Raw genomic sequence first — 136,848 nt, forward strand, 5'->3', positions numbered from 1 at the left:
AGTTTTGGGACCCAGAATGTCCAGGTGGGAAAGTCACCGATGTCCCCAGATGTCCCCACCCTCCACCCCCCATGTCCCCCCCGTGTCACCCCCCGGCGATCCGCAACAACCCCACGAAATTCCCCTCCCTCTCGTCCTGCTCCAGCTGCCACCCGTCCCCATTGTCCCCATCGTCCCCGAGCACGTCCCCAACCAGCGCCAGGCTCAGGACGTCCCCGGGCTCCAATTGTCCCACGGCCTGTGACAACCCGGAGCGCGCGGGGCCCGACCCCGTCGCCGGTGTCATTGTCACCGTCACCGCCAGCAGCGGGCGGGGGGACCCGGCGCGGCGCAGCTGGAGGGTGACGGTCCCTTGGGGACACTCGGTGGCCACGCAGCTGAGGGCGAACTGGCCGTAGAGCAGGTAGAGCCCTCCCGATGTCACCCGCAGCTCCCGCGGCGATGTCACCCGGATGTCACCGCTCAGGAAGGCGCCGTTGATTCCGTCCTCGTAGCGCAGGAGGGGACCCGGCGGCGTCAGGGAGCCTGCGGGGGGGGACAGGAGGGGACAGGAGGGGTCAGAGGTGTCCCCAAGGGGAGAGGGGGTGACCCCGGTGGGACGTGGGTGACCGCGGGGACAAGGGATGCTCCGGGACACCCCAGGGACCGTGGGGACAAAGGACACTCCATGACACCCTGGGGACAGAGGATGTGCCGTGACACGCTGTGACACCTTGGGGACACTCCGTGACACCCTGGGGACACCCTGTGACAACTTGGGGACACTCCGTGACATCCTGGGGACACTCTGTGACACCTTGGGGACAGATGATGCTCTGTGAGACCTTGGGGACACTCCGTGACACCCTGGGGACACCCTGTGACAACTTGGGGACACTCCGTGACATCCTGGGGACACTCTATGACACCTTGGGGACAGATGATGCTCTGTGACACCTTGGGGACAGAGGATGCTCTGTGACATCCTGGGGACAGAGGATGCTCTATGGCATCTTGGGGACACTCTGTGACATCCTGGGGACAGAGGATGCTCTATGACATCTTGGGGACACTCTGTGACATCCTGGGGACAGGGGATGCTCTGTGACATCCTCTGTGACATCCTGGGGACAGGGGATGCTCTATGGCATCTTGGGGACACTCTGTGACATCCTGGGGACAGGGGATGCTCTGTGACATCCTCTGTGACATCCTGGGGACAGGGGATGCTCTATGGCATCTTGGGGACACTCTGTGACATCCTGGGGACAGAGGATGCTCTGTGACACCTTGGGGACATTCTGTGACATCCTGGGGACAGGGGATGCTCTATGGCATCTTGGGGACACTCTGTGACATCCTGGGGACAGAGGATGCTCTGTGACACCTTGGGGACATTCTGTGACACCCTGGGGACAAGGGATGCTCCGTGACACCCTTGGGGACCCTCCATGACACTTGGGGACACTTTGTGACAACCTGGGGACAGAGGATGCTCCATGACACTTGGGGACACTCCGTGACACTTGGGGACACTCCGTGACGCCCGGTGCCACCCCCGGATGCTCCCGGGTGACATTTCCTCACCGCGGGCGGAAGGAGGAACCGCGAGGTGACGGAGCAGAAGCCACAGTCCCCATGTCCCCTGTCCCCACATCCCCTGTCCCCACGTCCCCAAAGTCTCCACGTCCCATGTCCCCATGTCCCCCCTGTCCCCCTATATGTCCCCATGTCCCAAATGTCCCCCCATGTCCCCACATCCCATGTCCCCATGTCTCTCTATGTCCCCATGTCCCCTCTGTCCCCATGTCCCCCCATATGTCCCCATGTCCCCAATGTCCCCCATGTCCCCCCGTCCCTCCAGTGTCCCCATGTCCCCAACGTCCCCATGTCCCCCCTGTCTCCAATGTCCCCATGTCCCCCCATGTCCCCACGTCCCCCATGTCTCCCCTTGTCCCCCCATATTTCCAATGTCCCCTTGTCCCCCCATGTCCCCATATCCCCATGTCCCCCCATATGTCCCATGTCCCCATGTCCTCATGTCCCCCCACGTCCCCATGTCCCCATGTCCCCCCATATGTCCCTTGTCCCCATGTCCCCATGTTCCCCGATATGTCCCATGTCCCCATGTCCTCATGTCCCCCCACGTCCCCATGTCCCCATGTCCCCCCATATGTCCCTTGTCCCCATGTCCTCATGTCCCCCCATGTCCCCATGTCCCCCATGTCCCCCCCATACGTCCCTTGTCCCCATGTCCCCCCCTGTCCCCAATGTCCCCAATGTCCCGTGTCACTCACCAGCGCTCAGCAGGACGTGGGCGGCAGTCGCAGCCTGTGGGGGAGGGGAAAGGAAACGTCAAGGGGACCCGAGTGTCCTTGTCCCCAAGTGTCACCTCCCCCCATTCTCCCCCCCCCAAGGGGAAGTTGGTGTCACGACGGGATTTGGGGACTTTCCATTGGGGGGGACATGGGGGAGGGGACACCCCTGGGGGGGGGTGGGGACATCGGGGAAACTGAGGCACGGGGGGATTTGGGGACATTGGGGGGATTTGGGGACAATGGGGAAATTGAGGCACAGGGGGGACATTCGGACACTGGCACACTGGACAGCAGGACAGACGGACACCCAGACCCGAACGGACGCCCGGACAAGCAGACGGACAGACGGACACCGGGACAGACACCTGGCTAGGCGGACACCCGGACAGGCGGACACCCAGGCAGCTGGACAGACGGACGACGGGGCACCAGGACAGATGGACACCCGGGCAGCCAGACAGACAACCGGATACCTGGAGAACCGGACAGACGGACAACTGAACGGACAGCGGGACGCCGGGGCAAACACCTGGACAACCGGACAGACGGACACCTGGAACTAATGGACACCCAGACAGATGGACACTCAGACCTCCCGGACAGATGGACGAACGCCCGGACAAACGGACAGACACCAGGATGAACACCCGGACGGACAGATGGACGGACAGGCAGACGGATGGACACCCGGACCCCCAGACAGACAGACGGCAGGACAACCGGACGGACAGATGGACCCCCCAGACACCCAGCTTCCCCCGGACAGACAGACGGACGAATGGACACCCAGACAAACACCTGGAAAAACGGCCAAATGGAGCCTCGGACAGACAGCCGGACAGCCGGACGGACAGACAGGCGGACAGACGGACAAACGGACACCTGGACAAACAGAAGGCAAACTGGCCAAACGGACCCCCGGACAGACAGACAGGCACTCGGACAGACAGACAGACAGACACCTGGACAGACGGATCCCCGGACAGACAGACACATGGATGGACAGACACCCGGACAGACATCCGGACAGACAGACACACACACGGACAGACACCTGGACGGACAGACGGATACATGGACAGACAGAGCCCCGGACGGACAGACAGACCCCAGGACAGACAGACGCATGGACGGACAAACCCCCAGACGGACAGACAGACATATGGACAGACAGAGCCCCGGATGGACATCCGGACAGACACGCACACACATGGACAGACAAACCCCTAGACGGACGGACAGACCCCAGGACGGACAGACGCATGGACGGACAGACCCCTGGACAGACAGACAGATCCCCAGACAGACAGACACATGGACGGACAGACCCCTGGATGGACGGACAGATACATGGACAGACAGAGGCCCGGACGGACGGACGGACACTCAGAAGGACACATGGACAGACCCCCAGACACCCGGACGGACGGACAGACCCCAGGACGGACAGACCCCCCCCGGATGGACAGACAGATCCCCGGACAGACAGATGCATGGACAGACAGACCCCTGGATGGACAGACAGATACATGGACGGACAGACAGATCCCCAGACAGACAGACACATGGACGGACAGACCCCTGGACGGACGGACAGATACATGGACAGACAGAGCCCCGGACGGACGGACACTCAGAAGGACACATGGACAGACCCCCGGATGGACGGACAGACCCCCGGACGGACGGACAGACCCCAGGATGGACAGACCCCCCCCCGGACAGACGGACAGATCCCCGGACAGACAGACACATGGACGGACAGACCCCCAGACAGACGGACAGATACATGGATGGACAGAGCCCCGGACGGACGGACACTCAGAAGGACACATGGACAGACCCCCCCCGCCCGGACGGACGGACAGACCCCCGGACAGACAGACAGACCCCAGGATGGACAGACAGATACATGGACAGACAGAGCCCTGGACAGACGGACACTCAGAAGGACACATGGACAGACCCCTGGACAGATGGACAGCCCCCTGGACGGACAGACGGACGGACAGACAGACGCCCCCCCGGACGGATGGACAGACCCCCGGATGGACGGACAGACCCCCCCCCCAGCCCCCCCGGATGGACGGACAAATCCCCGGACAGACAGACGCATGGACGGACAGACCCCTGGGTGGACAGACAGATACATGGACAGACAGAACCCCGGATGGACGGACACTCAGAAAGACACATGGACAGACTCCCAGACACCCGGACGGACGGACAGACCCCCCCCAGACGGATGGACAGATCCCTGGACAGACAGAGCCCCGGACAGACGGACACTCAGAAGGACACATGGACAGATCCCCAGACGGACAGACGGACCGACCCCCGGACAGACGGACACTCAGAAGGACACATGGACAGACTCCCAGACACCCGGACAGACGGACAGACCCCCAGACAGACGGACACTCAGAAGGACACATGGACAGACCCCCGGACACCCGGACAGCCCCCCGGCCGGACAGACAGACGGATGCACAGACAGGCCCCCAGACGGACAGATGGACAGACCCCCGGCCGGACAGACGGACCGATGCACAGACGGACGGATGGACAGCCAGCCCCCCGGCTGGACAGACGGACGGACGCACAGACCCCCAGCCGGACAGACGGACGGATGGACAGACAGCCCCCTGGCCGGACAGACGGACGGATGGACAGACAGCCCCCCGGCCGGACAGACGGACAGATGCAGAGACAGACCCCCAGACGGACAGACGGACGGATGGACAGCCAGCCCCCCCGGCCGCACAGACGGACAGACGCACAGACAGACCCCCAGCTGCACAGACGGACGGACGCACAGACAGACCCCCAGACGGACAGACGGACGGACGCACAGACAGACCCCCAGCCACACAGACGGACGGACGCGCAGCCCCCCGGCCGCACAGACGGACGGACGCACAGACAGACGGACGGACGCGCAGCCCCCCGGCCGGACAGACGGACGGACTCACAGACAGACCCCCAGCCGCACAGACGGACGGACGCACAGACAGCCCCCTGGCCGGACAGACGGACGGACTCACAGACAGACCCCCGGCCGCACAGACGGACGGACGCACAGACAGACCCCCAGACGGACAGACGGACGGACGCACAGACAGACCCCCAGATGGACAGACGGACGGATGGACAGCCAGCCCCCCCGGCCGGACAGACGGATGGACGCACAGACAGACCCCCAGATGGACAGACGGACGGACGCGCAGCCCCCCGGCCGGACAGACGGACGGACGCACAGCCAGACGGACGGACGCACAGCCAGCCCCCCGGCCGCACAGACGGACGGACGCACAGACAGACGGACGGACGCACAGACGGACGGCCGCGCAGCCCCCCGGCCGGACAGACGGACGGCCGCACAGACAGATGGACGGACGCACAGACAGATGGACGGATGCACAGCCAGCCCCCCGGCCGGACAGACAGACGGCCGCACAGACAGACGGACGGCCGCACAGACGGACGGACGCACAGCCCCCAGGCCGGACAGACGGACGGCCGCACAGCCAGACGGACGGCCGCGCAGCCAGACGGACGGCCGCACAGACAGATGGACGGACGCACAGCCAGCCCCCCGGCCGCACAGCCAGACGGCCGGCCGCGCAGCCCCCCGCTCCCGCCCCGTCCTCACCGGCGGCCGCCCCCCGGCGCGCAGCAGCCCCAGCAGCGCGGCGGCGGCTCCGAGCGCGGCGGCTCCGACGGCGGCGGCGACAACCGGGACGAGGCGGCGGGAGCGGCCCCGGGAGCGGCCCCGGGAGCGGCGGCAGCAGCAGCGGCATCGGGGGAACGCGGCGGGGGGGACCCCGGCGGGGGGGACCCCGGCGGGACACGCGGGGCCGGCGGGAGGCGGCATCGCGCTGCGAGGGCGGCGGAGGAGCCGCGTTATAGAGGGAGCGGGGAGGGGCTGGGAGGGGTTGGGGACACCGGGGAGGGACCGGGGAGGGGTTGGGGACACCGGGGAGGGGTTGGGGACACCGGGGAGGGACCGGGGAGGGGTTGGGGATACAGGGGTTGGGGACACTGGGGAGGGGTTGGGGACACTGGGGTTGGGGACACTGGGGAGGGGATGGGGACACTAGAGAGGGGATGGGGACACTGGGGTTGGGGACACCGGGGAGGGACAGGGGAGGGGATGGGGATACAGGGGTTGGGGACACTGGGGAGGGGATGGGGACACTGGGGTTGGGGACACCGGGGAGGGGTTGGGGACACTGGGGATGGGGACACCGGGGAGGGGATGGGGACACTGGGGTTGGGGACACTGGGGAGAGGATGGGGACACTGGGGTTGGGGACACTAGGGAGGGGATGGGGACACTAGGCGGGGACCGAGAGGGGTTGAGGATACAGAGTATGGGGACACCGGGGAGGGACCGGGGAGGGGTTGGGGATACAGAGGTTGGGGACACTGGGGAGAGGATGGGGACACTGGGGAGAGGATGGGGACACTGGGGTTGGGGACACCGGGGAGGGACAGGGGAGGGGATGGGGATACAGAGGTTGGGGACACTGGGGAGAGGATGGGGACACTGGGGTTGGGGACACTAGGGAGGGGATGGGGACACTAGAGAGGGGATGGGGACACTAGGCGGGGACCGAGAGGGGTTGGGGATACAGAGTATGGGGACACTGGGGATGGGGACACCGGGGAGGGACCGGGGAGGGGTTGGGGACACTGGGGAGGGGTTGGGGACACTGGGGTTGGGGACACCGGGGAGGGACAGGGGAGGGGATGGGGATACAGGGGTTGGGGACACTGGGGAGAGGATGGGGACACTGGGGTTGGGGACACTGAGGAGGGGATGGGGACACTAGAGAGGGGATGGGGACACTGGGGTTGGGGACACTGGGGAGGGACTGGGAGGGGTTGGGGACACCGGGGAGGGGTTGGGGACACTGGGGATGGGGACACCGGGGAGGGGATGGGGACACTAGAGAGGGGATGGGGACACTGGAGTTGGGGACACTGAGGAGGGGATGGGGACACTAGAGAGGGGTGGGGACACTGGGGTTGGGGACACTGGGGAGGGACCGGGGAGAGGTTGGGGACACTGGGGTTGGGGACACCGGGGAGGGGATGGGGACACCGGGGATGGGTTGGTGATACAGGGTATGGGGACACTGGGGAGGGGTTGGGGACAGCGGGGAGGGGTTGGGGACACTGGGGAGGGACCGAAGGGACCCCGGTGGGAGCGGGGGGGGGACGACGGTGACACCGGGGAGGAGGGACAAGGGAGGGCGGTCAGGGCTGGGGACAAACCGGCCCCGGGGGTGGGGACAAACCGCGGAGGAACCGGCGCCACCGGGGGCGGGGGGAACCCCGGGGGGACACCGGGGAGGGCGGAGAGTGCTGGGACGGGGACCCAGGCGTCCGGGCACCCACCCCCCCCCTCAAAACGGCTTCCAGGGGACCCAGGCGTCCGGGGGCTGCCCCCATCTCCCCATCATTGGGTGCCCGGACGCCTGGGTCCCCTGGAAGAGATTGCGGGGGGGGCCGGACGCCTGGGTCCCCTGGAAGACACTGGGGGGGGCCCGGACGCCTGGGTCCCCTGGAAGACACTGGGGGGGGCCCGGACGCCTGGGTCCCCTGGAAGACATTGCGGGGGGGGGCCGGACGCCTGGGTCCCCTGGAAGACATTGGGGGGGGGGCCGGACGCCTGGGTCCCCTGGAAGACATTGCGGGGGGGGGCCGGACGCCTGGGTCCCCTGGAAGAGATTGCGGGGGGGGCCGGACGCCTGGGTCCCCTGGAAGACACTGGGGGGGGCCCGGACGCCTGGGTCCCATGGAAGACACTAGGGGGGGGGCCGGACGCCTGGGTCCCATGGAAGACATTGCGGGGGGGTACCCGGACGCCTGGGTCCCTCCCGTTGGTGACGTCACCGTGGACGGGAAGTGTCTCCCCGCACCACCCCCCCCCGGGGATTTCACCTCCTCCGATCGTGACGGAGTTTCCGTCCCCCCTGGGAAAGGGGACGGGACCGGGAAGGGGTTTGGGGGAGCGGGGGGGAACACTGGAAGGGGGGGGGAGGGGGGCGCACCTTCCCGGACGCCTGGGTCCCCCAGAGCAGTTTCTGCTCCCCCCTCCCCCTCCCCGAAAATCCACGGGAGACCTCCCCCAATTGACCCCCCCCCATGTGAAACCCCCTGAAACGAGACGACCCCCCCCCACCATGGGAGTCTCATATATGAGACCCCCCCTCTCCTATGGGAGACCGCCCCCCCCCATGTGAACCACCCCCCGAAACGGCCCCCCCCATGGGAAACCCCCCAAAACGGACCCACCCCCCCCATTGGAGACCCCCCGAAACGGACACACCCCACCATGGGACATCCCCCCAAGCGAGCCCCCCCATGTAAACCCCCATATAACCCCCCCCAAGCGACATCTCCACGTAAAATCCCCCCCCGGGGGAACCCCCATGGGGGACTCCCCCGCCAGGCCCCGCCCACCGCTCCGCCCCTTTCCTGGCCACGCCCCTTCCCTGACCACGCCCCTCGCTCCGATCCTCGCCCTTGGACTCTGCTCAGCCCTGGCCACGCCCCTTCCCCGGACACGCCCCCTGGCCTCTGCCCCGCCCCGCCCCTCAGCCAATCAGCGCGCTCCGCTGAGGGGAAAAAAAAAAAAAAAAAAAAAAGCAAGCTCGGGGGCGAATGACGCGGAGGGGGCGGAGCCGGAAGGTGGCGTCACATGACTCAGGGCGGCGCCACGTGACTCGGGCGGCAGCGCGGGGTCGGTCCGCGGAGGGGGCGTGGTCACGGGGGTGGGCGGGGCTTGGTGGGAAGGGTGGGCGGGGCCGGCAGGGGTGGGCGGGGCCTCGGGGCTTCCGGGACGGGCAGGTGGCGATGGGGGGGACACGGGGGGGTGACCTTGGACCTGGGAGGGGTGGGGGGGTCATGGGACCGGGGGACACCCGGCGGGGGTTTGGGGGTTGCCGTGGGAACGGGGGGGGCGCTGGGGAACGTGGGACCGTGGCGGGGAGGACCCTGGGGGGGGGGGTCACAGGACCAGGGGACAACCGGGGCGGGGGTGGGGGGGCGGGTTTGGGATCCCTGCACCTATCCCCGCCCACCCCCCCGCCTTTTTTAAGCCTAAAAAGGGGTGAATTTGGGGGTTTAAGGAGAAAAATCCGGCGTCCGGATCAGCTCCGGGGGTGGGAATGGGCTAAAACTGGGATTAGTTTGGGGGGGGGTTTAGGCCGGGTTTGGGATTTTCTGCCTCTTCGCCCCCCCCACCCTGCAACCAGGTCTTGCGCCGAGAGTTGGAGAAGACAGACGAGTTCATTAGGGTAATTATGCAAATGAGCTGGGGTTGGGCTTGGCTTAGCGCTGGGGTTGAGCTGGAGAAGTGGTGCTGGTTTTAGTTGAACTGGATTCAGTTAAACTGGGTTTAATTCCTTAGGTTAGGTTAAATTGGGGTCACTTCACCTGTCTCGGTTAAACTGGGTTTGATTAAACCATATTCAGTCAATCGGGTTTGTTTAAACCGGGTTCGATTAAGCTGGGTTCATTTAAACCAGGTTAATTCACTAGGCTTAGTTAAACCGGTTCGCTGGGTTCAGTTAAACCAGGTTAAATGAAACTGGGTTCAGTGAAACCAGGTTAGTTCATCTGCTTTGATTAAACTGGGTTCAAATCCCCGGTTCAGTTAAACCATTTTCAACTAAACTGTGTTCAGTTCACTGGGTTCAATTAGTCCAGGTTTAGTTAGTCCCGGTGCAGTTAACCCAGGTTCAATTAATGCAGGTTCGATTAATCCGGGTTCAGTTCACTGGGCTTGCTTAATCCTGGTTCAGTTAATTTAAGTTTGATTACTGGGTTCAATTAACTTGGGTTCAGTTTACCAGGTTCAATTAATCCAAGTTCTATTAATCCAGGTTCAATTAATAAGGTTCAGTTAATATGGGTTCGATTAATCCAGGTTCAGTTAATCAGGTTCAGTTAATGCAGGTCCAATTAATCCAGGTTCAGTTCACCAGGTTGGATTAATCCAAGTTTAATTAATCATTAATCTGAGTTCAATTTATCCGAGTTCAATTTATCCAATTTCAATTAATCCGGGTTAAATTCACCGGCTTTGATTAATCTAGGTTTAATTAATCCAGGTTTGATTTACCCAATTTAATTAATCCAGGTTCAGTTCACCAAATTTGTTTAATTCAGGTTCAATTAATCCAGGTTTGATTAATGTAAATTCAATTAATCCAAATTCAGTTAATCCAGGTTCAGTTCACCAGGTTCGAGTAATATAGGTTCAATTCATCCGGGTTCCATTCACCCAATTAAATTAATCCAGGTTCAATTAATCTGGGTTCAATTCATCTGGGTTCATTTCACCAAATTTAATTCATCGGGGTTCAATTCACTAAATTTAATTAATCTGGGTTCAATTAATCTGGGTTCAGTTCACCCAATTTAATTAATCTGGGTTCAATTCATCTGAGTTCATTTCACCCAATATAATTAATCCGGGTTCAATTAATCCAGGTTCAATTCACCAAATTCAATTAATCTGGGTTCAATTAATCGAGGTTCAATTAATCTGGGTTCAATTAATCTGGGTTCAATTCACTAAATATAATTAATCCGGGTTCAATTAATCCGGGTTCAGTTCACCAAATTCAATTAATCCGGGTTTAATTAATCTGGGTTCAATTCATCCGGGTTTATTTCACCCAATTTAATTCATCCGCGTTCAATTCACCCATTTTAGTTAATGTGGGTTCAATTAATGTGGGTTCAATTCACCAAAATCAACTAAGCCGGGCTCAACTAAGCCGGGCTCAACTAAGCCAGGCTCACCTCCCCGCCCAGGCCTGTCCTGCCGTCCCCATGGACGCCCTGAGCGGTGTCACCGTGGCCTGCGCCGCCCTCCTGGTGACGGTGGCCACGGCGCTCGTGGCGCTGGCCCATCGCCTGGGCCTCCTCCACCAGCTCTGCCACCAGGTAGGCCGCAACCCCAATTTTTTGCCCAAACCCACCCTTTTTCCCCCCAAACCCCGCACCACCGGGGCCGGGGTGACGCCGTTGACGCCCGCCCGGTGTTACAGGTGGACCCGCAGAGTCCCCGTCACGGCGGGGAGCTGGTGGCCGCCGTGTTGAAGGCCCACGGCGTGCGCTTCGTCTTTGCCTTGGCCGGCGGGCACATCTCGCCCATCCTGGTGGCCTGCGAGAAGATCGGGGTGCGCGTGGTGGACACCCGGCACGAGGCCACCGCCGTCTTCGCCGCCGATGCCGTCTCCCGCCTCTCTGGTGAGCTCCGGGGTCACCTCGTGGTGGCTTTTGTCCCCGTTTGGCACCTACAGGCACCAAGGCCACCACCTTGTTCTGCTCCAAGGTTTTGGGGTGTCCCAACTTGGTTGGGTCCCCGTTGACCTGCAAAGAGTTCGAAGACTTTGGGGGTGTCTAGGGACCTTCTGTGGTGGCTTTTGTCCCCATTTGTCACCTGCAGGCCCAGGAGAAGGTGTCCCCAAGGCCACCACGTTCTCTTGGCTCAATGGGTGGAGAATTTTGGGGTGTCCCAACTTGGTTGGGTGCCCGTTGACCTGCAAAGAGTTCGAAGACTTTGGGGGTGTCCAGGGACCTTCTGTGGTGGCTTTTGTCCCCATTTGTGACCTACAGGCCCAGGAGAAGGTGTCCCCAAGGCCACCACGTTCTCTTGGCTCAATGGATGGAGAATTTTGGGGTGTCCCAACTTGGTTGGGTCCCCGTTGACCTGAGGATGGTTCTAAGACTTTGGGGGTGTCCAGGGACCTTCTGTGGTGGCTTTTGTCCCCATTTGTCACCTACAGGCCCAGGAGAAGGTGTCCCCAAGGCCACCACGTTCTCTTGGCTCAATGGATGGAGAATTTTGGGGTGTCCCAACTTGGTTGGGTCCCCGTTGACCTGCAAAGAGTTCGAAGACTTTGGGGGTGTCCAGGGACCTTCTGTGGTGGCTTTTGTCCCCATTTGTGACCTACAGGCCCAGGAGAAGGTGTCCCCAAGGCCACCACGTTCTCTTGGCTCAATGGATGGAGAATTTTGGAGTGTCCCAACTTGGTTGGGTCCCCGTTGACCTGAGGATGGTTCTAAGACTTTGGGGGTGTCCAGGGACCTTCTGTGGTGGCTTTTGTCCCCATTTGTGACCTACAGGCCCAGGAGAAGGTGTCCCCAAGGCCACCACGTTCTCTTGGCTCAATGGATGGAGAATTTTGGGGTGTCCCAACTTGGTGGGGTCCCCGTTGACCTGAGGATGGTTCTAAGACTTTGGGGGTGTCCAGGGACCTTCTGTGGTGGCTTTTGTCCCCATTTGTCCCCCCGTCCCATCCCCCGTGTCCCCCCAGGTGGTGTTGGTGTCGCCGTTGTCACCGCGGGTCCCGGTGTCACCAACACGGTCACCGCGGTCAAGAACGCCCAGATGGCCGAGTCCCCGCTGCTGCTCATCGGGGGAGCGGCCGCCACCTTACAGAAGGTGAGGAGACAAAAATTCCCTTTTTGGGCACATTTTGTGGGGGGTTTCCTCCATTTTGGGGGGTTTTCGTCCGTTTTGGGGGATTTCCCCCCTTTTTGTTTGTTTTATTTTCCTCAGTTTTGGGGGTTTCTCCTCCATTTTTGGGGTGTTTTCCCCCATTTGGTTTGGTTTTGTTTCCCCCGTTTTGGAGGCGTTTCCCCCCTTTTTGTTCGTTTGGTTTTTTGTCCTCAGTTTTGGGGGTTTCTCCTCCATTTTTGGGGTGTTTTCCCTCATTTGGTTTTGTTTTGTTTCCCCCATTTTGGAGGCGTTTCCCCCACTTTGTTTTTTTCCCTCCATGTGGTGTTTCTTTCCCTCCATTTTTGGGGAGGTTTTCCCTCCATTTTTGGAGGTTTTTCCTCAATTTTGGGGGGCTTTTTGCCCCAATTTGGGGGGATATTCCCTCATAATTTTTTTCCTTTCATTTTGGGGGGTTTTCCCTCCATTTTCAGGCTGGTTTTCCCTCCATTTTTGGGCTGGTTTTCCCTCCATTTTTGGGCTGGTTTTCCCCCCATTTTGGGGGTGGTTTTTCCCCCCATTTTTGGAGGTTTCTCCTCAGTTTTGGGGTGTTTTACCCCTATTTGGGGGGATTTTCCCTCATTTTGGGTTTTTTGGGGTCTGATTTTTGGGGCGATTTTCCTCCATTTTGGGGATTTTTTCCCCCCATTTTTGGGTTTTTTCCCTCCTCTTTTTTTTTTTTTTTTGTTTTTCTCCATTTTTTCCCCCTTCGTTTTTGGGGGGTTTTCCTCCACTTTGGGTTTTTTCCCTCCATTTTTGGGGGGTTTTCCTCCACTTTTGAGGTGTTTCCCCCCATTCAGTGGAGGTTTTCCCTCCACTTTTGCCAGATTTCCCCCCATTTTGGGGGTGGTTTCCCTCCATTTTTTGTTGGTTTTCCTCCATTTTGAGGTGTTTTGCCCCATTTTTGAGGTATTTCCCCCCATTTGGCAGGGAAATTTCCTCCATTTTGGGGGGTTTTCCTCCGCTTTTGGGGAGTTTCCCCCATTCGGTGGAGGTTTTCCCCCATTTTGGGGATGGTTTCCCTCCATTTTATGTTGTTTTTTCTCCATTTTGAGATGTTTCCACCCATTTAGCAAGGGGTTTTCCTCCATTTTGGGGTGTTTTTCCTCCGTTTTTCTGGGGTTTTCCTCTATTTTGGGGGATTTTCCTCCATTTTTGTGGTGTTTCCCCCCCACTCAGTGAGGATTTTTCCTCCATTTTGGCGGGTTATCCGCCATTTTGGGGGTGGTTTCCCTCCATTTTTGAGGCGGTTTTCCTCCATTTTTGGGGCAGTTTTCCTCATATTTTTTCTGTTTTTCCTCCATTTTCGGTGTTTTTCCTCCCGTTTGTGTCCCCGCAGGGCCGGGGCGCGTTGCAGGACATCGAGCAGCTCTCGCTCTTCAAGACCGTCTGCAAATCCTGCGTGTCCGTCCGCGCCGTCCGGGACATCGTCCCCACGCTGCGCCGGGCCATGGCCACCGCTCAGTCTGGGACCCCGGGTACGAGTCGGGGACACCCCAAAAATGGGGGGGACCCCCAAAAAATGAGGGGGGAACACGCCAAAAACCCCCAGATTTTAGCCCCCGAAGGCGTCCTTTTTGGGGATAACATTGGGGATATTGTCCCCACGCTGCACGAGGCCTTCGCCACCGCTCAGTCGGGGACCCTGGGTACGAGGGGGGGGACACCCCCAAAAATGGGGGGGACCCCCAAAAAATGAGGGGGGAACACACCAAAAACCCCCAGATTTTAGCCCCCGAAGGCGTCCTTTTTGGGGATAACATTGGGGATATTGTCCCCACGCTGCACGAGGCCTTCGCCACCGCTCAGTCGGGGACCCTGGGTACGAGGGGGGGGACACCCCCAAAAATGGGGGGGACCCCCAAAAAATGAGGGGGGAACACACCAAAAACCTCCAGATTTTAGCCCCCGAAAGCGTCTTTTTTGGGGGGTAACATTGGGGACATCGTCCGCACGCTGCATGAGGCTTTCGCCGCCGCTCAGTCGGGGACCCTGGGTACAAGGTGGGGGGACACCCCCAAAATGGGGGGAGACACCCCCAAAATGGGAGGTGACACCCCAAAAAATGGGGAGGGGACACATCAAAACCCCCTGTTTTCTAACCCACGAAAAGTGTCTCTTTTGGGGTGACATTGGGATTTGGGGAAGAGTTTTACCCCTGGAAAGTGGGTTTTACCCCCCCAAAAGTGTCTTTTTTGGGGTGACATTGGGAATTTAGGGGAGCTTTTACCCCCCCCAAAAAAGTGTTTAACCCCCAAAAGTGTCTTTTTTGGGATGACATTGGGAATTGGGCAGAGATTTTACTCCCAAAAAGTGGTTTTTAAACCGCAAAAGTGTCTTTTTTGGGGTGACGTTGGGAATTGGAGGGGGTTTTACCCCCGAAAACCCACCCCAAAATTGGCTTTTACCCCCATAAAGTGCTTTTTGCCCCCAAAAGTCTCTTTTTGGGGTGCTGCTATTGGAATTAAGGTGGCTTTTACCCCCCCAAAAAGTGAGTTTTAACCCAAATAAAGAGCTTTTTACCCCCAAAAAAGTGCTTTGTACCCCAAAATCTTGCTTTTCCCCCCCAAAACCCTCTTCCTATCTGACCTCGGGGTGTCCCCCCCTCCCCGCACCCCCAAATTTTTTGCAGGCCCTGTTTTTGTGGAGCTGCCCATCGACGTCCTCTACCCCTTCCACGTGGTGGAGAAGGAAATTGGGGCCACCCGAACTCCCCGGGGGCTCCGGGGGACGTTGGTGACATGGTGAGAACCCCCCCCAGCACCCCAAAAATCCCCAGCACCCCAAAATTAACCCCCCACACCCCATAGGTACCTCCAAAATTACATCCGGAACCTTTTCGCGGGGGCCTGGGAGCCCCAGGATTTGTCGCCGCTGCCCATCCACGTGCCACAGGCCACGCAGGAGGAGGTGGGTTTAGGGGGGACAAGCCCGGCCTAAGTCAGGGTTTGGGGGTGTCGTTACCTGGGGGGCAGCAGGGGGGTGGTTTGGTGTTAAATCAGCTGGGTTTGGGGTTAAATCAGCTGGTTTGGGGGCTAAACTGGGGTGATTTTAGGGATCGGCTGAGCCGGTTTTAGGTTTAAGCTGGGCTGGGTTTAGGGCCCAGCTAAGCTGGTTTTGGGGGATGAGTGAGCTGGTTTTGGGGCTAAACTGGGCTGATTTTAGGGCTCGGCTGAGTCAGTTTTTGGGGCCAAACTAAGCTGGTTGGGAGGATCAGCTAAGCCAGTTTTGGGGCTGAACTGGGGTGATCTTAGAGATCAGCTGAGCTGATTTTAAGGTTAAGCTGGGCTGGTTTAGGGCCCAACTAAGCTGATTTGGGGGCTTAGCTTGAGCCAGTTTTGGGGATAAGCTGGACTGGTTTTGAGGTTAAACCGGACTGATTTTAGGGCTCAGTTGAGCCAGTTGTTGGGGCCCAACTAAGCTGGTTTTTTGGCACCCAAATAATGCCGGCTTTTTGGCCTGACCAGGGTGGGTTTTAGGCCTGACTCAGGTGGGTTTTGAGCCTGACTGGGGTGGGTTTTGGGACAAATTAGGAGGTTTTGGGCCTGACTGGGGTGGTTTTGGGGGCAAATTAGGTGTTTTTTGGGATCAAACAAGGTGGTTTTGGGCCTGCCTGGAGTGGTTTTGGGGGCAAATGAGGCGGTTTTGGGCCTGAGGTGGCTTTGGGCCTGACTGGGATGGGTTTCGGGGTCAAACAAGCCAGTTTTGATCCTGACTGACGTGGTTTTGGGGGCAAATGAGGCAGTTTTGGGCCTGACTGGGGTGGGTTTTGGGGTCAAACGAGGCGGTTTTGGGCCTGACTGGGGTGGGTTTTGGGGTCAAACGAGGCGGTTTGGGGCCTGACTGGGGAGGATTTTGGGGCAAATTAGGTGGTTTTGGGGCAAATTAGGTGGTTTGCGTGACTGGGGTGGGTTTTGTGGTCAAACGAGGTGGTTTTGGGCCTGACTGGGGTGGGTTTTGGGGTCAAACGAGGCGGTTTGGGGCCTGACTGGGGAGGATTTTGGGGCAAATTAGGTGGTTTTGGGGCAAATTAGGTGGTTTGCGTGACTGGGGTGGGTTTTGGGGTCAAATGAGGCGGTTTTGGACCTGACTGAGGTGGGTTTTGTGGTCAAATGAGGTGGTTTTGGTCTTGACTGGGGTGGTTTTGGGGCAAATTAGGTGGTTTTGGGGCAAATTAGGTGGTTTGCCTGACTGGGGTGGGTTTTGTGGTCAAATGAGGTGGTTTTAGTCTTGACTGGGGTGGTTTTTGGGGCAAATTAGGTGGTTTTGGTGCTGACTGAGGTGGTTTTTGGGATCAAACGAGCTGGTTTTGGGCCTGCCTGGGGTGGTTTTGGGGTCAAACGAGGTGGTTTTGGGCCTGGCTGGGGTGGGTTTTGGGGTCAAATGAGGCAGGTTTGGTCCTGACAGAGGCGGTTTTGGGGTCAAACGAGGCGGTTTTGGGTCGCAGGTGCAGCGCTGCGCAGAGCTGCTGAGCCGGGCCAGGAAGCCGCTGGTGCTGGTGGGCAGCCAGGCCATGCTGCCCCCCACGCCGGCCGAGGAGCTGCGGTGAGACACGGCAAAGTGCTCTGGGCACAGATTAACTGGTTTGGGGCTGGATTAACTGGTTTGGGGACAGTTGAGCTGGGTTTTTGGGTGGCTGAACTGGTTTGGGGACAGTTGGGCTGGGTTTTTGGGTGGCTGAACTGGTTTGGGGACAGTTGAGCTGGGTTTGGGGGCCAATCAGCCAATTTGGGGTCTAGTGAGATGGTTTGGGGACAGATGAGCTGGGTTTGGGGACGGCTGGACTGGTCTGGGGCTGGGTGAACTGGTTTGGGGCTGGACGAACTGGTTTTGGGACAGATGAACTGGTTTGGGGACAGTTGAGCTGGGTTTGGGGGCAGATCAGTCAATTTGGGGTCTACGAGATGGTTTGGGGACAGCTGAACCAGTTTGGGGCCAAACTGAGCCAGTTTGGGGCCTCAACTGAGCCATTTTTTGAGGCCAAACCGAGCCAGTTTGTGTCTCCAACCCAGCCAGTTTGGGTCCAAACTGAACCAGTTTGGGGCCCCGACCCAGCCAGTTTTGGGAGTCAAACCAAACCAGTTTGGGACTCTAATTGAGCTGGTTTTGGGGCCAAACCGAGCTGGTTTTGGGTCTCCAACCGAGCCAGTTTGAGGCTCAGACTGAGCTGGTTTTAAGGCCAAACTGAGCCAGTTTGGGGCCTCAACTGAACCATTGTTTTGGGGCCAAACTGAGCCAGTTTAGGGCCCTCATTGAGCCAATTTTGGGGCCAAACCGAGCCAGTTTGGGGGCCGAACGGTTCTGTTTTGTCCCTGCCCCCCCCAGCTCGGCGCTGGAGTCCCTCGGCGTCCCCTGTTACCTGGGGGGCACATCGCGGGGGCTCCTGACCCCCGGCAGCCCCATCCTCCTGCGCCAAAACCGCCGCGATGCCCTTCGCGACGCCGACCTGGTGCTGCTGGCAGGTACTGTGTCCCCAACCGAGGGGTGGTGACACCCCCACAGCGTCACCAACACCCCCCCCGGTGACACCGTTGACGTCCCCAAGGCGCCGTCTGCGATTTCCGCCTCTCCTACGGGCGACTCTTCAACCGCGGCGCCGCCATCGTCGCCGTCAACCGCGACCGGGAGCAGCTTCTGCGGAATTCGGACGTTTTTTGGAAGCCGCGGCTGGCGGTGCAGGGTGAGGGGTCCCCCGGGGGGGTGGTGGCACCCCCAGGGTCGCCCGGGAACGGGGGGTGACGTGGTTTTCGGCAGGGGACGTGGCGTCGTTCGTGGTGCGGTTGGCGAGGAGCCTGAGCGGGTTCGGCTGCCCCAAGGAATGGGGCGAGCAGCTGCGGGAGGCGGAGAGGAGGAAGGAGCAGGAGAACCGGTGAGGGGACGGGGACGAGGGACAGGATGGGGACAGGGATGGGGATGGGACAGGGACAGGAACAGGGATGGAGACAGGGATGGGGATGGGGACAAGGATGGGGACGGGGACAGAGATGGGACAGGAATGGATGTGGCGATGGGGATGGGGACAGGGATGGGGATGGGGACAAGGGTGGGACAAGGATGGGGATGGGGACAGAGAGGGGACAGGAATGGATGTGGGGATGGGGACAGGGATGGGGATGGGGATAAGGGTGGGACAAGGATGGGGATGGGGACAGAGAGGGGACAGGAATGGATGTGGGGATGGGGACAGGGATGGGGATGGGGATAAGGGTGGGACAAGGATGGGGATGGGGACAGAGAGGGGACAGGAATGGATGTGGGGATGGGGACAAGGGTGGGACAAGGATGGGGATGGGGACAGAGATGGGACAGGAATGGATGTGGGGATGGGGATGGGGACAAGGGTGGGGATGGGGACAAGAACGGGACAGGGATGGGACAGGAATGGGGATGGGTACAAGGATGGGACGGGGATGGGGATGGAGACAGAGATGGGGACAAGGGTTGGGATGGGGATGGGGACAAGGATAGGACAGGGATGGGGATGGGGACAATGATGGGATGGGGACAGAGATGGGGACAAGGTTTGGGATGGGGTTGGGGACAAGGATGGGACAGGGATGGGAATGGGGACAATGGTGGGACAGGAATGGGTGTGGGGACAGGGATGGGGACAAGGATGGAACAGGAATGGGACTGGGAATGGGGACAATGATGGGACAGGAATGGGTGTGGGGACAGGAATAGGGACAAGGACAAGGATGGGACAGGGACAGAGATGGGGATGGGGACAAAGAACATCCATTTTGGGGGATCCCACCCCCCGTTTTTGGGGTGTCCTCACCCCCATTTTGGAGCATCTTACCCCCTTTCCAACTGAGTGGGGTCCCCATTTTGGGCGTCCCCACCCCATTTTCGGGTGTTCCCCCCATCCCCAAGGGACAAAGCGGCCGTCCCCGCTCCCCCACACCTGAACCCCCTGGACCTGCTGCTCTGCGTGGACGCGCTGCTGCCCCCCAACTGCATCCTGGTGGCCGACGGGGGCGATTTTGTGGCCACCGCCGCCTACATCCTACGGCCACGGCAGCCCCTGGCCTGGCTGGACCCCGGTGAGTGTCCCCAGGGCCTGGACGGGGTGTCCGTGGTGGGTAAAGAACCCGGGGGTACCAAGATGGCCTCAAGCTGTGCCGGGAGAGGTTTAGCTTGGAAATTAGGAAAAAAATTATTCAGGGAAAGGGCTGAGGTTCTCAGGGGTGTGGGTTAATGGTTGGACTCAATGATCTTGAGGGGCTTTTCCAACCAAATTGATTCTAAGATCAGCTCAGGGCTCAAAATGGCGCCAGAATCACCTCAGGGATCAAAGTGGCATCAGAATCACCTCAAGGCTCCAAATGGTGGCACAAAGATCATCTTAGGGCTCAAAATGGTGGCCATGGGGCATAAAATGATCTCAAAACACAAAATGGTGGCCCCAGGGGCACAAAATCACCTCAGGGCTCAAAATGGGACTAAAATCAACTCGAACCACAAAATGGAGGCCCCAGGGGCCCCTGAATCACCTCAGGGCTCAATGTGGCAGCCCCAGGGGCACAAAATCATCTCAAAACACAAAATGGCACTAAAACCACCTCAAAACACAAAGTGGCGGCCCCAGGGGCGCCAGAATCACCTCAGGGCTCCAAATGGTGGCACGAAGATCATCTTAGGGCTCAAAACGGTGGCCATGCGGCATAAAACCACCTCAAAACACAAAATGGAGGCCCCAGGGTCACAAGAATCACCTCAGGGCTCCAAATGGCGCCAGAATCACCTCAGGGCTCAAAATGGCACCAAAATCACCTCAGGGATCAAAATGGCAGCACCAGGGGCACCAAGATCATCTCAAAACATGAAATGGCACTAAAACCACCTCAAAACACAAAGTGGCGGCCCCAGGGGCGCCAGAATCACCTCAGGGCTCCAAATGGCGCCAAAATCACCTCAGGACTCAAAATGGCCCCAAATCACCTCAAAACACAAAACGGTGGCCCCAGGGGCACCAGAATCACGTCAGGGCTCCAAATGGTGGCACGAAGATCATCTTAGGGCTCAAAACGGTGGCCATGCGGCATAAAACCACCTCAAAACACAAAATGGAGGCCCCAGGGGCACCAGAATCACCTCAGGAATCAAAATGGCGCCAAAATCACCTCAGGAATCAAAATGGCGCCAGAATCACCTCAGGGGTCAAAATGGCCCCAGAATCACCTCAGGGATCAAAACGGCGGCACCAGGGGCACCAAGATCATCTCAAAACACGAAATGGTGCTAAAACAACCTCAAAACACAAAATGTTGGCCCCAGGGGCCCCAGAATCACCTCAGGGCTCCAAATGGCGCCAGAATCACCTCAGGGCTCCGATGGCGGCCCCAGGGCTGTTGGGATCACCTCACGCCAAGAAAAACCTTGAGGAGCTGCAGCGAGTTCAGAGGAGGGAACGGAGCTGGGGAAGGGGCTGGAGAAGGAGGCTGAGGGTGGAAATTTGGGGTGATTTCTTCCCCAAAGGGCTGTGGGGCGTTGGAACAGGCTGCCCAGGGCAGTGCTGGAGCCGCCATCCCCGGAGGGGTGAACGGAGGAGGCTCCTGGGGCCGTTTTGAGGTTCTTGGGGACATTTCAGTGCCGTGTTGGGTTACGGTTGGACTCAACCTTGAGGGGCTTTTCCACCCAAAATGATTCTGGATTCTGTGACGCTCGGTGACATCGCTTGTCCCCCCCGCCAGGACCTTTCGGCACGTTGGGAGTCGGCGGAGGGTTCGCACTCGGCGCCAAGCTCTGCCGGCCCGATGCCGAGGTATGAGGACGTGGTGGCACTTGGGGACACTTGGGGACAATGGGGACACGTGGGGGACAGTGGCCACCACGCCATTTCTCCCCAGGTTTGGGTCATTTACGGCGACGGCTCCTTGGGCTACAGCTTGATGGAGTTCGACACCTTCGTGCGGCACAAGGTGGGTGACGCTCACAATAAGGGACACGGTGCCGGGGGGGGGGACACGGCGGTGTCACCGGGGGGTGGTGACATTACGTTTGTCCCCCCCGCAGACGCCGGTCATCGCGCTGGTGGGGAACGACGCGTGTTGGAGCCAGATTGCGCGCGAGCAGGTGGCTTTGCTGGGCAGCAACGTGGGATGTGGCCTCGCGTACCTGGGTAATGTCCCCTCTGTCACCTCTGTCGCCGGGGTTGGGGACACGCGGGTGAGCCTGCGGTATCTGAGGGGGAATTTGAGGCAGGGTTGGTGGCACCGGGTGACAATGAGAGGGGAGCGGTGGCATCTTGGCAAAGTGGACGGAGCTGTGGCTGGTCCCCCCGTGTCACCCTGAGCAGACCCGACCCCGTCACCCGGTGTCACCCTACGTGGAGCCACCCCCGTTGTCCCCGTGTCACCCATGGCTGGTGCCACCAGGTCGCCCTGGGCGGGGGTCAGGGGACACCTGGTGGCACTTTGTCACCTTTGGGAGGATCAGGCCAAGGTGGTGGCACCAGGTCACAGCTGGTCCCCCCGTGTCACCCTGAGCAGACCCAACCCCGTCACCCAGTGTCCCCATGTCACCTCCCATCTCCAGGAGGTGACAGAGCCACCCCTAGTGTCCCCATGTCACCCATGTTTGGTGTCCTCATGTCACCCCAGATCAGGCCACGTTGGTGCCACCGTGTCACCCCTGTCCCCCAGTGTCCTCCATATCGAGCCACCCCCAGTGTCCCCATGTCACCCATGGCTGCTGTCCCCATGTCACCCAGGATCATCCCATGTTGGTGCCACCATGTCACCCCGAGCAAACCCAACCCCTGTCCCCAGTGTCCCCATGTCACCCAGGATCAGGCCATGTTGGTGCCACCGTGTCACCCCTGTCCCCCAGTGTCCCCCATATCAAGCCACCTCCAGTGTCCCCATGTCACCCATGGCTGGTGTCCCCATGTCACCCTGGATCACGTCCCACCTGCTGTCCCCATGTCACCCCGGATCATCCCATGTTGGTGCCACCATGTCACCCTTATCCCCCAGTGTCCCCCATATCGAGCCACCCCTAGTGTCCCCATGTCACCCAGGATCATCCCATGTTGGTGCCACCATGTCACCCTTATCCCCCAGTGTCCCCCATATCGAGCCACCCCCAGTGTCCCCATGTCACCCATGGCTGGTGTCCCCGTGTCACCCCAGATCAGGCCATGTTTGTGGCACCGTGTCACCCCAAGCAGCCCCACCCCGTCCCTCGCAGTGTCCCCACGCCCCCGCCCCGGGTGACAGTGCCACCGTTGTCCCCAGATTACGAGGCGGTGGCCGCAGCGCTGGGTGGCCGGGGGTGGGCGCTGGGCCGGCCCGAGCGCCAGCGCCTGGAGCAGCTGCTGCGGGTGGCACAGGACACGTGTCACCAGGGCCACCCCGTGCTGCTCAACGCCCTCATCGGCCGCTGCGGCTTCCGCGACGGCGCCATCTCCGTCTGACGGCCCCAAGGTGGCCACAAAGTGTCCCCAACGCGGGGTGGGGGACACCGGTGCTGTCCCCGACCTCAACGCAGGGGACGGATGTGTCCCCAGGGCAGTAAAGTGTCACTGTGTGTGTCCCCCCCCCGCCATGTCCTGTGCCATCAATGTGGGTGTCGCCACCTGGGGGACACCCCCAGTGACATTTGGGGAGGGTCAAGTGACAGTTTGGGGATGGTCAAGTGACAGTTTGGGGATGGTCAAGTGACAATTTGGGGATGGTCAAGTGACATTTTGGGGACAGTCAAGTGACATTTTGGGGACGGTCAAGTGACAATTTGGGGACGGTCAAGTGACAGTTTGGGGATGGTCAAGTGACAATTTGGGGATGGTCAGGTGAAAATCTGGGGATGATCAAGTGACATTTTGGGGACGGTCAAGTGACAATTTGGGGATGGTCAAGTGACATTTTGGGGACGGTCAAGTGACAATTTGGGGGTGGTCAAGTGACAATTTGGGGACGGTCAAGTGACAGTTTGGGGATGGTCAAGTGACAATTTGGGGACGGTCTAGTGACATTTTGGAGACGGTCGAGTGACATTTGGGGATGGTCAAGTGACAATTTGGGGACGGTCAAGTGACAGTTTGGGGATGGTCAAGTGACAATTTTGTGGACGGTCAAGTGACATTTGGGGACGGTCACCCCCCCGTCACACCAACACACACACAGACCCTGGCAGTGAGTGTCATTTATTGCTGGTGACAATGACAAAGCAGTGGCACCACCGGGGGGACAGGTCACCCTGGGGGGGGGGTCAGGGACCCTTGGGGACAAGTGACACCTTTGTCACCTACACTGTTTGTCCATTGGTCCCCAATCCAGGGGACAGATGTGTCCCCATGGCCATAAAGTGTCCTCGTGTCCCCCCCCGCGTCCTGTGACATTCATGTGGGTGTCACCACCTTGGGGACACCCCCAGTGACATTTGGGGACGGTCAAGTGACATTTTGGGGACCATCAAGTGACATTTGGGGATGGTCAAGTGACAATTTTGGGGACTGCCAAGTGACATTTTGGGGTCAAGTGACGATTTTGGGGACCATCAAGTGACATTTGGGGACCATCAAGTGACAATTTGGGGACAGTCAAGTGACATTTGGGGACCATCAAGTGACAATTTGGGGACCGCCACCCCCCAGCACCAACACAAAGCCCAGGGGTGAGTGTCATTTCTTGCTGGTGACAATGACAAAGCGGTGGCACCGCCAGGGGGGACAGGTCACCGGCATCCCTGTCATGTCACTGGTGTCCCACTGGTGTCACTTGGGTCCCTGTGGTGTCATCGATGTCCCTTTGTTGTCACCGGGGTCTCTGTGGTGTCACTGACGTCCCACCAGTGTCACCAGGTCCCTGTGTTGTCATTGAGGCCCCTGCAGTGTCACTTGGGTCCTCGTGTTGTCACCAGGTCCCTGTGTTGTCACCAGGTCCTTGTGTTGTCACCAGGTCCCTGTGGTGTCACTGAGGTCCCTGCGGTGTCACTGGGGTCCCTGTGTTGTCATTGAGGCCCCTGCAGTGTCACTTGGGTCCTCATGTTGTCACCAGGTCCCTGTGGTGTCACCAGGTCCCTGTGGTGTCATTGTGGTCCCTGTGTTGTCACCAGGTCCCTGTCATGTCACTGATGTCCCACAAGTGTCACCAGGTCCCTGTGTTGTCACTGATGTCCTACAAGTGTCACCAGGGTCCCTGTGGTGTCACCGGGGTCCTTTTGTTGTCACCAGGTCCCTGTGTTGTCACTGACGTCCCACAAGTGTCACCAGGGTCCCTGTGGTGTCACTGAGGTCCCTGTGTTGTCACCAGGTCTCTGTGGTGACACTGGTGGGACATCAGTGACATTGTGGTGTCACCAGGTCCATGTTGTGTCACTTGGGTCCCTGCAGTGTCACTGGAGTCCTTGTGGTGTCACCAGGTCCCTGTGTTGTCATTGATGTGTCCAGGTGTCACCAGGTCCCTGTCATGTCACTGGCGTCCCTGTGGTGTCACCAGGTCCCTGTCATGTCACCGAGGTCCCTGTTGTGTCACTGGGGTCCCTGTGATGTCACCAGGGTCTCTGCAATGTCATTCGGGTCCCACCGGTGTCACTTGGGTCTCTATTGTCACCAGGGTCCCTGTCATGTCACTGACATCCCTGTGGTGTCACCAGGTCCCTGTGGTGTCATCAAGGTTCCTGCATTGTCACTGGTATCACCGTCGTGTCACTGAGGTCCCACCGGTGTCACTTGGGTCTCTATTGTCACCAGGTTCCTATGTTGTCACCAGAGTCCCTGTGTTGTCACTGATGTCCCTTGGGTGTCACCAGGGTCCCTGTTGTGTCACTGGGGTCCTTGTGTTGTCACCAGGTCCTTGTGTTGTCACCAGGTCCCTGTTGTGTCACTGGGGTCTCTTGGGTGTCACCGGGGTCCCTGTGTTGTCACCAGGTCCCTGTGGTGACACCAGAGTCCCTTGGGTGTCACTGGGGTCCCTGTGTTGTCACCAGGTCCCTGTGGTGACACCAGAGTCCCTTGGGTGTCACTGGGGTCCCTGTGTTGTCACCAGGTCCCTGTGTTGTCACCAGGTCCCTGTGGTGACACCAGAGTCCCTTGGGTGTCACTGGGGTCCCTGTGCTGTCCCCACCATTCAAACCCAAGGCCACTGCAGCCAAGCGCCACTGCTTCCCGTCACCGTCCCCGGTGTCCCCAATGTCCCCGGTGTCCCCAATGTCCGGCTGTCACAGACACACGTCGATGGGCTGCGCCAGCTCCCGCTCCAGCTCCCGGATCAAAGCATCAAAGTCCCTCAGGCTGAACCGGGGACCGTCCCCAACCCCCCCAAAACGCGTCCCCACGGCGGGGGGGGGACAGCGCGGGGACAACGCCGCGTCACCCGTGTCACCCGCGGGCCCCTGGGGGCCGGGGGGGTCGCAGACGCTCCAGTCGCCGGCGTAGCGGTTGCTGGGGGGGCTCTCGGGGCCGCGGGGCCGGGGCCGCGGTGTCACCGGCGCTGTCACCCGTGTCCCCCGTGTCACCGGCGCCAGGTCCAGGCGCAGCGGGGGGGGGACGGCGGCGGGGGGAGGGGCTGCGGAGAGAGGGGGGGTCAGGGGGGGTGTGGGGACACTTGCGGGGGTCACCGGGGTTTTGGGGGGGGTCACGGTGACACTTGGGGGGGGGTCACCAGGGGTTGGGGGGGGATCATGGTGACATCTGGAGGGGTTTGGGGGGTGTCACGGTGACACTTGGGGGGGCCACCAGGGGTTGGGGGGGGTCACGGTGACATGTGGGGGGGTTTGGGGGGGTCATGGTGACATCTGGGGTGTCACTGGGGGGGTTTGGGGGGTCACCGGGGTTTTGGGGGGATCACAGTGACACTGGAGGGGGGTCGCGGTGACATGGGGGGGGGGTTGGGGGGGTCATGGTGACATGTGGGGTGTCACTGGGGGGGTTTGGGGGGGTCACGGTGACACTTGGGAGGGTTTGGGGGGGGTCATAGTGACAGTTGGGGGGGGTCACGGTGACATGTGGGGAGGTTTGGGGGGGGTCATGGTGACATCTGGGGGGGTTTGGGGGGTCACTGGGGTTTTGGGGGGGTCATGGTGACATGTTGGGGGGGTCACCAGGGTTTTGGGGGGATCACAGTGACATGTGGGGGGGGGTCATGGTGACACTTGGGGGCAGTTATGGTGACGTGGGGGGGGGGTCACTGGGGGAGGTTTGGGGGGGTCACAGTGACACTTGGGGGGGGTCATGGTGGCACATGGGGGGGTCACGGTGACATGTCGGGGGGGTGTCACTGGTGTTTTGGGGGGGGGTCACGGTGACACTTGGCAGGGGGGTCATGGTGACACATGGTAGGGTTCATGGGGGGTTTGAAGGGTCACGGTGACGTTGCGGGGGGGTCACCAGGGGTTTGGGGTGTCACTGGGGGGCTTTGGGGGGTCACAGTGACATGTGGGGGGGGTCACAAACCCCTCCCAGGACTGGGGGGGGGCCCCCAGGAGCAGCTCCTGGTGACACTGACACGTGACAAAGCCACCGGGTGTGGGTCACAGAGTGGGGACAGTGACACGTTGCGGGGGGGGGTCACAGAGCCCTGGTGACAATGACACACGAAAAAGCCACCAAGGAGGGTCCCACCCCCCCCCCACCACAGAGTGTCACCCCCCCCCCGGTGTCCCCCCCAAAACGTCCCCATGTCCCCAACTCACCCGGCCAGGCCCGCAGCAGGTAGTGCAGGACCTCCAGGTGGCACTTGAAGTCGACGGGGACGTCACCGCGGGGACCTCGGGGACCTCGGGGACGGGCGGCGGTGACATCGGTGACATCGGGGACGTCGGTGACGTCGGGGCCGGGGGGCCGGGCGAGCAGGACGGGCCCGAAACACACGGCGAGGTTCTGCGGGGTCATGCGGTTGCAGTCGCGGAACGAGGCCACCAGGCTCAGGTGGTCCAGGAGACACGTCAGGGTGGCCTTGGGGACAAGGGGACATGGTTGGGGACACCCTCGGGTGTCACACACGTTGTCACAAAGCCCCAGCCCGAAGGGAATTGGGATTCGATGTCACATGAAGTGGCAACAGGGGAACGAGGCCACCGGGCTCCCCATTTTTGTCCCCTGCTCCCCCATTTTTGGGTCCAGACACCCCATTTTTGGGTCTGGACACCCCATTTTTGTCCCCTGCTCCCCCATTTTTGCCTCCAGACACCCCATTTTTGGGTCTGGACACCCCATTTTTGGGTCCGGACACCCCATTTTTGTCCCCTGCTCCCCCATTTTTGGGTCCAGACACCCCATTTTTGGGGCTGTGAACCCCATTTTTGGGTCCGGACACCCCATTTTTGGGTCCGGACGCCCCATTTCCGTCCCCACCTTCTCGGGCTCGGGCAGCCCGTCCAGCAGCGTCGTGGCCTCGCGGTGGCTCCCGGTGGCCCCCGGTGTCCCCATTGTCCCCATTGTCCCCAGCACCGCCCGGTACAACCCGGGGGGGATGAGCGGGGACGGCAGCTCCCGCAGGAAATCCTTCAGCACCCCTAAACGGACGGACAGACGGACATGGCGACATTGAGGGGACGTGGGGACACCCCTGGGAAACCCTTCAGCACCCTTAAACGGATGGACAGACGGACACGGTGACAGCAGGGGACATGGGGACACCCCCGGGAAATCCTTCGGCACCCCTAAACGGACAGACAGACGGACACAGGGGACAATGGACACCCCCAGGAAACCCTTCAGCGCCCCTAAACGGACAGACAGACGGACACAGTGACACTGAGGGGACATGGGGACATCAGACAGGACACAGGGGACATCAGAGGGGACACAGGAGACACCAGAGGTGACTTGGGGACATCAGAGGGGACACAGGGGACACCAGAGGGGACACCAGAGGGGACACAGGGCCAGCAGAGGGGACACAGGGGACACCAGAGGGGACTTGGGGACATCAGAGAGGACACGGGGCCACCAGAGGGGACACATGGGGACAGCAGAGCGGACACAGGGGACACCAGAGGGCACTTGGGGACATCAGAGAGAACACAGGGGACACCAGAGGGGACACAGGGGCCACCCACCGGTGACGACGTTGATGTCGGGGTAGCGCTGCTCCGAGAGCGTCACGGCCGCGCTGTCCCTCTCGAACGCGTCCCGAAGCTCCTTCTTGACGGCGGCCGAGCCGCAGAGCCGGTACAGCCCCACCACCTCGGGGGCGGGGAACGTGGTGCCACCGTCACCGGCGTCCCCAAAAAAATCCCTCCCACCCCCCCCCCCCGCCAAACCCACCCTCACCTTCAAGCCGCGGCGCTCGATCTCGGCGACACATTTTTGGACGAGAAGCGGCACTTTGGCGGGCGAGCCCTCGCGCTCCACGAGGCGCCGCAGCTCCACGCCGAAAACGCGGGGTGCCGAGGCCGAAACTCGAGGTTCCGAGCCCGAAACGGGCGGTTCCGAGGCCAAAAGTCGAGGTTCCGAGCCCAAAACGGGGGGTTCCGGCCCAAAAGCGGCGTCCGGCGCGGCGGGTCGCTCGCGTCGGCGCGTCAAGGTGAGTTTGGCGTAGAGGATCCCGCGGGGTTGGAGCCGCACGGCGAGTTGGTGCGTTGGGTGATCTGGGGGGGACAAACGGCACCGCAGTGTCACCAAATGTCACCAAAAGCGAGGGGGGGCGGGCACCTTAGGGGCCGCGGGGCTGTCACCGGGATTTTGTGGCCCCGAATGTCCCCAAAATTGACCCAAGCGTCACCTCTGAGGGCGTGGGGCGGGATCACGGTGACACCCACGTGGTTTTGTGTCCCCAAATGTCCCCAAAACCAACCCGGGTGTCACCTCAGAGAACATGGGGCAGGATCACGGTGACACCCATGTAGTTTTGTGTCCCCGAATGTCCCCAAAACCAACCTCAGAAGATTTCAGGCGGCACCACGGTGCCACCAACAAGGTTTTGTGTCCCCAAAGTCCTCAAAACCGACCTCGGAAGGTGCCACCAGGATGGTTTTGTGTCCCCAAATGTCACCAAAACCAACCTGGGTGTCACCCAAGTGTCACCTCAGAGGACATGGGGCAGCACCACGGTGCCACCACCGAGGTTTTGTGTCCCCAAGCATCCCCAAAACCAACCCGGGTGTCACCTCAGAGGACATGGGGCAGCACCACGGTGCCACCAACGAGGTTTTGTGTCCCCAAATGTCCCCAAAGCCAACCTCAGAAGATGTGTGGCAGCACCACGGTGCCACCAGCAAGGTTTTGTGTCCCCAAATGTCCCCAAAACCAACCCGGGTGTCACCTCAGGGGACATGGGGCAGCACCACAGTGCCACCACTGAGGTTTTGTGTCCCCAAATGTCCCCAAAACCGACCTCAGAAGGTGCCACCAGGATGGTTTTGTGTCCCCAAATGTCACCAAAACCAACCCGGGTGTCACCTCAGAGGACATGGGGCAGCACCACGGTGCCACCAACGTGGTTTTGTGTCCCCAAATGTCCCCAAAACCCCCCCAAGATGTCACCTCGGAAGACGTGCGGCAGCAGCACGGTGCCGTGGCCACAGAGCCGGTTGCGCCGCGCCGCCGCGTCCCAGGCGAACACCATGACCTTGAGGTGCCGCGCGGCCTCCAGCTCCAGGTTGAAGTTGTGGTTGAGCCCCAGCGCCGCCCCCCGCGCCGGCACCAGCGCCGTCCGCGCCCGCATCGCCGAATCCACCTGCAAAACGCAGAAATAATCCCGCGTCTCGGCGCCCGGTTTCAGATCCCGGACGCCACGGAGGTGAACGGCGACCAAACCCGACACGGGGACGAGCGCCGAAGCGTCGCCGCAGCTGTAGGGACGGAACGCGGCGACGTCCAGGGCGGCGTCACCGTCGCCGGCGTCCGGGTGGCTGCCGGTTTTCACCGGGAGCTCCGGGGAGTCGCCGTCGCTCAGGTAACCGGTCGGTTTGGGTCGCGGCGGCGCCGGCGAAGCCACCGAGGTGTCCAGGTGGTAGCGGGTGATGACGCCGCGCGGGGAGGCGGCACCAGAGTGTCCCCCGTGGTCGTGTCCGCCGTCATGTCCCCCGTCGTCGTGTCCTCCGTCGTCGTGTCCCCGTGGGCGGGGGCTCCGCAGGCTCAGTTTGCGCCGCAGCTCCGGGAGCTTCTTCATCTTGAGCGAGAGGCGGCGGACGGTGCCGGGGGATTTGGTTTTGGTGAGAGAACGGCTCTTTTTGGGGCTGGCGGGGGGGGATGGGGGGGTCGCCGAGGTCACGCAGGGGAGAGGGGTCTTGCCTGGGGGGGGACAAAGCGGGTGAGTGGGGACTGGGAGGGACTGGGGGGCACTGGGGGGGACTGGGGGGGAAGGATGGGGGGAGTGGCTGGGGACAATTCTGGGGACACTGTCCGGGGGGGGACAGGGATTGGGGGGTCTGGGGACACTGTAATGGGGGGGGACAGGGACTGGGGGGTCTGGGGACACTGTAATGGGGGGGGACAGGGAATGTGGGGTCTGGGGACACTGTAATGGGGGGGACAGGGACTGGGGGGTCTGGGGGGGGGACAGGGACTGTGGGGTCTTGGGGACACTGTAATGGGGGGGACAGGGACTGGGGGGTCTTGGGGACACTGTAATGGGGGGGACAGGGACTGGGGGGTCTGGGGGGGGGACAGGGACTGTGGGGTCTTGGGGACACTGTAATGGGGGGGACAGGGACTGTGGGGTCTTGGGGACACTGTAATGGGGGGGACAGGGACTGGGGGGTCTTGGGGACATTGTAACGAGCGGGACAGGAACTGTGGGGTCTGGGGGGGGGACAGGGACTGGGGGGTCTTGGGGACACTGTAATGGGGGGGGACAGGGACTGTGGGGTCCTGGGAGGGGGGACAGGGACTGTGGAGTCTTGGGGACATTGTAATGGGGGGGACAGGGAGTGTGGGGTCCTGGGAGGGGGGACAGGGACTGTGGGGTCTTGGGGACATTGTAATGGGGGGGACAGGGAGTGTGGGGTCCTGGGAGGGGGGACAGGGACTGTGGGCTCTGGGGACACAGTAATGGGGGGCAACAGGGACTGTGGGGTCTTGGGGACATTGTAATGTGGGGGGACAGCGACTGTGGGGTCTGGGGACACGGTAATGGGGGGGGACAGGGACTGGGGGGTCTGTGGATACTGTCCGGAGTGGGGGGACAGAGGGACAAAGGCTGTGGGGGTCACCACTGTCCCCAGCCCGCAGCCGCCACTCACCGCACGCCTGGGTCCTCCCTGCTCCCGGCTCCTCTCGAGTGCCACCGACGTCCCCTGTCCCCAGAGTCCCCGCCGTGCTCCGGGGCGGCTCTTCCCAGCTTATTTTTGGGGGGGACTCCCCGCCACGTCCCCGGGGGTCGTCGTCTTCGGGGATGGGGTTGTACCAGATGTCCCCGGTGGCGGCGGCACCGCCATCGGTGTCACCTCCCGGTTCCTCGTGTCCCAACACCCAGCGCCGGCTGCTCCGCTCCAGGCTCTGCAGGTAGGACCCGTGCGGGGGGCTCCTGCCGCCCCCCCCCAAATCGCCGGGGCCGTTCGCCGCGGCGTCCCCCGGATCCTCGTCGTCGGTGTCACCGACGTCGCTCGCGTCCCGGGGGGGTTTCGGGGGGTGGTTTTGCTTGCGGGGTGACGGCGGCTCCGGCGGCGGCACCTCCAGGGACGTCGGGGAGTCGGGGCTCGGGGGGGGGGTCTCTGTGGGGTGCAGGGGGGTGAGGTGAGGGGGGGACCCCGAAATGCGAATGGGGACCCTGCTGGGGTTTGGGGACATGGGTGGAGGGACCCCAGGGTGATGGGGGGGGTCCCTTCTTTTTGGGGGGGACAGGAGGGACCCCAGGTGATGGGGGGGGGTTCTTATTTGGGGTACAGGACCGCAGGGTGATGGGGGGGTCCCTTCTTTTGGGGGGGACAGGAGGGATCCCAGGTGATGGGGGGGGGTTCTTATTTGGGGTACAGGACCGCAGGGTGATGGGGGGGTCCCTTCTTTTGGGGGGGACAGGAGGGATCCCAGGTGACGGGGGGGGTTCTTATTTGGGGTACAGGACCGCAGGGTGATCTGGGGTCCCTTCTTTGGGGGTTCCCTTCTTTTGGGGGTCCTTTCTTTGGAGGGGAGGCAGGAGGGACCCAGGCGTTCGGGGGGGGCTCCCTCCTCAGTTTGGGGGGACAGGAGGGACCCTGTGGTTCTGGGGGGGGGGTCCCCCTCATAGAAGGGGACAGGAGGGACCCTGGGGTGATGGGGGGGGTCCCTTTTTGGGGGTTCCCTTCTTTTGGGGGGTCCTTTTTTTGGAGGGGAGGCAGGAGGGACCCAGGCGTTCGGGGGGGGGCTCCCTCCTCAGTTTGGGGGGACAGGAGGGACCCTGTGGTTCTGGGGGGGGTCCCCCTCATGGAAGGGGACAGGAGAGATGCTGGCGTGATGGGGGGGGTCCCTTTTTGGGGGTTCCCTTCTTTTGGGTGGTCTTTTCTTGGAGGGGAGGCAGGAGGGACCCAGGCGTTCGGGGGGGGCTCCCTCCTCAGTTTGGGGGGACAGGAGGGACCCTGTGGTTCTGGGGGGGGGGTCCCCCTCATAGAAGGGGACAGGAGGGACCCTGGGGTGATGGGGGGGTCCCTTTTTGGGGGTTCCCTTCTTTTGGGGGGTCCTTTCTTTGGAGGGGAGGCAGGAGGGACCCAGGCGTTCGGGGGGGGCTCCCTCCTCAGTTTGGGGGGACAGGAGGGACCCTGTGGTTCTGGGGGGGCCCTCCCCTCCTCAGTGGGGTTCCCCTCAGTCCCCTGTGTTTCGGGGGGGGTCCCTATTTTTGGGGGGGTGTCCGTACCTCTCTCCTTGGCCTCTACTTTCTTCAGGCGCGGGCGGTCGCGGCCCCTCAGGCGGGAAAACGTTCGGCGCAGCAGCGGCTCCGCCATCGCCCCCCCTCAGGGTCCCCCCCCCAGGGTCCCCTCAGCCCCTCAGGTCCCCTCAGGTCCCCTCAGGTCCCTCCAGGTCCCCTCAGGTCCCCTCAACCCGTCCTTGTCCCCTCACGTCCCCTCAGCGCGGCCGGGCCCGCGGATCCGCCATCCCGCCGCCGCCAATTCCTGGGATGCCGGGAGCTGTAGTCCGGAATTTAACCCCCCCCAGACCAAAAACCGAGACACCCCCCAAACCGAGACACCCCTCCCGGGACAGAAACAACCTCCCTTGGCACTGGGGAACCCCCTCGGATCGCGGACACCCCCCCAGGGACTGAGAAACCCCCTTGGAATGGATCCCCCCCCCACCCCATCCCGGCCCGGGTCGGGGACACCTCAGTTCCCTCTGTGGATTTGGGGGGGGGTCTGTGAGGTATTTAGGGGGGTCTGTGAGGTATTTAGGGGGGTCTGGGGGAGACCTGGGGGTATTTGGGGGTTCAGGAGGTATTTAGGGGGGTCTGGGTGGGATTTGGGGGGTCCTGGGGCGTATTTGGGGGGTCTAGAGGGGGATTTAGGGGTCCTGGGGGGGGTATTTGGGGGAGCCCTGAGGGTATTTGGGGGTCAGTGAGGCATTTAGGGGGGTCTGTGAGGTATTTAGGGGGGTCTGGGGGAGACCTGGGGGTATTTGGGGGTTCAGGAGGCATTTAGGGGGGTCTGGTGGGGATTTGGGGGTCCTGAAGGGTATTTGGGGGGGTAGAGGGGGATTTGGGGGGTATTTGGGGGTCTAGAGGAGGATTTGGGGGTCCTGGGGGGTATTTGGGGGTCAGTGAAGCATTTAGGGGGGGTCTGTGAGGTATTTAGGGGGGTCTGGGTGGGATTTGGGGGTCCTGAGGGGTATTTGGGGTCTAGAGGGGGATTTAGGGGTCCTGGGGGGGATTTGGGGGGTCCTGGGGGGTATTTGGGGGGGTAGAGGGGGATTTGGGGGTCTAGAAGGGGATTTGGGGGGTCCTGGGGGGTATTTGGGGTCTAGAGGGGGATTTAGGGGTCCTGGGGGGAATTTGGGGGGTCCTGAGGGGTATTTGGGGTCTAGAGGGGGATTTAGGGGTCCTGGGGGGGTATTTGGGGGAGCCCTGAGGGTATTTGGGGGTCAGTGAAGCATTGAGGGGGGTCTGTGAGGTATTTAGGGGGGTCTGGGGGGGATTTGGGGGTCCTGAGGGGTGTTTGGGGTCTAGAGGGGGATTTAGGGGTCCTGGGGGGTATTTGGGGGGGTAGAGGGGGATTTGGGGGTCTAGAAGGGGATTTGGGGGGTCCTGGGGGGTATTTGGGGGGTCAGCGAAGCATTTAGGGGGGCCGGGGGTATTTGGGGTGTCCTGGGGGGTATTTGGGGGTCTAGAGGGGGATTTAGAGGTCCTGGGGGGTATTTGGGGGAGACCTGGGGGTATTTGGGGGTTCAGGAGGCATTTAGGGGGGTCTGGGGGGGGATTTGGGGGTCCTGAGGGGTATTTGGGGGTCTAGAGGGGGATTTAGGGGTCCTGGGGGGTATTTGGGGGGTCCTGAGGGGTATTTGGGGTCTAGAGGGGGATTTAGGGCTCCTAGGCTGGTATTTGGGGGAGTACTGAGGGTATTTGGGGGTCAGTGAAGCATTTAGGGAGGTCTGTGAGGTATTTAGGGGAGTCTGGGGGAGACCTGGGGGGTATTGGGGGGTTCAGGAGGCATTTAGGGGGGTCTGGTGGGGATTTGGGGGGTCCTGAGGGGGATTTTGGGGGTCTAGAGGGGGATTTAGAGGTCCTGGGCGGTATTTGGGGGAGACCTGGGGGTATTTGGGGGTTCAGGAGGCATTTAGGGGGGGTCTGGTGGGGATTTGGGGGGTCCTGGGGGGTATTTGGGGGTCTAGAGGGGGATTTAGGGGTCCTGGGGGGTATTTGGGGGAGACCTGGAGGTATTTGGGGGTTCAGGAGGCATTTAGGGGGGTCTGGTGGGGATTTGGGGGTCCTGGGGGTTATCTGGGGGGTCTAGAGGGGGATTTAGGGGTCCTGGGGGGTATTTGGGGGAGCCCTGAGGGGGTATTTTGGGGGGCCCTGAGTTGTAATTATGGGTCGGGGGGGTAATTTGGGGAGCCCCAAGGATAATTAAAGGGATTTGGGGGTTCGCTGGGGGTCCAAAGCCCCCAAACCCACATCACCGGGTGTCCCCAGCGCCACGCAGCCCCCCCCCCAAATGTCACCGGTGGGGGGTGTCACTCCACACACATCTTTATTTCTCCGCAGGGACCCCCAAAAACCCCCCCAGACCCCAAATTTTCACCGTCGATCCCCCCGAACGGACACACAGGTGAGCAGAGGGGGGTCGTGGGGACCCCCCCCCGAGTGGATGCTGGGTTCTGGGGTCACTTTTGGGGTGTCTCTTTGCGTTCAGGGGTGTCCCTCGCACACCCAGGGCAGGTGGCCCCCGCAGGGGTAGTCGAACCACTCGCCGTCCCCCCCCACGGCCCCACAATTTTCCTGTCGCCCCCCGTTGGGCTCGTCCCGGTGCCACCAGCTGTGACAAAGAAGGGGGGACAGGACATCTGGGGAGTGTCCCCAAGTGTCCCTGTTGTCCTCTTAAAGAGGGGACCCCCCCCTCCCCGAAACCACAGGGTTCCTCATGCACCCCCACTGAGGAGGGGACCCCCCCCCCCCCCAAAGAACGGCCCCCCTGTCACCATGGGGTCCCTCCTGTCCCCCCAACTAAGGAAGAGACCCCCCCCCCATCGAGGAGACCCCCTCCAGAACCACAGGGTGCCCCGGGGGCCCCCCCAAAAAAGGGACACCCCCCCCAAATCACCCTAGGGTCCCTCCTGTGTCCCCCCTCCCAAGAAGGGCCCCCCCCCATAACCCCGGGGTCCCTCTTGCATCCCTTTCAGAGAAGGGACCCCCCCCAAAGAAGGGACCCCCCCATCACCCTGGGGTCCCTCCTGTCCCCCCCAAAAAGAAGGGACCCCCCCCCAATCACCCTGGAGTCCTGTGCACCGAAGAAGAGACCCCCCAAGGAAGGGAACCCCCAAAGAAGGGAACTCCCCAAGGAAGGGACCCCCCCAAAGAAGGGACCCCCCAAAGAAGGGAACCCCCCCAAGGAAGGGACCCCCCAATCACCCTGGTGTCCTGTACACCAAAGAAGGGACCCCCCCCAAAGAAGGGACCACCCAAAGAAGGGAACTCCCCAAGGAAGGGACCCCCCCAATCACCCTGGTGTCCTGTACACCAAAGAAGGGACCCCCCAAAGAAGGGACTCCCCAAAGAAGGGAACCCCCAAAGAAGGGAACCCCCAAAGAAGGGACCGCCCAAAGAAGGGAACCCCCCCAAGGAAGGGACCCCCCAATCACCCTGGTGTCCTGTACACCAAAGAAGGGACCCCCCCCAAGAAGGGACCCCCCAAAGAAGGGACTCCCCAAAGAAGGGACTCCCCAAAGAAGGGAACCCCCAAAGAAGGGAACTCCCCCAGGAAGTGACCCCCCAATCACCCTGGTGTCCTGTACGCCAAAGAAGGTACCCCCCCCCAAAGAAGGGACCCCCCAAAGAAGGGACCCCCCAAGGAAGGGGCGCCCCCATCCCCCTGGTGTCCCGTACCGCTGTCCCCCCCTCTCCCCGTACCTGCTCTCCCGTGTCACCACGGTTCCGTTCGTTCGCTTCCAGGTGCCCTCGACGTCCGAGTCACAGATTCCAAGCCAGGACGAACCCTCCAGCATCTTCCGGACGTGGTCCTGGGGACAAAACCGGCGTCACCCGCCCTTGGGGACAGCGGGGGGACAGCAGCGGGTGGTGGCAGGTAGGACCTGACACCCTTGACACCCCCCAGCTCTCTAGGGGGGGTTTTGGTGCCGGGGGGACAGTTCGGAGGAGGTTTTGGGGTCAGCGGTGGCAGCATGAGGGGCACTCGGGCTCTAAACTGAGCTTAAGGGCAGATTATCTTGGGGTTTAGGGTCAACATTGTGAAAAATGAGGGGTAGGATTAAAGTCAGAGCCTCGTTGGGCTCTGGACTAGCTTAGGACTAGTTTAAATCTCATGTGTTTAGGGTTAGGGCTGGGTTAGAGCCTTGTTGGGGTCTGAACTAGTTTTGGGTTATCTTAAGTTCTACATATTTAGGATTAAGGCGGGGATAGAGCCTTATTAGGGTCTGGAGGCCTCGGGCTCTGGAGTAGTTTAGGACTAGTTTAGGTCTCATATGTTGGGGGTTAGGGCCGGGTTAGAGTCTCATTGGGGTCGAGACTAGCTTAGGCTTATCTTAAGTCCTATAGATTTAGGGTTGGGGCTGGGTTAGAGCCTCACTGGACTCTGGACTAGTTTAGGACTAGTTTAAGTCTCATATGTTGAGGGTTAGGGCTGGGTTAGAACCTTATTGGGGTCAGGACTAGCTTAGGCTTATCATGTCCTATATATTTAGAGTTAAGGCTGGGTTAGAGCCTCACTGGGGTCTGGACTAGCCTAGGGCTGGTTTAAGTCCCATGTATTTAGGGTTAGGGCTGGGTTAGAGCCTTGTTGGGGTCTGAACTAGTTTTGGGTTATCTTAAGTTCTACATATTTAGGATTAAGGCGGGGATAGAGCCTTATTAGGGTCTGGAGAATCTTAAGATTAGCTTAAGTCTTATATGTTTAGGGCTAGGGCTGAGTTAGGGCCATGTTGGGGTTTGGGCTATTTTAGGATTAGCTTAAGTCCTGTAAATACATGTAGAGTTAGGTTCAGGATAGGCCTGGGTTTAGAGTTATGCATGATTGGATTAGGGTTAGAGTTAAGGCCAGGTTTACCATTGGGGACAGGCTTAGGGTCAGGGTTAGAGCCAAGCCTAGGATGAGGCTTAGTGACAGGGTTAAGGTCAGTTTTAGTGTTAGGCATAGAGTTAGGGGCAGGTTTTGGCTCAGTATTAATGTTACAGCTCTGTTAGGAATGACGTCAGGTTTAATTGTAGAAACATTAGGCACTAGCCCGTAAATTTAGGCTTAAAAGGGCAAAATTTAGGCCAAGCTTAGGGTGAGGGCTCAGGAACCTGGGGGAAAAGCGGGATGTGGTGTTTAGGACAAGGTTTTATGGGGTTCCAGGCGCTCTCCATCCCCCAGAAAATAGTCCCCTCCCTACAAAGCCCAGCTTAGGCACCACAGTGTCCCCTGTCCCCGTCCCCTGTCCCCTGTCACCCGCCGTGTTACCTTCTCCTCGGGACCGTCCACTTCCAGGAGCTGCGACCCCAGGAGCGAGCAGAAATTTTGGGCGTTCTCCCAGGAATTTGCCATTTTTGAGTAAAAATAGCAAGAATTCTGGAAATAAGTCCAGCCTTTGGAGCAGGGGGGACAACCTGGGGACGAGGGGACACAAAAAAAAAGCAGTCGGAGCTTTGCTTAAGCCACACGTTAGGGTTGAATTTTAGGCCTTAGTCAGGCCTAAGTCTGCCTCAGGGTTAGGACACCACTGGGCTTTCACCTCCCTTAGGATTAGCTTAAGTTTCATCTATTTAGGGTTAAGTCTATGTCAGGGTTAGGACCTTATTAAAGTTTGGATTCATTTAGAGTTAAGTTTTGTCTCTTTAGTGTTAGGTCCCCATTAAGGTTCGCACTCAGTTAGGCTTAGATTAAGTTTCATATATTTAGGATTAGGACCTCATTAGGGTTTAGGCTCAGTTAGGCTTATCTTAAGCCCCTTAAATCACATTAAATACAGGATTAGCTCAGCTTTAGCGCCCTGTTGCAGTTTGAGCTTAGTTTAAGCCACATCCCTTCAAGTTAGTGCTGAATTTCAGCCAGCGCAAGTTAAGCCAAGCTTGAATACTTGAAATATCAGTTCTAGGGTTAGCTTAAGCCCTCTAAATCACCCTAAATACATGGTTAGATCAGCTTAAGCACCCTATTGCAGTTTGAGCTTTGCTTAAGCCGCATCCCCACCATGTTAGGGCTGAATTTTAGGCAGTGTAGGTTTAGGACTTCATTAGGGTTTCGGCTCAGTGAGGCTTAGCTTAAGCCCCTTAAATCACGTTAAATACAGGATGAGCTCAGCTTTAGTGGCCTATCGCAGTTTGAGCTTCGCTTAAGCCACATCCCTGCAGGTAAGTGCTCGATTTCAGCCAGCGCAAGTTAAGCCAAGCTTAAATCCTTGCGCTATCGGTTCTAGGATTAGCTTAATCCCCCTAAATCACCCTAAATACATGGTTAGATCAGGCTTGGTGCCCTATCACAGTTTTGAGCTTCGTTTAAGCCACATCCCTGCTGATAAGTGCTCAATTTCAGCCAAGCGCAAGTTAAGCCAGGCTTAGCTATTTGAAACATGGGTTCTAGGACTGACAGGCGCGGGAGCAAACGTCGTCCTTGGTGCCGTGCACGACCCAGCGGCTCCACTCGCGGTCCCCGGTGTAGAGCATCACCACCGACTGCCGGTTGTTGCCGTAATTAAAGAAGAGCTCGTTACCGGCCAGCGCCAGCAGCCCCCCGGCGCGGCACTCCCAGCGCTGCAGCGGCGCCGCCGGCTCCCGGCACGGCTCCAGCCGCACCAGCGCCAGGTTCTGGCCCCGCGTCGCGGTGACGCAGCGCTGGGTCCCCCAGGATTGTAACCGACCGCCCGGGAGCCACTGGAACCGCTGGGACGGGGCTTGGGGACGACACGGTGACGCCGTCAGGAGCTGCCCCGAGGCTTCGATGCACACGGACTGGGCTGCGTTGTAGAGCTGGAAGGAGCTGGAGGCTGCGGGGACGTTGCTGGTGAGTTGGGGACGTTCCCGGTGAGTTGGGGACACTTGGGGACAGGGGACACACGTGGGGATGGGGGACACGTGGGGGACACGTGGCCGAGGGGGACACGGCCATAAGTGACACTGTGGGACAGGGACAGGGTCACACACACGGCTTGGGCTTCGTGGTAGAAATGGAAGGAGCCAGAGGCTGTGGGGACATTCACAGAGAGTTGGGGACATTCCCCATGAGTTGGGGACACTTGGGGACAGGTCTGTGGGTGACACTGTGGGGCAGGGAGGGGACAGGGGACAAGAACACGCACCCGCGCTCGGTGGCTCCTTCGCCTTCTCCGCTTCCAGCGCCGCTGTCAGGGCTGCCACTGGGTGGGGACATTGGGGACACACGTGTCACCATTCAGGGTGTCCCAGGGTTGGGGTTGGGGGGGACACTGGGGACACACGTGTCACCACTCAGGGTGTCCCAGGGCTGGGGTTTGGTTTGGGGGGGACATTGGGGTGACACAAGTGTCACCGTGTCACTGCAATGTCCCCAGGAGGGATGAGGAGCTGGTGTTGGGGTTGGGGGGGACACTGGGGACACACGTGTCACCACAATGTCCCTTGGAGGGGCCGAGGGGCTGGTGTTGGGGACATTGGGGACACACGTGTCACCACTCAGGGTGTCCCAGGGCTGGAGTTTGGTTTGGGGGGGACATTGGGGTGACACAAGTGTCACCGTGTCACCGCAATGTCCCCAGGAGGGATGAGGAGCTGGTGTTGGGGACATTGGGGACACGTGTGTCACTGTGTCACCGCAATGTCCCCAGGAGTGGCCGAGGGGCTGGTGTTGGGGTTGGGGGGGACATTGGGGACACACGTGTCACCATTCACAGTGTCCCAGGCCTAGGGTTTGGTTTGGGGGGACATTGGGGTGACACAAGTGTCACCGTGTCACCGCAATGTCACCAAGAGGGGGCGAAGGGTTGGTGTTGGGGTTGTGGGGGACATTGGGGACACACATGTCACTGCCATGTCCCTTGTGGGGGCCGAGGGGCTGGTGTTGGGGACATTGGGGACACACCTGTCACCATTCGGGGTGTCCCAGGGCTGGGGTTTGGTTTGGGGGGGACATTGGGGACACAGGTGTCACCACAAGGTCCTGCTGTTGCTGAGCCCCCACGTCCCCCCTGGGCCACCCGAGAACTGTCCCTCTGTCCCCCCGCAGCCCCCACATTGTCACCCCCCCCAGTGACAACGACTTCCCCCGTGCTCACCGCGCCGGAGGCCACCGACGAGGACGGTGACATTGAGCAGCACCGACACCCCCAGTGCCACCAGTGTCACCAGCAGCAGCCTCGGCCTGGAGCAGGGGACTGGAGATGAGGGGGGTGAGTGACAAAAGTGACACAAAAGTGACAGAAAACGGCCCCCCCCCAGGTGCGGACGGCGGCGGGTGGCACTGACCGTGGCGCGGTGACACTCGTGTCCTCAGTGCCGGGGGGTCGGGGACGCACTTCGGGTTGGGGACGGTGACAGGGGGGTCCAGGGGCTCGTAGGGGTTCTCGTCCGGGGGGGACGTGTCACCACAGGCTGGGGAGGGGACAGAGGTGACAGCGCTGGGGGGTGTCCTGGGGACACCACCCGCCCTGGGGACACCCCTTTGGTGTCGCCACCTGCCCTGGGGACACCCCTTTGGTGCCACCACCCACCTTGGGGACACCCTTGGGGTCAAGGGATGGACACGGGGGGTCCCTTTGGTGTCACCACCTTGGGGACACCCCTGGAGCACAGGGGGGTGTCACCGAGGTCCCCAGAGACCTTTGGGGACAAGGGATGGACATGGGAGGTCCCTTTGGTGCGACCACCTTGGGGACACCCTTGGGGACAATAGATGGACACGGGGGTCCCTTTGGTGCCACCACCCACCTTGGGGACACCCTTGGGGACAATAAATGGACATGAGGGTCCCTTTGGTGCCACCACTCACCTTGGGGACAATAAATGGACATGAGGGTCCCTTTGGTGTCACCACCTTGGGGACACCCTTGGGGACAATAGATGGACACGGGGGTCCCTTTGGTGCCACCACCCACCTTGGGGACACCCTTGGGGACAATAAATGGACATGAGGGTCCCTTTGGTGCCACCACCCACCTTGGGGACAATAAATGGACATGAGGGTCCCTTTAGTGTCACCACCTTGGGGACACCCTTGGGGACAATAAATGGACATGGGGATCCCTTTGGTGCCACCACCCACCTTGGGGACACCCTTGGGGACAAGGGATGGACACAGGGGTCCCTTTGGTGCCACCACCCACCACCAGTGACAGAGACAAGGAGACGTCCCCCAGCACTGTGACACCCCAAAGTGACACTGGGGGGTGCATTAGGGACATGGGGACACCTGCGTCACCCCCCCGGGATGTCACCTACCTTCCCCGCCACCGGGTCCCTGCGGCCACACTTGTCCCTGCCCCTGGGTGGCCTCGAGGTTGCCGTACATCGTCCTTGTCACACACAGAGCTGTCCCCAACGCGTCCCCAAAGTGTCCCCACTGATAAAGCCAGCGGGAAGCGGGGGGAGGGTGACAGTTCCGGATGTCCCCCCTTGGGGACAAGCCACAGAGGGGCCCCCAAGCCCCAGCTGTTCTGTCCCTTGGTGGGAGGTGACAGCGGTGACAGTCCCCAAGGGTGATGGTGAAGAGCTGGGTGTCCCCAAAGGGTGACAGTGGGACAGTGTCTGGGGTGTCCCCATGACCAGTGTCCTCATGTCAAGTGTCTCCAAGCCCAGTGTCCCCATGTCCAGTGTCCCCATGTCCAGCGTCCCCAAGCCCAGTGTCCCCAAGCCCAGTGTCCCCATGTCCAGGGTGTCCATGTCCAGAGTGTCCCCATGTCCAGCGTCCCCAAGCCCAGTGTCCCCAAGCCCAGTGTCCCCATGTCCAGTGTCCCCATGTCAAGTGTCCCCATGTCCAGTGTCCCCATGACCAGCATCCCCATGCTCAGTGTCCCCATGTCCAGAGTGTCCCCATGTCCAAGGTGTCCCCATGTCTGGTGTCCCCATGTCCAGAGTGTCCCCATGCTCAGTGTGTCCCCATGTCCAAGGTGTCCCCATGTCCGGTGTCCCCATGTCCAGAGTGTCCCCATGCTCAGTGTGTCCCCATGTCCGGTGTCCCCATGTCCAGAGTGTCCCCATGCTCAGTGTGTCCCCATGTCCAAGGTGTCCCCATGTCCAGTGTCCCCATGTCCAGAGTGTCCCCATGTTCAATGTCCCCATGCTCAGTGTCTTCCCATGTCCAGAGTGTCCCCATGTCCAGTGTCCCCAAGCCCATTGTGTCCCCATGTCCAGAGTGTCCCCATGTCCACTGTCCCCATGTCCAAGGTGTCCCCATGTCCGGTGTCCCCATGCTCAGTGTCCCCATGCTCAGTGTCCCCATGTCCAGTGTCCCCAAGCCCAGTGTGTCCCCATGTCCAGAGTGTCCCCATGTCCAGCGTGTCCCCATGTCCAGTGTCCCCATGCCCGTCACACCCCTGGTGTCACCAGCACCCACAGTGTCCCCAGGGCGGGTGCGTGTCCCCGCGCTGGCCGCAGGAAGGGAACAGGAAGGGCTGTGTGTTATCAGCCCCCGCCAGCCCCGGCCACCACGCCGCTGTCCCCTCGCGGTGACAGTTGTCTTGTGGTGACACCAGTTGTCCCCTCACGGTGACAGTTGTCCCGTGGTGGCACCGACTGTCCCCTCAGGGGTCCCACTGTCCCCCCGCTGCAGCGCTGCCCGCGGCCGCCAGGGGGCGCCGGCACCACCGGGGCGGGGCCACGGAGGGGGCGGAGCCGAGCGGGGGGCGGAGCCACGCAGGGGGCGGAGTCGTCGAAGGGGCGGAGCCCGGGAGGGGGGCGGGGCCATGGAGGGGCGGGGCCGCCGCTGGGGGGCGGAGCAGAGCAGGGGGGCGGAGATGGACAGGAGGCGGAGTCACCCAGGGGGGCGGAGCCTCGGGGGGCGGAGCCCAGGAGGGGGCGGAGCCGCGGAGAGGGCGTGGCTGGGGGGGGCGGAGCCGGGGAGGTGGGGCGGGGACGTTGGGGAGGGGTGGAGCCACCGGGGGGGGGCGGAGCCTCGGAGGGGCGGACCCGGAGAGGGGGCGGAGCGTCTGAGAAGGGGGCGGAGCCTCGGGGGGGGGGACGGAGCCTCGAGGAGGGGGCGGAGCTGGCGAGGGGGCGGAGCCTCCGAGGGGCGTGGCTGAGACCGAGGGATACCGGGGCGGGGCGGGGGGGGCGACCGGGGACTTGGTATTAAAAAAAAAAAAAAAAAAAAAAAAAAAAAAAAAAATTAAATACATATCCAACCGGGTTTGGTTTAAATAATAATAATTAAAAAAAAAAAAAAAAAAAAGACCATTTACAGCAGTCTCATCCCCTCCCCACCCAGTGGGGCCTTGTGGGGGGGATTTGGGCCAGTGCAACAGTGCGGGGGGAAAATGGGGGGTCCCTGGAGCCCCCCCCCCCCGTGCCCCCCGGCTCGAGGACAAGTGGGGACAAGGGCCGGCGCCGCAGGGGGGGGGACGCGGGGACACCCCCAGGGAGGTAGAGGCGGCTCCGTCGGTGGGTTTGGGGTTCAGGTGGGGGGGCCGGGGGGGTCCCGGGCCGGGCGGTGCCGCAGGGTCTTCTCCTCCTCCTGGGGACAGAAGGACACGGTGGGGACAGCGGGACACGGACGCTGTAAAGCACCCATGGGGGACACCCCACGGGGGGGGTCAGGGCACCCTGGGGACCCCCCAAACCCAGGGACACCCCATGGGGGGGGTCAGGGCACCCTGGGGACCCCCCAAACCCAGGGACACCCCATGGGGGGCTCAGGACCCCCCAAACCCAGGGCCACCCCATAGGGGGGGTCAGGGCACCCTGGGGACCCCCCAAACCCAGGGACACCCCATAGAGGGGGTCAGGGCACCCTGGGGACCCCCCAAACCCAGGGACACCCCATAGGGGGGGTCAGGGTACCCTGGGGACCCCCCAAACCCAGGGCCACCCCATAGGGGGGGTCAGGGCACCCTGAGGACCCCCCAAACCCAGGGACACCCCATAGGGGGGTCAGGGCACCCTGAGGACCCCCCAAACCCAGGGACACCCCATAGGGGGGGTCAGGGCACCCTGGGGACCCCCCAAACCCAGGGACACCCCATGGGGGGCTCAGGACCCCCCAAACCCAGGGCCACCCCATAGGGGGGGTCAGGGCACCCTGGGGACCCCCCAAACCCAGGGACACCCCGTAGGGGGCTCAGGAACCCCCAAACCCAGGGACACCCCATAGCGGGGGTCAGGGCACCCTGGGGACCCCCCAAACCCAGGGCCACCCCATAGGGGGGGTCAGGGTACCCTGGGGACCCCCCAAACCCAGGGACACCCCATAGGGGGGGTCAGGGCACCCTGGGGACCCCCCAAACCCAGGGACACCCCGTAGGGGGCTCAGGAACCCCCAAACCCAGGGACACCCCATAGGGGGGGTCAGGGCACCCTGGGGACCCCCCAAACCCAGGGACACCCCGTAGGGGGCTCAGGAACCCCCAAACCCAGGGACACCCCATAGGGGGGGTCAGGGCACCCTGGGGACCCCCCAAACCCAGGGACACCCCGTAGGGGGCTCAGGACCCCCCGTTTTGGGGTGTCTCCGTCGGGGCGGGGTGGGGGGGGACACACACTCACGGCCTCGGGGGCGCTCGGCCACTCGGGGGGGGCGAAGGCGTCGTCCTCCCCCCGCGCCGGATCGGGCCCCTCGTCCTCGTACTCGGTGAGGTAGTCGGACTCCTCTGGGGGGGGACCCACAAAATTGGGGGGGGGACCCACAAAATTGGGGGGGGTTCAGGATCAGGCCCCGTGTCTGGAGCTGCGCCCCCCCTCCGCACCCCCAAACCTGGCTCCCCCCCCTCACCGTCGGCGTAACCGTCGGACAGGGGGGGTTTGGCGGGTTCGATGCGGGAGACGATTTCGGCCAAATCGGTGAAACCGGCGCTGGGACACGTCAGCACCTGGGGGGGGACAACGGGGGGACCCCGGGTGACACCCCCCAAAGTGGGAGAGGGGGGAGACGGGGGATGGGTGGGAGGGGACATGGTGAGAGGGACAAAGGGAGCTCGGGGTGACAGGAGATGGGACAAGGGGACAAGGGGACAGGAGATGGGACAAGGGGACAAAGGGACAAAGGAAGGGACAGGAGACGGGACAAGGGAACAAGGGGACAAAGGGACAAAGGAGGGGACAGGAGATGGGACAAGGGGACAGGATGGACCAGGGAGGGGACAGGAGATGGGACAAGGGACAAGGGGACAGGAGATGGGACAAGGGGACAAAGGGACAAAGGAGGGGACAGGAGATGGGACAAGGGAACAAGGGGACAAAGGAGGGGACAGGAGATGGGACAAGGGGACAGGAGATGGGACAAAGGGACAAAGGGACAAAGGGACAAAGGATGGACCAGGGAGGGGACAGGAGATGGGACAAGGGGATGGGAGATGGGACAAAGGGACAAAGCAGAGGACAGGAGATGCGATAAGGGGACAGGGGATGGGACAAGGGGACAAAGGGACAAAGGAGAGGACAGGAGATGCAATAAGGGGACAGGAGATGGGACAGGAGACAAGGGGACAGGAGACAAGGGGACAGGAGATGGGACAAAGGGACAAAGGAGAGGACAGGAGATGCAATAAGGGGACAGGAGATGGGACAGGAGACAAGGGGACAGGAGACAAGGGGACAGGAGATGGGACAAAGGGACAAAGGAGAGGACAGGAGATGGGACAAAGTGACAAAGGAGGGGACAGGGGATGGGACAAGGGGACAAAGGGACAAAGGAGAGGACAGGAGATGGGACAAGGGGACAGGATGGACCAGGGAGGGGACAGGAGATGGGACAAGGGGACAAAGGGACAAAGGAGGGGACAGGAGATGGGACAAGGGGATGGGAGATGGGACAAAGGGACAAAGCAGAGGACAGGAGATGCAATAAGGGGACAGGAGATGGGACAGGACACAAGGGGACAGGAGATGGGACAAAGTGACAAAGGAGGGGACAGGGGATGGGACAAGGGGACAAAGGGACAGAGGAGAGGACAGGAGATGGGACAAGGGGACAAAGGGACAAAGGAGGGGACAGGGGATGGGACAAGGGGACAAAGGGACAAAGGAGAGGACAGAAGATGGGACAAGGGGACAGGATGGACCAGGGAGGGGACAGGAGATGGGACAAGGGACAAGGGGACAAAGGAGGGGACAGGAGATGGGACAAGGGGACAAGGGGACAGGACATGGGACAGGATGGACCAAGGAGCGGACAGAAGACGGGACAAGGGGACAAAAGGATGAAGGGGAGTGGGACAGGAGATGGCCCAGGGTGGAGGGGACAGGAGATGGAGCCAGAGGACAGGAGGTGAGGGACAGAAGGACATCAGGGGGGACAGGAGGACACTGGGGGGCACAACCTGCACCAGGAGGGCTGGAAGGACATGGGGAGGAGCGGGGACAAGGGACAAGGGACGAGGCGAGTGCTGCTCCCTGGAGATGTCCCCAGGCCCAGGGTGGCCCAGGGCAGGTCCCCAATGTCGCCCCCGCTCACGTCCATGCGTTTGCTCTCGTAGAAATCGGCCGAGCGCCGGTCCTTCACCATCTGCTCGATGACGTCCCCGCGGCTCCAGCCGTCGAACACCACTTTGCCATGCCCGTAGCCCACGTCCTGCGGGGACAGGCGGCCGCGGCCCCATCGGTGGCCAGGGCACCCCAAACGGTGGCCTGGGCCACCTCAAACAATGGCCCGGGGCACCCAAGGGATGGGTTGGACATCTCAACTGATGGCCCAGGGCACCCAACCAATGGCCCAAGACACCCAACTGATGGCCAAGACACCCAACTGATGGTCCAAGACACCCAACTGATGGCCCAAGACACCCAACTGATGGTTGGGACACCAACTGATGGTCCAAGACACCCAACTGATGGTTGGGACACCAACTGATGGCCCAAGACACCCAACTGATGGCCCAAGACACCCAACTGATGGCCAAGACACCCAACTGATGGCCCAGGACACCCCATTGATGGTTGGGACACCCAACTGATGGCCCAAGACACCCAACTGATGGTCCAAGACACCCAACTGATGGCCCAGGACACCCCATTGATGGTTGGGACACCCAACTGATGGCCCAAGGCACCCAACTGATGGTCCAAGACACCCAACTGATGGCCCAGGACACCCCATTGATGGTTGGGACACCCAACTGATGGCCCAAGACACCCAACTGATGGTCCAAGACACCCAACTGATGGCCCAGGACACCCCATTGATGGTTGGGACACCAACTGATGGCCCAAGACACCCAACTGATGGTTGGGACACCAACTGATGGCCCAAGACACCCAACTGATGGCCCAAGACACCCAACTGATGGTCCAAGACACCCAACGGATGGCCCAGGACACCCCGTTGATGATCCAAGACACCCAACTGATGGCTGGGACACCCAACTGGTGGCCTAGGACACCCCACTGATGGTTGAGGCACCCAAGTGATGGCCCAAGACACCCAACTGATGGTCCAAGACACCCAACTGATGGCCCGAGACACCCCATTGATGGCCCAAGACACCCAACTGATGGTTGGGACACCCAACTGATGGCCCAGGACACCCTATTGATGGTTGGGGCACCCAGCCAAAGGCCCAAGACACCCAACTGATGACCCAAGACACCCAACTGATGACCCAGGACACCCAACTGATGGCCTAAGACACCCAACTGATGCTCCATGACACCCAACTGATGGCCCAAGACACCCAACTGATGACCCAGGACACCAAACCGATGGCTCGAGACCCAACTGATGGCTTGAGAACCTCAACCCATGGCTTAGGGCGCCTCGCTGATGGCTTGGGGCCCTCTGAGACACGGCCCAGGCCACCCCACGGGCCTCCCCGTCCCCCCCGACTCACGTAGATCTCGTCGAACTTGCCGAAATCCATGGTCTTGAAGCGGTCGATGGGCGGGCGGATGTACTCGCAGTAGGAGCTGGACTTCACCACCTCCAGCTGCCGCACGCAGGACACGTAGGCCAGGCGGGACTGGATCTCCGCCATGTCGGGCACCTGCGCGGACCAGGAGCTCAGCGCCTCGTCCCCACCACCTCACCCGTGTCCCCCCGCGTCCCTCCGGGCCTCACCTTGACTTTCTCGGCCCAGGGGTTGAGCCGTTTCCAGAGGAGCCACCAGCCGGACAGGCTGTCCCCGTAGTTGCAGAGGTCGGTCTCGTCCTGGCTGCCCACGTCGATGGCGATCACCGTCTTGGCGCCCATGTTGCGGGCGATGTCGGCTGCGGGGTGGGAAGGGAAGAGGTTGGGTGGTGGGACAGTGTCCCATGGGTGCAGGAGCCCGGCGGCAGGACGGTGACGCAACCCGGGCACGGGCGAGGTGCAGAAGTGCTGGGGGGATGAGGAGCGTGGGGATGACCCAGGAGAACAGTCGGTGGTGGGACACCAGGAGATGATGCGAGGTGGGTGGAAACGGTTTGAACATGGAGGCTGGAGATGCTCTAAGAGGGAACATGGTGCTGAGGACATCAAGAGATGCAATGTGGAAGAAGGGGGTTTCCATGTGAAGGAGGATGGAGGTGCCCCAGCAGGACACTCAGTGGTGGGACACCAGGAGATGATGCAAGGTGGATAGAAATTACGTGAACATGGAGGCAGGAGAAGCTCCAGGAGGGCACCTGCTGCTGAGGACATCAAGAGATGACGATGCAACGTGGAAGAAGGTGGTTTCCACGTGAAGGAGCATGGAGATGCCCCAGGAGGACACTTGGGCATGAGGACATCAAGAGATGACGACGAAACATGGAGGAAGGTGGTTTCCATATGAAGAAGGATGGAGATGCCCCAGGACAGTTGGTGGTGGGACACCAGGAGATGATGCGAGGTGGATGGAGACGGTTTGAACATGGAGGCTGGAGATGCTCCAAGAGGGAACACGATGCTGAGGACATCAAGAGATGCAACATGGAAGAAGGTGGTTTCCATGTGAAAGAGCATGGAGATGCCCCAGGAGGACACCTGGGCATGAGGACATCAAGAGATGACGATGAAACATGGAGGAAGGTGGTTTCCATATGAAGAAGGATGGAGATGCCCCAGGACAGTCGGTGGTGGGACACCAGGAGATGATGCGAGGTGGATGGAGACGGTTTGAACGTGGAAGCTGGAGATGCTCCAGGAGGGAACGTGGTGCTCAGGACATCATGAGATGATGATGCAACGTGGAGGAAGGTGGTTTCCATGTGAAGGAGGATGGAGAGGCCCAAGGAGGGCACCAGGAGATCAAAAAATCAAGAGAGGATGACACAAAATGGACCGAGGTGTCTTGCAGACGATGAAGTGTGAAGATGTCCCAGGAGAACACCCAATGCTGGGGAGAACAAAAGATGGTGGAGATGCCCTGGGAGGACACCCAAAGCTGAGGAGATGATGCGGGATGGAGGAAGGTGGAGGAGGGAACCTAAGGAGGATGGAGACGCTCTAGGAGGGTGCTAAGGACACCCAGAGGTGACATAAGGTGACCCAGAGATGACACAAGATGGAGGGGCATTTTTTTGCACATGAAGAAGGATGAAGATGATCTGGGAAGCCACCAAGAGATGATGCAAGACTCTTGTGACTTATTTGGGACGCAAAGGTCCATGAAGATGCCTTGAGGAGACACCCAACGAAGCCACCAAGAGATGACTCAAGATGTAGGGATGTATCTTCCACGTGGAGGAGGATGATGATGTCTTGGAAGCCACCTGGTGCTGAGGACACCACAAGATGATATAAGATGGACGAACAAATGTTCTTGCATGCGGAAGACGATGAAGACACCCAACAATGAAGCCACCAAGAGATGATGCAAGATGAAGGGACAGATCTTGCACGTGGAGAAGGATGACGATGCCCTGGAAGCTGCCTGGTGCTAAGGACACCACGAGATGACACAAGATGGATGAACGTTGTTTTGCACGTGAAAGATGAAGACGCCCAACAACGAAGCCACCAAGAAGATGCAAAGCCAAGCCGGATGTCCCAAATCCAACCTCAAACCTTATCGAGAACCCATCTCGTGGTGGCCACACAGCTCCCACCCAACTGCCACATCAGCGGATGTCCCGGTTGGGTGGTGCCGGTGCCAGCATTGACTTGCCTGGCAGGTTGTTGATGTAACCCCCGTCCATCAGCAAGTTGCCGTCCTTGGGGTCGCAGAGTGGCGGTAGGTACCCAGAAAGGGTCATGCTGGCTCGCACGTACCGCCAGAGCGAGCCTGCGCCGGCGGGAACAAACGCAATCAGCACGGTCCACCCCACACCCCACGCATGGCAGGGGCTGCCCCTCGGCCTTGCCCGCGCCCGGGGACGTCTACAGCCCGTGGTTGTCCAACGGGGCAACCATGGGTGGCAGAGGAACCCACTGCGCGCCCTGACCGGCCACCTGGTCAACCTGGCTTGGGCTCTTGTTCAACCCGGGTTGGGTTTTTGGTCAGCCTTGGTTGGGCTCTTGTTCAACCTGGGTTGGGCTCTTGGCCAACCTCGGTTGAGTTCTTGGTCAACCTGCTTTGCGTTCTTGGGTCAACCTTGGTTGGGTTCTTGGCCAACCTGGTTTTCATTCTTGGCTCAACCTCGGTTGGGTTCCTGGCCAACCTTGGTTGGGTTCTTGTTCAACCTCGGTTGGGTTCCTGGCCAACCTTGGTTGGGTTCTTGTTCAACCTCGGTTGGGTTCTTGTTCAACCTCGGTTGGGTTCTTGTTCAACCTCGGTTGGGTTCCTGGCCAACCTTGGTTGGGTTCTTGTTCAACCTCGGTTGGGTTCCTGGCCAATCTTGGTTGGGTTCTTGTTCAACCTCGGTTGGGTTCTTGTTCAACCTCGGTTGGGTTCTTGCTCAACCTGGGTTGCGTTCTTGGGTCAAGCTCGGTTGGGTCCTTGGTCAACATGGGTCGGGATGTGGTTCAACCTGGTTTGCGACAGGCTTTTTTGAGTTGCGAGATGTTTTTTTGGGTTGCGATGTGGTTTTTTGGGTTGCAAGGTGGTTTTTGGGTTGGGACGTGGGTTTTTTGGAGCTGTTTGGGATAATTTTTTTTTTTTCTGGTGGGGCTGTTGGCCCCGGTGGGCGAGATGCTGACCTGGGACATTGTTAACATAGCAGCCATCCACCAGCAAGTGGCTGTCCTTGGGGTCGCAGAGCGGTGGCAGGTAGGGGGTGTAAGAAGCGCTGGCTCGGACGTAGCGCCAAAGGCTGCCTGCCGGAGGGAGAGGACACGGTCATGGCCACGGAGGTGACCGAGGCTGCCGGCACCGCGCCGGTGGGACCTTTGGAGCCCCAGGACCAAGGGGAAGCCCCTCGGGGGGAGGTTAGGAGGGGGCGAGGGGGGTTAGTTGGCGTTAGAAGCCGGAGGAACAGGCAGAGCGAGAGCCAGGCTGCCACCGAGCCACCACCTGCGCCCCGTGGACGGCTCAATGTCCCAGGTGAGCGCCGACACCATGCAAGGAGGAGGGGCAGCCACCGCAACGTCCCCACCACCGCGATGTCCCCACCACCATGATGTCCCCACCACCGTGACGTCCCCACCACCGTGACGTCCCCACCACCATGATGTCCCCACCACCGCCATGTCCCCACAACCGTGATGTTCCCACGACCACAACATCCCCACCACCACGATGTCCCCACCACCACGATGTCCCCACCACCACATCATCCCTACCACGTGTCCAGCACCACCACCATATCGTCATCTCCACAACCATGTTGTCTCCACCAACACCATGGCATCATCCCCACCACCACGTGGCCACCGCCACCATGGCCACCACCACACATCCAACACCACCACCACAGATTCATCCCCACCATCACGTGGTCTCCACCGCCATCACAGCATCATCCCCACCGTCATGTAGTCTCCACCACTACCATGTTGTCTTCACCACCACATGGTTTCCACCAGCACCACAGCATCATCCCCACCACCACGTGTCCACCACTACCATGGCCACTACCACATGTCCAGCACCACCATCAGATATTCATCCCCATCGCCACGTGGCCACCACCATAGAGTCTCCACCACCACCACAGTATCATCCCCATGACCAGATTGTCTCCACCACCACCACAGCATCATCCCCACCACCATGTAGTCTCCACCACCACAGCATCATCCCCACCACCACCACGTGGTCTCCACCACAACCACGGCATCATCCCCATGACCATGTAGTCTCCACCACCACCACCACATCATCCCCACCACCACATGGTCCTCACCACCACATGTCCACCACCACCACAGCATCATCCCCACCACCACCACGTGGTCTCCACCACAACCACGGCATCATTCCCACCACCATGTAGTCTCCACCACCACCACAGCATCATCCCCATGACCACATAGTCTTCACCACCACCACCACAGCATCATCCCCATGACCATGTAGTCTCCACCACCACCACGTAGTCTCCACCACCATCACCACATTGTCTCCACCACCATCACCACATTGTCTCCACCACCACCACCACGTAGTCTCCACCACCACCACCACGCTGTCTCCACCACCACCATGTTGTCTCCACCACCACCCCCATGTGGTCTCCACCACCACCCCCACGTGGTCTCCAACACCACCACGCTGTCTCCACCACGACCACGCCGCCACTCCCGCAGCGCTGCCACCGCGTCCCCGTGCTCCACATGCCGTGAGCGTGGGTTACTGGGGTTAGTGGTGAGCAGACGTTAGACGGGACACGTGTCCCCGGGGCGCCGAGATGTGGGGACACCCTCAGCCTGTCCCCATCCCCACCCCACAGCCCCACGGGGACCTGAGCCTGGTGGTGTCACCAACAGCGGGTGGCTCTGGTCTCACAACGAGCCCTCCAAGCCCTTTCCTTGCTGTGCCAGGTGTCCCCTCCCTGTGGCATGTGACAAACCTTCCCCCGTGGGACAGCGGCACCGTTTTGGGGTGCTGGTGCTGGTGAGGAGGGTCCCCACAAAGGGGGATGTGGTGGCACCCAAAGTGTCCCCGGGGGGCTCTTACCATCCGTGTGCACCCGCATGGCCGAGGCCGTGATGTCGGTGGTGACGTTGAAGTAGGGCAGCCACAGGTCCTGCGGGGACAAGACGGGGTGGGTGACACCACGGGGACGTTGCGGGGTGGGTGGGACCCACCACGGGTGGTCCACGCGACGCACCTCGACCTGCTTGTCCTGGAAAACCTTGTTGATGCTGGCGTTGAAGGCTGAGCCCGAGAACATGGAGGTGATGGGGTAGGTGAGGTCCAGGACGGTCTCGAACACCGAGTTCATGCACTGGAGGAGGAGGAGGAGGAGGAAGAGGACAAAAAAGGAGGAGGAGGAGGAGGAGGAGGAGGAGAAGGAGAAGGAGAAGGAGAAGGAGAAAGAGAAGGAGAAGGAGAAGGAGAAGGAGGAGAAGGAAGGATGAATAAGGAGAGAAGAAGGAGAAGGAAGAAGAAGGAGAGGAGAAGGAAGAAGAAGAAGAAGAAGAAGAAGAAAAGGAGGAGAATGATGAAGAAGGAGGAGAAGGATGAAGATGAAGGAGAACAAGAAGAAGGATGAATACAAAGAAGGAGGAAGAGGAAGATGAGGAAGAAGGAGAGAAGAAGGAAAAGGGGGAGAAAGAGTGAGTAGAGAAGAGGAGGAGAAGGAGAAAGAAGAGGAGGAGGAGAAAGAAGAAGGAGGAAGAGAAGGAGGAATATGAAGGAGGAGAAAGAAAAAGGAGAGAAGAAAAGAGAAGCAGCAGCAGCAGCAGAAGGAGGAGGAAGAAGAGAAGAAAAAAGGAGAGAAGGAGGAAGAGGAGGAGACAAGGAGAAGAAGAGGAAGAACAAGAGGAAAGAAGAAGAGGAACAAGAGAAGGAGGAAGGAGATGCTTTAGCAACACCCCAGCTGGTGTCCTCCCCAAAAGCGGGACAGCGAGGGCCGGGGTGACCTTGGCCGGTGTCACCGCACCCACCTTGGCCCACTCGCGCGCCCGCTGCTTGGTGCGCACGGCGCTGCGCTCCTCGGCGTAGAGCGCACCGATGAAGGCGCCGATGGACGTGCCGCCCACCATGTCGATGGGGATCCCTGACTCCTCCATCGCCTTGATCACCCCGATGTGGGAGCAGCCCCTGCGTGGGGGAGGAGATGGAGGGGAGCATGGAGAAGATTGGGGACCCCCCCACCCCGATGGGTCTCACCGCGGGGTGTCACCCACCTGGCTCCGCCGCCCCCCAGGACCAGGGCGATGGTGTTGCCGGTGAGGACACGCGCCAAGCGGGAGAAGTCGCTGTGCCGGTCGGCGTTCTTCTCAAACACCTTCTCGTACATCTCCCGCTGCGGGCGGGACAGACAACGGGTGACGATGACAACGGCGGGCCACCAAAGTCACCCGAGCCGGCGGGGGGGACACGTGAACGTACCAGTTTGGTGGGGCTGCGGCGGGAGAAGACGCGCCGGGGACACTTGATGTGGAGGTGGCCCGAGCACCAGCTGCGCATGTTGAGCCACTCGACGGTGCGGGACGGGCTGGGCCCGTCCTCGCGGTGCAGGAGAACCAGCTGCTTCAGCGCCCGCACCGCCGTGTTCTCCAACATCTGCTCCAGCTGTGGAAGCCGTCAGCCACCCGGCGTGGCCATGGTTGTCCCACCACGGCCAAGCCCGACCCGCCTCACCTCTCCCAACGCCGGCTCTTGGTCGCCCAAGCCCACGATGAGGATGCAGTCGGCTTGGCGGATGCAGCGCACGGTCCACGGCGTGAGGGTGCAGTCGGTTTGGTAGAGGACGATGCGGTGGATGTCCTCCTGCTGCGCCAGCCACCCCGACAGCCGGTACTCCTGGATGCTGCCCGGACGGAGGGGTCAAACGGTGGCACAGCGGTGGTGACACACCGGGGACGTTTCTCCCGACGGGAGTTACCTGTCCAGGGCCGAGGAGCCGAGACGGGCGCGGATGATGTCGCTGGTGAGGAGCAGCGTGGGACCTGAGGAAGGTGGGGACCTGGTCAACAATGTGCCATGGGGCTGTGGTCACCACCATGGCGTGGTCACCACCATGCTGTGGTCACCATCATGCCACGGGGCTGTGGTCACCATGCCATGGCTGCCACCATGCCATGGTTGCCACCCTGCCATGACATTGTGGTCACCACCATGCACGGGGCTATGGTCACCATGCCATGGTTGCCACCCTGCTATCACACTGTGGTCACCACCATCGTGTGGTCACCACCATGATGCGGGCTCCGGTCACCACCATGCCATGGTTGCCACCATGCCGTGACACTGTGGTCAATATAGTTGCGTGGTCACCATCGTGCCAGGGGGTTGTGGTCACCACCACGGCGTGGCCACCACTATTCTGTGGGCCCTGGTCATCACCATGCCATGGTTGCCACCATGCCATGACACTGTGGTCACCACCATGGCATGGTCACCACCATGCTGTGGGCTTCGGTCATCACCATGCCATGGTTGCCACCACACCATAGGGTTGTGGTGACCACCATGATGTGGGCTCCGGTCATCACCACATCATGGTTGCCACCATGCCATGACACCATGGTCAACACCATAGCATGGTCACCATCGTGCTGTGGGGCTGTGGTCACCACCACGGTGTGGGCTCTGGTCATAACCATGCCATGGTTGCCACCATGCCACGACACCGTGGTCACCACCATGGCGTGGTCACCACCACGCTGTGGTCACCAACAAGCCCTGGGGCTGCTGTCACCACCATGGCGTGGCCACCACCATGCTGTGGTCACCATCATGCCACGGGGCTATGGTCACCATGCTATGGTTGCCACTAAGCCATGGGGCTGTTGTCACCACCACGTTGTGGTCACTGTCACGCCAACGGGGCCGTGCTGGTCACCATGCCATGGTGCGACCACGGCCACCTCCACATCGCGGCAGCTGCCACACTGGCACTCACCGATGGCGTTGAGCGCGTGCTTGAGCTCCAGCGTGAAGGCGGCCATGGGGACGTCGTTGCACACCGGCAGCACCGCCACCGTGGACAGGTTGCTGGTGGGGTTGGTGGGCTCCGAGCTGGAGGCCATGCCCAAGCCAGAGCCTGCGGGGACAGAGACCACGGGGTGGTGGCCACCTTCCCCGTGCCACCAGCCCTGGAGAGGCCACCCCATTGTCCCCAACGCCTTTGGGACCTACTTGAAAAGGGGCCACGGAGCTGCTGAAGGTTTCCCAAGATCTTCTGGCTCAGGAGGTGGATGAGGCGGGTGACAACCTGCAGGGACGAGGACAGGGGTGGCCACCAGACCTGGGAGGGCTTCCCGAGCTGGAGACTCATCAACACACCCAACTGGTGTCCCACACGTCTTTCTGGGTGCCACCACCCACCCTTGGCGACCTCAGAGACGGGCAACCCTTGAGCACATCAGCCCTTCTCTCCCAACAGCTCGAATTATCTCTTTCATTTAAGCTGGTTTTAACGAGTGTCACGGCCACCAGCGGGAGGGGACATGGGGACACCAGGATGGTGGTACCTGGGGGTATCTGCGTTTGATGTTGTTCAAGGTGCCCTCGGGCAGCTTGGCCAACTCGGTGTCCCGGACCGCGTGGACCGTGGTGGCCCGGGGCTGCCGGGTGAGCGCCTCCACCTGGACAAAGAGACACGTGGGCAAGACAGACGGACAAGACGCGTCGGGCGCCCGCCCCCGTGCGCCGCCGCGGCTCTCACCACGCCGATGAGGTCCCCGCGGCCGTACTCCCCGATCAGCTCCTTCTTGCCGCTGCCCTTCTGGATGACGGAGCGGAGGCGCCCGTTGAGCGCGATGTAGGTGCAGTCCGACTTGTCGCCCTGCCTGGGGGACGGGGGACACCGCCGGTGGGCGCCTCAACCCCCCCGCCGAGGAGGTTGTCACCGAGCGGAGGTGGGAACCCACCCGTCGGTACCTGTAGAGCGCCCGCCCGGCCTCCACCGCCATCCAGTCGATGGCGAAGTCCATTTGGCGCACGAATGGCGACATCCGGGCGGCCACAGTGTGGGCCACGCTCAGCACCACGCTGGGCTGCTCCCGCATGATCCTACGGGTCAACGGCGGGCGGGGGGGGTCACAACCTTGAAGCGTGTCCCCCCCCCCATCCTTAGCAGAACAAAGGACCATGTCACGCCTCAATCATCTAGTTTTTGTTGCTTTGGGTGCACTAGATAGATGGCTGTGGAGGGAGACACCTCGTTTGATCTTCCCCAAGGTTTTGTGTTTGGCTGTGGCGTCAGATGCCTTAATCAGTAAAGGCCCCTAATTGGGATGATAATTGGGATGACAGAGGTGATCCGCCTGTCGGACAACCAATTATCAGGAGAAACCACAAACCTGACGGGCAAAACAACTCCCTTCTGGTCGGTACCGTAGAGCTTGCCCCTAGTTTGAAGACCCCAGACCCACTTCTAGAAGAGTCTTCCCAATTAGCACCAAGAGCAAACGGAGGGAGGAGATGAATCCCCCACATGTAAATGAACTGGGTTATAAAATGACCCCGCGCGTGGCATCAGGGCTGTGCGGTGTGACCAAAGTCCCCAACGTGACCACCGTCCTCCACCGGCTATCACTGGATTGGTAACCCGTGGAATGGTGATATCTTACTCTCTCTCTTATATCTTAGTTTTCCTTCTCTCTCTTTCTTTTTGTTTTTCTTGAACATAAAAAATTAATATCATTGTAAGTTCTGCTGCTAAAGCCTTGTTAAGTTTTGCATTATAGTTACTAATCGTTGCCAATCCACCGTTTTTTAGGACTTTTGCTGTCAATGTATTGATAAGCTTTGTGATATTACTTTTGCCAAGTCACTAATTGCTGTAATTTGTATCCCACCACGTGCTTTTAGTAAATTCATCATTGAATTGGACCCCTGGAGTGATTGTCATTCATTCCATGCAGAAACACCCGGAGCGAACTCACACCTGATCTCATCTGTCGCGTTCAGCGTGAACTCATCCTCATCCCATCTGTTGGGACGGGACGGGGGGGACACGGCGGTGGCTCCGGGAGGTGCCACCCCGGCAGAATCCCCTTAGGCATCAACCCTTCGCCCCAAAAGCTCCTCCACTGGGACTCACTCGTAGAAATCGGACTTGGAGATCTTGAGGAAGGTGCAGTCGCGGTTGGCCTTGATGGTGAAGATGAGGGGCTCTCCGGTGAGCACGGCCAGCTGGCCCACCATCTCGCCGGGCTGCGTCAGGAACAGGCAGACGTCCTCCGCCTTGTCGATCATGCGCTGGTAGACGTGGAGGCAGCCCCAGAGCACGAAGTGGAGGCTCACGTCCTGCCAAAACGGCACCTCGTCACCCTCGGGGGACACCGGCACCACTTCTGGTCTTCTTCACGCCCTCCGGATGGTTCTGGGGATCGTTCCTGCCCCCCACCACCCGTAGGGTAGGAGAAGGAAAAGTCGCATCCCATGGAAATGTAGCGAGATGTCACACCAGGTCCCCAAGCCCTTGACCCACCTGGTCCCCTTGACGGGCGATGACTGTCCCGGCTTTGGCATGATGGAGCGAGACACGGTTGTTGAGGAGAGAAGGGTCCTAGAGGGAAGAACGGCATCACCTGAGGCGATGGGGACCATGGGGAGGAGATGGGGACCACCAGGAGGCCATGGGGACCAGCACGAAGCAATGGGGACCACCATAAAGCAATGGAGACCCACCACAAGGCAATGGGGATCTCCATGAGGCCACAGGGACCCACCATGAAGCAATGGGGAACCACCACGAAGCAATGGGGACCACCATGAAGCAACAGAGGACCAAGGTGAAGTGACAAGGCCCACCACAAAGCCACAGGAGACCACCGCAAAGCAACAGGAACCTACCACGAGGTGGTAGGAACCACCACGAGGCAATGGGGACCACCATGAAGCAATGGGGACCCACCACGAGGCATTGGGGAACACCATGAAGCAATGGGGGACCACCACGAGGCAATGGGGACCACCACGAAGCAATGGGGACCACCACGAGGCAATGGGGACCACCACGAAGCAATGGGGACCACCACGAGGCAATGGGGACCACCACGAAGCAACGGGGACCACCACGAGACATTGGGGACCACCATGAATCAATGGAGACCCACCACAAGGCAATGGGGATCTCCACGAGGCCACAGGGAGCCACCACGAAGCGACAGGAACCCGCCACAACTTGAGAACCGCCACGAAGCCACGACGCCCTCGCGCCGTCCCCGTCCTCACCTCCACCCTCATCAGCTTGACCAGCTCCCGCTTGGCCGCCTCGAAGATGGCGCTGGGCTGGCGGCCCTGGTAGGGCCCGAAGGGACAGTCCCCGCCGGCCAGCTCGTCCTCGCTGGAATGGTGGACGCCCGACAGCTGCTCCTCCACCGGCCCTGACTTGCGCTCCTTGGGCTCGTGGGACACCGACTGTGGGGACAAGGGACACCCGGCCATGGCCACCCACCCCGGTGGGGAGGTTTTGGGGGTGGCAGAGCCGGACCAGGCCAAGGCGGCCATGCTGGACCAGGTCTCACCGCCATGGGGAGGGTTTGGGGTGGATGGCAGTGCCCCCAACACGATGGGGAGGGTTTGGGGTGGATAGCGGTGCCCCCAACATGATGGGGAGGGCTTGGGGGGGTCAGCGGTGCCCCCAACGTGATGGGGAGGGCTTGGGGGGGTCAGCGGTGCCCCCAACGTGATGGGGAGGGTTTGGGGGGGTCAGCGGTGCCCCCAACATGATGGGGAGGGTTTGGGGTGGATGGCAGTGCCCCCAACACGATGGGGAGGGTTTGGGGTGGATAGCGGTGCCCCCAACGTGATGGGGAGGGTTTGGGGTGGATGGCAGTGCCCCCAACATGATGGGGAGGGCTTGGGGGGATCAGCGGTGGCCCCAACATGACGGGGAGGGCTTGGGGTGGATAGCGGTGCCCCCAACATGATGGGGAGGGCTTTGGGGGGGTCAGCGGTGCCCCCAACGTGATGGGGAGGGCTTGGGGGGATCAGCGGTGGCCCCAACATGATGGGGAGGGTTTGGGGTGGATGGCAGTGCCCCCAACACAATGGGGAGGGCTTTGGGGGGTCAGCAGTGCCCCCAACGTGATGGGGAGGGTTTTGGAGGGGATGGCAGTGCCCCAACCCCAGTGTCAAGGGTTTAGGGGTGCTGGACATGGCCCCAAAGCCCTGTGGGGAGGGTTTCAGGATGGCAAGGCCGGACCAGGCCTCACCCAGGCCAAGGCGGCCATGCTGGACCAGGCCTCACCGCCATGGGGAAGGTTTGGGGGGCTCAGCGGTGCTCCCAACATGATGGGGGGGGTTTTGGAGGGGATGGCAGTGCCCCCACCCCATTGCCGAGGGTTTGGGGGTGCTGGACATGGCCCTAAAACTCGGTGGGGAGGGTTTCAGGATGGCAGAGCCAGACCGGGCCTCACCCAGGCCAAGGCGGCCATGGCGGCCATGCTGGACCAGGCCTCACCACCATGGGGAAGGTTTGGGGGGCTCAGCGGTGCTCCCAACATGATGGGGGGGGTTTTGGAGGGAATGGCAGTGCCCCCACCCCATTGCCGAGGGTTTGGGGGTGCTGGACATGGCCCTAAAACTCGGTGGGGAGGGTTTCAGGATGGCAGAGCCAGACCAGGCCTCACCCAGGCCAAGGCGGCCATGCTGGACCAGGCCTCACCGCCATGGGGAGGGTTTGGGGGGCTCAGCGGTGTCCCCGCCCCAGTGTCAAGGGTTTAGGGGTGCTGGACATGGCCCCAAAGCCCTGTGGGGAGGGTTTGGGGTGCAACGGGGCCAGCTCAGGCCTCACCCGCGCGAAGGCAGCCATGGCGGCGGCGGCGCCGTCCTCCTGCAGCGACACGGAGATGCGCCCGCGCTCGTACGCCATGTCGAAGTCGGAGCGGGGGCCCCTCTGGATGCCTGGGCAGGGGGGAAGGAGGAGACGGGGGGGTCAGCAGGGTGCTACGGGGTATGCTGGGGGGGGTGCAAAAGTGGGGGGGTGCATGACGCAGCGGAGGGGGGCACACAAGAGTTTGGGGGGCGCATGGGTCTGAGGGGGGAGACATGAGTCTGGGGGGGACATGAGTCTGGGGGTACATGAGTCTGGGGTGGGACATAAATTTGGGGGGGGGACATGAGTCTAGGGGGGACATGAGTTTGGGGGGGACATGAGTTTGGGAGGGGGAGACATGATTCTGGGGGGGACATGAGTCTGGGTAGGACATGAGTCTGGGGGGGACATAGTCTGGGGGGTACACAAGTCTTGGGGGGGACATGAGTCAGGGGGTACATGAGTCTGGGGGGGGAACCTGAGTCTGGCAGGGGTCATGAGTCCTGGGGGGGGAAATGAGTCTGGGGGTACATGAGTTTGGGGGGGGACATGAGTCTGGGGGGGTGATATGAGTCTGGGGGGACAGGAGTCTGGGGGGGGGGGACATGAGTCTTAGGGGGGGAAATGAGTCTGGGGGTACATGAGTCTGGGGGGGGACATGAGTCTGGGGGGGTGATACGAGTCTGGGGGGACAGGAGTCTGGGCGGGGGACATGAGTCTGGCGGGGGTCATGAGTCTTGGGGGGGGAAATGAGTCTGGGGGTACATGAGTCTGGGGGGGGGACATGAGTCTGGCAGGGGTCATGAGTCCTGGGGGGGGAAATGAGTCTGGGGGTACATGAGTTTGCGGGGGGACATGAGTCTGGGGGGGGTGATATGAGTCTGGGGGGGTGATATGAGTCTGGGGGGACAGGAGTCTGGGGGGGGACATGAGTCTTAGGGGGGGAAATGAGTCTGGGGGTACATGAGTCTGGGGGGGGGACATGAGTCTGGGGGGCGTGATATGAGTCTGGGGGGGGGACATGAGTCTGGCGGGGGTCATGAGTCTTGGGGGGGGAAATGAGTCTGGGGGTACATGAGTCTGGGGGGACATGAGTCTGAGGGGGGGGACATGAGTCTGGTGGGGGTCATGAGTCTTGGGGGGGGAAATGAGTCTGGGGGTACATGAGTCGGGGGGGACATGAGTCTGGGGGTACATGAGTTTGGGGGAGGACATGAGTCTGGGGGGGGTCATGAGTCTTGGGGGGGGAAATGAGTCTGGGGGTACATGAGTCGGGGGGGACATGAGTCTGGGGGTACATGAGTCTGGGGGGGGTCATGAGTCTTGGGGGGGGAAATGAGTCTGGGGGTACATGAGTTTGGGGGAGGACAGGAGTCTGGCGGGGGGACGTGAGTCTGGGGGGGGACATGACTCTGGGGGGCACATGAGTCTGGGGAGGACATGAGTTTGGGGGAGACATGAGTCTGGGGGGGACATGAGTCTGGGGGGGACATGAGTCTGGGGGGGACATGAGTTTGGGGGGACATGAGTCTGGGGGGGACATGAGTTTGGGGGGGACATGAGTCTGGGGGGGACATGAGTTTGGGGGGACATGAGTCTGGGGGGGACATGAGTTTGGGGGGGACATGAGTCTGGGGGGGATATAAGTCTGGGGGGGGACATGAGTCTAGGGGGGGATGCACAATCTTGGGGGAGACCGTACAACCCTGGGGATGTCTGAACAACCCAGGGGGGTCTGTATAATCGCGGGGGGGGGCCACGCAACCCCAGGACCCCCCTTTTTCCGCCAGCCCCCGACCCACCAGAGATGTCCACGGGCATGGAGATGCAGCGGCTCAGCTGTGGCGGCGGGGGGGGCGTCTCCAGCCCCCCGGTTTTCAGCGCATCACCTGTGGGACGAGACCAACCCCTGAGCACCAGCAGCCAAGAGACCCCCCCAAAATGATGGGGGGGGGTCCCGGATTCCCCCTCCCCGTCTCTTACCCGCTTCCTCGGCCCCCCCGAGCCCCCGCTTGCCGTGGCGCACGGGGCTGGTGCGGGCGGCGTGGCCGGGCTGGGGGAACAACCGCAGCGGCTGCATGTCCTAAAAAAAGGGGGGGACATCGGTGTGGCTCGGGGGGACATCGGTGTGGCCTTGGGGGGACATCAGTGTGGCCTTGGGACATTGGTGTGGCTCGAGGGGACATCGGTGTGGCTCGGGGGGACATCAGTGTGGCTTGGGGGGACATCAGTGTGGCTCGGGGGGACATCACTGTGGCCTTGGGGGGACATCGGTGTGGCTCGGGGGGACATCGGTGTGGCCTTGGGGGGACATTACTGTGGCCTTGGGGGGACATCGGTGTAGCCTTGGGGGGACATCAGTGTGGCTCAAGGGGACATCGGTGTGGCTCGAGGGGACATCAGTGTGGCTCGGGGGGACATCGGTGTGGCTCGGGGGGACATCAGTGTGGCCTTGGGGGGACATCAGTGTGGCTCGAGGGGACATCGGTGTGGCCTTGGGGGGACATCAGTGTGGCTCGAGGGGACATCAGTGTGGCTTGAGGGGACATCAGTGTGGCTTGGGGGGACATCGGTGTGGCTTGGGGGGACATCGGTGTGGCCTTGGGGGGACATCACTGTGGCTCGAGGGGACATCAGTGTGGCTCGGGGGGACATCGGTGTGGCTCAAGGGGACATCGGTGTGGCTCGGGGGGACATCAGTGTGGCTCGGGGGGACATCACTGTGGCCTTGGGGGGACATCACTGTGGCTCGGGGGGACATCAGTGTGGCCTTGGGGGGACATCGGCGTGGCTCGAGGGGACATCGGTGTGGCTCGGGGGGACATCAGTGTGGCTCGGGGGGACATCGGTGTGGCTCGGGGGGACATCGGTGTGGCCTTGGGGCCCACCAGGAACTCACGTGGCTGAAGAGCTCGTTGGTCAACCCCAAATAATTGTGCAGCGCCAAGAAGGTGACGCGCTGGAGACGCACCATGATGATCTGGGGAGGGGACGAGACGCCGTCAGTTGTCACCCGTCACCCATAGGGACCCCCCCCCGCAGCCCCCCGGTCCCCGATTCACCTGCACCACCCGCACCAGGCTCTCCGGGTACTTCTCGAACACGGCTGAAAAAGCCTCGACCGGCAGCCGCAGCACCGTGGAGTCCTCGGCCGCGCGTGCGCACACCGTGCGGTACGGCCGCTGGTGGCCCTGGGGACACGGCGAGGTGGCGGTGGCCTTGTGGGGACAAGGGGGTGGCATCCCGGCCAGGGGTGGGGGACGGTGGCGCTTTGACGGGGGTGGTTGGTGGCACCGGGGTTTTGGTGGGTTGGGCGTGGGGACGGTTGTGGTTGGGGGGGTGGGGCTTGGGGACAGTCACAGATGGGCTTGGGGACAGTCGTGGTTGGGCTTGGGGACAGACACAGTTGGGTTGGAGGAGGTTGGGGACAGGTGGTGGGGCTTGGGGACAGTCACAGATGGGCTTGGGGACAATCACAGATGGGCTTGGGGACAGTCGTGGTTGGGCTTGGGGACAAACAAAGTTGGGTTGGAGGAGGTTGGGGACAGGTGGTGGGGCTTGGGGACAGTCACAGATGGGCTTGGGGACAGTCGTGGTTGGGCTTAGGGACAGACACAGTTGGGTTGGAGGAGTTTGGGGACAGGTCAAGGGGCTTGGGGACAGTCGTGGTTGGGTTGGAGGAGGTTGAGGACAGGTGGTGGGGCTTGGGGACAGTCACAGATGGGCTTGGGGACAGCTGGTGGGGCTTGGGAACAATCACAGATGGGCTTGGGGACAGTCGTGGTTGGGTTGGAAGAGTTTGGGGACAGGCGGGGGGGACTTGGGACAGTCATGGTTGGGCTTGGGGACAAAGTTGGGTTGGAGGAGGTTGGGGACAGGTGGTGGGGCTTGGGGACAGTCACAGATGGGCTTGGGGACAGTCGTGGTTGGGTTGGAGGAGTTTGGGGACAGCTGGTGGGGCTTGGGGACAGTTACAGTTGGGCTGGAGGAATGTGGGGACAGGCGGTGGGGCTTGGGGACAATCCCAGGTATCCTGGGTGACTTGGGGACAGTCCTAAGTGTCCCAGGGGCTTGGGGACAGTCCCAGGTGCCCCAGGGGGGAATTGGTGACAGTCCCAGGGGTTGGGGACAGTCCCGGGGCTTGGGGACCCGGCGGTACCGTGATGACATCGAGGATGCTGAGCAGGCTGTGCACGCTGTCCCCGGGGAACACCTCCTTCATCACCGTCTCCTGCCCGTCCTGTGACAACAAACCTGCTGTCCCCACCGCCGCCGTGTCCCCAACCCCTCCCCGGGGTGTCCCCAACGCCCCCCGGGGTGTCCCCAAGCCCCGTGTCCCCGATGTCCCCGCACCGGCTCGGTGAGGAACAGCTCCAACTTGCCGTCCTGCAGGACGTAGATGCTGGTGTCGGGCTGGCCGGGTCGGAACACGTAGTCACCTTGGTGGCACTGGAGGGACACCATGTGACGGCAGAGCTCCAGGAACAGCGGCTTCTCAAAGTGACCCAGCACCCTGGGGACAAGGGACAGCAGGTGACACAGGGGACAGGGACAGCGGCTTCTCAAAGTGACCCAGCACCCTGGGGACAAGGGACAGCAGGTGACACAGAGCTCCAGGAACAGCGGCTTCTCAAAGTGACCCAGCACCCTGGGGACAGGGGACAAGGGACAGTAGGTGACACAGGGGACAGGGACAGCGGCTTCTCAAAGTGACCCAGCACCCTGGGGACAAGGGACAGCAGGTGACACAAAGGATAGGGATAGCGATGACACAGGGGACAGGGACAGCAGGTGACACAGGACAGGGACAGCGGCTTCTCAAAGTGACCCAGCACCCTGGGGACAGGGGACAGTAGGTGACACAGGGGACAGGGACAGCGGCTTCTCAAAGTGACCCAGCACCCTGGGGACAGGGATGGGGACAGCAGGTGACACAGGGGACAGAGACAGCGGCTTCTCAAAGTGACCCAGCACCCTGGGGACAGGGGACAAGGGACAGTAGGTGACACAGGGGACAGGGACAGCGGCTTCTCAAAGTGACCCAGCACCTTGGGGACAGGGATGGGGACAGCAGGTGACACAGGACAGGGACAGCGGCTTCTCAAAGTGACCCAGCACCCTGGGGACAAGGGACAGCAGGTGACACAGAGGACAGGGATAGCGATGACACAGGGGACAAGGGACAGCAGGTGACACAGGACAGAGACAGCAGCTTCTCAAAGTGACCCAGCACCCTGGGGACAGCAGGTGACCCAGGACAGGGATGGGGACAGCAGGTGACACAGGGGACAGAGGGGACAGCAGGTGACACAGGACAGGGTTGGGGACAGCAGGTGACACAGAGCTCCAGGAACAGCGGCTTCTCAAAGTGACCCAGCACCCTGGGGACAGGGGACAAGGGACAGCTGGTGACACAGGGGACAAGGGATAGTGGCTTCTCAAAGCGACCCAGCACCCTGGGGACAGTAGGTGACACAGGGGACAAAGACGGGGCCGGGGATGCAGCAGGAAGAGCCCCCCGCCCCGGGCCCGATCCTGCCCCCTAAGGGCCCGATCCTGACCCCGTAAATGGATCTGGACCCCCCCAGGGCCCGATCCTGAGCTTGGGGCCCGATCCTGATCCTTTACATGGATCTGGACCCCCCCTAAGGGCCCGATCCTGACTCCCCTGGGCCCGATCCTGACCCTGGGGCCCGATCCTGACCCCGTAAATGGATCTGGACCCCCCCAGGGCCCGATCCTGCCCCCTAAGGGCCCGATCCTGACTCTTTACATGGATCTGGACCCCCCTTAAGGGCCCGATCCTGCCCCCTAAGGGCCCGATCCTGACCCTTTACATGGATCTGGACCCCCCTAAGGGCCCGATCCTGCCCCCTAAGGGCCCGATCCTGACCCTTTACATGGATCTGGACCCCCCTAAGGGCCCGATCCTGCCCCCTAAGGGCCCGATCCTGACCCTTTACATGGATCTGGACCCCCCCTAAGGGCCCGATCCTGACTCCCCTGGGCCCGATCCTGACCCTGGGGCCTGATCCTGACCCTGTAAATGGATCTGGACCCCCCTCCCGGGGCCCGATCCTGACCCAACCCCCCCGGGCCCGATCCTGGCCTTGGGGCCCAATCCTGACCATTTACATGGACCTGGACACCCCCCACCCCTCGGGGCCCGATCCTGCCCCCTAAGGGCCCGATCCTTGGGGGGGGGGGGAGGGCCTCACCGCACATTCTTGAGCATGTAGAGCACCTCGGAGGGCAGGTGGGAATTGGCCACGTCGAACTCGGTCAGATCGGCCTCCAGCACCGAGGGCGGCGGCTCCTTCAGCTGCAGCGTCGGCAGCTCCTTGGGGATGCGCAGGATCCTTGGGGGACACGCGGGTGACGCCGCGGTGCCGCCGCCGCCTCCCGCCGCGGGTCGCCTCCCCCTGCCCGTTTTCCTCACTTTTTGGCGATGTTGAGCATCTTCAGCTTCTTCTTCATGCGCGGGCGCGAGGCGCCGGAGATGGTGGTGTCCACCAGCGAGGACGTCGACTGGGACACCTGGGGACGCCGAGCGCGGGGTTGTCACCCCGTGGTGACACCGTGGAGTCGTCACCACCCCCCGAACTGTGTCACCCGCCCCCCCCCCGGCCTCACCTTGCGCATGATCTTGCGGCCGTAGAACAGCATCTTGTCCCTTTTTCGGAAGCGATATTTGGGTGTCCCCTGCGCTGGGATTTCTGGGGGGTGGGGGCGTGGGGACAGGTTGGTGACGGCCCTGTCACCCCCCCCTGTCCCCAAGGGCCACCGCGGTGCTGTCACTCACTCTTAAGGCGCAGCCGGCGGACCAGGATGACGATGGCGGCGGCGACGGTGACGATGACGAGGCCGAGGACGAGCATGGCCCCCAGCACCTGCGGAGGGACGGGGGTGTCCCCGGTGTCCCCAAAGGGATGGGGACAAGGGCGGGGGGTGCCCGATGGCACTGCCACCTTGGTGACATGGAGGGATGGGAGCATCAGGGAGCAGGACAGTGTCCCCAGGGACACGGGGACGTGTTTGTGTCCCCCCAGGTTGCTCAACAGCATCGGGGACAAGTTGGTGTCCCCTGGGGATGCTCAGCAGTGTTGGGGACCAGGACACTGTCCCCTGGGGACAAGATCGTGTCCCCAGAGGCACAGGGACGAGTTTGTGTCACCTCTGGGTGCTCAATGGCATCAGGGACCAGGACATTGTCCCCTGGGGACATGGGGACAAGTTCATGTCCCCAGAGGCACAGGGACAAGCTTGTGTCACCTCAGGGTGCTCAACAGTGTTGGGGACCAGGACAGTGTCCCCTGGGGACAAGTTTGTGTCCCCTGGGGGTTCCCTGCAGCACTGCGGATGGGGACAGCGTCCCCTGGGGACATGGGGACAAGTTCAAGTCCCCAGAGACACGGGGACAAGTTTGTGTCACCTCTGGGTGCTCAACAGCATCAGGGAGCAGGACATTGACACCTGGGGACATGGGGACAAGTTTGTGTCCCCTCAGGTTGCTCAACAGCATCAGGGACAAGTTGGTGTCCCCTGGGGATGCTCAGCAGTGTTGGGGACCAGGACACTGTCCCCTGGGGACAAGATCGTGTCCCCAAAGGCACAGGGACGAGTTTGTGTCACCTCCGGGTGCTCAATGGCATCAGGGACCAGGACATTGTCCCCTGGGGACATGGGGACAAGATCATGTCCCCAGAGACACAGGGACAAGCTTGTGTCACCTCAGGGTGCTCAACAGTGTTGGGGACCAGGACATTGTCCCCTGGGGACATGGGGACAAGTTTGTGTCCCCTGGGGGTTCCCCGCAGCACTGGGGATGGAGACAGCGTCCCCTGGGGACATGGGGACAAGTTTGTGTCCCCTGGGGGTTCCCCGCAGCACTGGGGATGGGGACAGCGTCCCCTGGGGACATGGGGACAAGTTCAAGTCCCCAGAGACACGGGGACAAGTTTGTGTCACCTCAGGGTGCTCAACAGTGTTGGGGACCAGGACATTGTCCCCTGGGGACATGGGGACAAGTTTGTGTCCCCTGGGGGTTCCCCGCAGCACTGGGGATGGGGACAGCGTCCCCCGGGGACATGGGGACAAGTTTGTGTCCCCTGGGGGTTCCCTGCAGCACTGGGGATGGGGACAGTGTCCCCTGGGGACATGGGGACAAGTTCGTGTCCCCAGAGACACAGGGACAAGTTTGTGTCCCCTGGGGGTTCCGCGCAGCACTGGGGATGGGGACAGCGTCCCCTGGGGACAAGTTTGTGTCCCCTGGGGGTTCCCCGCAGCACTGGGGATGGGGACAGCGTCCCCTGGGGACATGGGGACAAGTTCAAGTCCCCAGAGACACGGGGACAAGTTTGTGTCACCTCAGGGTGCTCAACAGTGTTGGGGACCAGGACATTGTCCCCTGGGGACATGGGGACAAGTTTGTGTCCCCTGGGGGTTCCCCGCAGCACTGGGGATGGGGACAGTGTCCCCTGGGGACATGGGGACAAGTTTGTGTCCCCTGGGGGTTCCCTGCAGCACTGGGGATGGGGACAGTGTCCCCTGGGGACATGGGGACAAGTTCGTGTCCCCAGAGACACAGGGACAAGTTTGTGTCCCCTGGGGGTTCCGCGCAGCACTGGGGATGGGGACAGCGTCCCCTGGGGACAAGTTTGTGTCCCCTGGGGGTTCCCCACAGCACTGGGGATGGGGACAGCGTCCCCTGGGGACAAGTTTGTGTCCCCTGGGGGTTCCCCGCAGCACTGGGGATGGGGACAGCGTCCCCTGGGGACATGGGGACAAGTTCAAGTCCCCAGAGACACGGGGACAAGTTTGTGTCACCTCAGGGTGCTCAACAGTGTTGGGGACCAGGACATTGTCCCCTGGGGACATGGGGACAAGTTTGTGTCCCCTGGGGGTTCCCCGCAGCACTGGGGATGGGGACAGCGTCCCCTGGGGACAAGTTTGTGTCCCCTGGGGGTTCCCTGCAGCACTGGGGATGGGGACAGTGTCCCCTGGGGACATGGGGACAAGTTCGTGTCCCCAGAGACACAGGGACAAGTTTGTGTCCCCTGGGGGTTCCGCGCAGCACTGGGGATGGGGACAGCGTCCCCTGGGGACAAGTTTGTGTCCCCTGGGGGTTCCCCACAGCACTGGGGATGGGGACAGCGTCCCCTGGGGACAAGTTTGTGTCCCCTGGGGGTTCCCCACAGCACTGGGGATGGGGACAGTGTCCCCTGGGGACATGGGGACGAGTTTGTGTCCCCTGGGGGTTCCCCGCAGCACTGGGGATGGGGACAGCGTCCCCTGGGGACATGGGGACAAGTTCAAGACCCCAGAGACACGGGGACAAGTTTGTGTCACCTCTGGGTGCTCAACAGCATCGGGGACAAGTTGGTGTCCCCTGGGGATGCTCAGCAGTGTTGGGGACCAGGACACTGTCCCCTGGGGACAAGATCGTGTCCCCAGAGGCACAGGGACGAGTTTGTGTCACCTCTGGGTGCTCAGCGGCATCAGGGACCAGGACAGTGTCCCCTGGGGACATGGGGACAAGTTTGTGTCCCCTGGGGGTTCCCCGCAGCACTGGGGATGGGGACAGCGTCCCCCGGGGACACGGGGACACGCCGGTGTCCCCAGTGCTCACCGCGCCCGTGGGGAGCAGCTCCTCGGCCGTCGGGGACGCGTCCTGCGGGGACAAGGGGACAACTGAGCCCCCCGCCGAACCCCCCCGGGGCTGGGGACACCCGGGGATGTCACCGTCCCCCCCCCGTGTCCCCTCCCCAATGGGGACATTGCCCACCTCGGCCTCCTCCTGCGGCTCCGACTCGCTCTGCCCCATGGCCGCCCATGCAAAAACCTGCAAAACCGGGCAAAACCGGGACAAAAAAGGAGCGTTTGGGACACGCCACGGCCACCGAGGGAGCGGTGACAACAAAGTGACGTCCCCGCACGGGGGGAGAACGCCACCGGCGGGGGGGGTTTGGCCACAGTTTGCGGGGACATGGGGTGTCCCCAGGGTGACACGGAGGGGACTTGAGTGTCACGTCCCCACCTCCCCCGTGGGGACTTCGGTGTCACCTCCGCGGGAGGAAGCGGCGACAGGGACGTTGTGACACGGCGCTGGGGCCACCAGCCGCTGTTGTCACCGCTGTCACCCGGGTGCCCAAGCAGCGCTGCCACCGCTGGGGCGTGTCCCCCGTCCCCCCCCCGCGTTGTCACCACCGTCCTTCCCAAGGACACCCCCGGTGGCACCGGAGCGGGGACGTCACCGCGGGTGGCACATGTCACCCCCCCCGCCACAATGTCCCCCCCATGGGGACGCAGCACCCCGGTTGTGACACCCCCGGGGTGACAACTGCCCCCTGCTTTGTCCCCCCCCCCCAAGCCCCCATCACCCCCTCAGCCCCCTTAACACCCCCCCAGGCTATAATTACCCCCCGAGCTAATTAACCCCTTCCACTAATTAGGTAATAGGGAGGGGTTGATGCTGCCCCCCAGAAGGTTATTGCCCCACACAGGGGTTTATTGCCCCCCCAAAGCAAATATTGCCCCCCCAATATTATGCCCCCCCATGGATTAATACCCCCCCAAGACATTCCTGCCCCCTCCCCAGGCCAATATTCACCCCCCCAGTAATTGGGGGGGGGGGAACAACTAATACCATCCCCCAGGATGTTATTGCCCCCCCAGGATGTTGTTACCCCCCCCAGGATGTTATTACCCCCCCCAGGATGTCGTTACCCCCCCCAGGAGATTATTACCCCCCCCCCGAGCAAATATTGCACCCCCAAAACATTATTGCCCCCCCACCCATGGGCGAATACTCCGCCCCCCCCCCCGGCCAATATTCCCCCCCTAGGCCAATATTTCCCCCCCCAGGCCAATATTCCCCCCCCCAGGCCAATAATCCCCCCCCCTAGGCCAATATTTCCCCCCCCCAGGCTAATATTCCCCCCCCTAGGCCAATAATCCCCCCCCAGGCCAATATTCCCACCCCCCCAGGCCAATATTTCCCCCCCCAGGCCAATATTCCCCCCCCCCAGGCCAATATTCCCCCCCCAGGCCAATATTTCCCCCCCCAGGGCAACTTCTCCCCCCACCCGGGGGTGTTTCCCCCCCCAAACTCCCCCCAGGCCGGTTCTGCCCACCCCCCCAAGGCCAGACTCGCCCCCCTCCGTGCCCCCCCCAACCCGGTGCTGCCCCCCCGGGGGGTTTTGTGCCCCCCCCGGGTCCCCCCGCACTCACCGGCCGCCGGTCGCCGCTCCGCTCCGGCCCCCGCGGGGTCATGGTCCCTTTAAAGCGACCCCGCCTCCCCCGCGCGTGACGTCAGACGCAGGGGCGGGGAATGCGTCGCGGCGCCGCCGCCATGTTGGGAAGGTCAAGCCGCGGAGTGATAGCGGGGAGGTGGCGGGCTGGGCGCCATCTTGGGTGCGGCGCGGTGGGGGGGGGGGGGGGGGTGAGGTCATCACAAGGCGACGGCGCCATGTTGGGAGTGGCGGGGTTGGAGGGGACCCCGAAAGTGTGTGTGGGGGGGTTCCCCGGGGGGTTGAGACCGGGGGGCACCCCCGGGTTTGTCCCCATGGCCACCCCATGGTGACAGCACCCCTAAATCTGCCCCTGTGGCCACCCCATGGTGACAGCACCCCTAAATCTGTCCCCATGGCCACCCTGGGGTGACAGCACCCCTAAATCTGTCCCCATGGCCACCCCATGGTGACAGCACCCCTGTTTGTCTCCACGGCCACCCCATGGTGACAGCACCCCCAAGTTTGTTTCCATGGCCACCCTGAGGTGACAGCACCCCTAAATCTGTCCCCACGGCCACCCTGGGGTGACAGCACCCCTAAATCTGTCCCCATGGCCACCCCATGGTGACAGCACCCCTAAATCTGTCCCCATGGCCACCCCATGGTGACAGCACCCCTAAATCTGCCCCTATGGCCACCCCGGGGTGACAGCACCCCTAAATCTGCCCCCACAGCCACCCTGGGGTGACAGCACCCCTAAATCTGTCCCCATGGCCAGCCCATGGTGACAGCACCCCTAAATCTGTCCCCATGGCCACCCCATGGTGACAGCACCCCTAAATCTGTCCCCATGGCCACCCCATGGTGACAGCACCCCTAAATCTGTCCCCATGGTGACACCACTCCCCAGGTGTCCCCCCAGCAGCACAGACCCCCAGCTCTCCCAGGTTGCTTTATTGTCCCCCCCACAGTGACACCCATGGGGTGGGGACACCCCCAGCGTCCCCACATGGCACACGACCCCCCGAGTGACCCCCCCCTCACCCCCGGGCTGAGCGACAGGGCCAGGGCCCCGATTTGGGGTTAAATTCGCCCTTTTTGGGTGCGGGGAGGCGGGGGGGAGGTGGCAGCGCCTGGCACAGCGGCCGCTGGTCCCGGTCCAGCCACAGCAGCTGCTCCCGCGGTGACAGGAGGTGACAAACCGTGACCGTAAACAGCCCCGGGACACAATGCCACCCCCTGTCGCACAGGGACGGGGACAAGGGACACGTGTGGCTCTCACCCCCCTGCCCCGGGCCCGGGGGGTGCCTAGGAGGGGCGGCTGTGGCACTTTGTGCCCAAAGTGTCCCCTGAAATGGCTGCAGGGCTTGGGGACAAGTGCCAAATGGTGTCACGGGGCAGCTGGGCTTGGGGACAAGGACAGGGACGTGTCCCTGATGTGGCCAAGGGGCTTTGGGACAAGGACAGGGACGTGTCCCAAATGCTGCCACAGGGCAGCAGGGCTTGGGGACAAGGGCAGGGACGTGTCCCCAGTGTGGCCAAGGGGCTGTTTGGCTTGGGGACAAGGACAGGGGCATGTCCCTAATGGGGCCAAGGTGCTGAGGGGCTTGGGGACAAGGACATGTCCCTGCTGCTGCCACAGGGCAGCCGGGCTTGGGGACAAGGACAGGGACGTGTCCCTGATGTGGCCAAGGGGCTTGGGGACAAGGGTGGGGACACGTCCACAGTGCAGCCAAGGGGCTGTTTGGCCTGGGGACAAGGACAGGGACATGACCCTGATGCTGCCATGGGGCAGCGGAGCGTGGGGACAAGGACAGGGACATGTCCCTGATGTGGCCAAGGGGCTGAGGGGCTTGGGGACAAGGACGTGTCCCTGATGTGGCCAAGGGGCTTGGGGACAAGGACAGGGACACGTCCCCAGCACAGCCAAGTGGCTGCTTGGCTTGGGGACAAGAATGGGGACAAGTCCCAAATGGTGCCATGGGGCAGCGGAGTTCAGGGACAAGGACAGGGACGTGTCCCTGATGTGGCCAAGGGGCTTGGGGACAAGGACAGGGACACGTCCCTGATGTGGCCACGGGGCTGCTGGGCTTGGGGACAAGGACAGGGACGTGTCCCTGATGTGGCCACGGGGCTCGGGGACAAGGACAGGGACACGTCCCCGATGTGGCCACGGGGCTTGGGGCCAAGGACAGGGACACGTCCCCAGCACAGCCAAGCAGCTGAGGGGCTTGGGGACAAGGACAGGGACATGTCACTGATGAGGCCAAGGGGCTTGGGGACAAAGACAACAGACCTGGGATGGTCACAGGGCTCCAAGTGTCCCCCGCAAACACGTCCAAGGGGTCACAGGCCTCACGTTGATCCCCTGGGGGGGGCCACAAGTGTCCGTCCAGCGTCCCCATGCGCAGGGGACACTGTCACCGTCCGTCCCCCCTCTTTTGGGGTCCAAAGTGGGTAAAATCAGCCGATAAAATAAATTAAAAGCTTGGGGGGGGGGGGGTGTCCTCAATTCACCAGCAGCGCGTTGTCCTGGAGAGGAGCCCTGCGGGGAGAAAGGAACGGGGTGAAAACCGGGAAATTTGGGGAAAAACGGCTTCGATTTGGGAACGAGAGCTCAAGGGACACCCCAAAAATGACGGGGCGGGTCACACGGCAGGGTGACACCCACATAGAACGTCCCCCCGTGGGCTGGAAATCCTCCAAAAATCAATGGGAATTTTCCCCTCCCGGCGCAGGGAGGGACAGATACGGGGGGTCGCGAGTGTCCCCAAGTGTCCCCAAGTGTCCCCCCCAAAGCCCGGGCACTCACCGCTCGCAGCAGCAGAAGACGGAGCAGCCGGGGGGGCTGTGGCGGCGGAATTTGCCGGATTTGGGGGTGTCGGTGCACTGGGCGATGAAGGTTTGGAGCTGGGACACGGGCACGTCGCCCTCGCACTGGTGCTGCGGGGACAAGGGACCAAAAACCTGGGATTTTACCCCGGGAAAAGGGACGGGGAAACCTGCCGGTGACAAAAAACCATGGGATTTGGAGCAGGAAAGGGGATGGTGGGTCCTGCTGGTGACAGAAAAATGGGATTTTAAGCAGGAAAGGGGATGCTGGATCACCCTGGTGACTCAAAAAAATGGGATTTGGACCAGGAAAGGGGACTCTGAAAACAGGATTTTCACTGGAAAAAAGGACACTGGATCCCCCTGGTGATAAAAAAAATGGGATTTTCCCCTGGGAAATGGGATGTTCAATCCCGCCAGTGACAAAAACCAGCATTTCTGCTGGGAAAGGAGACCCTGAAAACAGGATTTCCACTGGGAAAAATGACACTGGATCGCTCTGGTGACAAAAAAAATGGGATTTCCAATGGGAAAAGGAGACCCCGAAACCAGGATTTTCCCTGAGAAAAGAGACCCCAAAACCAGGATTTCCACTGGGAAAGGAGACCCCAAAACCAGGATTTTCCCTGAGAAAAGAGACCCCAAAACCAGGATTTTCCCTGAGAAAAGAGACCCCAAAACCAGGATTTTCCCTGAGAAAAGAGACCCCAAAACCAGGATTTCCACTGGGGAAAAGGAGACCCCAAAACCAGGATTTCCACTGGGAAAGGGAGACCCCAAAACCAGGATTTTCCCTGAGAAAAGGAGACCCCGAAACCAGGATTTTCCCTGAGAAAAGAAGACCCCAAAACCAGGATTTTCCCTGGGAAAAGAGACCCCAAAACCAGGATTTCCACTGGGAAAGGAGACCCCGAAACCAGGATTTCCCCTGGGGAAAAGGAGACCCCGAAACCAGGATTTCCACTGGGGAAAAGGAGACCCCGAAAATAGGATTTTCCGTGGCAAAGAGGACACTGAAGCCCTCCAGTACCAAACCCCAGCATTTCCCCCCCAAAAACCAAGCTGTAAAGCTGAGCTTAAGCAGGTTTAGGCCCGACCTTGATGGTCTCGTAGGAGCCGGTGATGAGGGCGATGAAGAGGCTGAGCACCATGTAGATGAAGAGGCTGATGAAGGTGTAGAGGTAGATCTGGCTGAAGAGCCACACCAGGTAGCTGTGCTGCTGCATCTCGGCGAAGGTCACGAACATGTCGTCGCCGTTGATGAGCGAGAAGAGACACTCGGACACCATGGAGAGCGAACGGAACTGCGGCGGGAGGCGACGACGTGTCACCCGCGGTCACGAATCCGAGCCAAAAAACGGGGACGATCTGCCCCCAAACGTCGTCCCCACGCGCGCGCGCGTCCCCTCCCAGATCCAGGCAAAGGGGTGGGTGACGGCCCCCAAAATGTCCCCAAGCCTCAAAGTGGCCCCAGAATCGCCTCAGGGCTCAAAATGGCACCAGAATCGCCTCAGGGCTCAAAATGGCGGCCCCAGGGGCACCAGAATCACCTCAGGGCTCAAAATGGCGGCCCCAGAATCACCTCAGGGCTCAAAATGGCGCCAGAATCACCTCAGGGATCCAAATGGCGCCAGAATCGCCTCAGGGATCCAAATGGAGGCCCCAGGGGCACCAGAAACGCCTCAGGGCTCAAAATGGCACCAGAATCGCCTCAGGGCTCAAAATGGCGCCAGAATCGCCTCAGGGCTCAAAATGGCGCCAGAATCACCTCAAAACACAAAATGGAGGCCCCAGGGGCACCAGAAACGCCTCAGGGATCAAAGTGGCGGCGCCAGAATCGCCTCAGGGCTCAAAATGGCGGCGCCAGAATCACCTCAGGGCTCAAAATGGCGGCGCCAGAATCACCTCAGGGCTCAAAATGGCACCAGAAACACCTCAGGGCTCAAAATGGCGGCGCCAGAATCACCTCAGGGCTCAAAATGGCGGCGCCAGAATCACCTCAGGGCTCAAAATGTCCCCACCTTGACGTGGTAGGGCCCCAAGACGATCCACCCACAGAAGCAGTAGCCCAGGTAGATGACGGCCACGCAGCAGCAGAAGCGGATGACGTTGGGAAGCGCCACCCGCAAGGTGACAATGAGGATCTGCGGGGACAAAAAGCAGCCGGGATGTCACAGAACCCCAGAACGTCTGGGAGGGGAAGGGAGCTCGGCAGCTCATCCAGCCCGATCCCAGGTGAGGTTACACAGAACCAGGCGGGTTGGAATGATCCAGAGGAGGAGACTCCACAGCCTCCCTGGGCAGCCTGGGCCGGGCTCTGGCACCCTCGCCGGGAAGAAGTTTCTTCCCATCTTGAAGCGGAACCTCCTGTGTTCCAGTTTGCACCCGTTGCCCCTTGTCCTGTCGCTGTTGTCACCAACGGCTCCATCCTCCTGACGCTCCCCCTTTCCATATTGACAACCATTAATGTCACCCCTCAGTCTCCTCTTCTCCAGCTCAGAGCCCCAGCTCCTCAGCCGTTCCCACACGGGAGCTGCTCCACTCCCTCCAGCATCTTCGTGGCTGCGCTGGGCTCTCCCAACAGTTCCCTGTCCTTGGACTGAGGGGCCAGAACTGGACACAATATTCCAGATGCGGCCTCACCAGGGCAGAGGAGAGGGGAGGAGAACAAGGGAGCGACCCCCAGGGTGCCTCAAAATGGCGGCACCAAAATCATCTCAGGGCTCAAAATGGCGCCAGAATCACCTCAGGGAGCAAAATGGTGGAAAAATCACCTCAGGCCTCAAAATAGCGGCACCAAAATCACCTCAGGCCTCAAAATGGCGGCACCAAAATCACCTCAGGCCTCAAAATGGCGGCACCAAAATCACCTCAGGCCTCAAAATGGCGGCGCCAGAATCACCTCAGGGCTCAAAATGGCACCAGAATCACCTCAGGCCTCAAAATGGCGCCACCAAAATCACCTCAGGCCTCAAAATGGCGCCACCAAAATCACCTCAGGCCTCAAAATGGCAGCCCCAGGGGAACCAATTTTGGTTTTTTTGGCCTCAATGCAAGACTCTACGCTTGCCCTTGTTCTATTTCATTAAATTTCTCCCCGCCCAGCTCTCCAGCCTGCCCAGGTCTCTGGATGGCAGCGCAGCCTCCCAGTGTCAGCCAGTCCTCCCAGTTCGGTGCCACCAGCAAACTGGGTGATCCCTCATCCAAGTCGCTGACGAATACACCGAATAGCACTGGTCCCAGTCCCAAGCCTTGAGGGGCTCCACTGGACACAGACCGGGGTGCGGGCGAAGCGCCCCGTGTCACCCCGAGGTCCCCGTCAGAGCGGAGCCGGGGGACACGCGGCAGTTCCGGGCCCTGGAAATTGTCCCCTGGTGTCCCCGCGTCACCTCGGCGGCGTCACTCACGTTGTACTTCTGGAAGAAGGTGAGGTAGCGGATGACGCCCACCCAGACCAGCAGCGTGGACGTGCCCAGCAAGATGCTGCAGACGTCGTAGCCGGCAAAGTTCTGCGGGGACAGAGGTGACAACGGGCCTGAGGAGCCGTCCCCAGCGTCCCCAATGTTGTCACCGAAGCCCTCACAGCCCTCTGTGCCGGCCACAAGTGCCATCGCGGTGCCACAAGCCACGACGCTGCAGCGAGGCGGGATACTGCCTGTCCCTTTGTTGTCACCTCCCTGTCCCCAAGGGAAAACGGGGGGTCTGGGATCCTCCCCCGCCCCCCCCAAGGCCAGGATGTCCCCAATTCTGTCCCCTAACCCGCCGTCGGGGCTCTGGTGACAGCCAGGACAGTGTCACCGTGGCGCACAACACATCGCCAGCACCCAGAGGTGGCCGCTGCGTGGCTTTGCCACCCGCCACAGGGTAATGTCCCCTCCCCGGAGGACGGGGACACCCCCAGCCCATCCCAAAGCTCCGTGTCACCCCCCCGGTGTCACCCCCCAGTGTCCCCGTACCTTGGACTCGATGCCGATCTTCATGATGGTGCCCAGGACGGTGAGGACGTCGCTGATGACCAGGAGGATGTACCAGCCGTTGAGGAATTCCATCCGATCGCCCAGGCCCACGCTGCGGTCGTAACGGCGCCGGAAAAACCGGCAGAATTCCTGCGGGATTGGGAAAAACCAAAACTCAGCGTCTTTTACCCCAAACCGCAGAGTTTCGCCCGTCTCGAGCGTTAGACCGAGCGCGGAACGGGCTCCTCCAAACGCCGGCCGGTGCCCGGTGGCAGCCCGAGGCGTCCCCAGCGGTGACACCGCGGAGAGCGGTGCCGTTTAATGTCACCTCCCGCTGTCCCCCCGCGTCACTCACGTGCTGCAGCATCAGCCCCCGGACGATGGAGCGGGCGCAGAGGACGAAGGACAGCGAGCAGACGAGGATGACGACGACGTCGAAGAGCAGCCGGAACGAGTTGTCACCTGCAAGACGCGCGGGGGCTTTTCTTCACGGGAGGGGACGGTCACCCGGGAGCCCCCCCACGCGGCGCGGTGGCACCGGCTGGGGACAGATGCCACCGTTTGTCACACCTCGGCCGAAGACGCTGGGGTCTTTGCACTCCTTGATGTCGGCTCGGTTGTCCAGGCGGATTTTCACCCGGCCGCTGTGCGCCTTGTTGTCAAACGTGATCTGGGGACAAAACGGGGACGGACGCCTCTTTATATTTCTGCTCACAATAGAATATGCTAGAAAATATTTGCTGCATCGCTGCAGCTGTAATTCAGAAGCTGGTGTTTGCATACCGTGAACCTTAAAAAAAGAGGAATTACTTCTTACTTACTACTTGATCTTCCCTTTCCTCCAATTTCTAAATTTTCTCAGTCACCACAGCTTGAATTTTCTTGCTGAATCTGCGCCTTGATCATTTTTTAAATTTAAGATACATATTTTTTACCTCTTTAGGAAACGACCGTCCACAATTTTCTCACCTATACCAAGCATTCTCCTGTGTGTGTTTTACCGGCATTTTTCTTATTCTCTAATGAATTTACTTCAGCCCTACGCTGTCATGTTTAATTTTTTATTTTAATTTTTGTAAGGGGAGACACAACACAACTTCTTTTCTTGCAAAGCTCCAATAGATGGAGCACAATCTGCTGGACCTATTTTCATAGCCATTACTTACCAGGCAGTGACAGTATTTAACAAAGTAGCTCCAATAAAGAATATACAGTAGCAGAGGGACAAATCAAAAAAAGCCCAGAACTAGCTCATAACATCAAATGATTTCTTGGTCTAAAATTACTGTCAGTCAAAAAAAAAAAAATTAAAAATTAAAAATTAGGGAATTCAGAGCGTGAGAATTGGCGGATTGTCCACATCAGATAATTTTAAGCCTTATTTATACCGACGTGGCACGAGCCACACGGTCTGACTGTCCCGAGGGGACCCCGGCCGATTTGTCCCCACGCGGGCCGGTGTCACCCCGGTTGTGTCACCCCAGGGCGGGGAAGCGGCTCCGCCACACTCACGGTGATGGTGAAGGTGTAGCAGTCAGGGATCTCGTTGTTGATGATGGTTTGGATGTTGATGGCCTTCAACTTGAACTGGATGGTGACGTTGATGAGCCTGCGGGAAGGGACACGTGTTAAATCCTCCTCCCAGAGCGGGTCGAACATAATAAACCCCCCCAAAACGCGGCACTGGGGTCAAACGACCCACAGACGGGGGGGAAACACGGACGGTGCCGAGAAAGGGCGTCCCAAGGAGCAAATCGTACTCGACATCGGGGGATTTGGCTTCACGGGGGGGTCGGACGCTCAGGAAAAACCAAAACCACAAGCGACAGAGCGTCTGCCGGCACCGGCAAGAGGATGGAACCTTCCCGCCGCCAAAGCGCCACCAAAATGCCACCAAAAGCCAGCGCAGGGTTTTGGGGAAGGGACAATCACCCCGGGGTGGGTGTCACGGGGACAGCGGCAGCGCCAGTGCCGGAAAGCGGCTGCTCCGTTGCGCAACCTCCGCGGTTTCGCGTCTCCCTCGGCACCGGGGGGTTTGTTTTTATCCCAAGAGTGGATTTTAAAACCAACGTGGGGGGGGTTTTGCAGGGGAGGAGTTCCCCGTGTCGCCGTCCCGGTTCAGCCGGCACCGACCAGATGTCCCTGACGCTCAAATTCTGGGACACCCCGGATTCTGGGGAGGGTGTTGGTGACTCTACTTGTGAAATTTGAGGGTGAAGTTCTTGTAGCCGCGGTCGAGCTCGGGGGGAAGGGGCTGCGGGTCCTCGGGGTCCACTCCTAGGCAGTCTGTGGGGAGGGAAAAACACCATCACGAACCCCGAAAACCCAGAAAAATGACCCAAAAAGCCACTCCAGGACCCAGCGGTGGCCCCATTGTCCCCAAAACCCACCAGTGGCAATCTCAGGGTTGATATTAATGGATGCCCAAGCGCCACACAGACCCCTCAGCGCCCCCCACAAGCCCCAGAACGGACCCAAAAGTTCACCCAGGCCCCACTGGTGGCTGCAGGATGAGGAACCTCAACCCCATTGTCCCCAAAACCCACTGGTGACAACCTTGGGGTCAATATTGAAGGACACCTGAGGCCCTTCACAGACTCCTCATGCCCCCTCGAACCCCAAAAAAGGACCCAAAACCCACCCCAGGACCCAATGGTGGCTGCGGGATGAGAAACCTCAACCCCGTTGTCCCCAAAACCCACCGGTGACAACCTTGGGGTCAACACTGAAGGACACCTGAGGCCCCTCAGACCCTCTCAGGACTCAGCGGCGGCCCCATTGTCCCCAAAACCCACTGGTGACAATCTCAGGGTTGATACTGATGGATGCCCAAGCCACATTCAGAACCCTCAGACACCCTCGAACCCCAAAAAAGGACCCAAAACCCACCCCAGGACCCGCTGGTGGCTGCAGGATGAGGAACCTCAACCCCGTTGTCCACAAAATCCACCAGTGACAACCTTGGGGTCAATATTGAAAAATGTCCGAGGCCCCTCAGACCCTCTCAAACCCCCAAAAAGGACCCAAAACCCATCTCAGGCCCCAGTGGTGGCTGCAAGATGAGTGACCTCAACCCCGTTGTCCCCAAAACCCACCGGTGACAACCTTGGGGTCAATGTTGAAGGTGTCGTTGGCCGGGTCGATGCGACCTTTGCGATAATACTGCTGGCAGAGCAGGAGGGCCGAGCGGTTCCCCCCGGCGTCCCCCCGCGCGTAGGCGTAGCGCCCGATGCTCTCGCTGGGAATGGCCAAGTACTGCAGGAAAAAAAAGAAAATGTCCCCTCAGCAGCTCCGCGTGGCTCCGAGTCACCTCGGTGTCCCCTCCGTGTCCCCTCCTCACCTTCTCCACGGCGTAGAAGACGCGGTCGTAGAGGTCGCGCTGGGTGTAGACGGCGTAGGAGTCGTCAGCGCCGTCCACGTAGCCCTTGAGGAAGAGGTGCTTGAAGGCCACCGTGTTCTCCTCCTTGAATGTCACCACCATCTGGTTGCTGAGCCCGAAGAGGATGAGCTGAGGGGACAAAGGTGACAAGGAGTCAACCCCGGCACTGGGAGCTCTGGAAATATCCGCAGCGCGGCCCAAAAAGCAGCTGTTGTGCCCCAAAATTGGGGCGCGGGAGGGAAAATGGCAGCACCAGACGCTGAGGTGGCCCCGAGGAGACAAGGGGAAGGCAGAAGGTCCCCGAGATTGTCCCCAACTCCAGCTGATGGCCCCCAAAGGCCGCCGCTCCCCAGTGTCCCCATGTCCCATTCCCTCCTCCCCGGGGTCCCCATCTCCCATTTCCCGCCCTCCCCGATGTCCCCATGTCCCAGGAGCCCTGCAGTCTCTCTCGCCCCAGTGTTCCTATGTCCCAAGGCCACTCTTCTCTGGTGTCCCCATGTCCCAAGGACAACCCTCCCCAGTGTCCCAGTCCCCCTCCCAGTGTCCCCATGTCCCATTCCCCCACTCCGTGGTGTCTCCATGTCCCACTTCCCCCTCCCCACTGTCCCCATATCCCATTCCCCCCTCCCCACTGTCCCCATATCCCATTCCCCCCTCCCCACTGTCCCCATATCCCATTCCCCCCTCCCCACTGTCCCCATATCCCATTCCCCCCTCCCCACTGTCCTCATATCCCATTCCCCCCTCCCCACTGTCCTCATGTCCCATTATCCCCAGTGTCCCCATGTCCCAGTGTCCCCATGTCCCATTCCCTCTCTCCCCAGTGTCCCCATGTCCCAGGGTCCCCATGTCCCATCCCATTCCCTCTCTCCCCAGTGTCCCCATGTCCCAGTGTCCCCATGTCCCATTCCCTCTCTCCCCACTGTCCCCATGTCCCATGTCCCACTCTCCCCATGTGCCAATTCCCCCCTCCCCGCTGTCCCGGTCCCCTTGTCCCCGCTTGTCCCCACACCTGGACGGTGACAAGCAGGATCTTGGCCAACTGCAGCCCCAGCTTGACGGGCCGCCGACCCCGGGCCCGGTACTTATCGCAGGGGCTCATGAAGAAATACTTGAGGCGGCGGCGCAGCTCCTCCTCCTCCGCCAGCACCGGAGACTCCGCCGTGCCGTAGCCGGGGCCGCGGCCCAGCAGCCGCTCGGTTTCTGAGGGCAAACGGCTCGTTAAGCGGCGAGGACCGGAGACCTCGGCCTGTCCCGGTCCCCGAGTCCCGCTCCCCGCTCACCGGACGCCGCCGCCATAGCGGCTTCACTGCCCGCCTCACATGACCGGAAGTGGCGGTCTACCCGCCCCTTTGGGCGTGGCCATGCCCGTTTCCCCGCCCACCAGGCGGTGGCCACGCCCACAGTCCGTGGTGGCCACGCCCACAGTCCGTGGTGGCCACGCCCACAGTCCTTGGTGGTCACGCCCACAGTCGCGGTGGCCACGCCCACCCGGCGCTGTCTCTCCCACGGGGCGGTGACGTAAGCGTGGGGGCGTGGCCAGAGGGGACATGTCAATAGATGTGACACGTGGCCCAGGGAACACGTCCATGGCGGGACACAAGTGGCCCAGGGGACACGTCCATGGGGGTGACATGTGGCATGGGGGGACAGGTCCATGGGAGGTGACATGTGGCCCAGGGGACACGTCTATGAGGGGGGACAAGTGGCCCAGGGGACACGTCCATGGGGGGTGACATGTGGCCCAGGGGACATGTCCATGGGGGGACACAGGTGGCCCAGGGGACGCATCCATGGGGGGTGACATGTGGCATGGGGGGACAGGTCCATGGGAGGTGACACGTGGCCCAGGGGACATGTCCATGGGGGGACACAAGTGGCCCCGGGGACACATCCATGGGCAGGGACATGTGGCATGGGGGGGGACAGGTCCATGGATGGTGACAAGTGGCCCAGGGGACACATCCGTGGGGGGTGACATGTGGCATGGGGGGACAGGTCCATGGATGGTGACATGTGGCCCAGGGGACACATCAGTGGCTGGTGACATTTGGCCTTAGAGGACATGGCCATGGCAGGATGGTGACATGTCCATGGGGGGTGACTTGTGGCCCAGGGGACACGTCTGTGGATGGTGACATGTGGCCCAGGGGACACGCCCACGCCGTGAGGTGGCACGTCACCAGGGAGGACCCATCCCCACCCCGCCCCGGTCCCCGTCCCCACCACCATGACACTGTCCCCTCTGTGTCACCCTTTATTCCCCGCTCCCCCGGGCAGGGTGTCCCCACGTGTGTCCCCACGTGTGTCCCCACGCGTGTCCCTACGTGTGGCCCCACGTGTGTCCCCACGTCCCCACGTGTGTCCCCGTGTGTGTCCCCACGTGTGTCCCCATGTGTGTCCCCATGTGTGTCCCCACATCCCCGCGTGTGTCCCCACACATGTCCCCACATCTCCCTGTGTGTGTCCCCACGTGTGTCCCCACGTGTCCCCATGCGTGTCCCCACGTGTGTCCCCACGCGCGTCCCCATGTGTGTCCCCACGTCCCCGTGTGTGTCCCCACACATGTCCCCACATCTCCCTGTGTGTGTCCCCACGTGTGTCCCCACGTGTCCCCATGCGTGTCCCCACGGGTGTCCCCACGCGTGTCCCCACGCGTGTCCCCACGTCTCCCTGTGTGTGTCCCCACGTGCGTCCCCACGTGTCCCCGTGTGTGTCCCCACACGTGTCCCCACGTGTGTCCCCAGGCGTGTCCCTACGTGTGGCCCCACGCGTGTCCCCGTGCGTGTCCCCGTGCCGCTCAGGCCCCCGCGGGCAGCGGCTCCAGCCGCAGCCACAGCCCGTCCTGGGCGCGCAGGATCAGCTCGGGCTTGCGCCGCGGTGGCCGCGCCGGCTCCGGCCGGATGAGGAACCGCGCGACCGTCAGCGCCGCCACCACCTTCATCTCGGCCATGGCGAAGCTCTGCCCGATGCAGTTCCTGCCGCCGCGGCCACAATGTCACCTCCACGGGGACACAGGGGACAGCAGACCCCCCGGCCCGGGTGGGACGGAGCGGCCGCTGGAACGGCCCCAAGCGTGGGGACGGTGTTGTCCCCGTGATGGCCAAACATCGCGGCTTGGGGACCACCACCCACTTGGAGCCCAAGCGGGTTGGGGGGGTGACACGTGGGGACGCCGGCGTCCCCGCCACGGCTCACCTGGGACCGGCGGAGAAGGGGACGAAGGCCAACGGGGCCCGTCCCTTGCTGTTCTCCGGGCTGAACCTCAGCGGGTTGAAGACCTGGAGTGACAAGGACAATGTCACGCCGCGGGGACACGGCTGGCCCTGCCCGCGGTGACGAGGACACCCCGCTGTCCCGCGGTGACGGGGACATCCCGTTATCCCTGCCCATGGTGATGGGGACATCCCGCTGTCCCACGGTGATGGGGACATCCCGCTGTCCCATGGTGATGGGGACATCCCGTTATCCCTGCCCATGGTGATGGGGACATGTCGCTGTCCTGTGGTGACGGGGACATCCCATTATCCCTGCCCATGGTGACAGGGACATCCCGCTGTCCCATGGTGATGGGGACATCCCATTATCCCTGCCCATGGTGATGGGGACACCCCGCTGTCCCATGGTGATGGGGACATCCCGCTGTCCTGTGGTGATGGGGACATCCCGCTGTCCCTGCCCATGGTGACAGGGACACCCCGCTGTCCCACGGTGACGGGGACATCCCGTTATCCCTGCCCATGGTGACGGGGACATCCCGCTGTCCCACGGTGTTGGGGACATCCCGTTATCCCTGCCCATGGTGACGAGGACATCCCGCTGTCCCACGGTGACAGGGACATCCCGTTATCCCTGCCCATGGTGATGGGGACACCCCGCTGTCCCCGTCCGCGGTGACAGGGACACCCCGCTGTCCCTTGGCGATGCCACCAAGGCCGAGCGGCTCTACCTCGGGCTCGGGCCAGACGTCCGGGTTGTGGTGGGTGCCGTAGATGCTCATCAGGCAGATGACCCCTGGAGGGGCGGAAACGGCCGCCTTAGGGACAGGGGACAGGAGGGACGGTGACGCTGGGGACAGCAGCCGTACCCTTGGGGACGACGCGTCCGTCACGCAGCGCGATGTCCTGGGTGCAGCGGCGCGACACGGCGGTGACAGGCGGGTGCAGGCGCAGACTCTCCTTGATGCACATGGTGGTGAAGGGCAGGTGGGACAAGTCCTCCCTGGGGACAAGGGACGCTGGCACCCGGGTCCCCAAGGCGGGCGGGCGGGCGGTGACACCGGGGACCTCTCACCACTCGATGTCCTCGGTGTCCCTGCCCCGGAGGAGCTCGAGGACCTCCTGGCGACATCGCTGCTGGTAGTCGGGGTGACGGGCCAGGTTGTAGAGCAGCCACGCCAGGCCGCTGGCCGTCGTGTCGTGGCCTGCGGGGACACGGGCTGAGCCGGGGGACACGCGTGTCCCCTCCCTGCGGTGGCAGCCGGGGGCTGGTCCTCACCCTCGAACATGAAGGTGTCGGCCTCGGCTGCGATGTCCTCGTCCGACAGGGCGTTGCCGTCCTCGTCCTGCAAGGGGCAGCGTGGCAACCAAGGGGACAGCCAGGGCCACCACCCTGCGGCCAAGGCTCCCCGTGGCCACCACCATCCCCATGGCCACCATCCCCCTGGCCACCACCATGTCCCCATGGCCACCATTCCCTTGACCACCAACATCCCCATGGTCATCAGCCTATGGCCAACCATCCCCTTGGCCACCACCATGCCACTATGGCCACCACTCTATGGCCAACCTTCTCCTTGGCCGCCACTATCTCCCCATGGCCACCATCTCCTTGACCACCACCATCTCCCCATAAGCAACTTTCTCCATGGCCACCACCATGCTGCTATGGCCACCACTCTACGGCCAACCCTCCCCATGGCCACCACCATCCCCACGGCCATCATCATGCTCCTATGGCCACCACTCAATGGCAAACTCTACCCATGGCCACCATCTCCCCATGGCCAACCCTCCCCTTGGCCACCACCATCCTCATGGCCACCACCTCCCCATGGCCAACCCTCCCCTTGGCCACCACCATCCCCATGGCCACCACCTCCTCATGGCCACCACCATCCCCATGGCCACCACCTCCCCATGGCCAACCCTCCCCTTGGCCACCACCATCCCCATGGCCAACCCTCCCCTTGGCCACCACCATCCCCATGGCCACCACCTCCCCATGGCCACCACCATCCCCATGGCCACCACCTCCCCATGACCAACCCTCCTCTTGGTCACCACCATCCCCATGGCCACCACCATCCCCATGGCCACCACCATCCCCATGGCCACCACCATGCCACTATGGCCACCACCATCCCCATGACCACCATCCCCTTGGCCACCACCATGTCCCCATGGCCACCACCTCCCCATGGCCAACCCTCCTCTTGGTCACCACCATCCCCATGGCCACCACCTCCCCATGGCCAACCCTCCTCTTGGCCACCACCATCTCCATGGCCACCACCTCCTCATGACCAACTCTCCTCTTGATCACCACCATCCCCATGGCCACCACCTCCCCATGACCAGCCCTCCTCTTGGTCACCACCATCCCCATGGCCACCACCTCCCCATGGCCACCACCTCCCCATGAACAACCGTCCCCTTGGTCACCACCATCCCCATGGCCACCACCTCCCCATGGCCAACCCTCCTCTTGGTCACCACCATCTCCATGGCCACCACCTCCCCATGGCCAACCCTCCTCTTGGTCACCACCATCCCCATGGCCACCACCTCCCCATGGCCACCACCATCCCCACGGCCATCACCATCCCCATGGCCACCACCTCCCCATGGCCACCATCATCCCCATGGCCACCACCATGCCACTATGGCCACCACCATCCCCATGACCACCATCCCCTTGGCCACCACCCTCCCGCCACCCGTGGCCACCCCACCCCTCCAAGACCACCTTAGCGAGCAGGAGCAGGTCAATGAAGTCCATCCTGCGTCCCAGGTGGCCCTCCGGCCAGGCCTGGTGGCCCAGGCGCCGCAGTTCCTGACGCCGGCGCTGCACCACGGCGGCCGTGAAGGCGTGAACGGTGGCGCAAGCCCGGGCGAAGCGGCGCCCGTCGCCCGACAGGCGGTAGAGCCACGTCGGGTGGTGGAGCAGGCGCTGCTGGCGTCTCACCACCAAGGTGCTCAGCTCCATGATGGCCTTGATGTACTCGCTGTGCTGCCTGGGGACAGTGGGGACAGAGGGGACGGTCACCAGGGGACAGCGGGAATGGTCACTGGGGACAGTGGGGACAGCAGCGAATGGTCACTGGGGACAGCAGGGACAGCTGGGGACGGTCACCAGGGGACAGTGGGGACAGTGGGGACAGTGGGGACAGCAGGGATGGTCACCAGGGGACAGTGGGGACAGCTGGGGATGGTCACCAGGGGACAGCAGGGGTGGTCACTGGGGACAGCGGGGACGGTCACTGGGGACAGTGGGGACATCAGGGAATGGTCACCAGGGAACAGTGGGGACAGCGGGGATGGTCACCAGGGGACAGTGGGGACAGCTGGGATGGTCACCAGGGATAGTGGGGACATCACGGAATGGTCAGCAGGGGACAGTGGGGACAGCTGTGGATGGTCACCAGGGGACAGTGGGGACAGCAGGAATGGTCACCAAGGGACAGCAGGGATGGTCACTGGGGACAGTGGGGACAGCAGGGACGGTCACCAGGGGACAGCGGGAACAGTCACTGGGGACAGTGGGGACAGCGGAGATGGTCACTGGGGACAGTGGGGACAACAGGGACTGTCACTGGGGAGAGCAGGGACAGCAGGGAATGGTCAGGAGGGGACAGCGGGGACAGCAGGGATGGTCACTAGGGACAGTGGGGACAGCTGGGGATGGTCACCAGGGGACAGTGGGGACGGTCACTGGGGACAGTGGGGACATCAGGGAATGGTCACTGGGGGACAATGGGGACAGCAGGGATGGTCACTGGGGACAGTGGGGACAGCGGAGATGGTCACTGGGGACAGCGGGGATGGTCACTGGGGACAATGGGGACAACAGGGACTGTCACTGGGGAGAGCGGGGACAGCAGGGAATGGTCAGGAGGGGACAGTGGGGACAGCAGGGATGGTCACTGGGGACAGTGGGGACGGTCACCAGGGGACAGTGGGGACGGTCACTGGGGACAGTGGGGACATCCGGGAATGGTCACCGGGGACAGTGGGGACAGCAGGGATGGTCACTGGGGACAGCGGGTATGGTCACCGGGGACAGTGGGGACAGCAGGGATGGTCACTGGGGACAGTGGGGACGGTCACCAGGGGACAGTGGTGGGGACAGCAGGGATGGTCACTGGGGACAGCGGGTATGGTCACCGGGGACAGTGGGGACAGCAGGGATGGTCACTGGGGACAGTGGGGACGGTCACCAGGGGACAGTGGTGGGGACAGCAGGGATGGTCACTGGGGACAGTGGGGACGGTCACCGGGGACAGTGGGGACATCAGGGGATGGTCACTGGGGACAGTGGGGACGGTCACCGGGGACAGTGGGGACATCAGGGGATGGTCACTGGGGACAGTGGGGACGGTCACCGGGGACAGTGGGGACATCAGGGGATGGTCACTGGGGACAGTGGGGACGGTCACCAGGGGACAGTGGGGACAGCTGGGGACAGTGACCAGGGACAGCCACCCACATGGCCACGGGGGATTCGGTGGGGACACGGGGTGGCAGTGGGGACAGGCTGGGTGACACCAGAGCCCTGGGGGGACCCTGAGGGGACAGTAAAGTCAGACCAAGGGGGGACCCCAGGAGGGGACAGAGGTGGGGACAGTATCGGGACGGTGGGGACCTGGATGGGTGCGAGGGCCAAGGGGGACCCCGGTTGGGGACCAAATGTGGCAGAGGGGACCCAACAGGGGACAGAGATGGGACAAGAGGGGACCCAACAGGGGACACGGATGGGACAAGAGGGGACCCAACAGGGGACACCCCAATTGGGGACTGAGGCAGGGCAGGGTGGGGGGACAGGGCTGGCACGGGGGACGCTGACAGGGGACAGGGGACAGTCCCAGGTGGCAGGGACAGGGACACTCCCTGCTGTAGGGGACAGGGGACAGTGACACCCTTGCTATAGGGGACAAGGAACAGTGACACTCAGTGCTGGAGGGGACAGTGACACTCTCAGCTGGCAGGGACAGGGACAGGGACAGCGATGGTGACAGGGACGGGGATGGTGACAGTGACGGTGATAGGGACAGGGACTGGACAGGGACAGAGACACTAACAGTGACAGTAACAGGGACAGGGACAGTGACAGTGACAGTGCCAGTGCCAGGGACAGTGACAGTGACAGAAACAGGGACAGTGCCAGGGACAGGGACAGTAACAGGGCCGGTGACAGGAACAGTGACAGTAACAGGGACAGTGACAGTGACAGTGCCAGTGCCAGGGACAGGGACAGTGACAAAGCCAGTGGCAGTGACAGGGACAGGGACAATGACAGGGACAGTGACAGTGACAGGGGCAGGGACAGGGACAGGGACAGGGACAGTGACAGGGACAGTAACAGTGCCAGTGCCAGTGCCAGGGACAGTGACAAAGCCAGTGGCAGTGACAGGGACAGTGACAGTGACAGGGGCAGTGACAGTGCCGGTGCCAGGGCCGGTGGCAGTGCCAGGGCCGGTCACTCACTGCGGGCAGTGGCTCTGGTGGCCGAAGATGCAGCTCTGCAGCGTGTCCAGGGTCAGGAGGCTGAGCTGGCCCAGCACCTCCTGCGCTGCTGCCTGTGCTCCTGCCTGCATCCCTGCCTGCATCCCTGCCTGCGCCGCTGCCTGCATCCCTGCCTGCGCCGCTGCCTGCATCCCTGCCTGCATCCCTGCCTGCGCCGCTGCCTGCGCCGCTGCCCGCCACTGCGCCTGCAGGCAGGGGGCAGGGGTTGGGGCTGGGTGCAGGCAGCGGGTGCAGGTTGGGGTTCAGGTGCAGGCAGGAGATCGGGTGCAGGCAGCAGGTTCATGTGCAGGCAGCGGGTGCAGGTGCAGGCAGGGAAACAGGCAGTGGGTGCTCGCATGCAGGCAGCGGGTGCAGGACAGAGTTGGGGCACAGGCAGCGGGTGCAGGTGCAGGCAGCTGGTCCAGGTTGGGGTTCAGGTGCAGACAGCAGGTTCAAATGCAGGCAGCAGGTTCAAATGCAGGCAGTAGGTTCAGGTGCAGGCAGGGGTTCAGGTACAGGCAGGGGTTCATGTGCAGGCAGCGGGTGCAGGTGCAGGCAGCTGGTGCAGGTTGGGGTTCAGGTGCAGGCAGGAGATCGGGTGCAGGCAGCGGGTGCAGGTGCAGGCAGCTGGTGCAGGTTGGGGTTCAGGTGCAGGCAGGAGATCGGGTGCAGGCAGCAGGTTCATGTGCAGGCAGCGGGTGCAGGTGCAGGCAGGGAAACAGGCAGCGGGTGCTCGCATGCAGGCAGCGGGTGCAAGACAGAGTTGGGCACAGGCAGCGGGTGCAGGTGCAGGCAGCGGGTGCAGGTTGGGGTTCAGGTGCAGGCAGGTAGGCAGCGGGTTCGGTGCAGGCAGGGGTTCAAGTGCAGGCATGAGTTCAGGTGCAGGCAGGAGTTCGGTGCAGGCAGCAGGTTCGGGTGCAGGCAGTAGGTTCGGGTACAGGCAGGGGTTCAGGTGCAGGCAGGGGTTCGGGTGCAGGCAGCGGGTTTGGTGCAGGCAGCAGGTTTGGTGCAGGCAGCGGGTTTGGTGCAGGCAGCGGGTTCAGGTGCAGGCAGCGGGTTTGGTGCAGGCAGGCGTTCGGGTGCAGGCAGCGGGTTTGGTGCAGGCAGCAGGTTTGGTGCAGGCAGCGGGTTCAGGTGCAGGCAGCAGTTTTGGTGCAGGCAGGTGTTCGGGTGCAGGCAGCGGGTTTGGTGCAGGCAGCGGGTTTGGTGCAGGCAGCAGGTTTGGTGCAGGCAGCGGGTTTGGTGCAGGCAGGTGTTCGGGTGCAGGCAGCGGGTTTGGTGCAGGCAGCAGGTTTGGTGCAGGCAGCAGGTTTGGTGCAGGCAGGTGTTCGGGTGCAGGCAGCGGGTTTGGTGCAGGCAGCAGGTTTGGTGCAGGCAGCAGGTTTGGTGCAGGCAGCGCGTTTGGTGCAGGCAGCAGGTTTGGTGCAGGCAGCGGGTTTGGTGCAGGCAGCAGGTTTGGTGCAGGCAGCGGGTTTGGTGCAGGCAGCGGGTTTGGTGCAGGCAGCAGGTTCGGTGCAGGCAGCGGGTTTGGTGCAGGCAGCAGGTTTGGTGCAGGCAGCAGGTTCGGTGCAGGCAGCGGGTTTGGTGCAGGCAGGTGTTCGGGTGCAGGCAGCGGGTTTGGTGCAGGCAGCGGGTTCAGTGCAGGCAGCGGGTTTGGTGCAGGCAGCAGGTTCGGTGCAGGCAGCGGGTTTGGTGCAGGCAGCAGGTTCGGTGCAGGCAGCGGGTTTGGTGCAGGCAGGTGTTCGGGTGCAGGCAGCGGGTTTGGTGCAGGCAGCGGGTTCAGTGCAGGCAGCAGGTTTGGTGCAGGCAGCAGGTTCGGTGCAGGCAGCGGGTTTGGTGCAGGCAGCAGGTTCGGTGCAGGCAGCAGGTTCGGTGCAGGCAGCGGGTTCGGTGCAGGCAGCGGGTTCAGTGCAGGCAGGGGTTCAGGTGCAGGCAGCAGGTTCGGTGCAGGCAGCGGGTTCGGTGCAGGCAGTGGGTTTGGTGCAGGCAGCGGGTTTGGTGCAGGCAGCAGGTTCGGTGCAGGCAGCGGGTTCGGTGCAGGCAGCAGGTTCGGTGCAGGCAGCAGGTTCGGTGCAGGCAGCGGGTTTGGTGCAGGCAGCGGGTTCAGTGCAGGCAGCGGGTTCGGTGCAGGCAGCGGGTCTCACGTGCAGGTGGTGGGTGCAGCGGTTGAAGGCGTCCATGTGTCCCCGCACGACGTCCCCGTGGAAGGCCGGGGACAACAGGCGCCGGTGGCGCCACCACTTGCGCCCCCCGCTCAGCAACAGCCCGTCCCCTGTGGGGACACCGGACCCGCCGTGACACCCGCCCCACGGTGACACCGGACCCACGGTGACACCCGCCCCATGGTGACACCGGCCCCACGGTGACAACCACCCCACGGTGACACCGGCCCCATGGTGACAGTGGCCCCACGGTGACACCCACCCCATGGTGACACCCAGCCCATGGTGACACTGGTCCCATGGTGACACCCACCCCATGGTGACACCCGCCCCACCGTGACACCAGCCCCACGGTGACACCAGCCCCACGGTGACACCGGCCCCATGGTGACAGTGGCCCCACAGTGACACCCGCCCCATGGTGACACCCACCCCATGGTGACACTGGTCCCATGGTGACACCCACCCCATGGTGACACCGGCCCCACGGTGACACCCACCCCACGGTGACACCCACTCCACGGTGACACCCGCCCCATGGTGACACCGGCCCCACGGTGACACCCACCCCACGGTGACACCCACCCCATGGTGACACCGGCCCCACGGTGACACCGGCCCCATGGTGACAGTGGCCCCACGGTGACACCCACCCCATGGTGACACCCAGCCCATGGTGACACCCACCCCACGGTGACACCCACCCCACGGTGACACCCGCCCCATGGTGACACCGGCCCCACGGTGACACCCGCCCCACGGTGACAGCAGCCCCAGGGCACCCATGGGTGCTGCCCCCCCAGCACCCACTCACCCAGCCAGGGCCTGAGGAAGCCGTAGAACAACTGGTCCTTGGGGGCCACGAAGGCTGCGGGAGGGGACAGGGGTGGTGACGGTGACAACAAAGTGACATCGGGGACCCCAGGGGACCCCAGGGGAGGGGACACCCGTCTGCACCCATAACCACCTTGGAGGGGTTGGGTGCAACCAGGACACTTGGCTGGGCCTGGTGACACCCTTGGGTGGCCCTGGGGGCCTTCGGGGACAGGTCGGTGGCCACCACGGGGTGGCATTTGGGTTGGCCTTGGTGACACCCTTGGGTGGCCCTGGGGACCTTCGGGGTCAGTGGTCACTATGGGGTCGCATTTGGGTTGGCCCTGGTGACACCCTCGGGTGGCCCTGGGGACCTTCGGGGACAGGTTGGTGGTCAGTATGGGGTGGCATTTGGCTTGGCCCTGGTGACACCCTTGGGTGGCTCTGGGGACCTTCGGGGACAGGTCGGTGGCCACCACAGGGTGGCATTTGGCTTGGCCCTGGTGACACCCATGGGTGGCCCTGGGGACCCTCAGGGACGGGTCGGTGGCCACCACAGGGTGGCATTTGGCTTGGCCCTGGTGACACCCTCGGGTGGCCCTGGGGACCCTTAGGGAAAGATCAGTGGTCACTATGGGGTGACACTTGAGTTGGCCATGGGTGACACCCCTGGGTGGCTCTGGGGACCCTTGGTGGCCACCACAGGTGCCGGGACATGGTCATGTCACCAGGACAGCCACGGTGACACCCATGGGTGGCTCTGGGGACCTTCGGGGACAGGTTGGTGGCCACCACGGGGTGGCATTTGGCTTGGCCCTGGTGACACCCATGGGTGGCTCTGGGGACCTTCGGGGACAGGTTGGTGGCCACCACGGGATGGCATTTGGCTTGGCCCTGGTGACACCCATGGGTGGCTCTGGGGACCCTCAGGGACGGGTCGGTGGCCACCACAGGGTGGCATTTGGCTTGGCCCTGGTGACACCCTTGGGTGGCCCTGGGGACCCTTAGGGAAAGATTAGTGGTAACTATGGGGTGACACTTGAGTTGGCCATGGGTGACACCCCTGGGTGGCTGTGGGGACCTTCGGGGACAGGTGGCTGGTCACTATGGGGTGGCATATGGCTTGGCCCTGGTGACACCCTCGGGTGGCCCTGGGGACCCTTAGGGAAAGATCAGTGGTCACTATGGGGTGACACTTGAGTTGGCCATGGGTGACACCCCTGGGTGGCTCTGGGGACCCTTGGTGGCCACCACAGGTGCCGGGACATGGTCATGTCACCAGGACAGCCACGGTGACACCCATGGGTGGCTCTGGAGACCTTCGGGGACAGGTTGGTGGCCACCACGGGATGGCATTTGGCTTGGCCCTGGTGACACCCTTGGGTGGCCCTGGGGACCTTCGGGGACAGGTTGGTGGTCACTATGGGGTGGCATTGGGGTTGGCCCTGGTGACACCCATGGGTGGCTCTGGGGACCTTCGGGGACAGGTCGGTGGCCACCACAGGGTGGCATTTGGCTTGGCCCTGGTGACACCCTTGGGTGGCTCTGGGGACCTTCGGGGACAGGTTGGTGGCCACCACGGGGTGGCATTTGGCTTGGCCCTGGTGACACCCTCGGGTGGCCCTGGGGACCCTTAGGGAAAGATCAGTGGTCACTATGGGGTGACACTTGAGTTGGCCATGGGTGACACCCCTGGGTGGCCCTGGGGACAGGGTGGTGGCCGCACTGTCCTACCTGAGGCGGTGAGGATGGGGCGCAGGGTGTCGGGGTGGAAGAGGCGCAGGACGGGGATCCAGGGTGACACCCACCACAGGCACACGTCCCGGTACCGGCTCACCAGCGCGGCCACCTGCCGCATTCCCTCCTCTGTCACCTGGGCCTGAGGGGACACCGCGGGCTCAGGGACAGCCTTGGGGACACCGCTGTCCCCTGGGGATGAGCAGCCCTGGGGACACCGTGGGCTCAGGGACAGCCTTGGGGACACCGCTGTCCCCTGGGGATGAGCAGCCTTGGGGACACCGCGGGCTCAGGGACAGACTTGGGGACACCGCTGTCCCCTGGGGACCAGCAGCCTTGGGGACACCGCGGGCTCAGGGACAGCCTTGGGGACACCACTGTCCCCTGGGGATCAGCAGCCTTGGGGACACCGTGGGCTCAGGGACAGCCTTGGGGACATCTCTGTCCCCTGGAGATTGGCAACCTTGGGGACACCGCTGTCCCCTGGGGACGAGCAGCCTTGGGGACACAGCTGTGCCCAGGGGGATCCACAGCCTTGGGGACACTGCTGTCCCCAGTTTGTGACTTGCCTTGGGGACACGCTCAGAGTGCACGTGACAGTCCCCGTGTCACCCGTGTGTGTGTCCCCACTGTGTCGCTGCTGTCACCCTCTCCGTGCGCCACCGCCCTGTCCCCAACGTCCTCCCCCAGGCTTCACCAGTGTCCCCACTGTTCCCTTGCAGGTGCCACCGCTGTGCCCTCCGCTGTCCCCAAGGAGGTGCCACCACCCTGTCCCCTCCGCTGTCCCCCCAGATGCCACCACCCTGTCCCTGTTACCCCCCCAGTGTCACCACTTTGTCCCCACTGTCCCCCCAGATGCCACCACCCAGTCCCTCTTACCCCTCCAGTGCCACCACCCTGTCCCTATCACCCCCCAGTGCCACCACCCTGTCCCCGCTGTCCCCCTAGATGCCACCACCCTGTCCCTGTTACCCCCCCAGTGTCACCACTTTGTCCCCACTGTCCCCCCAGATGCCACCACCCAGTCCCTCTTACCCCTCCAGTGCCACCACCTTGTCCCCACTGTCCCCCCAGATGCCACCACCCTGTCCCCGTTACCCCCCAGTGCCACTGCCTTGTCCCCACTGTCCCCCAAGTGCCACCACCCTGTCCCTGCTGTCCCCCCAGATGCCACCACCCTGTCCCTGTTACCCCCCCAGTGCCACCACCCTGTCCCTGTCACCCCCCCAGTGCCACCACCTTGTCCCCGCTGTCCCCCAGATGCCACCACCCTGTCCCTGTCACTCCCCAGTGCCACCACCCTGTCCCCGCTGTCCCCCCAGATGCCACCACCCTGTCCCCACTGTCCCCCCAGATGCCACCACCCTGTCCCTGCTGTCCCCCCAGATGCCACCACCCTGTCCCTGTCACCCCCCAGTGCCACCACCCTGTCCCCGCTGTCCCTCCAGATGCCACCACCCTGTCCCCACTGTCCCCCCAGATGCCACCACCCTGTCCCTGCTGTCCCCCCAGATGCCACCACCCAGTCCCTCTTACCCCTCCAGTGCCACCACCTTGTCCCCACTGTCCCCCCAGATGCCACCACCCTGTCCCCGTTACCCCCCCAGTGCCACCACCCTGTCCCCGCTGTCCCCCCAGATGCCACCACCCTGTCCCCACTGTCCCCCCAGATGCCACCACCCTGTCCCTGTCACCCCCCCAGTGCCACCACCTTGTCCCCACTGTCCCCGAAGTGCCACCACACTGTCCCCGCTGTCCCCCCAGATGCCACCACCCTGTCCCTGTCACCCCCCCAGTGCCACCACCCTGTCCCCGCTGTCCCCCAAGTGCCACCACCCTGTCCTTGTCACCCCCCCAGTGCCACCACCTTGTCCCCACTGTCCCCCCAGATGCCACCACCCTGTCCCCGCTGTCCCCCCAGATGCCACCGCCCTGTCCCCACTGTCCCCCCAGTGCCACCCCCCTGTCCCTGTTACCCCCCCAAGTGCCACCACCCTGTCCCCGCTGTCCCCCCAGATGCCACCACCCTGTCCCTGTCACCCCCCCAGTGCCACCACCTTGTCCCCACTGTCCCCCCAGATGCCACCGCCCTGTCCCCTTGTCCCCTCACCATCCCGGTGTGACCCAGCAGCCAGTTGCGCCAGGGTGGCCGGGGGAAGCGGCGCAGCTGGTGACAAGTGGCCCAGAAGCGGGTGACAGTGACGGCGACGTCCCAAAGCCACCGCAGCAGCAGGGTCAGCACCAGGGTGACGACGGCCACCGCGCCCAGGGGACCCAGCGCCCAGGCCACCGCCATGGCCACCGCACGCTGGGGACACTGGGGACAGGGCAAAGGTTGGGGGGGGGGGGTGGCCACAGTGTCACGTGTCCCCACAGCCGGGTGTCACATCCGGGTGGCTTTGTCGTAACTGTGTGTGCTGGTGGCTTTGTCACCGTGTGACCTGGTGGCTTTGTCACCAATGTGTGTCCTGGTGGCTTTGTCACCATGTGTGTCCTGGTGGCTTTGTCACCGTGTGTCCTGGTGGCTTTGTCACCAACGTGTGTGCTGGTGGCTTTGTCACCGTGTGACCTGGTGGCTTTGTCACCAATGTGTGTCCTGGTGGCTTTGTCACCATGTGTGTCCTGGTGGCTTTGTCACCGTGTGTCCTGGTGGCTTTGTCCCCTAACATGTGTGCTGGTGGCTTTGTCACCGTGTGTCCTGGTGGCTTTGTCCCCTAACATGTGTGCTGGTGGCTTTGTCACCGTGTGTCCTGGCGGCTTTGTCACCAACGTATGTCCTGGTGCCTTTGTCCCCTGACATGTGTCCTGGTGCCTTTGTCACCAATGTGTGTCCTGGTGGCTTTGTCCCCTATGTGTGTCCTGGTGGCTTTGTCACCGTGTGTCCTGGCGGCTTTGTCCCCTATGTGTGTCCTGGTGGCTTTGTCCCCCCATCCATGTCCCAGTGGCTTTGTCGTTGTCCCCCCATATGTGTCCTGGTGGCACACGCACACGTATGTGCACACGCACACGCGTGCACACAGGCACACGCACACTCCGGCCAGGGCACGCACGTGCACACGCATGAGAGCACACGTTCACATGCACACACACGTATGTGCGCACACACCCCGTGCACACACGTATGCATGTACACACACCTTGTGCACACGTACGTTTGCACGCCCCCCTTGCACACGCATGTATAGATGCACCCTGTGCATGCACACACACACACACACGTGCACGCACGTGTACATACACACACGTGTGCACCCATGCACGCACACACAAGCACCGATGCACCCCACGAACGTACGTGCACGTGTGCAGGTCCCCTGTGCACGCGTGTGCACACGCCCCTCGCACATGCATGTCTGCAGACATATGCGCACACACCTATGTGTGCACCCTCTGCACAAGCACATGCACACACCCGTGCACCTATGTGCACACATCCCGTGTGCGCACATGCCTCATGCACCACATGTATGTTTGCACACGCATGCATGTGCACACACACGTATGTGTGCACCCCCTGCACGAGCACACGTGCACACACCTTGTGCACACACACAGGTTTGCACCCCCTGCACGAGCACGTGTGCACACACCTTGTGCATACCCACTTATGTGTGCACCCCCTGCACGAGCACATGTGCACACACACGTATGGATGCACACAATCCCTGTGCACACACACGTGCACACACCCACCCTGTGCACACACACGTATGTGTGCACCCTCTGCACATGCACACACGCGTATGTATGCACACACACCCCGTGCACACACACATATGGATGCACACACACGTATGTTTGCACCCCCTGCACGAGCACATGCACACACATCCTGTGCACACACACCCTATGCACACACACATATGTGCACACACAGGTATGTGTGCACCCCCTGCACAAGCACATGTGCACACACCTTGTGCACACACACGTTTGCACCCCCTGCACGAGCACGTGTGCACGCACACGTATGGATGCACACACACACGTATTTGCACCCCCTGCACGAGCACACGCGCAGACACGTATGTATGCACACAATCCCTGTGCACACACACGTGCACACACCCACCCTGTGCACACACACGTATGTGTGCACCCTCTGCACACGCACACACACGTATGTATGCACACACACCCCGTGCGCACACACGTATGTGTGCACCCTCTGCACACGCACACACACCCCATGCGCACACACTTACGTGTGCACCCCCTGCACAAGCACACGTGCACACACACATATGGATGCACACACACGTATATTTGCACCCCCTGCATGAGCACACGCACACACACGTGTATGTACACACACCCTGTGCACACACACCCTGTGCACACACATGCCTTGTGCACACACACGTATGGATGCACACACACACGTATTTGCACCCCCTGCACGAGCACATGCACACACACATATGTATACACACAATCCCTGTGCACACACATGTGCACACACCCACCCTGTGCACACACACGTATGAGTGCACCCTTTGCACATGCACACATGCGTATGTATGCACACACACCCCGTGCACACACACGTATGGATGCACACACACGTATGTTTGCACCCCCTGCACGAGCACACGCACACACATCCTGTGCACACACACCCTATGCACACACACATATGTGCACACACACGTATGTGTGCACCCCCTGCACGAGCACACGTGCACACGCCTTGTGCACACACACACGTTTGCACCCCCTGCACGAGCACGTGTGCACACACTTTGTGCATACACACTTACGTGTGCACCCCCTGCACGAGCACGTGTGCACACACACGTATGGATGCACACAATCCCTGTGCACACACACGTGCACACATACACCCCATGCACACACACGTATGTGTGCACCCTTTGCACATGCACACACACCCCATGCGCACACACTTACGTGTGCACCCCCTGCACAAGCACACGTGCACACACACATATGGATGCACACACACGTATATTTGCACCCCCTGCATGAGCACACGCACACACACGTGTATGTACACACACCCTGTGCACACACATGCCTTGTGCACACACACATATGGATGCACACACACGTGTATTTGCACCCCCTGCATGAGCACACGCACACACACGTGTATGTACACACACCCTGTGCACACACATGCCTTGTGCACACACACGTATGGATGCACACACACACGTATTTGCACCCCCTGCACGAGCACACGCACACACACATATGTATGCACACAATCCCTGTGCACACACATGTGCACACACCCACCCCGTGCACACACACGTATGAGTGCACCCTTTGCACATGCACACACGCGTATGTATGCACACACACCCATGTTTGCACCCCCTGCACGAGCACACACATCCTGTGCACACACACCCTATGCACACACACATATGTGCACACACACGTATGTGTGCACCCCCTGCACAAGCACATGTGCACACACCTTGTGCACACACACACGTTTGCACCCCCTGCACGAGCACGTGTGCACGCACACGTATGGATGCACACACACACGTATTTGCACCCCCTGCACGAGCACATGCACACACACGTATGGATGCACACAATCCCTGTGCACACACACGTGCACACACCCACCCCGTGCACACACACGTACGTGTGCACCCTCTGCACATGCACACACGCATATGTATGCACACACACCCCGTGCACGCACACGTATGTGTGCACCCCCTATACGAGCATGTGTGCACACACACGTATGCATGCATGCGCACCCCATGCACACACACATGTGCACCCCCTTCACGACCACATGCACACGCACGTATGTGCACACGTCTCATGCACGCACACACACACACGTGTGCTGTGGAGCTGCCCCCATCGTGTCCCCGTGTCCCCGTGTCCCCGTGTCCCCATGTCCCCGCCCCTATGGGCAAAGTCCAGCGCCACACGCGCCGGGCGGCCGCCGCACCATGATCCCCTGGCTGCTGGCGGCGCTGAGCCTCTGCACGCCCGGCACAGGTAGGGACACGCCAGCACACGCCAGCACACGCCACGGCAGCCGTGACACCCCACCACACGCTGGGACACGCCAGGGCGCGCCGCGGCATATTGCAAAACCCCGCGACGCGCCGGGACACGCCGCGCCACGCTGCAACGCGCCACGCCACGCCACGCCACGCCACCCTGCTTGGGTTCATTTGCTCGATTTTTGGGGTGCGTTTGCTCCTTTCCGGGTGCATTTGCTCCGCTCTGGCTGCATTTGCCCAGTTTTGGGTGCTTTGGCCCAGTTTGGGGCGCGATCATTTTGGTTGGCGTGCATGCTCCCTTTTTCGGGTGCATTCGCCCATTTTGTGGCTGCATTCCCTAAGTTTTGGGTGCTTTCACCCAGATTTGGGTGCATTTGCTTTATTTTGGGGTGCATTTGCCCTTTTCTGGGTGCATTTGCCCTTTTCTGGGTGCATTTGCTCTGCTCTGGGTGCTTTCACCCTATTTTGGGTGCATTCACCCCATTTTGGGTGCTTTCACCCTATTTTGGGTGCATTCACCCCGTTTTGGGTGCTTTCACCCCGTTTTGGGTGCATTCGCTCATTTTTCGGCTGCATTTTCCCTCATTTTGCTTCAGTCCCCCTCTTTTGGGGTCCGTTTCTTCTATTTTTGGGCGCATTTGCCTTTGTCCGGGTGCGCTTGCTCTGCTTCGGGTGCTTTGACCCCTTTTCGGGTGCACCCACTTCGTTTTGGGCGAATCCACGCAGTTTCGGGTGCATTCGCCCTTTTTTTAGGTGCCTCCCCCCCCCACCCCATTTTTGGGCTCGTTTCCACTCATTTCGTCGCACACCCCCGCCTGTTTTGGGCGCACGCTCGCCCACCCCCGTGTCCCCTCCCACGTCCCCACGTGTCCCCCCAGGTCTCCCCCCGCGCCACATGGACTCCGTGATCCGCATGGTGGAAGCCCTGGAGTCGCCCCACGCCGGCGTCACCGTCACCGTCGCGGAGCTGGCGCGGGCGCTGGGCGGGTGCGGCACGCCGGGGTGCCGCGCGGTGCTGGGAGAGCCCCCCGTTGTCCCCACAGCCCCGCCGGCGCTCAGCCCGGACCGGTGGCAGCTCCTCACGCGGCTCCTCCACCGCGACGCCGCGGTGCCCGGCGCGGTGCTGGCGCCCGACGGCTCCACCGTGGCGCTGGGGCCCCTCCTGGCCGGTATCGAGGTGGGGCTGAGGCGGGCGGGCGGGGGGCGCGTCCCCGTCCTCGACCCCCCCGTCGATGCGCTCTACGCCGTCACCATCGCCGAGGCCTTGGGGACGTCGTTCCTCTTGGCGCGCGCCGGCGCCGGCGCCACGCTGGGCCCCGGCGGCTGCTGGGACGACGTGGACGACCCCCAAAACTACACCCTGCTGGGACCCCCGTCGCCCGTCCCCGACGCCGTGGCCAACGGGGCGATGGACGGGGTGCTGCTGGGCAACCGCCTGGCCGGGGATCCTATCCGGGTCGCCGAGCTTCTCCGCGGCTACTACGGGACGGGCAACGGCACGGAGGAGGGGAGACCACCCAGCAGCTACCGACGGCGGGATTTCGGGGCGCTGGCGGGGCCGGGGAAGCTGGAGGAGGAGGTGTTGGCCATGCTGAGGGTGCTGCGGGCGCTGCCGCCCACCCGGGAGCTGCTGGAGGCCGTGGGGGCCGAGGAGGAGGCCGCCATCGCTCGGCGCGCGGCGCGGGACTTCACCGAGCGCTACGTGGGTAGGGAGGCGGCGCCGGGGGGCGATGTCGCATCTGTCCCCACCCATGAAAAATAACGGGGTGGGGAGGCGCGCCCTGGGTGGGGCTGGGGGGCACCTGGGTGGAGGTGGCGCCGGGGGGAGTTGAGCTCCCAGAGCTGGTTGGGGACATGTGGCCTGGTGGGGGCAGGTGCCACAACGGCCCCTGGGGGGACACCCACAGGTGACTTAGACGGTCACCCATGTGTCCCCGGGGTGTCACCACTGTGTCCTTTGGATGGTCACCACTGAGTCCCCTGGGTGGTCACCACTGTGTCCCTTGGGTGGTGGCCCCTGGTTGGACATCACATGTCCTCTGGGTGTCACCACTGTGTCCCTTGGGTGGTCACCACTGAGTCCCCTGGGTGGTCACCACGGTGTCCTTTGGGTGGTGTCCCCGGGATGGACACCACCATGTCCCCTGGATGGACACCAATGTGTCCCCTGGATGGTCACCATTGTGTCCCCAGGGTGTCACCACTGTGTCCCTTGGGTGGTGGCCCCTGGATGGACACCACCATGTCCCCTGGATGGACATTGATGTGTCCCTGGATGGTCACCATTGTGTCCCCTGGGTGTCACCATGGTGTCCCTTGGGTGGTGGCCCCTGGATGGACACCACCATGTCCCCTGGATGGACACCAATGTGTCCCCTGGATGGTCACCATTGTGTCCCCAGGGTGTCACCACTGTGTCCCTTGGGTGGTGGCCCCTGGATGGATGTCACATGTCCCCTGGATGGACACCACCATGTCCCCAGGGTGTCACCACTGTGTCCCTTGGGTGGTGGCCCCTGGATGGACACCACCATGTCCCCTGGATGGTCACCATTGTGTCCCCAGGGTGTCACCGCTGTGTCCCTTGGGTGGTGGCCCCTGGATGGACACCACCATGTCCCCTGGATGGACACCAATGTGTCCCCTGGATGGTCACCATTGTGTCCCCAGGGTGTCACCACTGTGTCCCTTGGGTGGTGGCCCCTGGATGGACACCACCATGTCCCCTGGATGGACAACAATGTGTCCCCAGGGTGTCACCACTGTGTCCCTTGGGTGGTGGCCCCTGGTTGGATGTCACATGTCCCCTGGATGGACACCACCATGTCCCCAGGGTGTCACCACTGTGTCCCTTGGGTGGTGGCCCCTGGGTGGACACCACCATGTCCCCTGGATGGACAACAATGTGTCCCCAGGGTGTCACCACTGTGTCCCTTGGGTGGTGGCCCTTGGTTGGATGTCACATGTCCCCTGGATGGACATTGGTGTGTCCCTGGATGGTCACCATTGTGTCCCCAGGGTGTCACCACTGTGTCCCTTGGGTGGTGGCCCCTGGATGGACATCACCATGTCCCCTGGATGGACATCACCGTGTCCCCTGGGTGTCACCACTGTGTCCCTTGGGTGGTGGCCCCTGGATGGACACCACCATGTCCTCTGGGTGTCACCACTGTGTCCCTTGGGTGGTGGCCCCTGGATGGACACCACCATGTCCTCTGGGTGTCACCACTGTGTCCCTTGGGTGGTGGCCCCTGGATGGACACCACCATGTCCCCTGGATGGACACCACCGTGTCCCCAGGGTGTCACCACTGTGTCCCTTGGGTGGTGGCCCCTGGATGGATGTCACATGTCCCCTGGATGGACATCGATGTGTCCCTGGATAATGGGGCCCTGGCCACTTCTTTGTCCCCTGGATGGCCACCAATATGTCCCCTGGATGGCCACCAATGTGCCTCCCAGATGGTCACCACCATGTCCTCTGGCGTGTCCTCCATAGCTGGGTCCCTGGCCAGACACCACCATATCCTGGGTGGACAGCCCCCTGTCCCCAGCCAAAGGCCACCCTGACACCCCACGTCCCCCCGCCCAGGTGACCCCAGGAGGACACCACCCTGTCCCCAGCCACGGGGTCCCCAAGCTGGGCAGATCCCCCAGGTCCCCAAGGGACCATCACCACGTCCCCTCCTTCCCCGCAGAGTGCCCGGCCATCGTCCCCCGCTGCATGTGGGGCGCCCGTCCCTACCGCGGCACCCCCAAACCCTTGGCCCTCCCCTTGGGCTCCGTCTACATCCACCACACCTTCTCGCCCGGCGCGCCGTGCCGCAGCTTCGCCGCCTGCGCCCGCGCCATGCGCGCCATGCAGCGCTTCCACCAGGACGCGCGCGGCTGGGACGACATCGGCTACAGGTGAGACCCCGTTCGCCGCGTCGCCGTCACCATCGCTGGCGGCGTCCGGTTGACCCGCGGGTGCTTCGGCAGCTTCGTGGTGGGCTCGGACGGGTACGTGTACCAAGGGCGCGGGTGGCACTGGGTGGGCGCCCACACCAAAGGCTACAACAGCCGCGGCTACGGCGTGGGCTACGTCGGGGACTTCTCGGCCACCTTGCCGGACGCCGACACCATCGCGCTGGTGAGGGACGAGCTCCTGCCCTGCGCCGTGCGCACCGGCCGCCTCCGCCACAACTACACCCTGCGCGGCCACCGGCAGATGGGTCACACCGACTGTCCCGGCGACTCGCTTTTCCGCGAGATCGAGACCTGGCGCGGCTTCGTGGTGAGCACCGGGCTCGGTGGCATCTCCGGGGGTTGGAGGTTGGGTGCTGGGAGGTGGCGCTGGGACTGGTGGTGGTTTCTTGTCTCCGCTGCAGTGAGGATCAGCCCCACGGGTGCTGGGCTGGATGGGTGCGGGCAACGTTGGGTCGTGGTCTAGATGGGTGCTGGCGCCGTGGGTGATGGTCAACATGGACCCCAGTCCACTGATGGATGCCAACCTGGGTGGACTCTGGACCAGGGCGACACCAGTCCCATGGGTGCCAGATGGACCTGGTTCTGATAGACCCAGTCCCATGGGTGCCAGGTGGACACCGGTCCCATGGGTGCCAGGTGGACCCGGATCCCATGAGTGCCAGACGGACCTTGGTCAGATGGACACCAGTCCCATGGGTGCCAGATGGACCCTGGTCCTCATAGATCCAGTCCCATGGGTGCCAGGTGGACACCAGTCTCATGGGTGCACATGGACACCAGTCCCATGGGTTCCAAATGGCCCCAAGTCCTGATAGACTCAGTCCCATGGGTGCCAGATAGACCCTGGTCCGGATGGACACCAGTCTCATGGGTGACAGACGGACCCAGGTCCCATGGGTGCCAGATGGACCCTGGTCCTGATAGACCCAGTCCCATGGGTGCCAGATGGACCCAGGTCCCATGGGTGCCAGATGGACCCTGGTCTTGATAGACCCAGTCCCACGGGTGCCAGATGGACCAGGGTCAGATGGACACCAGTCCCATGGGTGCCAGATGGACCCTAGTCCTGAAAGACCCGGTCCCATGGGTGCCAGATGGACCAGGGTCAGATGGACACCAGTCCCATGGGTGCCAGATGGACCCCGGTCCCATGGGTGCCACCAGCCCAACCCAGTAGCCACGAACCATCCAAAATCCCCCCACAATAAAGTCAGTGCCAGGACATCAGCTTTGGGTGGTTCCTGGAAAGGGAAACTGAGGCACAGGGTGGGGGGGTCGCCGTGGGGTCATGGGAGAGGAGCCGGGTACCCAGGACCTGTTGCAGGGTCGGGTGCTGTGGGACCCCAAGATGGCCACCCAGCCCCCTGCGGTGCCCACCCCACAGCACCCAGGAACTGCCATCTTCCGCAGCCGTTCACTCTGAAACCTAATGATGGCATTTAAACGAGATGCATACAACTTGCCACTGGGGTACCCAGTCCCCTCGGGGGGTGGCTCCCAGGGTGGGGTGACCCTTCTTGGGGTGTCTCCAGCCATGGGCCTGGCTGAGGTGGGAATGCGGATCACCCGTTCACTCTGAAACCTAATGATGGCGTTTAGGCCAGATGCACACAACCGGCCACCAGCGTACCCAGTCCCTCCAGAGGGGTGGTCCGGGGTGGGGTGACCCTTTTTTGGGTGTCCCCAGCCATGGGCCTGGCTGAGGTAGGAGTGCAGATCACCCGTTCACTCTGAAACCTAATGATGACATTTAAGCCAGATGCACACAACTGACCACCAGGGTACTCAGTGCTCCCTGGGGGGTGGCTCCCAGGGTGGGGTGACCCTTCTCAGGGTGTCCCCAGACATGGGCCTGGCTGAGGTGGGAATGCAGATCACCCGTTCACTCTGAAACCTAATGATGGCGTTTAAACCAAATGCACACAACCAGCAACCAGGGTATCCAGTCCCCCCAGGGGGTGGCTCCCAGGGTGGAGTGACCCTTCTCGGAGTGTCTCCAGACATGGGCCTGGCTGAGGTAGGAGTGCAGATCACCCGTTCACTCTGAAACCTAATAATGGCATTTAAGCCAGATGCACACAACTTGCCACTGGGGTACCCAGTCCCCTCACGGGGGGTGGCTCCCAGGGTGGGGTGACCCTTTTTGGGGTGTCCCCAGACATGGGCCTGGCTGAGGTAGGAGTGCAGATCACCCATTCACTCTGAAACCTAATGATGGTGTTTAAGCCAGATGCACACAACCAGCAACCAGGGTACCCAGTCCCCCCAGGGGGTGGCTCCCAGGGTGGGGTGACCCTTCTCAGGGTGTCCCCAGACATGGGCCTGGCTGAGGTAGGAGTGCAAATCACCTGTTCACTCTGAAACCTAATGATGGCGTTTAAGCCAGATGCACACAACTGGCCACCAGCGTACCCAGTCCCTCCAGAGGGGTGGTCCGGGGTGGGGTGACCCTTTTTGGGGTGTCCCCAGCCGTGTCCTGGCCCGGGCGGGAGCTCCGATGACACCATCGAGGCAGAGGCGGAGGGGAGGGTGTGACTGAAACTCTCGCCCGGTCACATGGGGAACCCGCCACAGGAACCGGGGCGGCCGCGTCCCGGGCGCGGAGCAGCCGAGGTACCGCGGGCACACACGGGGGACACACGGGGGACACGGGGGGGGACACGCGACTCCCCGGGGTGATGCTGCAGCCCCCGGGGGTGCACAGGGGATGGGGAGGGGTGCGAGGGGGACAGCAGCACCCTGAGGGGTCCAGGGTGCTGCAGGGCGCGTTGTGGGTGATGGGGTGCCGTGGGGTGCTGCAGGTTGGGGTGGGCACCCCAAAAATGCTACTGCACCCCCCTACCCCTCCCCGGGCACCCTCTGCAGCTCCGCTTTAGGGTGCTGGCCCCTCAACATCGGCAGGTGCCTAAGCAACGGGCACCCACAGCTCACCCCCACCCCGGGGTGCTACGGTCACTGGGTGCACCCCCCCACCCTGTCCTGCACCCATGGGTGCACCCTGGGGTGCGGGGGGGGGGGTCTCAGGGCCAGGGTTGGGGTGCAGGTGGCGGGAGGAAACGCGGCGGCGGCGCGAGGGGAAATGTGGGGGTGACGGAAACATCCGGCACCCGCCTGCGCCCGGGGCCCGGGTGGGGACGGGACACCTGCCGGGGTGTCACCCGTGTCACCAAAACCCCGTCTGCCGCACCCCCATGTCACCCCGCCCGGGCAGGGGTGGGTGCTGTGGGGGTGACATGGGTGGGGGCACCCTGGGGATGTGGGCACCCAAAAAATTGGGGACCCCTTAATGGGCAAGAACACCCTGGGGATGTGAGCGCCCACAATTTGGGGACCCCTTGGTGGTGGGGGCACCCTGGGGATGTGGGCACCCAAAAAATTGGGGACCCCGGATCGGGCAAGAATGCCCTGGGGATGTGAGCACCCACAATTGGGGGCCCCTTGGTGGTGGGGGCACCCTGGGGATGTGGGCACCCAAAAAATTGGGGACCCCGGATCGGGCAAGAATGCCCTGGGGATGTGAGCGCCCACAATTGGGGGACCCCTTGGTGGTGGGGGCACCCTGGGGTTGTGGGCACCCAAAAAATTGGGGACCCCTTAATGGGCAAGAACACCCTGGGGATGTGAGCGCCCACAATTTGGGGACCCCTTGGTGGTGGGGGCACCCTGGGGTTGTGGGCACCCAAAAAATTGGGGACCCCTTAATGGGCAAGAACACCCTGGGGATGTGAGCGCCCACAATTGGGGGACCCCTTGGTGGTGGGGGCACCCTGGGGTTGTGGGCACCCAAAAAATTGGGGACCCCGGATTGGGCAAGAATGCCCTGGGGATGTGAGCGCCCACAATTTGGGGACCCCTTGGTGGTGGGGGCACCCTGGGGATGTGGGCACCCAAAAAATTGGGGACCCTTTAATGGGCAAGAACACCCTGGGGATGTGAGCGCCCACAATTTGGGGACCCCTTGGTGGCGGGGGCACCCTGGGGGTGTGGGCACCCAAAAAATTGGGGACCCCGGATTGGGCAAGAATGCCCTGGGGATGTGAGCGCCCACAATTTGGGGACCCCTTGGTGGCGGGGGCACCCTGGGGATGTGGGCACCCAAAAAATTGGGGAACCCTTGGTGCATAGGAGCACCCCAGTGCCATGGGCACCCACAATTTGGGGACCCCTCAGTGGGCAGGGGGACCTGGGGGACACGGGCACCCACAATTTGGGGAGCCCTTTGGTGATGGGGGCACTCCGGGGATGTGGGCACCCACAATTTGGGGAGCCCCTAGTTCAGCTGGAGCACCCATAGAAATGGGGACTCCTCGATGGGTGCCCCGATAATGGGGGGGGGCAGATAAGGGTGCCCCAGATAAGGGGACCCAAATTGGGGTGTCAGGTGGGGGGGTCCCAGGAATGATGGTGTCCACATATGGGTGCCCTGGATGGGGGTGCCCAAAAAGGGTCCCTGATTGTGGGTGCATGGACGGGGGCACCGAGATGGGGGTGCCTGGGTTTGGGTGCCCAAATAAAGGCACCCAAATAGGGGCACCCCAATATGCGGACCTGGATTGGGGTGCCCTGAATGGGGGGGGGGGCGGGGGGTCCGGATATGGGTGCCCAGAATAGGGGCGCCCCATATGGGGGTGCCCAGATAGGGTCTCTGGTCATGGGCGCCCAGATGAGGGCACCCAAACTGGGGCACCCATATGGGGATGCCCATATAGACCCCTGCTCATGGGTGCCCACACGAGGGCACCCAAATTGGGGCACCCATATGGGGGTGCCCATATAGAGTCCCTGGTCATGGGTGCCCAGATTGGGGCACCCATATGGGGGTGCCCGGATGGGGGTGCCCATGTAGGGTCCCTGCTCATGGGCGCCCAGATGAGGGCACCCAAACTGGGGCACCCATATGGGGATGCCCATATAGACCCCTGCTCATGGGTGCCCACACGAGGGCACCCAAATTGGGGCACCCATATGGGGATGCCCACATGGGGGTGCCCATATAGAGTCCCTGGTCATGGGCGCCCACACGAGGGCACCCAAATTGGGGCACCCAGATGGGGTCCCTGCTCGTGGGTCCCTGGCTGGGGACACCCATATGTGGACACCCCCAAAGGGCCCCTCAGGTGGGGGGTCCCTGGGTGGGGGTCCCGCCTCGGGCTCCTCGGATGTGCCACCCAAACCGGGGTGACCGCGCGGGGCCGCCAGGCGGTGGGCGCCCATCCCAGGGTGCCCTCCCCGCCCCATGGGTGACGTGTCCCCCCCACCCCTCAGATGGAGCTGGAGAACCCCCCGCCGGCCCCCGAGCCCCCCACCCTGCTCAAGACCTACAAATGGCGCACGGCAGCACCCATGGGTGACAGGGCCAGCGCGGGGTCCCCGGCGTCCCGGCGCTGGGCGCGGCTGCAGGGCTGGAAACGCTCGTACAGCCACCCCGAAGCCGATGTCCCCAAGGAGGGGACGGGGACAGCGCCGGGCGAAGCCACCGCGGGGGCACCCAAGGCCAGCACCCGCCGGTCGCTGTTCCGACGGGCGTTCTCGGCACCCAACAAGGGGCCGGCGGAGCCGCGGGCACCCGAGGGTGGCAGGAGCACCCTGCACAAGTACCTGCGCTCGGTGGCCCGGAGGAGGGGACAGTTGGACGGCGGGGGAGGGGCGAAGGTGGCAGGTACGGGGTGGGGGGTGATGGGTGGGGGGTGGGAGTGACGGGGGGTGGGTTGAGGGTGATGGGTGGGGGGTGATGACGATGGGTGATTGGTTAGGGGTGATGGGTGGGGGGTGATAACAATGGGTGATTGATTATGGGTGATGGGTGGGGGTGATGATGATGGGTGGTGGGTTGAGGGTGATGGGTGGGGGGTGATGATGGGTGATTGATTAGGGGTGATGGGTGGGGGGTGATAACAATGGGTGATTGATTAGGGGTGATGGGTGGGGGTGATGATGATGGGTGGTGGGTTGAGGGTGATGGGTGGGGGGTGATGATGGGTGATTGATTAGGGGTGATGGGTGGGGGGTGATAACAATGGGTGATTGATTATGGGTGATGGGTGGGGGTGATGATGATGGGTGGTGGGTTGAGGGTGATGGGTGGGGGGTGATGATGATGGGTGATTGATTAGGGTGGTGGGTGGGGGTGATGGGTGGGGGGTGATGATGATGGGTGATTGATTAGGGGTGATGGGTGGGGGGTGATAACAATGGGTGATTGGTTAGGGTGATGGGTGGGGGGTGATGACGATGGGTGATTGATTAGGGTGATGGGTGGGGGGTGATAACGATGGGTGATTGATTAGGGTGATGGGTGGGGGGTGATGGGTGGGGGTTGATGATAATGGGTGATTGATTGGGGTGATGGGTGGCGGGTGATAACGATGGGTGATTGATTAGGGGTGATGGGTGGGGGCTGATGATGATGGGTGATTGATTAGGGGTGATGGGTGGTTGGTGATACCTATGGGTGATTGATTAGGGGTGATGGGTGATGATGGGTGGTGAGTTGAGGGTGACGGGTGTGGGCAAAACCGGCACAGCCAGGGCCACCGCGTCCCCCGGTGTCACCGCACCCATGGTGGCACCTCCATGGCCACATGACCCCAGTGTCACCGCACCCATGATGGCACCTCCATGGCCACATGTCCCCCGGTGTCACCGCACCCATGGTGGCACCTCCATGGCCACACATCCCCTGGTGTCACCTCATCCATGATGGCACCTCCATGGCCATATGTCCCCAATGTCACCACACCCTTGGTGGCACCTCCATGGCGAGACGTCCCCTCGTGTCACCTCACCCATGGTGGCACCTCCATGGCCACATGTCCCCAATGTCACCACACCCTTGGTGGCACCTCCATGGCCACACGTCCCCTGGCACCATCACCCCAACCACACCATTGCCTCATGTCCCCTGGCATTGTCACAGCCGCGGTGGCCACAGCCACACGTCCCCTGTCACCACCACGTGACCCATGGGTGACGAGGGCACCCTGAGCACCCGGTGCCGCCCGACACCCCCGCGTGTCCCCCCAGGCAGCACCCACGGGCCGTCACCCGATGTCCCCGTGTGGGACGTCGCCAACTGCTCGCTGGTGGACGGACACCTGCTCCTGGTGGGCAGGGACGAGGAGGTGAGGACACGGGGACGGGAGTCCCTTGGGTGCCCCGTGGGTGCCCCGTGGGTGCCCTATGGGTGCTGGGTGACCTGTGGGTGCCCTGTGGGTGCTGGGTGATCTGTGGGTGCCCTGTGGGTGCTGGGCGCCCCATGGGTGCCCTATGGGTGCTGGGTGATCTATGGGTGCCCCATGGGTGCTGGGTGATCTGTGGGTGCCCTGTGGGTGCTGGGTGCCCCATGGGTGCCCTATGGGTGCTGGGTGATCCATGGGTGCCCCATGGGTGCTGGGTGATCTGTGGGTGCCCTGTGGGTGCTGGGCGCCCCATGGGTGCCCTGTGGGTGCCCCGTGGGTGCCCTATGGGTGCTGGGTGATCTGTGGGTGCCCCATGGGTGCTGGGTGACCTGTGGGTGCCCTATGGGTCCTGGGTGATCCATGGGTGCCCCATGGGTGCTGAGTGATCTGTGGGTGTCCTGTGGGTGCTGGGTGACCCATGGGTGCCCCATGGATGCTGGGTGACCTGTGGGTGCCCCATGGGTGCCCTGTGGGTGCTGGGTGACCTGTGGGTGCCCCATGGGTGCCCCATGGGTGCAGGGTGCCCCGTGGGTGCCGGGGCCGCCACTTGCTGACCCGCTCTGTGTCCCCAGGCTGTGTGCAGCAGCAGGACCCGCACCGGCAGCTCCGTGTCTGACAGCGGCCGCAGGGACCCCGGTGAGCGAGTCGGCCCCGTGCCGGCGCCACGGCGGCGGGTGGGAAATGCCGGTGCGAGCCCGTGGGCCACGTGCCGTGCACCGCACCAGGGACCGTGTGGTCATGAGCTTTGCACCACGCACCATAACCGTACCCTGTGCCGTGCACTGAACCGTGCATCGCGGCTGTGCCCCGTGCCCTGCACCGTGTGGCGCACCGTGCGGTCATGCACCATGGCCGTGCCGTGCACCGTGGCCGTGCTGCGCATTGTGCCGTGCACCGCATGCTCATGCACCTTGCACCGTGCCGTGCACCACGTGGTCATGCACCTTGCACCGTGCACCATAACCATACCCTGCGCCGTGCACTGTCCCGTGCACCACGGTTGTGCCCCGTGCCCTGCACCGTGCCGTGCACCGTGCGTGCGGTCATGCACCATGGCCGTGCCGTGCACCGTGGCCGTGCTGCGCATTGTGCCGTGCACCGCGTGCTCATGCACCTTGCACCGTGCCTTGCACCACGTGGTCATGCACCTTGCACCGTGCACCATAACCATACCCCATGCCCTGCACGGTGCTGTGCACCCTGTGGCCGTGCATTGTGCCGTGCGCCACACGGTCATGCGGCTTGCACCATGGCTGTGCCATGCACCCTGGTTGTGCGGCGCATTTTGCCACGCGCCACATGCTTGTGCACCTTGCACCATGAACTGTGCTGTGCAAAGTGGCTGCGCCGTGCGCCGTGTGCTCACGCACCTTGCACCGTGCACCATGACCATACCCTGTGCCGTGCACCATATGATCACACGTCCCGCACCGTGCTGTGCACCGTGGCTGCACTCTGTGCTGCACATCGTGCCAATGCACCGTGTGGTTTTGTACCGTGCACCCTGCCGTGCGTCGTGGCCACGCGCTGTGCCCCACGTGCTGTGCCATGCCCTGCGCACCGCACCATGCAGCCTGCACCACGCCGTGCACCGTGCGCCATGCACCGTGCTGTGCCCTGCACCACGCACCCTGCACCACGCTGTGCACCATGCACCACGCAGCACGCCGTGCGCCACGCGCTGTGCACCGTGCCACGCACCCTGCACCACGCTGTGCACCATGCACCACGCAGCACGCCGTGCGCCACGCGCTGTGCACCGTGCCACGCAGCACGCCGTGCCACGCACTGTGCCTTGCGCCACGCCGTGCACCGTGCGCCCTGCACCGCACCGTGTACCAAGCGCCGTGCACCATGCGCCGTGCACCGCACCCTGCACCACGCCGTGCCCTGTGCTGCACACCAGACCGCGCAGCATGCCGTGCCACACACCGTGCCTTGTGCCATGCTGTGCACCATGCACCACACCACGCACCACGCACTGTGCACCGTGCACCGTGCCTTGCACCGCACCATGCAGCAGAGCACGCCAAGCACCACACCACGCTCTGTGCCACGCACCACGCCGTGCAGCGCGCACTGTGCCGTGCACCACGCCGCGCAGCACACCAGGCCACGCACTGCGCCGTGCAGCAGCCCGCACCAAACCCCGTGCCACGCACCACACCACAAACCGTGCGCCGTGCCGTGCGCCGTGCCGTGCAGCTGCCAAAGCCGGTGCCGTGCACCGAGCCCTCACCCGGAGGAAGCATGGGGTGCGCGGCCGCCTTGCACCGTCACCGTCACCGCTTCCTCCGCGCTGCTGCGTCGGCTGATCCCGGCGATAACGGCGTTCGGCTCCTTCCTCCCCTCGCTGGTGTCACCGGCAGCCATGGGGCCCCGGCGCTGGGTGCTCTGTGCCGCGCAGGGAGGTGAGTGACCCCGATGGGTGCTCGGCACCATGGCTTCGCCGCGGCGGGAATGAGCACCCAGGTTGGGCACCGTGCAGGGGCAGAGGGATCAATCCCCCTCCCTGGCACCCACGAGCACCCGTGGGCACCCACAGCTGGGCTGCGGACACGGGGAGGATTCAGCACCCAGAACGCGGCGCCTGGGTCCTTCCTACAGCTTTGCGGTTCTCCAAGCGGGGGGTTATGGGTGTATCGGGCACCCCCCCCAAATGCCAGCGCAGTGTTGGGTGCTTGGGGTGCTGGTCCTGACACCGGGTGCCCCCCCAGACCCCGACGAGAGGAGCAGCCGCGGTGCCGGGAGAAGCACCGAGAGCGACGCCTCCCCCACCTCCCAGTTCGGCAACGTCAAGGTGGGTCCCCCCCCAATTCCCATCCCCATCCCCAGGGTGCTCAGCCCCACCCATGGGTGCCACAGCACCCACCTCCTCCCCCCTCCCACCCAGGGGCTGCTGTGGAAGAGGCTCCGGGAGCGCAAAGGTCGCGGTGTCGCCAAAGCGGAGCCGCCGGCGGCCACGGTGCCCAACGGCGAGAGGTGCGGCGTGGCGGGGGGGGGCGTGGGTGCCGGTCGGGGTGCCCCGGTGACGGCGCTGTCCCCGCAGGGTCCCCAGCCGCAGCGGGTCGCGGGAGTCGCTGCTGCCACCGCCCAGCGCGGCCGAGCTGGACCTGAGCGGGGACAACGTGGTCGTGCGGCCCGTGCACGGCAGCGTCGTGGGAGAGAGGTTCTGCTTCCAGGTAACGGCGCCGGTGGGGATCGGGGTGCCATGGGGAGGCACCCGCAGAACCCACGGCACCCTGGGGAGGCACCCAGGGCACCCATGGTATCCTGGAGAGGCACCCAGGGCACCTTGGATAGGCACCCAGGGCACCCATGGTATCCTGGAGAGGCACCCAGGGCGCCCATAGCTCCCTGGATAGGCACCCAGGGCGCCCATGGCACCCTGGAGATGCACCCAGGGCACCTTGGATAGGCACCCAGGGCACCCATGGCTCCCTGGAGAGGCACCCAGGGCACTCACAGCACCCTGGGGAGGTGCCCAGGGCACCCAGGGCACCTTGGAGAGGCACCCAGGGCACCCATGGTATCCTGGAGAGGCACCCAGGGCACCCACGGCACCCTGGGGAGGCACCCAGGGCACCTTGGACAGGCACCCAGGGCACCCATGGCTCCCTGGGGAGGCACCCAGGGCACCTTGGATAGGCACCCAGGGCACCCACGGCATCCTGGAGAGGCACCCAGAGCACCCAAGGTACCCCAAGCATCTTGGAGCGGCACCCTTAAAGTGCACCCATGGCACCCTGAACAGGCACCCGGGGTTACCCCAGGGCACCCCAGGCACCCTAAAGGGGCACTCAGGGCACCCTGGAGAGGCACCCAGGACACCCTGGCATCACAAAGGGACCCCCCGCTGAGCACCCCAAAAGGACACCCCAATGCCCCCCAGGCACCCATGGGTGCTGCAGCCCCCCCCGCCGTCCGCAGGTGATCACGGGCGAGGGCAGCCGCTCCTTCGGCTGCACGTCCCTGGCCGAGCGCGACCGCTGGATCGAGAACCTGCGCCGCACCGCGCGGCCCAACAAGGTGCGATACGGGGACAACGCGGGGGACACCATGGGGACGCCCCAGGGACACCATGGGGACACCCCGGAACACCACGGGGATACTCCTGGGACACCTCAGAACACCATGGGGACACCATGGGGACACCCTTGGGACGCCTTGAAACACCATGGGGACACCATGGGGACACCATGGGGACACCTCTGGGACACCTTGAAACACCACGGGGACACCATGGGGACACCATGGGGACACCCTTGGGACGCCTTGAAACACCATGGGGACACCCTTGGGACACCCCTGGGACACCCTGGAACACCACGGGGACACCATGGGGACACCATGGGGACACCTTGAAACACCATGGGGACACCATGGGGACACCCTTGGGACACCCCTGGGACACCCTGGAACACCATGGGGACACCATAGGGACACCATGGGGACACCCCTGGGACACCCTGGAACACCACGGGGACACCATGGGGACACCATGGGGACGCCCCTGAGACACCTGAGGGCTTGGTTGTCCCCCCATGTCCCCTACTGTCCTTCCATGTCCTTTCCATCCCCACATGTGTCCCCCTGTCCCCTCCTGTCCCTCCATGTCCCCTCCAACCCCCCGCGTGTCCCTCTGTCCCCCGCGTCCCCTCCTGTCCCCACCTCCCCCCAGCATTCCCTGCCCACCACCCTTCAAGACTCTCCCCGATTCCCCCACGTCCCCCTTGTCCCCTTATGTCCCAAACCCCACCAGGACAACTGTGAGCGGCTGGAGCTGGCGCTGAGCCTCTGGGTGTACGAGGGCCGGGACCTGCCCCCGCGCCGCCGCCTGCGGTGTCACCTCCAGCTGGATGGGACCCTCTTCGCCCGCACCACGGCCAAGGCGGCCGGCGCCGACGGCGAGCTCTTCTGGGGCGAACTCTTCCAGTTGGCCGCCCTCCCGCCCGCCCGCGCCCTCACCCTCGCCCTGTGCCGCGACGACCACCCCGCTCCCCCGCTGGCCACCGTCACCGTCCCCTTGGCTGAGCTGGCGGCCGCCGGGCAGCCCCTGGAGCGCTGGTACCAGCTGAGCGGCGGCGACACCGGCGAGCGGGTGCCCTCGGTGCGGGTGCGCGGGCGCTACCGGGAGGTGCGGGTGTTGCCCATCGTGCGCTACAAGGAGTTGGCCGAGTTCATCACCTTCCACTACCGGGAGCTGTGCGCCCGGCTGGAGCCCGTCATTGCCCTGCGGCACAAGGAGGAGCTGGCCGGGGCGCTGGTCCGCGTCCTGCAGAGCACCGGGAAGGCCAAGGTGGGGCGGGCGGTGGCTGTGGGCATGTGGGGAGGAGCGGGGAGGGCAAGGTGGGTGCTGCTGGGGTGCTGTGGGGATGGTGGTTGGGGTGGGACGGGGGTGAGATGGGTGCGGTGGGTGTGGTGGTTGGGGTGGGATGAACGGAGTGGGTTGGGGGTAACTGGAGAGCTGGGGTGGGGTGGGATGGGGTGGGTTGGAATTGGTGGGATAAGATGGGATGGGTTGGGGTATCATGGGATTGGTGGGATGGTGTGGAAGAGCTGGGTTGGGTTGGGATGGGATGGAAGAGTTGGGTTGGGTTGAATTGGGTTGTGTTGGGACAGGATGGGATGAATGAGTTGGGTTGGGATGGGATGGGCTGCAATTGGTGGGATAAGATGGGATGGAAGAGTTGGGTTGAGTTGGGTTGGGATCGGATGGAATGGGATTGGTGAGATTGGTGGGATGGGATGGGATGGGATGGGATGGGATGGGATGGGATGGGATGGGACAGGGTGGAAGAGCTGGGTTGGGTTGCATCGGATTGGGTTGGTTTGGGATGGGACTGGTGGGATGGGATGGAAGAGCTGGGTTGAGTTGGGTTGGAATGAGCTGGGTTGGGATGGGATGGATGAGTTGGGTTGGGATTGGATGGGATGGGATTGGTGGGATAAAATGGGATGAAAGAGTTGGATTGGGATGAGCTGGGTTGGGATCGGATGGGATTAGCGGGATGGGATGGGTTGGGATGGAAGAGTTGGGTTGTGTTGGGACAGGATGGGATGGATGAGTTGGATTGGGTTGGAGTTGGTTGGGATTGATGGGACAAGATGGGATGGGATGGAAGATTTGGGTTGGGATGGGATAGGACAGGATGGAAGACCTGGGTTGGGTTGCATCGGATTGAGTTGGGATGGGATTGGTGGGATGGGATGGAGGAGTTGGGTTGAGTTGGGATTGGTGGGATGAGAGGGGATGGATGACTCGTGTGGGGATGGGTTAGGATGGGTTGGGATGGGATGAGATGGGGTGGGATTGGTGGGACGGGAAATACAATTTGGAGGAGCTCGTGGCACTTCCCGGGTGCGCTGATCACGGCTGTTTGGGGCTGAGGGGGCCCACCAAGCCCATGGTGCCCACCTGGCAGGCGTTCCTCATCGACCTGGGGGTGGCCGAGCTGGACCGCTTCGATGACCGCGAGGCGCTGATCTTCCGGGAGAACACGCTGGCCACCAAGGCCATCGACGAGTACATGAAACTGGTGGGGGGCAAGTACCTCCAGGACACGCTGGGTAGGTCTTTGTGGGACATTACGGGGTGTGGGACATCCTGGGGGTGACATCACAGGGTGTCACGGGGTACAGGACATGGGTAGAGCCTGACTGGGCTGTAGGACACCCCCAGAACATCCATGAGGACGTCGTGGGGGATTGTCACAGCCATGGTTGGTCCCCTTACGGGTTGTCCCTTGGTGCCCAGGCGAGGTGGTGGCCCAGCTCTGCACCTCAGGTGACAGCTGCGAGGTCGACCCCAGCAAATGCACCGGCCTTGACCTCGCCAACAACCAGAACAACCTGCGGCAGGTCTGTGAGGAGACCTTCCAGCGCATCGCCAGCTCCTGCGAGTGAGAGACAGCCCTGAGCACACGCGGGGCCGTGGGGTGGGCACCTCCACGGAGGTGGGCAATGGGGGAGGCACGGGGTGGGCACCAGCACCAGGAGGACCTGGGGACAAGGTTGGGCACAGGGATGGGCACCATGTCTGGGATGGACATGGGGATGGGCACCAGGAAGGACATGGGGACAAGTTTGGGGACAGGGATGGGCATCATCCCTGGAACGGACACCAGGAAGGACCTGGGGACAAGTTTGGGGACAGGGATGGGCACCATCCTGGGATGGACGTGGGGATGGGCACCAGGAAAGACCCAGGGACAAGTTTGGGGACAGAGATGGGCACCATCCCGGGGACGGACACCAGGAAGGACACGGGGACAAGTTTGGGGACAGGGATGGGCACCATCCATGGGATGGACATGGGGATGGGCACCAGGAAAGACTCAGGGACAAGTTTGGGGACAGAGATGGGCACCATCCCAGGGATGGACACCAGGAAGGACCCAGGGACAAGTTTGGGGACAGGGATGGGCACCATCCCGGGACGGACACCAGGAAGGACACGGGGACAAGTTTGGGGACAGGGATGGGCACCATCCCGGGGATGGACACCAGGAAGGACATGGGGACAAGTATGGGGACAGAGATGGGCACCATCCATGGGATGGACATGGGGATGGGCACCAGGAAGGACCTGGCGACAAGTTTGGGGACAGGGATGGGCACCATCCTGGGATGGACATGGGGATGGGCACCAGGAAAGACCCAGGGACAAGTTTGGGGACAGGGATGGGCACCATCCCGGGGATGGACACCAGGAAGGACATGGGGACAAGTTTGGGGACAGGGATGGGCACCATCCCAGGGATGGACACCAGGAAGGACACGGGGACAAGTTTGGGGACAGGGATGGGCACCATCCATGGGATGGACATGGGGATGGGCACCTGGAAGGACCTGGCGACAAGTTTGGGGACAGGGATGGGCACCATCCTGGGATGGACATGGGGATGGGCACCAGGAAAGACCCAGGGACAAGTTTGGGGACAGAGATGGGCACCATCCCGGGGATGGACACCAGGAAGGACCTGGCGACAAGTTTGGGGACAGGGATGGGCACCATCCATGGGATGGACATGGGAATGGGCACCTGGAAGGACCTGGGGACAAGTTTGGGGACAGAGATTGGGGTCAGGGATAGACACCAACCCTGGGATGGACATGAGGACGGGTATGAGGAAGGACTTGGGGACAAGCTTGGGGACAGAGGTGGAGGACAGGGGTGGGCACGATGTCCGGGATGGACACGGGGATGGGCACCAGGAAGGACCTGGGGACAACCCTGTGGACAAGCCCCATCATGGTGGACACCATGCCCCACAACACGTCACGGTGTCCCATGGTGGTGACTCCAGGGCCACCCACCGGGGTCTCTCTCCCCGCAGCTCCTTCCCGGCCGAGCTGGGCGAGATCTTCGCAGCCTGGCGCGAGGCCTGCATGGTGCGGGCTAAGACGGCCATCGGGCAGCGCCTGGTCTCGGCCTCCCTGTTCCTGCGCTTCCTCTGTCCCGCCATCATGTCCCCCAGCCTCTTCGGCCTGGTCCAGGAGTACCCCAGCGAGGCCACCGCCCGAACCCTCACCCTGGTGGCCAAGGTCATCCAGAACCTGGCCAACTTCACCACGTACGTCACGGCGCGGGACCGGCGGGGAGGGACAACCCCGTGGGGAAGCCGTGGGGCGGTGGGGACATCCCCGGCATGCTGTGTGGCACCTGCCGTGGACAGTCACGGGGCAGTAGGATTGTCCCCAACGTGTCGTGGAGCAGTAGCGTCCCCAACATACCATGGGGCAGCAGAGATGTACCCAACACATCATGGAGCGGTAGGGTTGTCCCCAATATGCCATGGGGCAGTAGGGTGGTCCCCAACATAGCATGGGGCAGCAGAGATGTGCCCACCACATCATGGAGCGGTAGGGTTGTCCCCAACATGCCATGGGGCAGTAGAGTTGTCCCCAACATAGCATGGGGCAGCAGAGATGTACCCACCACATCATGGAGTGGTAGGGTTGTCCCCAATATGCCATGGGGCAGTAGAGTTGTCCCCAACATAGCATGGGGCAGCAGAGATGTGCCCACCACATCATGGAGCGGTAGGGTTGTCCCCAACATGCCATGGGGCAGTAGAGTTGTCCCCAACATAGCATGGGGCAGCAGAGATGTGCCCACCACATCATGGAGCGGTAGGGTTGTCCCCAACATGCCATGGGGCAGTAGGCTGTACCCAATGTGCCATGGAGCAGTAGGTTGTCCCCAACATGCCATGGGGCAGTAGGTTGTCCCCAACACGCCATGGACAAGCAGGGATGTCCCCAACATGCCAGGGGGCAGTAGGTTGTCCCCAACATGCCATGGACAAGCAGGGATGTCCCCAACATGCCATGGACAAGCAGGGGTGTCCCCAACATGCCAGGGGGCAGTAGGTTGTCCCCAACATGCCATGGGGCAGTAGGTTCTCCCCAACATGCCATGGGGCAGTAGGTTGTCCCCAACATGCCATGGAGCAATAGGGTTGTCCCCAGCATGGCCTGGCCCATGACTGCGGTGACCCATGACTGGTGATGGCCCATAACCGTGGTGGTGGCCCATGACTGGTGGTGGCCCACAACCACAGTGGTGGCCCATGACCGTGGTGGTGGCCCATGACCACAGTGGTGGCCCAGGCCATCCTCTGGCCCCCAGGTCACCAGCCATGGTGGTCCCCAGGTTTGGCGAGAAGGAAGCCTACATGGGCTTCATGAACGAGTTCCTGGAGCACAACTGGGGAGCCATGACGGCCTTCCTGCAGAGCGTGGCCAACCCCGAGGGCAGCGGCCACATGGCCACCTACGACGGCTACGTGGACCTGGCCCTGGAGCTCGCCACTCTCCACCTCCTCCTCTGCGACATCTTCTCCAGCCTGGACCAGGTGCCGCTGTCCGTTTGTCCCCAAGGGTGGCCAGCAAGACTTGGCCACCTCCTTCTCTCCACACCAGGAGCTGGTGACCGCTGCCCCGTGGATGTCACCTGCCCTGTTGTCCCCATCATGTCCTTGTCTCACGCTGACAGGCCACCCAGCAGGAGCTGGAGCCCTTGCCCACCATCCTCACGGCCATCAGGGATGGGACCCCGGTCGCCGTCTCCGTCCGGCTCAGCTCCGCCGCTGAGCAAAGGTACCGGCGGGTGGATGGGGACACACGTGGGACCAAGGTGGCCGTGTGGGCCCAGGTGACACAGGGTCTGGTCCTGGCTGGGTTCAGCGGACAGTTCTGGCCTCGGTTGGGACCAGGGGGACTCTGGTGCAGACTGAGTTTGGGGTCACTGGTCCTACTGGGGTTCAGGGGATGGTTTTGGGCCCTGATGGGTCAAACGGATGGGTGTGGTCCAGGTAGGGGATGGTTCTGGTCCCAGTTGGGTTTAGGGGATGGTTCTTGTCCCAGTTCATGGGATGGTTCTGGTCCCAATTGGATTTAGGGGATGGTTCTGGTCCCAGTTGGATTTAGGGGATGGTTCTGGTCCCAACTGAGTTAAGGGGATGGTTCTGGTCCCAGTTCATGGGATGGTTCTGCTCCCAGTTGAGTTTAGGGGATGGTTCTGGTCCCAGTTGGGTTTCGGGGATGGTTCTGGTCCTAGTTGAGTTTAGGGGATGGTTCTGGTCCCAGTTGGATTTCAGGGATGGTTCTGGTCCAGGTTCATGGGATGGTTCTGCTCCCAGTTGGGTTTCGGGGATGGTTCTGGTCCCAGTTCATGGGATGGTTCTGCTCCCAGTTGGGTTTCGGGGATGGTTCTGGTCCCAGTTCATGGGATGGTTCTGCTCCCAGTTGGGTTTCGGGGATGGTTCTGGTCCCAGTTCATGGGATGGTTCTGCTCCCAGTTGGGTTTTGGGGATGGTTCTGGTCCCAGTTCATGGGATGGTTCTGCTCCCAGTTGGGTTTCGGGGATGGTTCTGGTCCCAGTTCATGGGATGGTTCTGCTCCCAGTTGGGTTTCGGGGATGGTTCTGGTCCCAGTTCATGGGATGGTTCTGCTCCCAGTTGGGTTTTGGGGATGGTTCTGGTCCCAGTTGGGTCTAGGGGATGGTTCTGGTCCCAGTGGGTTTGAGGTTGCTCGGGCCCACGCCAGGCTCAGGAGATGGGTCCGAACCCAACACGACGCGTGGTGCCCGCGGTCCAGGTTGAGCTCAGGGTGATTCTGGTCCCTCCTGGCTCTGCCACGGCCCCGTGTCCCCCGGCAGCCCGGCCGAGAGCTCTAAACCCGGCTTTGTGCCCCCGCGCGACCTCAGCAAGCTCAGTCCCCTGGTCAAGAGCCAGTCCCTCACCAGCGTCCGCCGCGCCCGCGCCCGGGAGGACGCGCCGGAACCCGACCCGTCACTGTCACCGAGCCGGGAACGCCGCCACGTGCAGCGCACCCAGAGCGTCCCGGCGCAGAGCAAAACCGCGCGGCGCCCGCGCCAGCAGAGCGGCGCCGAGCATGCGGCCGAGCCGCCGGCCGAGGACGAGCCGGGGTCCTTCGTCACCCGGGACGCCCCAGTAAGTCGCGGCGGGCGCCACGGCAGCCTCACGGTGGGGATGAGGAAGATGAGGGGGATGAGGGTGCTGACGGGTGCCGGCGGTGCCGCAGGGCCGGGGGAAGCTGCGCTCGTCGGCGTCGCTGCCGCGCAAATCCACGGTGCCGTGGCAGAGGTACGCGGAGGATGTGGCGGTGGGACCGGGCGAGCTCTTCGGCATCCGCCCGCTGGAGAAGGTAACGCCGGGGGGTGGCACCCGAACCATGGGGTGGTGGCACCCGAACCATTGGGGGGGTGACACCCAAACCCCCTGGGATGGTGACACCAAACCCGCTGGCGTGGTGATACCCAAATTCATGGGGTGGTGGAACCCAAACTCATGGGGTGGTGACACCCAAACCCCTGGGGTGGTGACACCAAACCCCCTGGTGTGGTGATACCCAAACCCCTGGGGTGGTGATACCCAAATTCATGGGGTGGTGGAACCCAAACTCACGGGGTGGTGACACCCAGACCCATGGGGTGGTGACACCAAACCCCCTGGCGTGGTGACACCCAAACCCCTGGCGTGGTGATACCCAAATTCATGGGGTGGTGGAACCCAAACTCATGGGGTGGTGACACCCAAACCCCTGGGGTGGTGACACCAAACCCCCAGGGTGGTGACACCCAGAGCCCTGGGATGGTGACACCAAACCCCCTGGCGTGGTGACACCCAAATTCATGGGGTGGTGGAACCCAAACTCATGGGGTGGTGACACCCAAACCCCTGGCATGGTGATACCCAAATTCATGGGGTGGTGGAACCCAAACTCATGGGGTGGTGACACCCAGACCCATGGGGTGGTGATACCCAAACCCCCAGGGTGGTGACACCCAGCCCCATGGGGTGGTGACACCAAACCCCTGGGGTGGTGACACCAAACTCCCAGGGTGGTGACACCCAGCCCCATGGGGTGGTGACACCAAACCCCTGGGGTGGTGACACCAAACTCCCAGGGTGGTGACACCCAGCCCCATGGGGTGGTGACACCAAACCCCTGGGGTGGTGGCAGCTGAACCCCCAGGGTGTTGACACCCAAACCATGCCGTGGTGCCACCCGACCCCCGCCGGGTGCCCCATTGTCCTTGTCCCCAGCACGGGCGGCTGCTGGAGCAGCTGCGGCAGGAGGTGGCGGAGCAGCGGGAGCGGCTGCGGGTGACGGGGACGCGGGTGACGGAGCTGGAGGGGACGCAGCGGGGGCTGCGCCAGGAGCAGGGGCAGCACCGGGACCTGCTCCAGCGCCTGCGCCTGCAGCTGGATGAGGCCACCGCGCGGGCCGCACATCTGGGCGCCAGGTAGGGCGGGGTGGGGGTCCCCAACCTCTGGGTGACCCCCACAAGTGGGTGACCCCAACCCCTGAGGATCCCAAAGCCCAGGGTGCCCCAAATATCTGGGAACCCCCAAACAGTGGGTGCCCCAAACATCTGGGAACCCCCAAACGGTGGGTACCCCAAACTGCCGGTGCCCCAAACGCCCTGGGTGTCCCAAACCCGTGGGTGCCCCAAATCTGTGGTTGTCCCCAAGCCGCGGGTGCTTCAAACCTCTGGGTGCCCCACGCCAGTGGGTGTCCCAAACCCATGGGTGCGCCAAACCCATGGGTGTCCCCGACTCTGTGGGTGCCCCAAAAATGGGGATGGCAAAAATCCATGGGTGCTCCAGACCCCTGAATACCCCAAACCCATGGGTGCCCCATGCCAATGGGTGACCCAAACCATGGGTGCCCCAAACCCATGGGTGTCCAAAACCCCTGAGTGCTTCACACTGGTGGGTGCCCCACATCAGTGGGTGCCCCAAACCTGTGGGTGCCCTAAATCCATGGGTGTTCCAACCCCGTGGGTGCCCCAAACCCCTGTGTGCCCCACAGCAGTGGGTGCCCCAAACCTGTGGGTGCCCCAAATCCATGGGTGTCCCAACCCTTTGGGTGCCCCAAACCCCTGAGCACCCCAAACTCCATGGGTGCCCCAAATCCCTGAGCACCCCAATCCCCTGGGTGCCCCAAACCCCTGTGTGCCCCATAGTAGTGGGTGCCCCAAACCTGTGGGTGCCCCAAATCCATGGGTGTTCCAACCCCATGGGTGCCCCAAACCCCTGAGCACCCCAATCCCCTGGGTGCCCCCACCCCCTGGGTGCCCCCCTTCAGTGGGTCCCCCCCCGGTGTCGGGGTCCCCCCCAGGCTGACGGCGGCTGAGGGCGCCAGGAGGACGGACCTGGAGCGGCTGAAGAGCAGCGAGGAGAAGAGTCAGGAGCTGGTGAGAGCCTGGGGACACCCCGGGGACACCCCGGGGACACCCATGGGTGACACGAGGGACGGGGGTGGCACCTGTCACTGTCCCCCGCCCAGGAGAGGCGGCTGTCGGCGCTGGAGCGGGAGCTGCGCGGTGTCACCTCCACGGGTCCCCCCGCCAGGACACGACGCCGGGGGTGGGACGAGAGCGGTGACGATGCCACCAGCGTGTGACCGGCTGTCCCCAGCGTGTCCCCGCAGTCTGGTGGCCGGCCATCGTGGCCACCCGGTCTTTCCGGAGGGTGGCCCATGGGACGTCCCCTCCCTGGGCAATAAAGAGCGTTGGTGTCACCGTCGCGAGGTGCTTGGTTGTGTCTTGTCACTGGTCTGGGCTCGGTCCCCCGTGTCGGCCTGTCCCCAGGGTCCTCCGCCTGCCTGGGACATCCCGGGACCTGGGGCAGTGACACGGTCATGGGGACACTTGGGGACACGGTCATGGGGATGGTGGGGCCATGGGGACACTCGGGGACACGGCCATGGGGATGGCAGGGCCATGGGGACACTCGGGGACACGGTCATGGGGATGGCAGGGCCATGGGGACACTTGGGGACACAGTTACAGAGATGGCAGGGCCATGGGGACACTCTGGAGACATTGTTACAGAGAGGGCAGGGCCATGGGGACACTTGGGGACATGGCCATGGGGATGTTGGGGCCATGAGGACACTTTGGGGACCCAGTTACAGAGATGGCAGAGCCATGGGGACACTTGGGGACACGGTCATGGGGATGGCGGGGCCATGGGGACACTTGGGGACACAGTGATGGGGATGTTGGGGCCATGGGGACACTTGGGGACACGGTCATGGGGATGGCGGGGCCATGGGGACACTTGAAGACACGGTCATGGGGATGGCAGGGCCATGGGGACACTTGGGGACACAGTGATGGGGATGTTGGGGCCATGGGGACACTTGGGGACACGGCCATGGGGATGTCAGGGCCATGGGGACACTTCGGGGACACAGTTACAGAGACGGCAGAGCCATGGGGACCCTCTGGGGACCACAGGCCCACGGGGACCCCCGCGGCCGTGGCGATGGGGACACAGCTGGCGACGCCGCCTCCACGGGGTCCCCTCAGGGCCGCCCCCGCCGGACCTTCCCGCCGCGCCCCCCCCAACATGGCGGCGCGGCGCTGCCGTCGCTCCCCGATGACGCCACCGCCGCGCCGCTCTCCCTCCCTCTCCCCCCCCCAAGGAAGGTCGCGCCGCCCTCCTTCACCCGCCACTCCCAACATGGCGCCGCCGCGCAGCCGCTCGCGTCATCAGCGGCGCGCCGCGCGGCCCGGGGCGGGCGGAAGGCGGCGGCGGCGGCGGCGGCGACGCGCAGCGGCCGTTCCGGCGGGGCGGGCGCGCACGGCGCGGGGCGGGGGGGGGCGGCGCGGGCCAGCATGGCGGCGGAGGCGGCGGCGGAGGAGGCGACGCTCAGGCCCCGTTCGCCGCCCCCAAGATGTCGGCGGCGGCCTGGTCGCGCCCGGCGTGACGTAGTGAGGCCCCGCCGGCGGGAGGGACGCGGGGGAGCGGCCGGAGCGGCGCAGGAGGCGGCGGCGGCGGCGGCGGCGGCGGCGGCGGCGGGACAGGCCGGGCCCCCGGGGGGGGATTTAAAGGGACCATGTCCCCGGAGCGGCGGCTGCTGCGGAGGCCGGAGCCGGGGTGGAGGCGGCGGGGGAGCCGCTGAGGAGGAGCAGCCCGGTGGGCCCGGTCCCGGGGGGCCGGTGGGGTGAGTGCCCGGGGCCTGGGTGGGTGGCGGCGGCGGCGGCGGCGGGGCGGGGGGGGGGGACACCCCGTGGGGACAAAGCGGAGCCGGGAGCGGGGGACCCGGGGAGGTGGTTCTGACGCCCCGTCCCGACCCCGTCCCGGGTGCTGAAACGCGGAGTGGAGGGACCCAGGCGTCCGGGGGGGGGGGGGACCCAGGCGTCCGGGGGGGGGACCCAGGCGTCCGGGGGGAGAGGCAGGGCCTGAGGTAACCGGGAAGGGACCCAGGCGTTCGGGAGGTGGGGGGGGGGGGGCGGGAAACAGGAGGGTGAGGGGGTGGGGGGTTGTGGTGACGGGGGGACCCAGGCGTCCGGGAGGGGACCCAGGCGTCCGGGAGAGGACCCAGGCGTCCGGGTGGGTTTGGAGCGGAGGAGGGGGTTCCTGTGCTGAGGAGGGGACCCAGGCGTCCGGGAGGGGACCCAGGCGTCCGGGTGGGTATAGGGAGGGAGGGGGGGGGGTCTGTGCTGAGCAGGGGACCCAGGCGTCCGGGTGGGCATTTGGGGACAGGGGGGTCTGTGCTGAAGAAGGGACCCAGGCGTCCGGGAGGGGACCCAGGCATCGGGGAGAGGACCCAGGCGTCCGGGAGGGGACCCAGGCGTCCGGCTCTGGCAGGTGCCGGGCAGCAGCCCCGGGACACCCGTGACCGAGCGGTGCCGGATTCGCCCCCCACCGTCCGGCCCTTCCCGAGCCGGTTCCCTCGGCCGCCATCGCCGGCACCACTGGACGGCACCGATCCCGCCGAGCTCGTTAACCGGGTTAAACGAGCGTCCGGCACCGGGTGACCTCACCGTCTGCGCCGGGAGCTTTTCCTCCCCGTCCACGCCGGGGCTGCGAGGGCGACAGTGCCGCCGGTGGGTTTGGTGATGAGTTTTGGTGCGTGCCGGGAACGTTTCCTCTTCCCAAGCAGCTCTCTGGAGCGGGTCGCGGTCCAGCCGGTGCCGCCGGCGCTCGGAGCAGCTCTTGGCTCATCCCGGCACTGCTGACACCGGACTTCCCTCCGCCGGACGGTTCACCCCACGGACGCCGCGAAATCGCATGACCTCGCAGTGAAATCCCCGAGGATCCCGGCACATCCCACAAAACCCCTTTGGCGCAGGATTTACCGGCGTTTAACCACGACACGGCAGCAGAAACGACGAACTCCCGGGGGGACGCGTCCTTCGCTTGTTCCGGCTTTGGGTTGGGGCAAAAAAGCCGCTTTTCTGCTAAACGAGCTCGTTAACGCCGGGGAGGAACGGAACCTCGAGCAACCGGTGACCCCGCGGGTGGAAATTATCTGGGATCGTGGCTTCCCCGGATCACCCGAAATCCCTTTTGGATGAGAATCCGGAGCGCTCGCTCCCACCGGAGCTTTCTGGGCCGGGACGTGGCACAGAGGAGGTGACGCCGGCACCGTCGTCCCACGTGTGACAAGGGGCAAAAACACGGGCGGAAAAACACGCGGCTGGTTCGAGAGTGTGGGGCCTTTGGGGGAAAAAACGGGCCGAAGATTTTGGGATAAAAACCAGCGGGTGAAGCATCTGGGATAAAACTGACAACTGGTGTTTGGGATAAAAACCAGTGGCCGAAGCCTTTGCGACAAAAACCAGCGGTTGAAGCTTCTGGGATAAAAACCATCGGCCGAAGCTTCTGGGATAAAAACTGGTGGTTGAAGCTTTTGGGGTAGAAACCGGTGGGTGAAGCGTTTGGGTTAAAAACTGGCAATTGAAGCTTTTGGGATAAAAACTGGTGGGCAAAGCTTTTGGGATAAAAACCAGCGGCCGAAGCATTTAGGGGAAAAACCGGCGGGTGAAGCTTCTGGGATAAAAACCGGCGGCTGAAGTTTTTGGGATAAAAACCATCAGCCGAAGCATTTGGGGGAAAAAACGGCGGCCGAAACTTTTTGGGATTAAAACCAGCAGGCGAAGCTTTTAGGGGAAAAACCCACGGTGGAAACATTTGGGGAAAAACCGGCGGGCCAAGCTTTTTGGATAAAAACCGGCGGGCGAAGCGTTTGGGATAAAAAGTTGTGGTCGAAGCTTTCGGGGGGAAAAACCGTCGGGCGAAGCTTTTGTGACAAAACTCTGTGGCCGGGAGGGGAAAAGCCCCGTCCCCTTGTCCCCTGGGCTCTCGTCCCCTTGTCCCCTGGGCTCCGATTGTCCCCACTTAACCGGTTTAGCATTTAAATTGTCCCCAATCTGCTCCGCCTTTGCATGGCCAGGGCTGGGGGAGGGTCCCGCACTCCTGATCGAACCCACCGAGCGAACGGAGCTTGGAAAACGAGCAGGAATCGGGGCAAAGAGCAGGAGCTCGGGAATCGAGCAGGAAATTTGGGAGACAAGCGAAAAATTTGGGAGGCGAGCAGGAAATTTGGGAGGTGAGCAAGAAATTTGGGGAGCGAGCAGCAAATTTGGAAGCGAGCGAAAAATTTGGGAGGCGAGCAGGAAATTTGGGAGGCGAGCAGGAAATTTGGGAGGCGAGCAAAAATTTTGGGAGGTGAGCAGGAAATTTGGGAGGTGAGCAGGAAATTTGGGAAACAAGCAAAAATTTAGGAAGCGAGCAGGAAATTTAGGAAGCGAGCAAAAAATTTAGGAAGCGAGCAGGAATTTAGGAAGCGAGCAGGAAATTTGGGAAGTGAGCAAAAATTTTGGAAGCGAGCAGGAATTTAGGAAGCGAGCAAAAATTTGGGAAGTGAGCAGGAAATTTGGGAAACGAGCAAAATTTGGGAAGCGAGCAGGAATTCAAAGCGGCTTTTTCAACTTTCTGGTGAGCGTTCGGGATTTTTAAGGTGCCGGCGTGGAGCGAGTCGGGGGGAAATTGTCTTATTTTCCTTTATATTTATATGCCCGGTGAGTTTGAAAAGCCCCAAGCGAGTTTTTGGCACGGCCGGGGGGGTTTTAGAGTGCGATTCCGGATGTTTTGGGGAAGGAGAAAAAGGAAATTTGGGGAAAATGCGGCTTTTTCGGTGAGCGGAGCGGGGGATGCGGCGCCGGTTTGGTTTGGTGGGTGACACCGAGCGTGGTATCGGTTCCGTCCACAAGTCGCCATCCCAAAACCCCCAGAAATTTAAAAAATAACCCCAATTTGTGGGTTTTTTCCCCATTCTCACCCCCCCTCCCATCCCAGGACGTCACCGGCACCGCGGCGAACCCCAAAACGTCCCCAGATTTGGGGTTTTCTCCCCAAAAATCAGAGCAATCTGCGGTGCCGGCACAAACATCCCGGCGCTTCCTCGGGTTCCCTTTTGGGGCGACACCGACAGATTTTTCCACACAAAGCGGAGCAGCCAGAGCAACCGGAATGAAGACGCCGCCGCGCGCGCCCGACATAATTTCGCTGGATTTAATTAAATTTCTCTTTTCGTTCCGTTTTGGCGAAGGCGCCGGGGCGGCCGCTGGGCCTTGGGGTTTGTACTCATTCGTCCTTCTCCTCCCTCGGCCCCAGGGCCTGAAAACATCTCCAATAATTCCCTCCTCATTTGCATCCCTACCTGGAAGGTATTTTTAGTCCTTTCTCTTCTTTTTCCTTCCTCGCCGTGGTAATTTTAGCTCCTTCTCTCCCCTCCTGTGCCTTTATCCTCCGGCGGAGCTGAGAAATCTGGGTTTTTAGCACCTTTTTCCTCCTATTTTTCCCCGCCCGGGTCCTGGCGTCTCCCCCCTGCAGTCTTTAGTTTTCCCAATTATTTGATTTTTCGCCCTTAAACCCACAGCGAGCGGTGTTTTGGGGCAATGGTTTATATTTTGGGGGGTTCTGCGCTCGGGCGGCCGGTACCTGGTTGTCCCCAAAGTGTCCTCAAAGTGTCCCCAAAGGTCCCAGTTTGTCCCATCGAATTAATCTGGGGGGACGGATACGACACGACGTCCCCAAATCCCCCCCCACGCCACGATTTTTGGGGGCAACCACCCTGATTTTGGGGCTCCCCGCGGTGCAAACCGGCGGCTTTCGCGGCGCCACGTGGTGGCAATTCAATTTTGGGGGATAAATAAACAATTTGGGGGCGATGGGGGATTTTGGGGGTGTCCCGAGCGGTTTCTCCGGCAAATCGCAGCACAAAGCGGGGGAAAAAAGCTTCGTATTGGGGCGAAACGGCACATTTTGGGGTCCATCGACTCTGGCAGCATCAATTTTCGCAAGGGATGAAGGACCCGACGTCTCGTCCATCTTGGGGACACCAAGAGCTTTGGCGGTCGCAGCACAAGCAGAACCGCAACCATTTTTCCTCTGTTCCATCCAAATCCGACCTCTTTTCTCATTTTCTCCTCTTTTCCCCTGAATTTCTCGCAGGTTTTTCCGGCGCTCCCCGGCCGCCCAGTGCCGCCGCGGCGTTTTCTTCCGAGCCACGAAGCCCAATCGGCGAGGGATGGAGAAAACCGTCCCTGATTTCTCGGAGCGCCAAGGAGATGGAGGCCGAACCCTCTTGATGTCACCGGAGCCCGACGCCGATACTTTTTCCCCCCCGGGTTGTCCCCAAGGCGAGGGACGTGGAGCCGCTTTCCTCCAAGACGCCAAAAACCCCCCGGAGAAGCCGGCGTTACCTGTGACGTCGCCGGAGCCGGACGAAGACACTTTCTACGCCGCGGGTGATTTGGTGACGATGAGACGGGAGGGGACAGGACCCCCCGGCGCCGAACTGCGCCCGTTGCCGGAGGGACCCGAATTCTTCTCGTCACTCTCCCGGCAAGAATCTGGCGTCGCTTTGGAAGCACACAACGTGGCCGGTGAGTCCCCGCTCGGCGCCGTCGCGGTGGCTTTTGGGGGTTAGGGACGTGTCTTGGTGTGTCACGCATGGCCGGTGACGCTCGCGTTGGCTGCGTCAGTTGGGTTGAGTCGGTTGGATTGGTTGAGTGGGGTGGGTTGGGTTCATTGGGTGGGTTCGTTGGGTTGGTTGGTTCGGTTCGTTGGGTTGGTTGGTTCCATCGGTTGGTTCGGTTCGTTGGGTTGGTTGGTTCCGTCGGTTGGTTCGGTTTGTTGGGTTGGTTGGTTCCGTCGGTTGGTTCGGTTTGTTGGGTTGGTTGGTTCCGTCGGTTGGTTCGGTTTGTTGGGTTGGTTCGGTTTGTTGGGTTGGTTCGGTTTGTTGGGTTGGTTCGGTTCGTTGGGTTGGTTCGGTTCGTTGGGTTGGTTCGGTTCGTTGGGTTGGTTCGGTTCGTTGGGTTGGTTCGGTTCGTTGGGTTGGTTCGGTTCGTTGGGTTGGTTCGGTTCGTTGGGTTGGTTCGGTTCGTTGGGTTGGTTCGGTTTGTTGGGTGGTTCAGTTGGGTTGGTTGGTCTGGTTCGCTGGTTCGATGGGTTGAGGTGGTTCAGCTGATGGTTGTGCCGGCGCGGTTGGTGGTTGATGTCGCTCTCGGAGTGTTGATGTTCCCCAAATGGTGACGTCTCGCAGTGAGAAACGTGGGGTGGAAGGAGAAGCGAGGGGACAACTGCTGGGCCATCGTCCCTGTGCCATCGTCCCTGTGCCATCGTCCCTGTGCCGTCGTGCCACCAGATGGGCCCAAAACCCGGCGGTGGCTCCAGTTGGTGGCATTTTGGAGACCCCTCGTCCCCCCCGCTGTGGTGTCAGGACCCCAATCCGAGTGTTGTCCTCATTTGGGGACATTTTACCTGTCCCAAAACCTGGTGCCACATCCTGCTCTGGGGACGCTGTGACAGTGTAGGGTGTCACCAATACGGGACCTCTGTGCCTCAGTTTCCCCCCCGCAAAATGGGGAGAAATCCCATGGGATTTGGGCCGGCAGGAGCTCGTGGCGCCTGTTCTTCTTGCTCGTGTGTCCTCATTGGATTTAGGCTGTAAAATGTGGGTTTTTTCTTGGTTTGCACGGTGAGGATTTGGAGACGGAGATGTGCCGGGTCACCCATGGATGCCGGTGTCAGAAAGGACCACGTGTGCTGCTAAAATTGGGTGGGAAACATGAAATATTGGTGCAAATAACGAATGTTTATTGTTCGCTTTGTATAGTCCCAAAGTTGGGTGTCGGGTTTTGGACGGATCCGTTCACGGCCCCAAATCTGGGTGTCGGGCTTTGGATGGATCCGTTCACAGCCCCAAATTTGGGTGTCGAGTTTTGGATGGAGCGATTCATGGCCCCGAATTTGGGTGTCGGGTTTTGGATGGAGCCGTTCACGGCCCCAAATTTGGATGTCGGGTTTTGGACAGATCAGGTGCACAACCCCAAATTAAGAGGTCGAGAAGGTCAGAGTATCCCCAGGCCCAGCAATGTCAAGCTTAGTCCTAAATCTGGTCCGGAGTTGGTTCTTAAACCCTTGTGGTAGATGTTTACGTGATCAACGAGCCCAACCCTTAAACTCTCTCTCAACCAAGTCTCAAATTCTTGGTTGAGGACGATGTGTGTGAAGTTGTTGAGATGCTGCTCCCGTCCCACATCTTCCCAAGTGCTGTCGCTCCAACGACCCTTCCTTGGGGATCAGGACAGAGCAAAGCGCCGGAGCGGTTGGTCTACTGGGCAAGAAAATTAAGAGGTTGAGGAGGTCAAAGTATCCCCAGGCCTTGCAATGTCAAGGTTAGTCCTGGATCTGGGCTTTGCTGGGGTGACGAGACCTCTGGCACTGTCCTGGTTTTAATTGTGACGCATCAGGATGAATCTTAGGGTTGTTTTTTGGGGAAAACGTGTTGTTCTCGCGAAGTGGGTCCCCAGGTGAAGTTCTCCGGTGTAGGGAATGGTGCTTTGGTTTGGTTTTGGGTTGAGCGGTGAGCTCCAGGTCTCTCTAAACCCTGGTCTGGAGCGGAGCAGCTCCCGTGTGGCCCGTATCAACCGCTCGGCTGCTTTTCTTTCTTTTTTATGGCCCGTTTTTGAACCTCGTCCAGAAAAGATACGCGAGTCACAGGAGCAGAGACCCGGAGGAGGTGCCGCTCCCGCTAATCTCGTCTTAACTCCTCGGAACAGTCCCCGGCACCTGCACCCGGTGACCTTTTCTGGGTTATTTTGCACAGAAAAAGGGCTGCCCCTGAAATCGTGGCCGTTTCCCAGCGTCGTCTCCTTCCTGGCCGCGCTTGGGCTGAGTTTAAGCTCTTGGATTTCAACCTCTCTCAACCAGGAGGTTTCGCTCCCAGTCCTGGGAACCTTCCTTACTAATTACCGCTTCGTCAGCCTCTCGGCTCGCAAACGGCGCCAGGAAAGATGTCATGTTGTTGCCTAGCAAATAAATAATTGAATACTTGAGTCTGAGACAACAGGCAGGGCCGGAGGAGAGTTGGAAACCTC

General features: G+C 62.3%; 10 protein-coding genes across 18 annotated transcripts in view; 5 read left to right on the forward strand and 5 right to left on the reverse strand.

The window, feature by feature from the left end:
* Window positions 1-3,942: 3,942 nt before the first annotated feature.
* On the forward strand, window positions 3,943-8,804 carry LOC136000913 (collagen alpha-1(I) chain-like). The gene is made up of 3 exons (XM_065654912.1): window positions 3,943-6,231; window positions 7,912-8,257; window positions 8,758-8,804. Exons 1-3 carry the CDS (start codon window positions 3,943-3,945, stop codon window positions 8,802-8,804), a joined length of 2,682 nt encoding a protein of 893 aa, XP_065510984.1.
* A 189-nt stretch (window positions 8,805-8,993) lies between these two features.
* ILVBL (ilvB acetolactate synthase like) lies at window positions 8,994-23,338 on the forward strand. Of its 2 annotated transcripts, none has more exons than XM_065654896.1 (17): window positions 8,994-9,048; window positions 9,563-9,604; window positions 11,130-11,261; window positions 11,366-11,567; window positions 12,638-12,765; window positions 14,159-14,297; window positions 15,452-15,563; window positions 15,630-15,729; window positions 17,267-17,364; window positions 18,145-18,281; window positions 18,365-18,499; window positions 18,574-18,688; window positions 19,696-19,865; window positions 21,516-21,586; window positions 21,672-21,743; window positions 21,838-21,943; window positions 23,061-23,338. In XM_065654896.1, the coding sequence occupies exons 3-17, from the start codon at window positions 11,148-11,150 to the stop codon at window positions 23,237-23,239; spliced, it is 1,878 nt and encodes a 625-aa protein (XP_065510968.1). In that variant the 5' UTR covers window positions 8,994-9,048; window positions 9,563-9,604; window positions 11,130-11,147; the 3' UTR covers window positions 23,240-23,338. The 2 variants fall into 2 exon arrangements, with proteins under 2 accessions (XP_065510968.1, XP_065510967.1); XM_065654895.1 differs by lacking the exon at window positions 8,994-9,048 and adding an exon at window positions 9,132-9,155.
* Window positions 23,339-23,952: 614 nt separating this feature from the next.
* SYDE1 (synapse defective Rho GTPase homolog 1) lies at window positions 23,953-33,792 on the reverse strand. Its single transcript, XM_065654894.1, has 8 exons — window positions 33,537-33,792; window positions 31,951-32,421; window positions 30,251-31,000; window positions 29,039-29,355; window positions 28,825-28,951; window positions 28,118-28,278; window positions 27,457-27,718; window positions 23,953-26,330 (listed from the first exon to the last, which is right to left on the reverse strand). Exons 1-8 carry the CDS (start codon window positions 33,622-33,624, stop codon window positions 25,984-25,986), a joined length of 2,523 nt encoding a protein of 840 aa, XP_065510966.1. The 5' UTR covers window positions 33,625-33,792; the 3' UTR covers window positions 23,953-25,983.
* Window positions 33,793-35,872: 2,080 nt separating this feature from the next.
* Window positions 35,873-43,090, reverse strand: CD209 (CD209 molecule). The gene is made up of 8 exons (XM_065654914.1): window positions 42,732-43,090; window positions 41,760-41,885; window positions 41,570-41,668; window positions 40,619-40,675; window positions 39,911-40,306; window positions 38,785-38,930; window positions 37,236-37,345; window positions 35,873-36,144 (listed from the first exon to the last, which is right to left on the reverse strand). The coding sequence occupies exons 1-8, from the start codon at window positions 42,799-42,801 to the stop codon at window positions 36,018-36,020; spliced, it is 1,131 nt and encodes a 376-aa protein (XP_065510986.1). The 5' UTR covers window positions 42,802-43,090; the 3' UTR covers window positions 35,873-36,017.
* A 1,575-nt stretch (window positions 43,091-44,665) lies between these two features.
* PNPLA6 (patatin like phospholipase domain containing 6) lies at window positions 44,666-73,438 on the reverse strand. 4 transcript variants are annotated; one of them, XM_065654923.1, is made up of 36 exons: window positions 73,383-73,438; window positions 71,938-71,994; window positions 71,782-71,823; window positions 68,956-69,043; window positions 68,787-68,869; window positions 68,593-68,690; window positions 68,372-68,512; window positions 66,507-66,666; window positions 66,313-66,393; window positions 65,216-65,344; window positions 65,053-65,133; window positions 64,137-64,236; window positions 63,956-64,042; window positions 62,133-62,242; window positions 60,569-60,754; window positions 59,823-59,900; window positions 59,433-59,638; window positions 58,268-58,399; window positions 58,053-58,176; window positions 57,859-57,972; window positions 57,524-57,599; window positions 57,288-57,428; window positions 56,268-56,331; window positions 56,024-56,192; window positions 55,772-55,954; window positions 55,567-55,685; window positions 55,324-55,480; window positions 54,546-54,662; window positions 54,392-54,461; window positions 52,474-52,590; window positions 49,495-49,643; window positions 49,268-49,420; window positions 47,896-48,012; window positions 46,216-46,312; window positions 45,990-46,093; window positions 44,666-44,961 (listed from the first exon to the last, which is right to left on the reverse strand). In XM_065654923.1, the coding sequence occupies exons 1-36, from the start codon at window positions 73,422-73,424 to the stop codon at window positions 44,902-44,904; spliced, it is 4,032 nt and encodes a 1,343-aa protein (XP_065510995.1). In that variant the 5' UTR covers window positions 73,425-73,438; the 3' UTR covers window positions 44,666-44,901. The 4 variants fall into 4 exon arrangements, with proteins under 4 accessions (XP_065510995.1, XP_065510993.1, XP_065510994.1 ...); XM_065654921.1 differs by lacking the exon at window positions 44,666-44,961 and having other exon boundaries at window positions 44,968-46,093; XM_065654922.1 differs by lacking the exons at window positions 44,666-44,961; window positions 71,782-71,823 and having other exon boundaries at window positions 44,968-46,093.
* A 922-nt stretch (window positions 73,439-74,360) lies between these two features.
* Window positions 74,361-84,914, reverse strand: MCOLN1 (mucolipin TRP cation channel 1). Of its 2 annotated transcripts, none has more exons than XM_065654995.1 (14): window positions 84,835-84,914; window positions 84,564-84,754; window positions 83,513-83,680; window positions 83,268-83,427; window positions 82,371-82,458; window positions 81,685-81,781; window positions 80,743-80,842; window positions 80,528-80,634; window positions 80,173-80,322; window positions 79,624-79,725; window positions 78,238-78,360; window positions 77,314-77,520; window positions 76,197-76,327; window positions 74,361-75,929 (listed from the first exon to the last, which is right to left on the reverse strand). In XM_065654995.1, exons 1-14 carry the CDS (start codon window positions 84,848-84,850, stop codon window positions 75,893-75,895), a joined length of 1,677 nt encoding a protein of 558 aa, XP_065511067.1. In that variant the 5' UTR covers window positions 84,851-84,914; the 3' UTR covers window positions 74,361-75,892. The 2 variants fall into 2 exon arrangements, with proteins under 2 accessions (XP_065511067.1, XP_065511065.1); XM_065654993.1 differs by having other exon boundaries at window positions 80,528-80,652.
* Window positions 84,915-86,125: 1,211 nt separating this feature from the next.
* LOC136000931 (cytochrome P450 4F3) lies at window positions 86,126-99,314 on the reverse strand. The gene is made up of 12 exons (XM_065654945.1): window positions 99,097-99,314; window positions 96,984-97,128; window positions 95,251-95,304; window positions 94,419-94,546; window positions 92,257-92,480; window positions 89,519-89,786; window positions 88,049-88,115; window positions 87,845-87,974; window positions 87,639-87,772; window positions 87,501-87,565; window positions 86,750-86,832; window positions 86,126-86,529 (listed from the first exon to the last, which is right to left on the reverse strand). Exons 1-12 carry the CDS (start codon window positions 99,280-99,282, stop codon window positions 86,352-86,354), a joined length of 1,662 nt encoding a protein of 553 aa, XP_065511017.1. The 5' UTR covers window positions 99,283-99,314; the 3' UTR covers window positions 86,126-86,351.
* A 3,617-nt stretch (window positions 99,315-102,931) lies between these two features.
* Window positions 102,932-109,491, forward strand: PGLYRP2 (peptidoglycan recognition protein 2). Its single transcript, XM_065654915.1, has 5 exons — window positions 102,932-102,980; window positions 103,867-104,694; window positions 106,686-106,896; window positions 106,969-107,263; window positions 109,426-109,491. Exons 1-5 carry the CDS (start codon window positions 102,932-102,934, stop codon window positions 109,489-109,491), a joined length of 1,449 nt encoding a protein of 482 aa, XP_065510987.1.
* A 35-nt stretch (window positions 109,492-109,526) lies between these two features.
* On the forward strand, window positions 109,527-128,174 carry RASAL3 (RAS protein activator like 3). 2 transcript variants are annotated; one of them, XM_065654959.1, is made up of 19 exons: window positions 109,527-109,569; window positions 112,222-112,615; window positions 113,980-114,077; window positions 114,707-114,770; window positions 116,852-116,934; window positions 117,028-117,116; window positions 117,184-117,316; window positions 118,065-118,163; window positions 118,897-119,433; window positions 120,560-120,704; window positions 120,892-121,036; window positions 122,474-122,710; window positions 123,793-123,994; window positions 124,135-124,238; window positions 125,299-125,593; window positions 125,685-125,807; window positions 126,710-126,909; window positions 127,788-127,863; window positions 127,956-128,174. In XM_065654959.1, exons 2-19 carry the CDS (start codon window positions 112,222-112,224, stop codon window positions 128,070-128,072), a joined length of 3,141 nt encoding a protein of 1,046 aa, XP_065511031.1. In that variant the 5' UTR covers window positions 109,527-109,569; the 3' UTR covers window positions 128,073-128,174. The 2 variants fall into 2 exon arrangements, with proteins under 2 accessions (XP_065511031.1, XP_065511032.1); XM_065654960.1 differs by having other exon boundaries at window positions 117,199-117,316.
* A 1,117-nt stretch (window positions 128,175-129,291) lies between these two features.
* WIZ (WIZ zinc finger) overlaps window positions 129,292-136,848 on the forward strand; it is a 50,659-nt gene continuing 43,102 nt past the window's right edge. For 2 of the 3 annotated variants that reach the window (XM_065655038.1, XM_065655037.1), the window contains exon 1: window positions 133,924-134,352. In XM_065655038.1, the coding sequence (XP_065511110.1) occupies window positions 133,995-134,352 (358 nt within the window). In that variant the 5' untranslated portion in view covers window positions 133,924-133,994. Of the gene's footprint in view, window positions 129,621-133,918; window positions 134,353-136,848 lie in introns of those variants that run through there. The other variant, XM_065655036.1, reaches the window with a different exon arrangement.

Source organism: Caloenas nicobarica, chromosome 36 (assembly GCF_036013445.1).
Source record: "Caloenas nicobarica isolate bCalNic1 chromosome 36, bCalNic1.hap1, whole genome shotgun sequence".
Classification (NCBI taxonomy): Eukaryota; Metazoa; Chordata; class Aves; order Columbiformes; family Columbidae; genus Caloenas; species Caloenas nicobarica.

Bases quoted from the DNA above. Each gene is read 5' to 3' on its own strand.
- MCOLN1 (XM_065654993.1), bottom strand. The intron at 80,653-80,742 runs GTGTGACAAACG...CGTGAAGAAAAG, and splicing joins CCCCAGCGTCTTCGGCCGAG to CCCCCGCGCGTCTTGCAGGT. The intron at 79,726-80,172 runs GTACGGGGACAC...CTGTCCCCGCAG, and splicing joins AGATCGGCATCGAGTCCAAG to AACTTTGCCGGCTACGACGT.
- LOC136000913 (XM_065654912.1), top strand. From the start codon at position 3,943: ATGGACAGACCCCCGGATGGACGGACAGACCCCCGGACGGACGGACAG. The intron at 6,232-7,911 runs GTTGGGGACACC...GTCCCCTGGAAG, and splicing joins GCGGGGAGGGGCTGGGAGGG to ACATTGCGGGGGGGGGCCGG. The intron at 8,258-8,757 runs GTGACGGAGTTT...CTCCCCCGCCAG, and splicing joins GGATTTCACCTCCTCCGATC to GCCCCGCCCACCGCTCCGCC.
- CD209 (XM_065654914.1), bottom strand. From the start codon at position 42,801: ATGTACGGCAACCTCGAGGCCACCCAGGGGCAGGGACAAGTGTGGCCG. The intron at 41,886-42,731 runs GTAGGTGACATC...TCCCCTCCCCAG, and splicing joins GGGACCCGGTGGCGGGGAAG to CCTGTGGTGACACGTCCCCC. The intron at 41,669-41,759 runs GTCAGTGCCACC...CCTCATCTCCAG, and splicing joins ACGAGTGTCACCGCGCCACG to TCCCCTGCTCCAGGCCGAGG.
- LOC136000931 (XM_065654945.1), bottom strand. From the start codon at position 99,282: ATGGCGGTGGCCTGGGCGCTGGGTCCCCTGGGCGCGGTGGCCGTCGTC. The intron at 87,975-88,048 runs GTGAGGACCAGC...GTGTCCCCGCAG, and splicing joins CGACACCTTCATGTTCGAGG to GCCACGACACGACGGCCAGC. The intron at 86,530-86,749 runs GTGAGCCGTGGC...CCGCGGCGGCAG, and splicing joins CCCTTCTCCGCCGGTCCCAG to GAACTGCATCGGGCAGAGCT.
- SYDE1 (XM_065654894.1), bottom strand. From the start codon at position 33,624: ATGGCGGAGCCGCTGCTGCGCCGAACGTTTTCCCGCCTGAGGGGCCGC. The intron at 29,356-30,250 runs GTGACATCTTGG...TGTCCCCCCCAG, and splicing joins GCTGCCGCACGTCTTCCGAG to ATCACCCAACGCACCAACTC. The intron at 28,279-28,824 runs GTGGGTGGCCCC...CCGTCCGTTTAG, and splicing joins CGACATCAACGTCGTCACCG to GGGTGCTGAAGGATTTCCTG.
- PNPLA6 (XM_065654921.1), bottom strand. From the start codon at position 73,424: ATGACCCCGCGGGGGCCGGAGCGGAGCGGCGACCGGCGGCCG. The intron at 59,901-60,568 runs GTGAGGACGGGG...TCTTCCCTCTAG, and splicing joins TCAAGCTGATGAGGGTGGAG to GACCCTTCTCTCCTCAACAA. The intron at 55,481-55,566 runs GTGGGTGACACC...TCCCCCACGCAG, and splicing joins CTGGGGGGCGGCGGAGCCAG to GGGCTGCTCCCACATCGGGG.
- ILVBL (XM_065654896.1), top strand. From the start codon at position 11,148: ATGGACGCCCTGAGCGGTGTCACCGTGGCCTGCGCCGCCCTCCTGGTG. The intron at 11,262-11,365 runs GTAGGCCGCAAC...CCGGTGTTACAG, and splicing joins TCCACCAGCTCTGCCACCAG to GTGGACCCGCAGAGTCCCCG. The intron at 21,744-21,837 runs GTGGGTGACGCT...TCCCCCCCGCAG, and splicing joins ACACCTTCGTGCGGCACAAG to ACGCCGGTCATCGCGCTGGT.
- RASAL3 (XM_065654959.1), top strand. From the start codon at position 112,222: ATGGAGCTGGAGAACCCCCCGCCGGCCCCCGAGCCCCCCACCCTGCTC. The intron at 114,078-114,706 runs GTGAGGACACGG...CTGTGTCCCCAG, and splicing joins TGGTGGGCAGGGACGAGGAG to GCTGTGTGCAGCAGCAGGAC. The intron at 125,594-125,684 runs GTAAGTCGCGGC...GCGGTGCCGCAG, and splicing joins TCGTCACCCGGGACGCCCCA to GGCCGGGGGAAGCTGCGCTC.
- PGLYRP2 (XM_065654915.1), top strand. From the start codon at position 102,932: ATGATCCCCTGGCTGCTGGCGGCGCTGAGCCTCTGCACGCCCGGCACA. The intron at 102,981-103,866 runs GTAGGGACACGC...GTGTCCCCCCAG, and splicing joins CCTCTGCACGCCCGGCACAG to GTCTCCCCCCGCGCCACATG. The intron at 107,264-109,425 runs GTGAGCACCGGG...GGGTGTCCCCAG, and splicing joins AGACCTGGCGCGGCTTCGTG to CCGTGTCCTGGCCCGGGCGG.